The sequence below is a fragment of the Arachis hypogaea genome, chromosome 3 (assembly GCF_003086295.3).
Source record: "Arachis hypogaea cultivar Tifrunner chromosome 3, arahy.Tifrunner.gnm2.J5K5, whole genome shotgun sequence".
In the NCBI taxonomy this organism is placed as follows: domain Eukaryota; kingdom Viridiplantae; phylum Streptophyta; class Magnoliopsida; order Fabales; family Fabaceae; genus Arachis; species Arachis hypogaea.
Window position 1 is genome coordinate 139,249,413 of NC_092038.1, and position 120,420 is coordinate 139,369,832.

General features: G+C 33.7%; 11 protein-coding genes and 2 long non-coding RNA genes across 26 annotated transcripts; 4 read left to right on the plus strand and 9 right to left on the minus strand.

The window, feature by feature from the left end:
- Positions 1-12,526: 12,526 nt before the first annotated feature.
- Positions 12,527-17,878, minus strand: LOC112734543 (uncharacterized). Of its 6 annotated transcripts, none has more exons than XR_003813241.2 (10): positions 16,660-17,807; positions 16,330-16,477; positions 15,424-15,541; positions 15,124-15,225; positions 14,811-14,844; positions 14,451-14,723; positions 14,250-14,323; positions 14,094-14,150; positions 13,867-13,968; positions 12,527-13,006 (listed from the first exon to the last, which is right to left on the minus strand). It is a non-coding gene; the product is annotated as an uncharacterized lncRNA (long non-coding RNA). The 6 variants fall into 6 exon arrangements; XR_003813240.2 differs by having other exon boundaries at positions 13,867-13,901; positions 16,608-16,913; XR_003813239.2 differs by having other exon boundaries at positions 13,867-13,959; positions 16,608-16,913.
- A 6,611-nt stretch (positions 17,879-24,489) lies between these two features.
- On the plus strand, positions 24,490-26,464 carry LOC112734544 (tetrahydroberberine oxidase-like). The gene has a single exon (XM_025783891.3). The coding sequence runs from the start codon at positions 24,666-24,668 to the stop codon at positions 26,238-26,240; it is 1,575 nt and encodes a 524-aa protein (XP_025639676.1). The 5' UTR covers positions 24,490-24,665; the 3' UTR covers positions 26,241-26,464.
- Positions 26,465-35,389: 8,925 nt separating this feature from the next.
- LOC112734546 (uncharacterized) lies at positions 35,390-36,593 on the minus strand. Its single transcript, XM_025783893.2, has 2 exons — positions 36,384-36,593; positions 35,390-36,288 (listed from the first exon to the last, which is right to left on the minus strand). Exons 1-2 carry the CDS (start codon positions 36,465-36,467, stop codon positions 35,686-35,688), a joined length of 687 nt encoding a protein of 228 aa, XP_025639678.1. The 5' UTR covers positions 36,468-36,593; the 3' UTR covers positions 35,390-35,685.
- A 58-nt stretch (positions 36,594-36,651) lies between these two features.
- On the minus strand, positions 36,652-38,385 carry LOC112734545 (chlorophyll a-b binding protein 3, chloroplastic). Its single transcript, XM_025783892.3, has one exon. It carries the CDS (start codon positions 37,612-37,614, stop codon positions 36,820-36,822), a length of 795 nt encoding a protein of 264 aa, XP_025639677.1. The 5' UTR covers positions 37,615-38,385; the 3' UTR covers positions 36,652-36,819.
- A 10,798-nt stretch (positions 38,386-49,183) lies between these two features.
- On the plus strand, positions 49,184-51,102 carry LOC112734551 (sm-like protein LSM5). Of its 2 annotated transcripts, none has more exons than XM_025783906.2 (5): positions 49,184-49,573; positions 49,795-49,857; positions 49,945-50,068; positions 50,607-50,679; positions 50,847-51,102. In XM_025783906.2, the coding sequence occupies exons 2-5, from the start codon at positions 49,824-49,826 to the stop codon at positions 50,877-50,879; spliced, it is 264 nt and encodes an 87-aa protein (XP_025639691.1). In that variant the 5' UTR covers positions 49,184-49,573; positions 49,795-49,823; the 3' UTR covers positions 50,880-51,102. The 2 variants fall into 2 exon arrangements, with proteins under 2 accessions (XP_025639691.1, XP_025639692.1); XM_025783907.3 differs by having other exon boundaries at positions 49,189-49,544.
- Positions 51,103-51,544: 442 nt separating this feature from the next.
- LOC112734548 (probable starch synthase 4, chloroplastic/amyloplastic) lies at positions 51,545-59,500 on the minus strand. 2 transcript variants are annotated; one of them, XM_025783896.3, is made up of 17 exons: positions 59,360-59,500; positions 59,068-59,241; positions 58,493-58,715; positions 57,841-57,931; positions 56,643-57,735; positions 56,514-56,565; positions 55,670-55,792; positions 55,514-55,589; positions 55,252-55,436; positions 54,974-55,168; positions 54,821-54,892; positions 53,915-54,124; positions 53,528-53,653; positions 53,132-53,281; positions 52,458-52,519; positions 52,294-52,369; positions 51,545-52,126 (listed from the first exon to the last, which is right to left on the minus strand). In XM_025783896.3, the coding sequence occupies exons 2-17, from the start codon at positions 59,205-59,207 to the stop codon at positions 51,947-51,949; spliced, it is 3,054 nt and encodes a 1,017-aa protein (XP_025639681.1). In that variant the 5' UTR covers positions 59,208-59,241; positions 59,360-59,500; the 3' UTR covers positions 51,545-51,946. The 2 variants fall into 2 exon arrangements, with proteins under 2 accessions (XP_025639681.1, XP_025639680.1); XM_025783895.3 differs by having other exon boundaries at positions 59,068-59,497.
- Positions 59,501-59,698: 198 nt separating this feature from the next.
- On the plus strand, positions 59,699-61,570 carry LOC112734549 (pentatricopeptide repeat-containing protein At3g14730-like). Its single transcript, XM_025783898.2, has one exon. It carries the CDS (start codon positions 59,699-59,701, stop codon positions 61,568-61,570), a length of 1,872 nt encoding a protein of 623 aa, XP_025639683.1.
- A 130-nt stretch (positions 61,571-61,700) lies between these two features.
- Positions 61,701-66,543, minus strand: LOC112734550 (probable purine permease 10). 6 transcript variants are annotated; one of them, XM_072228673.1, is made up of 5 exons: positions 66,185-66,543; positions 65,838-65,995; positions 65,403-65,525; positions 64,966-65,320; positions 61,701-63,228 (listed from the first exon to the last, which is right to left on the minus strand). In XM_072228673.1, the coding sequence occupies exon 5, from the start codon at positions 63,161-63,163 to the stop codon at positions 62,036-62,038; it is 1,128 nt and encodes a 375-aa protein (XP_072084774.1). In that variant the 5' UTR covers positions 63,164-63,228; positions 64,966-65,320; positions 65,403-65,525; positions 65,838-65,995; positions 66,185-66,543; the 3' UTR covers positions 61,701-62,035. The 6 variants fall into 6 exon arrangements, with proteins under 6 accessions (XP_072084774.1, XP_072084780.1, XP_025639688.1 ...); XM_072228679.1 differs by lacking the exon at positions 65,403-65,525 and having other exon boundaries at positions 65,208-65,320; XM_025783903.3 differs by lacking the exon at positions 65,403-65,525.
- Positions 66,544-70,922: 4,379 nt separating this feature from the next.
- On the plus strand, positions 70,923-73,178 carry LOC140182451 (uncharacterized). Its single transcript, XR_011877997.1, has 4 exons — positions 70,923-71,091; positions 71,183-71,237; positions 71,326-71,454; positions 72,884-73,178. It is a non-coding gene; the product is annotated as an uncharacterized lncRNA (long non-coding RNA).
- A 253-nt stretch (positions 73,179-73,431) lies between these two features.
- On the minus strand, positions 73,432-74,550 carry LOC140183656 (uncharacterized). Its single transcript, XM_072232122.1, has 4 exons — positions 74,407-74,550; positions 74,126-74,323; positions 73,565-74,038; positions 73,432-73,458 (listed from the first exon to the last, which is right to left on the minus strand). The coding sequence occupies exons 1-4, from the start codon at positions 74,548-74,550 to the stop codon at positions 73,432-73,434; spliced, it is 843 nt and encodes a 280-aa protein (XP_072088223.1).
- Positions 74,551-77,165: 2,615 nt separating this feature from the next.
- LOC112734555 (protein REDUCED WALL ACETYLATION 3) lies at positions 77,166-84,583 on the minus strand. 2 transcript variants are annotated; one of them, XM_025783911.3, is made up of 17 exons: positions 84,294-84,583; positions 84,141-84,194; positions 83,417-83,508; positions 82,489-82,626; positions 82,342-82,398; positions 82,178-82,250; positions 81,263-81,421; positions 80,681-80,830; positions 80,336-80,591; positions 79,839-79,954; positions 79,663-79,749; positions 79,468-79,556; positions 79,245-79,307; positions 79,043-79,099; positions 78,194-78,290; positions 77,910-78,068; positions 77,166-77,679 (listed from the first exon to the last, which is right to left on the minus strand). In XM_025783911.3, the coding sequence occupies exons 2-17, from the start codon at positions 84,171-84,173 to the stop codon at positions 77,674-77,676; spliced, it is 1,632 nt and encodes a 543-aa protein (XP_025639696.1). In that variant the 5' UTR covers positions 84,174-84,194; positions 84,294-84,583; the 3' UTR covers positions 77,166-77,673. The 2 variants fall into 2 exon arrangements, with proteins under 2 accessions (XP_025639696.1, XP_072084790.1); XM_072228689.1 differs by having other exon boundaries at positions 84,270-84,529.
- Positions 84,584-89,689: 5,106 nt separating this feature from the next.
- LOC112734556 (WRKY transcription factor 28) lies at positions 89,690-91,614 on the minus strand. The gene is made up of 3 exons (XM_025783912.3): positions 90,855-91,614; positions 90,569-90,724; positions 89,690-90,489 (listed from the first exon to the last, which is right to left on the minus strand). The coding sequence occupies exons 1-3, from the start codon at positions 91,319-91,321 to the stop codon at positions 90,036-90,038; spliced, it is 1,077 nt and encodes a 358-aa protein (XP_025639697.1). The 5' UTR covers positions 91,322-91,614; the 3' UTR covers positions 89,690-90,035.
- Positions 91,615-105,009: 13,395 nt separating this feature from the next.
- LOC112735623 (probable ribose-5-phosphate isomerase 1) lies at positions 105,010-106,815 on the minus strand. Its single transcript, XM_025785149.1, has 2 exons — positions 106,780-106,815; positions 105,010-105,555 (listed from the first exon to the last, which is right to left on the minus strand). Exons 1-2 carry the CDS (start codon positions 106,813-106,815, stop codon positions 105,010-105,012), a joined length of 582 nt encoding a protein of 193 aa, XP_025640934.1.
- Positions 106,816-120,420: the final 13,605 nt, after the last annotated feature.

Genomic DNA, 120,420 nt, shown 5'->3' on the forward strand with positions numbered 1-120,420 from the left:
TAAGTCATAGTAAAGTATTTTTTTTGGTGACTAAGTCATAGTAAAGTATTTAGGTCAATTGAACTATTTTTTATCTTTTGAAAAAGTACTACTAAATTTTTTATAAAAAGTTTGGGGGGCCATGGCCCCCCTTGTCTGAACTAAGTTCTGCCACTGGACAAGACGACCCCTGCAACCGGTTAACAACCGGTTGCCATTTTGACATATTAGATTGAGACTGAAGTGTCAAAATATCAATGCTAGAAGGACTAAAAACCCCTCTTTAACATCTTCTCCTCTATTTTCTTCCTCTTCTTCTTCTTCTCCATTCTCTTCACATCTCCATCACCATCACCATCACCATCATCGTCGTGCTTCACCTTCACCACTACCACTGTAGTTCTCTCTTCCTCCTCCTCTTCTCCTTCTCGCCCTAAACCACCTTCCATCGGATCAGCGTCGAAACTGCCACGAACATCCCCGACAGCAACCACGTGCACATCCTCCTCCCTGCCATGATGCCGTGCCCAATCCGAGTCGCCTCTCATCCAAATCTCTCCTCCGCCATGGACACCACCAGACTCAGTACCGCCATTAAGTAAATCTCTAGGAACAAAAATATAAGTTTACAAAAACTTACTAATCATGAATAAAAAAAAGAGAAGTTAAAAACTTACTCGAAGATTGATCTACTGAAATTCTCCTTCAAGGATTCTTGCAAATCATCCTTGTGTGCTAGGGTTTCTTGTTCGCAAAGCTTGCAGCAGCTTCTATCTCCAACAAAGGTCGAACAGGAATTCGGTCGAATAGAGTTTCTTGTTCGCAAAGCTCAGCGACGATGGAGAGAGAATCAAAATCCTCATAGGCTCTAAAATCTAAACAATGTTAGGGTGTGGGGAAAGAAAAGTCATGAACTTGGATTCATTTTCGATGCAGGCACGAACTTCGATTTTGTGATTTTGTGTGGGTTTTCAGGGGGTTATTTTCTGGTTTATGGGTAGCCATTGATGATGGCTCTGAAGAGGAAAAGCCATTGATAATGGTTTTGAAGAAGCAGAAAAAGAGGAAGAGAAGAAGGATGAAGAAGAAGAGGAAGATGTTAAAGAAGGAGTTTTTAGTCCCTCCAACCAAAGGAACGGACACCTGGCACTGATATTTTGACACCTTAGCCTCAATCTGACACGTCAGACTGGCAACCGATTGTCATCCGGTTGCAGGGTCGTCTTATCTATTTTTGTTAGTGGATGTGAACCTGGGTGAGGTTTAAGGATGATTAGGGTGCGCTATGTCTCACGGGTAAAAAGTCAGGGGCCGAAAAGGGTATTTACCTAAATAAATTTAATAATTATCAAAATAAATAATTTAAAAAATATTTACCGAAATAAATACTCCTCTCTTACTTCGTTTACCCTGTAAACGAGATAATTTTGTATGTATCTCGTTTACAGTAGTCAGTATAAATGAGACAAGAGAGGTGTATGCGACACATGTTTATCTCGTATACAGTGTAAACGAGATATATGTATTTTTTTTAAAATTTTAAAATAATAAAAAATATTAATAAGATCAATAATCCAAACTTTTGGCATGTAATTAGTACATAAAAAGATTGGTAGAAGAGATTAAAATAGATATGCTTGATCAATTTTAATCCATTTTAAATGATAGGGATTAACACGTTTATTTAGAAACCATTAAACTACCCACTATTAACACGGTTACTTCTTTTTTAACTACCCACTATTTAAAAATTTAAAATATAATTTAAATACACGTAATTTATTTGATGACCCAGTTAATGCATGTCACTACTCTATTAGTATATAATATGAAATCTTTTTTACTTAAATTATATTTCAAATTTTTATGTACTCTCATGCAACAAATAAAATTTATATGTACTCCCATAAAAAAAATAAAAAAGAGTTAGTGAATATAGAAGAAAACAAATGTGCTGTTCACTATTGATAATAGGTAATTACAAATATATTTCCAACACACTATTAATAATAACAGTTAATGGGCACACGTTTCCAACACACGTGCTGGTTAATAGATTACGACCATTTTTGGATGAGATTGTTAGCCCAACTCAGGGAGGGTTTATTCATGGTAGAGGAGCACCTGATAATATTATTGTCGCCCAAGAAGTTCTTCACTTTCTTAAGCGGACAAAGTCTAGAAAAGGAGCTATGGCTTTTAAGATTGATTTAGAAAAGGCTTATGATAGAGTTGATTGGAATTTTCTTGAGCACACTCTTGAATCTTTTGGCTTTTCTTCTCTAATTATTCGGCTTGTAATGAATTGTGTTCAGGCCTCAAATCTTTCCATCCTTTGGAATGGGAATAGATTGGACAGCTTCCAACCTCGCAGAGGGCTCAGGCAAGGAGATCCAATTTCTCCGTATTTATTTGTTTTGTGCATGGAGAGATTGGCGTGCTTCATTTCCAAACAAGTTAACGTGGGTATTTGGGATGGTGTGGCTGTTTCTAGAGGGGGACCTAGAGTTTCTCACTTGATGTTTGCAGATGACCTCCTCCTTTTTTGTAAAGCAAAGAAAAGTCAAGTTCAGAATGTTGTGCACACCTTGGAGTTGTTCTGTAAAGCTTCAGGTATGAAGGTTAACATTGAAAAATCTAAAGCTATTTGTTCTAGAAATATCTCTAATAGAAGGAAGGAAATGTTGTCTGGTGTTTCTCATATTCCTTTTACTAGTGACCTAGGCAAATACTTGGGGGTGAACCTTAATCATCCTCGAGCTGCTAGATCTATTTTTTCGGACTCTTTAGAGAAGATCAAGAATAGGCTAGCTAGTTGGAAAGGTCGGCTCCTTAACAGAGCAGGCAGACTTTGCTTAATTAAATCTGTTGCTTCTTCTCTTCCTATTTATCAGATGCAAGTGACTCTTTTTCCTACTTCGGTTTGTCAAAAGATTGATTTTGTGCTTAGACAATTCTTGTGGAAGGGAAAGATGGGGGAGCGTTGTTTAAATTTGGTCAAGTGGAGCAAAGTTGTCACTCCAAGAAAATATGGAGGCTTGGGAATTAGAGATACTCAATGCGTAAATTTTGCTTTACTCGGAAAGCTTGTTTGGCAATTATTGCATAATAAAGATAAGCTTTGGGTAAGAATTATGTTGGCAAAATATTTATCTGGGAGTTCTTGCTTTTCACCCAAATTTTCTAATAATGTTTCAAGCACTTGGCGAGCGATTTATAAGACAATAGAAAAGCTTCGTGATGGTTTTGATTGGTGTACAGGCAGGATGTCTCAATCCTTTTGGTATGATGCTTGGCGACCATGTGGAACGCTAGCTCCTTTGGTTCCTTTTGTGCACATTTCTGATTCTCACTTGAAGTTAGAAGATGTCTGGCACCTTGGGCATTGGCGGTAGGATATTCTTTGCACAATGATTCCGGAAGAAGTTAAACTTGATTTGATGCTCTTTGTCCTATCAAGCAGGCAGGAGATAAAACAGGTTGGTTTTGGACAAACTCAAATACTCTCACCTACTCAACTAAAAGCGGGTATGAATGGCTATTGAAGAAGAAATTTGGCTGGAATGATAATGAAAATTGGCTTTGGCTTTGGCGCTTGAGAATACCGGAGAAGATAAAGTGTCTGCTCTGGCTTTGCCTCAACAACGGAGTTCCCACAGCTAGTTACCAGTTTCAAAGAGGTATTTCTACTTCTGATTTTTGTCAGAGATGTTATCTTGCTCTAGAGGATATTAACCACTGCTTTAGGACTTGCCAAAAAGCTCGTCAGATTTGGATTAGCTTAAATTTGGGAATGACCGCTGAGGACTCTAGTTTGGATTTTGTGTCTTGGATTCGTTCTAACCTCAACAAAAATGAGTTTCTCTTTGTAGCGGCCTTTTGGTGGATTTGGAGGGATAGGAACAATGACATCTTCCACCAAGATGATCCATGGAGTAAGGAGAAAATTGTTCACTTAGTTAAACATGCTGCTCGAGATTTCTCTAATGTTGTTATCAACCAAAAACATATTATTCCTTCTTCTTTGAAATATAACTGGGAACCACCTCCAATGAATGTCTGTAAAGTGAACTGCGATGCAAGCGTTTTTGAAAATGAGCAATTAGCTGCCTTTGGATGTATTATTAGAGACAGCATGGGAATTTGGATAAAAGGTTGTTCTGCCAGTATACCTCTTTCTAGTGTTCTCTGTTGTGAGCTTCATGCTATTTGGAGAGGGCTTGTTATGACTTGGGATTGTGTAAAGAGGTCATATGTGAAACTGATAATCTTGATGCGTTTCTTCTTGTTTCGCGAGGCACAACCAGCATGATTAGGAATGACTCTGATCTGCTTGACAAAATTAAAGAGATGCTCCAGCGCAATTGGACAACTACTTTAGTGCTCATCCAGCGAACAGCAAATAGAGCGGCTGATTTAATGGCTAAGACTGCTGTTTTAAACAAGCAGGTGTATTTAGAGTGGTTACTGCCTCCTAATAATTTAGACATTATTATTAGAGAGGAGTACTACTTTTTTTCTTAGGTCTTTTTCTTTGTGTTATGTTCAGTCACCAAAAAAACACATTTCCAACACACTGTTAATAATGGGCAGTTACAAGTATATCCATTTTAAAAAGTTTTGAATTAAATTATAATCCGATTGGATTGATTTAAATTGAAAATTAAAAATAACCGTTTGCGAGAGATTGATGGAATAGTGGGGAGAGAATTGAAACGGTTATCTCTCACATTGATAGTGGGAGATAACGTGAGAGATAACCGTTTCAATTCTCTTTCCACTATTTCATCAACCTTTTTGAGTACTAATTGATCAAACATATCCATTTTAATATCTTCTACCAATTTTTTTATGTACTAATTGCATGCCAAAAGTTTGGATTATTGATATTATTAATATTTTTTATTATTTTAAATTTTTAAAAAAATATATATATATATCTCGTTTATAGTGTAAACGAGATACATGAAATAAGAGAGGAGTATTTATTTCGATAAATATTTTTTAAATTATTTATTTTGGTAATTATTAAATTTATTTTATTTATTTAAATAAAAAATCCAAATATCAAATATAAAAACAAAAATAAAAATATGATATGTTTAAGCAAATGAACCCAAAATGTCTCTCACATTATCAATGGTAAGTTTAGTAAAGCTAATTATAGAAAAGAAAAAAAAATAAATAATGAAAGGAGAAAAATATTCTTAAGTAATAGTTATCAAATTTTGATGGTGGAGAGAGAGAAAGAGTAGTAACCTTATGTTATGGGTGATTTATGTAACAGAGGTTCGCTTATAAATTGAAAATCTTTTTATTTTGTTTTCAATCAAGTCATCCAGATAGAATAACATAATATTTCTTTGAATAGTTTTTTTTATATATGTAGAGAGAAGTGTTTTCTTCTTTTGTCAAGAGAGAGTATTATTGTAGTCTCCTTATGATAGAGAGAAGTTGTAATTCTCAAAGAAAGTTATTCAATTATTTCCATATTTTATACAAATTTCTAATTTTTTATCTCTATATTTTGTTATGTCATTTGTCTGGTACCTAACAGTGGTATCAGAGCTAAAGGTTGCTGATTAATATTTTTTCGCTGCGAGTTACCGTCTAAACAAAAAATGGCAGCAAAATATAAAATTTCAAAATTCAGTGGGAGTAATTTTTCCGTATAGAAATTGAAGATAAAAGCCATTATGAGAAAAGGCAATTGCATGACAGCAATTGAAGGTAGACCCACTGAAATTATAGATGAAAAATGGAAGGAGATGGACAACAATGTTGTTGCAAACTTACACTTGGCACTAGCTGACTCAGTTTTATCAAGTGTAGTAGAGAAAAAGACAGCAAAGAAAATTTGGGATGCTATCACCAAATTATATGAAGTCAAGTCACTTCACAACAAGATATTCTTGAAGAGAAGACTTTATACTCTTCGAATGAGTGAGTCCACATCGGGAACGGATCAGATCAATAATCTAAATACGTTATTTTCCCAACTCTCATCATTGGAATATACCATAGCAGAAAATGAATGTGCAGAACTCTTACTTCAAAGTCTACCAGATTCATATGATCAGCTTATCATTAACTTAACTAATAATGTTTTGACTGCTTATCTTTCTTTTGATGACATGGCTGCCTCCGGTTCTTGAAGAAGAATCTAGGCGCAAGAATAAGGAAGATAGATTAGAGAACTCAAAACAAGCAGAGTCTTTGTTGATGACAAGAGAGAGATCAATGGAGCGTGGTTCCAGTGGGAATCAAAGTAGACCAAAGTCACAAAGTAAAAAGCAGGTCAAATGCTACAATTGTGGTAAGAGAGGGCACTTCAAGAAAGATTGTTGGAATAAGAAGAGTATAGATAAGGTTCTAGAAGTATCAAGTTCCCAAGGATGTATTGCGAGCACCTCTAATGATGGAGAAATCATGTATCGAAAGCAACAATTGGTTCTAAAGGTAGCAAACAACTCACTGATGTTTGGATTGTTGATTCAGGAGCAACCTGGCATATGACTCCTCATTGTGATTGGTTTTATACATATGAACTTGTCTTGGAAGGATCGATATTTATGGGAAACAATCATGCCTTAGAAATTGTTGGAATGGGTACTGTCAAAATAAAAATGTTTGATGGTTCTATTTGTTGAAGAAGAATTTGTTGTCGATTGGGCAATTGGATGAACTTGGTTGCAAGATCCATATTGAAGGTGGGATCTTGAAAGTTATTAAAGGAGCTCTTGTGGTAATAAAAGTAGAAAAGATTGCAGCAAATCTATACATGCTTGTGGGAGATACTTTGCAAGAGGTAGAGGCATCAGTTGCTTCAGCAAGCCAGGAAGAAATGACGATGATATGGTATTACAAACTAGGCCACATGAACAAGGCTTGAAGATTCTTGTAGAACGTAATCTCATTCCCGGACTCAAATCGATAAACTTATCATTTTGTAAGCACTGCATTACAAGCAAGCAACATAGATTGAAGTTTGGTAGATCAACTGCTTGGAGCAAACATATATTGGAGTTGATTCATTCTGATGTGTGGGAATCACCAGAGATGTCCCTAGGAGGAGCAAAATATCTTGTATCATTTATTGATGATTACTCTAGAAGGCTATGGGTGTACTTGATAAAGAAGAAGTTAGACGTGTTTGCGATGTTTAAAGAGTTCAAAGAAAAGTTAGAGCTTGAATCCGAAAAGAAGATCAAGCGTTTAAGGACAGATAATGGAGGAGAATATGTCAATGTTAATTTTCTAACATTTTGCAAGCAAGCAAGTATTCAATGGCAATTCACAGTTACATATATGCCTCAGCAAAATGGTGTAGCAGAGCGAATGAATAGGACTCTCCTAGAAAGAGCAAGAGTTATGTTGCAAACTGCAAGTTTAGCCAAGTCTTTTTGGGCAGAAGCTGTTAAAACTGCCTGTTATGTGATAAATCGATCATCATCAACTGTAATTAGGTTGAAGACACCAATGGAGATGTGGCAAGGTAAGCCACCTAATTATTCTTCTTTACATGTATTTGGTTGTCCTGTGTACGTGATGTATAATTCCTAGGAAAGAACAAAGCTGGACCCAAAGTCTAAAAAATGTATATTCTTGGGATATGCTGACGGAGTTAAGGGGTATCACCTGTGGGATCTCACTGCCCACAAGGTAGTTATCAGTAGAGATGTGATATTTGTAGAAGATGAATTGCAAAAAGAACAAGAAAATGACAGCACTGTTAAAGAGATAACCACTGTTCAAATAGATGAAAAATGCAGAGCAGGTGGAACCACAGCACGAAGAATAAGAAGCAGAGTCCAATGACATAGAAGTTCATCGATCCACTCGACAAAGCAGAACACCATCATGGCACTCAAATTATGTTTTGACAAACCATGATGTATATTGTCTTTTGATAGAAGATGGAGAGCCTACAACTTTTATGAAGGCTATGCGCAATCCAGACACTTCTATGTGGATGACAGCAATGCAAGAAGAAATTGAGGCATTACATAGGAACCATACCTGGAAACTTGTTGAACTTCTAGTAGGTCAGAAAGTCATTGGTAACAAATGGGTTTACAAGATCAAACGAGATAGTAATGATCAGGTGGAACGATATCGTGCAAGATTGGTTGTCAAGGGATGTGCTCAGAAAGAAGGTGTTGACTTCAATGAAATATTTTCTCCAATGGTGAAACTAACTACTATTAGAGTAGTTTTGGCTATGTGTGCTGTATTTGATTTACATCTAGAGCAATTAGATGTAAAGACTGCTTTTCTTCATGGAGAACTTGAAGAAGAGATATATATGCTCCAACCAGAAGGTTTTGACTTGCTACAAATTTGTATTTTATCATATAGTTTCAAGAAAAATTGAAATTAAAACTTTTTATTCGGATCCTGGTGCTTTCATTTTTATGCACACACTCACTATCACGTTTAATTGCATCCGTTGTTACCCTTATTGGTGAAACCACATGCTGCCGCTGCTTTCAAAAAATGTCGATTCAGACTTTGCAGGTGATTTTAATAAACGAAAATCTACTACAAGATATGTGTTCATACTTGCAGGAGGAGTTGTGAGCTGGCTATCTAAATTACAGACTATTGTAGCTTTATCTACTATAGAAGCTGAATATATGGCAGCTACACAAGCATGCAAGGAAGCTATTTGGATCCAAAGGTTGATGAAGGAACTCGAGCACAAACAACAGAAGATTCTTGTGTATTGTGACAGTCAGAGTGCCTTGCACATTGCAAGAAATCCTGCCTTTCATTCAAGAACAAAACACATTGGAGTACAATATCACTTTGTTCGGAAAGTAGTAGAAGAAGGAAGTGTTGATATGCAGAAGATTCAGACTAAAGATAACCTAGTAGATGCCATGACAAAACCAATCAACACTGAAAAATTTGAATGGTGTAGATCTTCATATGGCCTATCGAATATATGAGTAACATGAATTTCAAAAATTTACCAAAATTAGCTTTAAGTGGGAGATTGTAAGTTTAGTAAAGCTAATTATAGAAAAGAAAAGAAAAAAATAAAAACTAAATAATAAAAGGAGAAAAATACTCCTAGGTAATAGCTATCAAACTTTGATAGTGGAGGGAGAGAAAGAATAGTAACCTCATGTTACGGGTGGTTTACGTAATAGAGGTTCGCTTATAAATTGAAAATCTTTTCATTTTGTTTTCAATCAAGTCATCCAGATAGAATAACATAATATTTCTTTGAGTAGTTTTTTCCTATATATGTAAAGAGAAGTGTGTTCTCCTTTTGTCAAGAAAGAGTGTTATTGTAGTCTCCTTGTGATAGAGAGATGTTGTAATTCTCAAAAAAAGTAATTCAATTGTTTCCATATTTTATATAAATTTCTAATTTTTTATCTCTATATTTCGTTATATCATTTGTCTGGTACCTAACACCAACTACCGTCATTTGTCTGGTACCTTAACACCAACTACCATTCATGAAAAAGAACTATCTAAAAAATAGTTGATAGATTAATATCAATGTTGAATCTTATAATTCGGATTCTACCCAACACAAGCAACTTGAGCCTCTGCTGAAATAATTTTATGCTAGCACTATGGTCTTTAAATTGTCAAACATCTATCCTCGTCGTGTAGAAATGAATTAATTAAGAAGAGATCAGAATGAGGATGTTTGGAATTTAGAAATAGGTGATGCTAAATAAACATAGCCAAGAACATACATTTATCAAGACATATTAATATATTATCATCTTCATTATAGCAAGAAATTTATTATTAATCCACTCATTATTACACCCTCTTATAGTAAGAAATTTGTATACTATTTGTGTTCATTAACCCTTAAACAAGAGAGTAGGTATAATCTTAAGAGGATCAATCTTAGTCTTGACAAGAGTCAACCTTTTAAAATTATTCTTGAAATACTTGTGACCCCAAAGGCTAGCTTGCTCATAAGATTTGTATCCATTAATGTTATTTACCCCAATGTCAAGGTCTCTATAATTGAGATATGCATGATGCTTCATTTTTGGGTTAGTTACAAATTTAGAAAAACCAATGTTATTAGGTGCTTCATTTTTGGGGTGGTTATATATATATATATATATATATATATATATATATATATATATATGCGGGAAATTCTTCTTAGCATGCAGAAATTATGTCGAAACTACTGAAAATGTGAATTGGTTAAAATGGAATCTAGAATTTTTTTAAAATAAATTAAAAAATTATTTATTTCTCAAAACAAATAATTTTCTCTTTAATTGTTGGAATTATTTTTGTTTTGGAGTTTAAAACAAGTTTGCCCATTATAATAGCGAACTTGCTTTTTCTTTTATGAAGTTTGCCCGTTGCAACAACGAACTTCATTGATTATATAAAGTTCGCCTAAAGGAATGGCGAACTTCATGAAGTTTTCCTATGCATGCGGCGAACTTTGCCTGATGTATAATAATATATCTGGATGCACCGATTACTCTTCATTTACATCAACATTCACCTTTCCTATTTTATACTTCTCATTACTATACTCCCTAAAATATCTGGAATACCATTATAATCAATTCACTGTGATGGTAAAATTGTGTTTGATGAAAATAGATCTGTTGTATTTATGTTTGCAAAACCAACCTTTGTACACTTATCGAATGAAGTGAAAGGTGGTGACACTAAAAAATTTATAGTAAATGTAATTAGTCAACAACACATGAAAAAAGTGAGAAAAATCTATTATAGATATCCGATGGAAGTGGCCAACACTTTAATTTACAAAATGTATTTTATTTTTTTATTCTTATTTTTTGCTTGAACTTTTGTTTATATTATTTGTATATGTAAACATTACTTTTAATAATTTTCTATTTGACCAAATTATCGAATATGTGATGACAAAGATATACGACTAATCAGGGGTTGGCATAATCATTTTGCAAACATCCATTTGCTAGAGTTATTTGTGTTTCTCGTTGATATGTGTGCAGCGACTTCGTCGGAAGTGGGTGATGAGAATACATCATATGCAATTGTCAAAAAAATATTAGAAGGTTGATGGTTGATTTGAACATACCATCGGAGGGGAGTTAAGAGGATTCAAATCCTGATGATTATAATGATGGTGTGTTCGAAGTAGATCATCATGAAAGTCATGATGGTTCTGCGGTTGGAGACCCAATGATGGATTATTATCAAGCTCACCTTATGTCTGATGATGAAGATGTAGATACCGAACCAGTGAATATACCTAAGGATGAAGATGAAGAGTTAAACAACTTCATAGTGTCACAAGATGCGCTAACCTAACCTGCTATTTCCAAACCGTATGATCATGTTGCTCACTATTCGACGTTGAATCTTCACGTAGTGAATGTAGATTGGTCCTTTGGTCAAGGAGGGCCCAATGATGATCTAATGCATGAGTTTGAGATTGGACAATAGTTTGAGCACAAAGAAAAAGTCGTGATGGCGGTAAAGATGTATAGCATCAAGAGGCATGTGGAGTATAAAATAGTGGAGAGTGACCAGTTGGAGTATGATATACACTGCACTCATGTTAGGTCAAGATATCAATGGAACATACACATCGCATATCATTGAAAATAAGAGAAATGGGAGGTTAAGAGATACAGTGGTCTCCATTCTTGCATGCAAACAACATTAGGCCAAGACCATGGAAAGTTAGATTCGAAGGTGGTAGCTGAACATATATTCTCTATGGTGAAGGCAGATCCTATGATCAGCATAAGAGTTCTCCAAGGAGCAATTAAGAACCACTTTGGTTACAAGGAATCTTACAGAAAAATTTGGCTTGCGAAGCAGAGAGTAATTACGAAGATATATGGTGATTGGGAGGCTTCATATTGTATTTAGCACATCACTTGTGGTTCATTATATTTTAACATATTCTAAAGAAGTTATTGATTCAGGTACATGGGTGCAACTTATAACACAACGTTGGCTTGGTGACAATGATAGTGCCATGTTTCATGTGTTCTAGACATTTTTCCAGAAGTTTTCAAGCATTGCAAGCCACTTATCTCAATTGATGGCACCCACTTGTATAAAAAATACAGAAGGATTCTACTGATGACTATTCACTACAAAAAAACTTGGTAATTACGGTGGTTTTTTAGGATTATTATGGCAGTTTGAACCGCTATTATTACCTTGAATGGCGGCTAAGATAAACCGCCATAATTCTAAACGCCATTTGGTTATTACGGTGATTTTTAAAAAACTGCCACAATTTTCATGGTTAAAACGGCGGTTTAAACCGTCGTTATTTCCGGATAAAACACCATTTTTTGTGTGGATTGAGACAGCAGTTTGAGAAAACGGCATTTTTAAGTTGGTTAAAATGGCAGTTTAAACTGCCGTTATTTCTAAATAAAACGATATTTTTTAATTGGTTAAAACAACGTTTGAAATCGACATTTTTACCGGTTAAAAATGACATTTATTATCGTTTAAAAAGGCATTTTAACTATTAATTTTTTACCTCGTTAAACAAACAATTTTTTGTTTAAAATTTTACAATAACAAAAAATCATAACCCATAAACATAATATTACATAACTCATAAATAAAGTATCAAACATAATATATAGTTTTTTAGTACTGAAAATCAAAAGTAATAACTCCTATACAAATAAATAAGCAAATCATATCCATTAATTATTGCTTTGAGAAGTATTAGCATAGCCATGCAAAAAAAAGGAGCTCGAAGGACATGAGCTGTGAGCTAAAAAGTAGACTTCTGGCATCATAACATTTCTGGTAGTATTGGCATGAGCTTGAGAAATTAACCCACCATAATTCCTAGTCTCCAAAGAACTTTCTTGGACTTTCCACTGCTTTTAAGCCTCTTCAAATTCTTTTCACCTCATGCTTTTGGAATCGCTAGTGGACTCTTCCAGTCTACCATTTATTTCACTTTTGTCTTCAATTTCACCATCTACCTCCTCTTGCAAAATCACGAAAAATTCAAAATTTCCCACTTGGTAAAAAGTAAAAACATAGCTGGTCCCACCTAGTTGAAAATGCCACAGATCATATCATCGCCCAGTACTTAAACTAAACCAAAATAGTAACGTATAAAATTAAAGTATAATCATGAAATTCAAAAAGAAAATGGACAAAAGTAGAGCAGAAGTAATAAACTAGATATGTATTATTTCATGACAGTAATTGAGTAGTAATTCTTCAATATACAAAGAATGCAAGAGAGTTATTGAAATACTAAACTAGAAGTAATTAAATGATTCTAATTTCTAAGAAGCAAAATAACAAATACATAGAGTGCATTATTACTAAATATTTCTAAGAATTGAATATGGTTTACTAGCTCTGATTGCTTAGGATGCATCTTATAGACAACAAGAATATATATTTATTGTTGCCTCTGTACTACTTGTGGCATTTAAATTTTAGAAAAGAGAAAGATAGTTAAAAGAAGAAGCAATTATAGCCCACATGACCTCATAGAGAAGGACAGAACCAAACCCAAAATGATGTAAGTTGTGTCTGAACTTACTATTGATCCCAAAAATTTTTCATTGTTACTTAGTCACATCAAGGTAGATCGTGAGTGTAATTAATCAAATCACAGAGAAGCCTAGTAAATCACACACACACACACACACACACACACACACACACACACACACACACAATTTCTCCAATTTTTATTTTATAGTGAAATTTTAGAAGTCATTATTTATTTTAAAAGTCACAGAGACTAAAAAATAACATAAGAAAAAGTTGGTCTACTCCACTCTCACCCAGAAAGAGAGGTTGAAAGGGGTAGAATTAGAAATTCATTCTTAGTCTCTATACATATATGAATTCTAAACTTGAAAGTATTAAGCCTACTTAAAAGAAGCTAAATACCTGTTCAAGTAATAGTTTGCCACGTACACAACCACCTGCCAGATGTCAACGGCAGTAGTGTATTTAGTTGCCCAAAATATGAGCTCAGGAGCTCTGTAGTGCCTTGAATAGATGTAAGATATGTTTAGCTCACCTTTTACTTGTAAAAGGTATGCATAATTTAGTTATAACATAATATTATCATTCAAAACAAACATTAAGAAATTCGGGTTAAAGAATACACTAACCAAAATTTTAGCACTTCCAAAGTCACATATCTTCAGCTGGTAGATGTGAAGATTGACCTAGTATGAGACAAACAACACATGAATAACTTAATCTAGCATGTATAAGACAAATTGTATGATGAGAAATCAAATAAACAAGTTTCTATAAGAATATACCAGTAATTTTGAGGTTTTATGTCCCTGTGACAAACTCCAATGCTGTTGTGAAGATAAGCAACTGCTCTAAATATCTACAACATAAGAAATAGTAGAGATTAATGCACACCAACAAAGTGACAAATAGGGTGGGTTTAAGATCACAATCACAGGAATGGACAAAAAAAATAATACATATAAATAATATCAACAACATAAAACCTAATAAAAATATAGTTTGACGTATATCAATGGCATCCTTTGATTCATTTTGTTGTAGTGCTTGATCACCCTATTGACAGTCTCGGGAACATACTCCAATACCAAGTTAAGATAGAGTTCATCTTTCTCAGTCGTTGAGAAGAAGCAATGCTTCAAAGACACAACATTAGGGTGGTCAAGAAGGCGCACAGTTTGCGATTCCCGGTTCTTGTATCTCTTGTCCTGAAGAACCTTTTTTATAGCCACAGTTTCACCAGTCACCAAGCAATTCGCCTGAACAACAAGACACAAAAAATTTTAACCATAGTATATATAGCATATAGATATTATAAAATGCTTAAGCTTCCCAAGTTTAGATACCAAATGTTCAGATAGATTAGAGTTATCAAGATCCCTGCAAAAAGTAACATAAGATGATCAATTTAAAAGAAAATGTCAATGGAACACTAACTACTTCATTCAATCTAAAATTCATAATGTTTATTTCTAGAATATAACATTAACAGGTTGAATGAATATCAAATCAAGCATCAAAGAGATAATTAGCCCCTGTCATAAAACAAAAACACTGTATATATTAGAGGCATCCTACAAGACATACAATCAAGAATAAATCATACAGAAACCTAAAGCATCATTCGGTCATTACAGCATTTAAGTATCAAAATTCTACCTGCAGGTTTGTCAGATTAAAGTTTGGAATGTAATGAGTCACGGTAAGCATCACCTTTCGTGGACTAAGAGTAACCTTTTTCTTCACAAACTGAACCAAGCTCTGCAAATATATAACATGGACAAGTTATACAATGGTGCTTGATGCAAAAATCATATAAAATATCTTGTTAGGTAAAATTAATATAAAAAAACTTTGACCAAACATCTACCAGTCATTTAGGCATTCAAGTTATTTCAATTTGCATAAAATACAAAATGAAATACAATGGGATGAGAAATAAACTTAACAAGGTGCTACCTTGTAATAAAGAAGCTAAAGAAAGTGCAAGAGGCATGCTTTCATCCAAGTCCTGAGTCCCACATTCTGTAATCACCCTATGAAGAAAACTCTGAAAGCAAAAACAGCTAGCAAGAGCCTGCAACAAATTCAACTATTCAACTCAAATTCATAGAAGAACAAATGCAACATTTGCATCAAGGACATTTTACTCTATGGATCACCACGAGTTCCAAGAACCCAATCAAGAACAAGACTTTACCTGCAAAACAACATTGAGGAAAGGAAAACATGGTGAAGGCAAATATGAATTAGAGGTTGAGTTTGGTGACCACTTTCTATGAATTTGAGCACATAGATTTAACAAATAATAAACTAAACTTAAGCAATTGACTACTCCCAGTTCATTGTGTATGTTACGACTCTTCGACTATAGTTACTACAAATTTGCTATAACCAACAAGTCGAACAAGCTAGATTTCAAGAATTTATATAAATAATTGACATATACCATATTAGAATGTTAATAGGATTTCAAATAATTTGGTTGAGACTTCGACACTCCACGCTTTCAAAATTAAAAAAGTACAACAACTCAAGTAAATTCCTTAAAAACTTTTCTACAAACAGAAAACATGAAGAAGAACATCTATGCAATTCACGGTGCACATAATACCAGTAGAAAACAAGTATTCACATGATTTCAATCAATGCTATAATTATGAAGAAATTCAGTGAAGACCTTACTCAATTTCTTCTAACAATTCCTAATTTTTGACCTAAAATAAATTAAATAAGGAAGAAAACTAAAACCTAGAATTAAATAAAATAAGTAGCAGTTAGCATAGAACAATCAAAACCTAGAATTAAACAAAATAAGGTTGATGAGGAAAAGAGAAGCTCGAAGAACAAAAACTAATAGAATACCTCGCAAATCGCATCAATGGAAGCAAATGTGCCATTAGAGGAGAAGCATTGATGGACATGACATTGATGGAAGGAAAGAATCATTGATGGAGGAGAGAGATCGATGGAGGAGAAGCTCGCAGAGCAGCAGCGATGTCATTTTCGAATTCTGCCACACCAACGCAACTCTCACACACATAAAACAAGGAATCGAAAGAATAGTAATAAACAGAGAGGAATTAACAAATCATGAATCAAAAGAAGATGAAGAATAAGAGGATGAAAATTTTGTATAAAACCTAGAAGTGAGAATGGACACGGAGAAGACGAGTTAGGGTAAGAACTTCGCACAATGTAGAACGCAGAAGCTCGATGGAGGAGAAGCTCACATCAATGGCAGAGAAGCTCACAAGAATAGAGGAGAAGCTCGTTGCTCACGCTCTACTCTTCTACTCCCAATTAGGTTTAGCTTGGGCTTTCTTTTAATTAAATAATAGATAACAACGGTTAGTACTGCCAAAATCACTAAAAATGTCCCTAACTTACAAATATATTATGGCAGTGAAGTAAACTGCCTTAATCCATGAATATTGTGGCGTTTTCACAAAACAGCCTTAATATTATTGATGTTTTAACCAGTTTTTTTGTAGTGATTGCCCAATATGGTAATTCAAACATTTTGTCCATTGCATTTGCTGTGGTCGAGGGAGAGACAAGGGAGGCCTGGTCATTCTTTATGTCCAACCTCAGGGAACAGGAGGTGCCTCAGCCAGGCCTTTTAGTCATTTCAGACAGGCACAAGTCCATTGATGCTACGCTGAACGCTAATGGCAGTGGGTGGAAACCTCCACATGCTTATAAAGCATTTTGTACCCGACATATTGTAGCTAACTTTATGATGCATTTTAAGAACAAGGATTTGAATAAGGTCTTGGTGAGTGCAACATATTCAAAGTCACGTCGATAATTTGCTCATTACTTTGTCATATTGAGGGGAGAGAATGTTGCAATCATGAATTGGCTCGAAGAAATGCCATGAGAACAATAGGCACGGTATAGTGATGAGGGCCGCAGGTTCGAGCACATGACTACCAATATTTCTGAGTGCATGAATGTTGTCATGAAGGCCACACATAACCTACCGATAACCGCTCTTGTGAAGTCAACCTACTTCTGAATGTGTGAGCTTTTTGCAAGGAAGGACATAGAAGCTCAAGCACGGGTTCAAGTGGGGGATGAATTCTCACAAACACTTGTGAAGGCTATAGAGTTCAACTCGAAGCATGTGAACACGATGAACGTTTAGCAGTTTGATCGTTCGAGAACAAATTTTACAATGGAGGAGTTAGCAGCAGTACCAGGATCTAGGCAGCATAATTACCAAGTGTTGCTCGATGAGGGTAAGTGTGAATACGGATACTTCCAAGTCCTTCACCTTCCATGTCGCCATATTCTCACAGTGTGCTCCCATGCTAGACTTGATTGGAGGGCTCACGTATGTCCCGTGTATCAGATGGAAACCGTATTTAAGGTGTATAGTATGGAGTTCAGATCGATTGGTCACGAGAATGACTGGCCATCATATGATGGTCCCCGTATTCAACCTAATCCGCAGCTGATGAGAATGAAGAGAGGTCGTGGAGGGGACAACAGAGAATAGATGTGGATTATGTCATCAGGTGGGCCACACATAAAGGATATGCACTGTATTTGATGTAGGAGCCTCCACTTCAGGTGGCCGTTAGATGCTAATTTTAGGTTATGGTTGTGTCATTCTACTGGTATTTTTTTATTGTCAACTGTTATTCGAATGCAAAGTTTATGATTATGATATTGTTATGGTTGTTATAATTATAGTTTGTGTTATGTTAATTTAGTATTTCACATGTAACAAAGAATAATAATAATTATAATAAAAACATTCTCGTTATATATAATATTCATAACAACACATAGACATAATAGTAATAAATAAAAGTAATCATCTCTACTTACTATAATACAAACATTCTCCATAGAAAAACCCTAATAACTATAATAGAAAATATTATCCAAATAAGTAACCATAAATACTACTCCCGACCTCCGCGGTCATGTCGACCACCCTGTGTGGCACGGTGAGACGAGGTGCCTCCAAACAACCACCTATCCCACATAGAGGAGGATGGAACTCTCTGTGACCTCGACCAAGTGGAGGGTCTGCTGGTGGATCTACGATCTGATCTGATGGTGGATATGTAGGTGTATCTGATGGTTGGGGGGGATCAGATGTCTCATTGATATGATAGCTCATATGGCCTCTAAGATCTCCATGATCCCCACAAGTATCCGATGAAGAGGATGGATCATTTATGTGTTGCAGGACATATGCTGAGGGTGCTGTAGAGGTATGCATCTGTGCAAATGGCTGTGTCTGTGTCACACCAGTCATGGCTCCCAAGATAGCAGAGGGTGGGTTAAGCAGTGACTAAGTCCAACCAAGGATAAACCTAGCTTCAGTATCTAAATCCTGTGTCTACAGCAATGGCTGGGGACCCATGGACATTTGACTGGCTAAATGTAGAGGAGAAGGGAATATCCCACTGGTGGCTCGGACTTGCCTCTGAGTCATGCTGCCCATGGATAGGGACAACTCTTGATGTCTGTGTCTGGTGTGGTCCCTCGAGTGTCAAAATATATGTAAGGGTGGAGCTTCTGGTATCAGCCGATGCGTCCGAAACAACTAACTCCTTATGAGCCACATCATCATACACTCTCTATGGGATAATAGGAGCTTTGGCCCCATGACCTCCACGGGCCCCTCACTTCCCATGCCCTCTCCCACGTCTCATCCCTTGTGGTTGCACTTGAGGGAGGTTGTCATCCTCTGGCTGATGCAACTCCAGTAAGGTGAAAAGTCAACCGACAAATCATCGGGTACATAACTAACTATGGCGTCAACCTAGTCCCCTTGACCAAGCAATATACGGAAGTACCACCATAGATATCACTGGGATGGATGCAGATCGAATGCGTGGTGTACGAATATAACATGGTCCAGTCAGGCATCCTACATCTTGTACCAGCCTCCCAAATAATGGGGGAACCACTCGCTCCTACCCACCCTACCATCATGCCCATGTAGTTGTGTGATGTCTAATGTCACATCTTCAATTATTTAGAACTAGTCTTTGAATATGTGACATATAATTCAGCTAGGAATAGTCTTTGAATATTGTGTGGCTTAAAACTAAAATTGTTTTTAACCTTTTCTCTTAATTAGTTGACCAAAGACTTGACGATTAATTAAGTTAAAAGATATTGAATTGTCAAGACATTGGAATTTGATTATAAATGATAAAAACACAAGTATTGTTCTTTCTAAGAATTTAACATCTCCGAAGCCTTTAACATTCCCTATTCTTGATTACTTTTCTAATTCTCTAAGCATTCTCTTGCCTAATAATCAATCCAAAATCAATTCTCTCTTTACTATTATTTTCTCTACTTCACTATCCAAATTCCTCTTGCCAAGGTCTGATTGATCTAATTAGAGATTCAATTAGATGTTACTTGCCTCAATCTGTTAATCCTCGGTGGAATGATATTCAGTCACCGTGGTATTACTTGATCTATTTGGTGTACTTGCTAATAAAAAAGCGTATCAATTTTACCTCATCAAATTTAGCTGATAATGAAACATACACTTCCTAAAAGTTAGTCGTACCTCTCCATCAACGAAAATCGTCGCTGATCAAAATCAGATGGACGACAGCTTGAGATACGATGATATGCCCATGATAGAAGCAACCCTATGCATCCCCTAAATTTAGTTTCCTATAGTCCGTAGCGCGACACATCTGGCGGTACAACCAAGCAAGAATGGTTGAACCCCAAGACAATCGGCTACAGTGATTCAAGTCCTCCAACAAAGGTAACCACCACATGTGCATGCAGGAGTCAGATGCATCTGGAAATAGCATGCCACCTAATATCTACATAATGAACCTACCGAATTACTGTAGTAGCCGCTCATCTGTCGCATCTGGTTTGGAATTTCAAACCACAACTTACCAGCAAGTGCACCGGGTCGTAACAAGTAATAAACTCAGGTGAGTGAGTATTGATCCCACGTAGATTAATTGACTAAACAAGCAATGGTTGATTAATTGTTCTAGTTAGACAAGTTGAAATGATATTTTTGAAGATCAAACAGCACAAAAGACAATAAATTAAGAAAAGCAAACAACGAGTTGTTGAGAAAACGATATGAGAATAGAGTTAAGGTTTTGGAGATGTTTAAATGTTCGGATTAATATTCAATGTCAACTACCTTGATCATGCAAAGATTGAGTTTATGACAAATCCTAGGTGATTGAATTCCTATTCCTAGGCAATTCAATCTCCTCTAATCCAACCAACCGTCAATTCCTTGATCAATCAATTGTATTAGAGGGTTAAGTTCAAATTCTGATTTATAAGCCACACAAACCCTAATAATTCAAAAATGATGCAATTATATATCACGTATCACATTAAGTCCAGATAATTAAAGAGTTGTGAGAAAGGGTTTCAAGTTGTAATTATAATGATATAGCTTTTCCAAAATTCAAAAAGAATTCAATTTAGATTAGAGTTCTTTTTCAATACACACTAATCCGTAGGATGAAGAACAAAACTAATTCTTAAACATAAATCAATGCATTAATCAAGAGTACAAGAACAAATAATTATTAATCTATTAAAGTAAACAGAGCTTCCAACCTTAACAATGGAGGTCTAGTGGCTCATAGTGTAGATAAAAACATAAGAGTGAAAAGTGTAAATTACGGAATGAGGAATTAGGAGAAGAGAAGTTCCCGCAAGGGCGAATCTCTATCCTATCTATAGTCCTAATTAAAATTGATTTAAAACTTAAATTAAGACCTAACAAATCTTTTATATTTGATTATTTGATTTAAAATCAAATCACAAAAGCCTTCCGTTGATTCTTATTGCACGCATGGGGACCACCTTGATTCACGTCCTCGGCGCCGGCGTTTAGCGCCACCCTTACAGAATGGGCACGCTTCTCAACATCCCCGGCACTAAACGTCGGTAAGATGGCGTTTAGCGCCGCCATGCCCGAATGCAATAGTGACTTTAAGGTGCTGGCACTAAACGCCAGTGAGGTGGCGTATAGTGCCAAGGGGCAGCAACAAACTTCTCATGTTTTCTTCTTTTTGAATTCTATCAAATTTCATTCGAATGCTACCTGTAATTAATAAAATACAACAACAACTCAAAGTAGCATCTAATAAGGAGTAAATCACTTAGATTTCTCAAGAATTCAACAAATTACTATATAAATCTTATACAAAGACACTAATGATACTCACACATCAGCATCCTCGGCCAACTCCCCACAAATCGTGTCTCTGAACCACGACATGTTGACTGTCCATTTATTCTAACCTTGTTTGTGGTTCGGACCTGGTACATGTTCTAGTAGCTGTTGACACATCTCCTTCATGGAATGCCCCTCATAGTACTACTCCCAACCATCAACGCAGCTACTAACTGAGTCTCCATCAACATTCAGACCCATCTGATATGTCACGTCTTGTAGGGTGATCGTTATCTCACCACATGGCATGTGAAATGTGTGGAACTCTAACTACCATCTCTCCACCAACGCAGATACCAAAGGCCAGTCATGGTCCCACTCAACCATGAATGCCACATGTTCGAAACCAGCCCAAAAGAGATATTTCCTGATACGTTCGTCAAGTCTCGCCAGTAAATTTTGATGCGTCCGCAACACTCTATTAGGCTAAAAAATATTTAACATTTATGTCAAATATATGCTTAAAATAATATACATATTTTTAAATTTATTAAACACTAAAAATTAAATATTATACCAATTAACCGAGTATGCCAGCAATATGCTCTGTCTGATCTAATCTATACAACGTATCCTCATAACCTACTAACCCTTAGTCCATCAAAGTATTTAAAATCAAATGAGTACAAAATTAATAACAATAATTTCTACACCTAAAAAGTTCAAAAACTACTAATATTCTAAACAATTAACAAAATATCAATAAATAATTAAATCTATTTAACTGTTATAATAATTTTTAAATCAGTAACTCTAAAAAATTACTCCTATATTTCTAACAAGAGATCTAAAAATAATTATTCCTATATTTTTTGAATAATTAGTTCTAAATGAGTATTTTTATATTTTTCAATAAATTATGTTAAATAATGAACTCCAATTTTTTAATAATTAACTCTACATTAATACTATCTAATGTTAATATGTGTAATCAACAATTTTATTCTAAATTGATTATATAAAAATAAAATAAATTAAAAACAAAAAAATAGTTTAAATAACTTACTTAAAATTTATCTTCAAGTAAGGAGATGAGAAAAGAGAAACTTGAGAGAAGAGATTGAGAGTGAATATAAGAGAATGAGTAAAAAAGGGAGGTTCGCCACCAATAAAAAATAAAAAATGAGATCACTTTTGTTTTTATAGGCTTTATAAAGTTCGCTTTTTTTTAGACAAACTTTATATAATTAATGAAGTTTGTCGTTGCAGTGGACCAAGTTGTTTCAAATTCCAAAACAAAAATATATTCTGAATATTTAAGATAAAAATTTCAATTTATTTCAAAAAATTTTCCGCACAATCCACCTCTTCGTATTTGTTACGAATGATTTATCTATTTAATCAGTTAATTATAAAACATAAAAATATTATTAATACATTAAAATTAACTAATATATATTTCTATATAAATACATTATAGTTTAATTTATTTTTAATAAATATTTATATTTCAATCTACATTAGTGGCATAGTTGAAAAATTAAAAATTATAATACAAGTACATGAAAAAGCTGAGCACAGTGAACAGTCCTACTCCTACACGAGCCACGACCCTACTTTACTTTTCTCAGTTCTTCGTCATTATGCGTCGGTGAACGGTCCGATTTTTGATAAATAATGTACCCGAAACAATTACTACTCCAATTAAATAAAGGTGAATTTTACGGTGTCTATAATTTGGTGTCTAATTTTTTATTAACTTATTTTTTATAATAATTTTTGAATATTTAATAATTATTTATTTTTATATTTTTAAAATTAAATATTAATTTTTAGAGGAGTGCTACATATACAAGTCATTTTTGTTTACAAGTCTTACAAGTTGGGCCTAACATGCGCGTTACTAAACAATCTTTGCGTGTTTCACCTTCGTTTTCTTTTTTACGAAAAAGAAGAAGAAGAGACACAGAGAGAAAAAAAAAAGAAGAAGAAGAGGAAGAGGAAGCACGGAGAAAGAAGAAGAAGAAGAAAAAAGGCACAAAAAAAAACGTGTCGATCTCTTTCTGTTTTTTTTTTTCATGGTTTCTGAAATCAAGATTTGAAATTGTTTTGAAAATGATGTAACTTCAGAAATACACCCGAACGATTACAAAAATATACCCAACCGATTATAGAAATACATCCAAAGGATTACAGAAATACACCCAAACAGTTACAGAAATAAACCAAACGATTGCAGAAATACACTCAAAAGATTTAAGAAATACACCCAAATGATTTAAGAAATACACCCAATATAGGGGGAGACAGTATATTTCTTTTTGAAATCTTTTAATGTTTTGCTGGTTAAGAATTAGGCACATGACAGAGACAATCTAAAAAAAATCTAGAAGAACAGTAAAACAGTACCTTGAATAATGTTTCTTTATTTTTTCTGGTGATTTTGATGAAGGAGAAAGAGACAACGAAAAGAGAAGAAGAAATTTCAATTAAAAAAGAGGGAGAAAGAGGTGGTGTTGATGATGATGTTAACGAGAGAGAAAAATTACGAAAAAGAAGAAAAAGAGACACGGAAGAGGGAAAAAAAAACGTGAAACGGCGTGAATATAAATGACTTGTATGACTTGTATTGAAAATCACTTGTATGTAGAGAATTATTCTAATTTTTAACCCCTTTTGGTAAGTTAGACAGACACTTTTAGACATCATAGCAATTACCTTAAAACCCTAATTCAATGCTATTAATTAAATTTAAAATTAATTTACTCTTTTAACCCTATTAAAACACATTATTCACACATTGTTCGAAAATATTATTGATTACCTATACTTTTCCGCAAATTAAACACAAACACAATCACTTCTATCACATATTCACAACCATTAAGCCCTTCGTGGTTTTGCCTCCAATAAGATGTAACCCATACATGAACGATGAACCCTCACCCGTAACTGTTTACGATAGACTTTGCACCATACCTTTAATCCTTTCACTATTTAAGATGACTGATATGTGATATAGATTCTAACACCATAAAAAAAACACAAAAAAATGAAGTACCCAAGTCCATATTTGACTGTTGCTGTAATTGGCCTTTTATTTTCATTAGCATCTTCTGCATCTCATACTCATGATCATGAACACTTCCTTCAGTGTCTTCAACTTCAGAACTCCACCTCAATCTCTGAGGTTGTTTACACCCCTTCCAATTCCTCCTACTCCTCTATACTTCAGTTTTCCATTCAAAACCATAGATTCTTATCCAAAACAACTCCCAAACCCCTAGTCATTGTGACTCCCCTCCATGCTTCCCATGTTCAAGCCACCATAATCTGTTCCCAACTCCATGGGTTGCAGATTCGAACTCGAAGCGGTGGCCACGACTTTGAGGGAGTCTCCTATATTTCTCAAGTTCCTTTTGTTATCATTGATCTCATAAACTACAGAAATATTGAAGTGGATGCAGAAACAAGAACTGCATGGGTTCAAGCTGGGGCAACTATAGGTGAACTTTACTATAGCATCAGCAAGAAAAGCAAAACTCTGGCTTTTCCAGCAGGTGTATGCCCCTCTGTTGGAGTTGGAGGGCACTTCAGTGGTGGTGGCTATGGATACTTGATGCGTAAATATGGCCTTGCTGCTGATAATATAATTGATGCTCACATGGTTGATGTGAAGGGTAGGTTTCTTGACAGAGAAGCAATGGGTGAGGATCTTTTCTGGGCCATTAGAGGTGGTGGTGGAGCAAACTTTGGAGTCATCCTAGCATGGAAGGTCAAACTAGTTCCAGTTCCACCAACTGTGACAGTTTTCAGAGTTGAAAGGACTTTGGAGCAAAATGCAACTATGCTCGTTATGAAGTGGCAGAATATGGCAAGTAAGCTTCATGAGGACCTAGCCATCAGGCTCGTATTAACGACAAAAGCCAAATTTGAAGCCCTGTTTCTTGGTGGTAAGGATAAACTCATACCATTGATGCAAGAACGCTTCCCAGAATTGGGTTTGGTCAAGGAAGATTGTACTGAGATGAGTTGGATAGAGTCAACGGTTTACATGGTTGGATCAAGTAGTAAATCCCTTCAAGTTTTGCTGCAAAGAACTCCAAGCCCGCCACAAAGTTACAAAGGGAAATCCGACTATCTGAAACACCCCATTCCTGAAAGTGGTTTAGAAGGAATATGGCAAATATTTAAGGAGAACGGGGAGAAAGCTGCATTCATGGAACTATTTCCTTATGGGGGAATAATGGATCAGATTCCTCAGTCCAAACTTCCTTTTCCACATAGATCCGGAAACTTGTGCTTTGTTGGTTACCTAGATTCTTGGGACCAACAAGGAAGAGATGAGGTAGCACAAAAACAAATCAAGTGGATTACAAGGATTTATAGTTATATGGAACCTTTTGCATCAAATTCTCCTAGAGCTGCATATCTCAACTATAGAGACCTTGACATTGGGGTAAATAACATTGGCTACACAAGCTATGAGCAAGCTAGCCTTTGGGGTCTCAAGTACTTCAAAAACAACTTCAATAGGTTGGCAAATGTGAAGACCAAGGTTGATCCTCTTAACTTCTTCAGGTACGAGCAGAGTATACCTTCTCTCGTGTCCAAGAGTAGCATATAGAAACCTCATATCTGAAATTCTGAGGTAAATAAGCTGCTTTATTCTTTTTCTCCTATCTGTTATGCAGTGTGTCTCTTCCATAATATTGATGAAGATATAAAACACACTATGCTTTGTATTATGACTTTGAGACTACTAAGCCATACGAAGAAGAGAAGAGAGCAGTTTACTGTTACCTAAAATTTTCCTATAACTGAATAATAAAAATTTCACTTTTTCCATCATTTTGGAGGCCGAATGTGATTCATGAAAAGGTTCTTTTCGACTTCATTGACTGTGGATAGAGGTATGCACGGATGACATAGCCTTTTTGCTCTGAAGAACTACACAGTAGTGGGCTAGTTTATGTTTGTACTACTCCTTCATCACTTTTAATTGCATATAAATAAATAGATTTAATAAATCAATCAAAAGAGAGTTCTATAGTACTTTTCTGTTTTTCTGCATAAAAGATTTGCCACTATCCATCTTCATGAACGTGACTGAATAATACATAGAGCTTTCTACTAGATAGATGAAATTTATAAGCTCTCAAAACTAGTCAAGATCCTAATATTATAGTCCCAATCAACTAGACAAGCTCTTAATCATTTAGTAGTCTATACAGTTTTGCTAACCTAACCATTTCAGAATATATGTTCCCATGTGTGTTAGTATATGACTTGTATGCATTAGCCATTTTGGACAGTAATTTCGTGATAAAAAGGCACAGAGGAAAGAAAACCAAGGAAGTGGTAGTGCAGTCAACTCGTCTATACTGCAGTTTGAAGTATTCAATTAACAACTATATATTTGCATTAAAAACAGCACTATACCCTCAACATGCTTCCCATGTTCAACCCACCAGGCTTCATAGCATCTCGAACATTTGGTTGTATAACATTTCTTTCAACATGTTCAAAAGAGTCATGAATATAATCCCGGAGTTCTACCATGCTATAAGATCAACTAATTTGTTTATCGAACGAATTGATATCCAACGTTTGATTATAACATGTTCAGAGGTAGCATGCCGGACAAAAAAGATGAAAGAAAATTAGGAACATTGTCTTTAATATTGGAAAGAAGAGAAAAGGACAATTTAGTCCCTGACCATTTAACCCGAGGACATTTTCGTCCCTGAGCATTGGAAAATACATTTAAATCCCTGACGTTCCTTAAAATAAGACCGATCCGTCCCTCCGTCCATGAGCCACCCTCAGAGCAGACGGAAAACGCTGAGTTGGCTTCCCCTATGCTGACCTGGCTCATCGGTGTTCCCACGTGGCAAATAAGTGGGATGGATGTTTTGAAAACGGGACACATTAGTCCCTCTAACACAAAACGACGTCGTTCTGCTCTGGACACATTAATCCCTGGACACATTAGTTTCTCTACAGGACCTTCCGCAATGTTGTACTTGGAACACCATTCTTTCACCTTGGTTCTCAACTCCTCCCAAAGAGGCAAGCATCTACCAATCAGTGGTCGCTCAGCTTCAATGTCCTGAATCATTCCTCTTATGACCTTCACAATGGAATAAACGGCTTCTAACTCGTTCCAAAAGCCTTCGTTGTTAAAATCCTTGATTAAACTAATGAACCCCTGAAGCTGACAAGAAGTATTTACCATCCAATGGTTCTGAGCCTCCAAGTTCCTCAAAGCCTTGGCCTTGAACTTGTCTGCAACAATTCCAACACACCTTTGAACAACACTTCCACTGGCACCAGTCACAGTCTCCCACAGAACCTCCTCAGCATAACTGGAAGACACAACTCCACCAGTGAACAAAGCCTTCTGGAACACACTAGTACCATTGGGAAGATTCACCACAAACTTCACCAAATTCTCAGCACCACAACACAAACTATACCAATTCATATTCTTCCAACCATCACTAGCCACCTGAAAGAACATGGCATCCCTTATCTTGGCCTCAGACTCAGCCTTGGCCTCACTGAACTTAGCATCAAGCCTTGGACCTGAGATTTCACGCCTCAAAGTATTTGTTGCAGGCAAACCAACCTGGCTTAGAAAAGCCTGAAACTTTCTGTGCTCAATTGTGGCCAGGACACAGAACCACAAGTCTCACACAACCAATCAGAGAGCAACTCAAGGGCAAAGTTGACCTGCTCCTTACTCAAAGCAGGACCAGGTGAGGTCTTAGGGCTCTTGAGCTTCTTCACACTGTCCTCAAACATAGCCAAAGCACACAAATCTTCCTTCCCACCAGACAGCACTAAATGCTGCTGCTGCTGATGATGCTGATGCTGATTATGATGATGGTGCTGGTTCACAGAGTTACCATGCACCTGAGTGTACCCAATTTCACCACCAAAAGGACCAAACTTTGAAGACTCCACCATTGCCAAGGCATGATTTTGATAAGGAACAGGTGATGCAGGTGAAGCCCTCTTCCTGCTATTGTTGCTATGGTTCGAACCGGTGTTGACCACTGAGATTGGAAGCGGAGAAGGAACCGAACCGGGCCTCAATCCTGTGCTGAAATTGGGAGACAGTACCAAGCACCCTTTCCCTTTATGGCTTTGGTTCGAACCGTGATGAGTGCGTCGAATCGTTTTGTGAGGGCTTTGGCGGCGATGTCATTAGGGGAAGGAAGAGGGTCGGTGGAGTTGGTGGAGTTTGTGGAAGCCATTGTTGGTGTTGGTGTGAAAAGGGTGTCTGAATTTTGTTCCAAAATGGGGTCTTTGAGGTGAAGGGTCAGAACAGGGTGGTTGGGGGTGGTGGTGAGGGTGGTGGCGTCACCATTGGGGTGTGTGTAACTCCAGGGGGCAGAGCTGTGTGTAACTCCAATTCCTCAAGCCCCTCCTGTGTTTGAGGGACTAATGTCCCCAGGCAGAACGACGTCGTTTTGTGTTAGAGGGACTAATGTGTCCCGTTTTCAAAACCTCCATCTCACTTACTTGCCACGTGGGAATGCCGATGAGCCAGGTCAGCATAGGGGGAGCCATCTCAGCGTTTTCCGTCCGTTCTGAGGATGGCTCATGGACGGAGGGACTGATCGGTCTTATTTTAAGGAACGTCAGGGATTTAAATGTATTTTCCAATGCTTAGGGACGAAAATGTCCTCGGGTTAAAAGGTCAGGGACTAAATTGTCCTTTTCTCTGGAAAGAAACAAACAAATTTACATGTTTGACAATCAGTAATCTACATATTGCAATGAAAAACATGTTAACAACACAACTAACAAATTACCTAACCACCTGAGAATCACCAGAGTAAAAAATCACCTAAGAGTTCGTTTGAGGAAAATGTACTTGGTTGGAATTCATCACAATCCAGAAAGTATTTCCCATACACACCTTTCACGCTTGGATGCAGAGCAAGGTAGCATGCTGTGGCACACAACACTAAAATTAATTAATTTAGAGAACAAAAATTATTGTTATCTCTATATTAATTTTGGTACTGCAGTACAAGGAATTCTCTAAATACGGTAGAAAAAGACTCGAAAGAATCAAAGGTTCGGTCCTTTGGGAGCAAGAATTTCCAGGAACATTTAGAACTTCTCAGTTCTGAGTAGAATAGCCGTTTTCAAGTAGTGTTCGATCGATTACGTATTAATCAATATTCGATTGATTGGTCTGAGGTTGAGGTTATCGACTAATACACTTTTTTTAATATTTATATTTTAGTAAAAAATTCTCATAAAAACGAAATTTGTGGCAAGTATTAATAGAATTTACTTGTGGAAAGTTTTTCCATATGAAAAATGTGAACATCTTCAGAAAATCTACAACAAAATTATATTATTGTCATAGAGAAATAATGATGAAGTAAACTACTACTTATGTTTTTGGCGAGACAAGATATGTGATAGAAATATTAGTAAATTTTTTTTAAGACGTATCTGATATGTATTATAATCAAACTGTGTTTTTCTCTATTTCTATCGTAATGTAACCAAATATATATTTTTATCATATTGTATCTATATATTTTGTGTTATGACTTATGAATACTAACCAAACACAATAATAAGTATAGAGTTCAACATTGACTCATACCTATCATATCTACTAATCAATGAAATTGGATCTAATTCAAATAAGATTTATGCATCCAATATAGTAGTAAATATAATGAGTCGATTCAATATTTTACATTTAGGTAAAAATAAGGGTAAAAAACCTAAACAAGCCAAAGGGATTTCAATTTGACACAAATAAGCCAAAACAAATTCTGTTTCAGCAATCAACCAAATGGCATTTCTATGTATAGGTTCGAACTCACCTTCCACACAATTCGAACCAAATAGGTTCGAATTACACCTATACGTCAAGCCTAAATAAATCGAACCAAATTGGTTCGAACCATAAGTTAATAATTCGAACCTAATAGGTTCGAATTACAATGAGCATATTTCGAACCATTGCGGTTCGAATCAGTGAGGATGAGAGCTCTATATATATGGTCTGAACGTGAGTTACTATCATTAGAGGTGGTTTACATGGCTAGTGAGGAGAGTTTCGCAGTGTTGGTTCACCACAGAGGAACCATTAAGAAGAAAACTCGTTCTGGTGTGAAGTTCACTGATAAGGATCCTCTCTGCATTATCGTAACGCCTACGACAAGGTATGAGGACCTTGTTAGCTCTGTACTGCAGAAACTCGGGCTGGAAGGTGTGAAACGGGTTAAGAAATTTTTTTTTATCGATTTCCAATCACGGTGCTCCAGAACACCGTAACGTACGATTGTTTCACGATCGGGAGTGATGAGGACTTGCAGGTTATGTTTAATTGTCGCCGTCAGTTTCCAGAGGTGAGGACACCAGAGCTGTTGGCAAAAGTTGGTTGACGTGGTTTCCAGCTCGGGGGGTTCGAACCGGAATACCACCACTTTAACCATGGTAGCCGGTTCTAGCTCCAGACCTGCCGTTGCATCTTCCTCTGTCCCTGCGTACGAGCCACCCGTCTAACTTGTCGCCTCCCCTTCGTTCGCTGTGGATCTCCACGGCAGTGTAGGTGACGAGGTCAGACAACGGGAGTATCTGCCGACATCTTTACAGTGTGCTGCACCGGCTGGGGTTGGAGATGGATTCTTGGATGATCCAGAGGACGATGACGTCGAGCCGGATATGATTGCTGATGACAGTGGGGATGATGTTGGAGCAAGTGAGCCTGCTGGGGTGGTCGGTGGTTCTAACTCCGGCACGCAGCAGTACCCTCCGCATTTTTCCTCTTTGGACTTGGATGCCATGAGGCAGGAGGGGGTTGCTGGGCAGCTGGCTGGATTTGGCACTAGAGATGCTGAAGGGTCTGCAGGTCTGACAGAGTTTCAGGTTGGTCAGCAATTTTCGGATAAAGAACAGGCCCTGTTAAGTGTCAAGACTTACAGCATACGGCGAGGGGTACAGTACAAGGTGGTGGACTCCGACTATCGCCGGTATGTGGGCAAGTGTTCTGAGTTCGGCAATGGGTGCACATGGTTGATTCGGCTCAGTCTCCGACAGCGCAAGGGGATTTGGGAGGTCAAACGTTACAACGGACCGCATACTTGTCTCGCCACCTCGATCTCCAGCGACCACAGGAGTTTGGATTACCATGTGATATCGGCATTCGTTATGCCAATGGTTAGGGCTGATGCATCCGTCAGCATCAAGGTGCTCCTAAATGCCACTGCCGCACACTTTGGGTTTAGGCCGACTTACAGGAGGGTCTGGTTGGCGAAGCAGAAGGCTGTTTCCTTCATCTATGGTGACTGGGATGAGTCGTACAACGAGCTCCCAAGGTGGGTGTTTGGAGTCCGGTTGACGATGCTTGGTACTGTTGCTGTGCTGAGGACGAGCCCTGTTCGTGTCGGTGGACAGGTGGACGAGTCTCGAGCTTATTTTCACAGACTATTCTGGACCTTTCCCCCATGCATCGAGGCATTCCGTCATTGCAAGCCCCTAGTTAGTATTGACGGAACCCATCTGTATGGCAAGTATGGGGGAACGTTGCTTGTCGCGATTGTACAGGATGGGAACTCCAACATACTCCCCGTCACCTTCGCATTAGTCGAGGGTGAGAATGCTGAGTCGTGGTCTTTCTTTCTCTCCCACCTGCGTGAGCATGTGACACCGCAGCCAGGTCTGCTGGTTATCTCGGACAGGCATAACGGCATCAAGGCCGCCCTTGAGGCTCCTGACGGAGGCTGGTTACCTCCATCTGCATACCGGGCATTCTGCATTCGACATGTTGCGGCAAATTTTGCCCTCACCTTTAAGGGCAAAGACGCAAGGAGGCTACTCGTGAATGCGGCGTACGCTAAGACCGAGGTTGAGTTCCAGTACTGGTTTGATATTCTTAGGTCCGAAGACCCGGCGATGTGTGACTGGGCTAACCGGATTGAGTATTCCTTGTGGACCCAGCATTGTGATGAGGGGCGTAGATTCGGACACATGACGACGAATATATCTGAGTGTGTGAACTCGATCCTCAAGGGCGTCAGAAACCTTCCTGTGTGCTCCCTAGTGAAGGCAACATACGGAAGGTTGGCCGAGTTATTTGTTCGCAAAGGGAGGGAGGCTGAGGCGCAGATGGGAACCGGACAACAATTTAGTCAGCACTTGGTGAAGTGTATAGAGGCCAACTTGAAGACGGCTAGGTGCTTCACGGTTACCGTGTACGACAGGGATAACTCCGAGTTCACCGTCGCAGAGACAACTCCGACTGGTTCTTTCTCAGTGGGTACCTACAGAGTCTCGCTTGCATCTCGCACATGTGACTGCGGATACTTCCAGGCACTTCATTTTCCGTGTCCCCACGCACTGGCATGCTGTGCCTACTCACGGCTTACATGGGAGCCTTATGTCCACCAGGTGTATCGTCTTAGTTCGGTCTTCAGTGTCTATCAGATGGGTTTTACACCTCCCATTCCGGAGGGTTTCTGGCCACCATATGACGGGCCGACTGTCATCCCTGACCCCAATAAGAGGCGTGCGAGAGAGGGTCGTCCCAGGTCCACTCGAATACGGACCAATATGGACGAGGCTGATCCGAACCGGCCAAAGAGATGTGGGCTTTGTCGGCAGCCCGGCCACACATGTCGGAGTTGCCCACAGCTCGGAGGCGCAGAGCACACACGGGGACATGATTAGATGTATTAGCGGCTTTTGTACTTTTGTTATTTCAATTTAGCTTTTAGATTCCGCAATTATCGGTTTTCTTACTTGTGCTTGGTGACGCATAAAATTTGTTAACGTCACTGCGATGTACCTCGAATGAATTTTTACTTAATGAATATGTTCTGCCACCGCAGTTTTAAACGAAATGTTTCTCTAAGGCACACCGGCAAAAAAAAATGTAGGACTCTTATTAAGACATGATGCGGAAACTATGTTCGTAACTTAAGTTCCTTCCTGTGACTTAATTCATAGTAATTCGAACCATCCTATTTCGAATTACTTGGTAAAGTTATGCTCATTGTAATTCAAACCTATTAGATTCGAATTATTAACTTATGGTTCGAACCAATTTGGTTCGATTTATTTAGACTTGGCGTATAGCTGTAATTCGAACCTATTTGGTTCGAATTATGTGGAAGGTGAGTTCGAACCTATTTGGTTCGAACTATATAGAAATGCCACTTGGTGGATTGCTGAAACAGAATTTGCTTTGACTTATTTGTGTCAAATTGATCTCCCTTTGGCTTGTTTAGGTTTTTTACCCTAAAAATAACATCTTAGACAATGAAATTCTGCGGAATATGCATATGCATATGTATATGTTCATGGAGAATTAATGACTTACTCACGAGTAGAGTAGAATGTCTCAAAGAGGAGTCATTACCACTCCCGGGTGCACTGAATTGGCTATGCTGTTCACACTTCCTGTAAACCAAAGCTTTGCCAGTAAGTGCTTAGTGAACAAATATATAAGAAAAGTTTGCTGTATCATATTTATGCATCTTTAACTAACGTTTCTGTTATTAATGTGATCCATGAGAAAGAAACAACTACCACAGGACACAATAACTCAACGGATTATATGCTCAGAACCAACAGTAAAAAAAAAAAAAAACAGAACGTGAAAATGGGAAAAAAGAAAAAAGTTTATCCGAGCTAGACAATAATAATGCCTGATTAATCTTTTATTTCTGCAAATATGGCCAATTTTAGATTTCAGTTGACCCTTATACATAGGATCCAAATATATTTCAATAACCATTTATTTTAAGTTTTTGTTTTGTTTTTGGTCCATAGAAAAAGCATTATGTTTGTTTTAAATTCCTATAGAAATTCGTAAATGTCTTGTATTGGTTATTTTTCTTTTCAATTAATTAAAAAATTTGATTAAGAAAATCAACTTATTCAATAATATAACAAAAATATATTTTTTATTCTTGTTTTTTTAACCTTTGATAGTTTAAGATACTTATCTACTAGTCAACTAGCATATATAATTGGAATAGAGAAAATTTTGGTGTACAAATTTTTATTTTTAAAGTATCTTCTGTTATGATGTTATTATCCTTTTTCAAATTGTTTTGTGGCACTTATTTCTCTTCGGTATATACTTGTGAGTTATATATGTCTATCCATATTACATATTGCCTGTGAAATTCTCATTAGATTAGTAAGTTCTAATTCAAAATTTATTGTAAGGGCTATGTTTTTTTTTCCGGTTTCAGTCACTAAAGGATAACGATATCATTTGTGTTATCATCATTATTTTTCACCTTTGTATGAGCAAGACTTGCTACACTTCTCTGACATTTGTGGTGTTAATGAATGAATAGAAGTTTCTAATGTAGATTTATGTTGCAGATGAAATTTTGCAGCTGTGAAAACTGGGATAATAGCTACTTGGATGAATTCATGGAAGGTATTCAGTCCCAACTCCCATATTAACATCGTTAGATCATTTATTTGTTCCTTGCCTTTCTCTTTCGCTACCATTTGGGATTGGCCCATTGTGATTCTTGATGCAAGAAAGCTTCCCAGAATTGGGTTTGATCAAGGAAGATTATATTGAGATGAAGTGGATAGAGTCATGCTTTACATGGTTGGATCAAGTGATCAATCCTTTCAAGTTTTGCTTCAAAGTGCAAAGAACTAACTTCACCACAAACAAAGGGAAATCTGACTATCTGAAACATGCATGCCATTCCTAAAAGTGCTTTAGAAGGAATATGGCTACTGTTTAAGGACTGGGACAAATTTGCATTGATGCAATCTAAGTGTCTTTATGCACCCTCTCTTGGATTAAATCTTCAATATTAGACTACAATGTTACATTTGATTCAGAAAGCTGGAAGGTGGCATTCAAGGAACTTACAAAATACATGATCTTATCATATAATCATATAAGAAATAAGGCAAACTAAAACTATACTATCCACTGAAAATGATATTAATGTGGAAGGCAAATCTTGAAATCTACATATTACTTATAACATGGAAACAGAAGAATATCATTGAACAAAACAACAAAGCTGAATAGGTCATACAAGATGATTGCCTCAGTTAGTGGGAGGATCATTATGAAGAAATTCTTGAATGGTTGAAGGGAACTCCAATCCTCCAAAAGCACTATCAGAACCCTCAGAAACAAAAGCAGCTTTCCCTAAAAGCAAATGTGCAAGTCTCAAAGGCTCTAACTTGTCTTGCCCACCACCATTGAGGAAGTGTTTGATCCAACCATCTAACCGCTTCACCTCCCTGCTACACTTGGGCCCCACCACTCCAACGATCTTTGAATGAAACCCACCTTCACAGTGGCAAGAATCCCCATCTTCTTCAAGAGCATCATCCCGTTGTTCCTTCTCCGATAAGCCCAAGAGCTGCATTAGCCTCTCAATGTCATCATCATCAGTCACTGCAGTTTCATCACGTTGAGTAGCATTGTTTACAGTTCCATCACGACATGGAAGAGTAGCTGTGAATCCTTGAGGAATAGAGAGGAACGCGAGAGGAGGTTCACTGCTATCTTGGGGAAGAACACCATAGCCATGAGCACTGCCAAGGAACATGGCTGAACAACTAGAAAAAGAGTCGCTTCCTTGTGTCTCTTGAGATTGAGATTCTACTGGTGCGGTTTGCTCTAATTTTAGTCTCTTTTCAACCTGAAAGCACCCAAATTCAGATTACAGGCCAGCCCTATAAATCTAGAATTACATATATGGATTTGTTAGAATTTCGATTACAATGTAGACAATACCTGCTTTAGAGACGAAAAGAATTTGGAATGCGATGACTTCGATAATGCTCGCGAATTCTCCATCCCTTTTTTTCCCTCTCTCATTAATCGCTTTTTAGTGGCACTACCATATATCCAGATATCCTCACTCTCTTATAAAATATTATACACGAAATATTAATTAATTAATTTCTTATCAGTTTTCATTTAGTATCATTTATCAATGCTCCATGAAAAGGCGGGATTAGAAAAGAGAACATAAATCATGATCGCATAAACAATGAGGCAGTTAGGAAAAAAAGATGTAATTAACATTTAGTGAGACCAAATAGGTACACGGTTCACATCATACTAATTCACATTCTCAAAATCCCAAATCCCAACCCCACAGCTGATTCCTCATTTTTTTCCTTTTAGGTTTTTTTTTTTTTCAAAACCCAAGAGCTAAACTCAGAGCTCACTTTCCGGGGACAAAGTTGGTGGCATAGGCCCAGGCGTTGTTGTTGACTGGGTCAGCAAGGTGGTCAGCGAGGTTCTCCAATGGGCCCTTTCCAGTGACAATAGCCTGAACAAAGAATCCAAACATGGAGAACATGGCCAACCTACCGTTCTTAATCTCCTTGACCTTGAGCTCGGCGAAAGCCTCTGGGTCGTCGGCAAGGCCCAATGGGTCAAAGCTGCCACCTGGGTAAAGTGGGTCAGTAACCTCTCCAAGAGGCCCACCGGCAATACGGTAACCCTCAACGGCTCCCATCAAGATGACCTGGGTGGCCCAAATGGCCAAGATGCTCTGTGCGTGGATTAGGCTTGGGTTGCCCAAGTAGTCAAGCCCACCCTCGCTGAAGATCTGTGATCCGGCCTTGAACCACACAGCCTCTCCGAATTTAACACCGTTGCGGGCCAAAAGCTCTGGGAAGACACAGCCCAAAGCCCCAAGCATGGCCCACCTGGAGTGGATCACTTCGAGCTCACGGTTCCTGGCAAAGGTCTCTGGGTCAGCGGAAAGCCCAGCAGTGTCCCAGCCGTAGTCACCTGGGAACTCACCAGTGAGGTAGGACGGGGGCTCACCGGAGAATGGGCCCAAGTACTTAACACGGTCTGGGCCGTACCATGGGCTTCCTGAAGTTGCTTGCTTGGTGGCGGTTTTCCTCATGGAGATTCTTCCAACTCCAAGCTCAGGGGCTGATGGGCTGAGCTTGACGGCCTTGCCGGCCAATGATGGGGAGGAGAGAGCCATGGTGGAGGCTGCCATGATTATATGCTTTTAGTTAATCTGTTGTTGCTGTGTGAGTATTGTTGATGAGTGAGTGGTTGGAAGTAATGAGTTGAGGTGTATATTTATATAGAGGTTAAGTGGTTGCACTCTTATCTTGTGCTATCTAAAGCTTCGATTTCATTGGAGCCTCCAGATTGTGTCACTGGAATTCTATGTCCACATGGCAACCCCTAATCCACTAATGGCTCAGATTCTCCTCAATGGTTTGCTGACCAATGGAGGTGTTACACGTACTACTTCAGGATTCCACTAGATATGTACGTTGTATGAATTTAATGTGGTGTTATTTTGCACGTAAAATAAAATAAAACGGGTTTTTGTTAAAATGGTGGGGCTATTATTCCTTCAATGTTTCGTAGGTGGAAGATATTTTCTGGGTCCACTGATTCTGTTTCTGTGGTAAGACGTTTGAGAACCACAAAATTTGAAATGAATGCAGAGTACAGTGGATACATGCTACGTTTTGTTTTACATAAAATAAATAAAAGGAATGCATTTTCTGAGAGGAGTTTTATTTTAGTCTTTGAAACTTGATTGATAGTTACACAGGTCGATTTTAATGGGTGGGTCAATTACATGACCGAGATTATATTTGACAATTTAACACGATCGAGACTATCCTCTTCTTGTTCGTGTTCTTTCTTCGAGTACCTATCTTCAGAAAATCAAACAACTCGTACCTCAAGATGGAGAAGATATTTTTCGTTTCATGTCTGGATGGAATTTTTGAACAAATAAATCATTAACTAAATTAGTAAGAATTGAGTGATTGTGTGAATACTTGTAGCAAAAGTAAAAAGAAAATTTAATCTATTTTCACGTGACTTGGACACTTGGTGTGGTTGAAGAGCACAAGCATTCTGGTCCACAAGTACATTTGGTGGTCCAACTATACGTGTTTAGGTGATACTTTTAGGTTTTACCCGTTCCCCATTTTAGAGTTCATTTAACAGATAACAGATAAAGCCTATCCAAAATCTCATGTGCCACTTTCTTATTGGGCGACACACAGGTATTTATGATATTTTTATTTTAGGCATTTAATCTGTTTTCAAGGAAAAACTGACAAGAAACAATCCAACCAAGAAATAAATTTTTAAATGCTTTGTTATAAATTAGGCTCAATAGACTTTAGATTGATTATTGTTCAAATTTGTAAGGGATCTCTTGTAATCCTAATCCATCACATTCTTTTATTAATTAATAATAACTTAGCTGTTATTAATTTCTAAAAAAAAAAATTCAAGTAATTTTTTATTAATTTTTTAAAAATAAATATAATTTTATATTTTGATATTTTATGTAAAAATATTTTTTTATTTAATAATTATATTTGAGTATAATAATATAAAAATATTATTTATTTATTTATTATGTTAAAATATTTTTCTTAAGTAAAAAATATCTTTTAAAAAAATGATATAAATTATAATTTTTAAAAAATATTTGTTTTTAATTTTTTTAGTGTTTTTATTTTTATTACTAAAATTTTGTTAAATACACTAAAAAAATATATTTTTTATTAAAAAAAATCTTTTTCTACCAACTTAATAGATCTAAAAAAGTATTTAATATTCAGTTGTCAGGTAAATTTATTACAAGTGTATTTTTTAGAAGAAACATAGGCTGCATTTGTTTATAAGTACAAGATATTAAGATATGATTATAGATATACAAAATCGTATTTAATAGATAAAATATAAATAAAAATATCGTATTTTAGGATACTAAATTAGTATATTATATATTTTTTCTGTTAAAAAAAGACACGAAAACCCGAGGTAAAGATATAACTTATTTTTTCTTTGTATTGCTATTATCAATTTTTTGTAGTTATATTTTTCATTATTCTATTTTTCCTTCTAAACTAGTTCAGGGCAATTATCTTCATTATCCTCAAAATGGAATTCAATGATGTCCCAGTTTAAAAGTTTAAGATCAAACATGAATTCCAATAGGTTCATTCCTCTTGCTGTACTGTTCAAAGAACCACTCTAAGCTCACACTCTTCATTTGAATCCTTTGATGAAATATTGAAACATCCATGCTCAGAATCATAGTTTCTAGTGACTAAACTTGATCATAAAGTATTCAGAAGTGACTAAACAGAAATGTTAAGTTGATTTTGGTTGTTCTACAAAATTAACTGCATAGAAATGTTAAGTTGTAGTTTCATAAAGTGCTAATATTTCCAATTACCAAGCATGTAACTGTAATATTATATCTATTTAAACTAGCAAATTGCGAAAAAGAAATACTAGTAGGATCTTCAGCTTCTTGTAAAACTAGTTTATTTTTAATTTGTTGTCCATACTTTGTTGAGTAAAGGTTCAATCCGGTCTTTGTCAATTTTCACGAAGGACAAAGCGATTTTTATATATAAAAAAAAAGGAACATTTCGATCCTCAACCTTTTTATTTTGAGATAATACGGTCTCTTTATTAAAAAATTCATTAAATAATAATAAAAATTAGTTTTGTGAGATTTTAAATCCCCACAAAAATTTTTTTAACAATATAACTAATTACTACTACTATTACCATTATCTTTTTCATCCTCATTATTATCACTCCTACCTCTATTATTTTTATTGTGTAACCATACTTTATCATCATCGTTATCTCCTCTATCGTCATCATCACCAATACTAATATTATCAATAATAAAATTCTCTTCTTTCATTTCTTATTCGATGTTATTTTTTTCCTTTAAAAAGTATTGTACTATAATTACTTTTTTTTTGTGGCATCATTTTTATCAATGATTTTTCTTCACTTAACCACCATTGATGAAAGAATTTTTTAAAAACAAGGTTATTAATAGTTTGTGGAGGTTTAAAACTTTTCATAAAATACAAATAAAACCTCCCACAAAATTAATTTTTATTATTATTTAATAAATTTTTTAATAGAGAAACTGTATTGCCCCAAAATAAAAAAGTTTAGGGTTGAAGTGTCCCTTTTTTTTGGATAAGGATCGCTTTGTCTTTCGTAAAATTGGACAAAGATTGAATTGGATGTTTACTCATACTTTATTTTTAAATACTTTCTTTTATATATATATATAACACGAAAATTGAATTTTTAAGTATGAAGAGGGCTAATATATCACAATCAATCAGAGCCTTAGGAACATATTTCAAAATTCAAATAAGACTCATTTTATCCGTTAACAATATAAATAACTTTACACAATTACCTATAAGAAACACAAGAATATGTAAAATCATTTCAAATATTTTTTTTGCAAAAATATTGTGGACACACAAAATTAGTAACCAAATTAATCGTTCTATATTTATGTATAAATATATATTATTTAACTTAGTTTTAATAAATATTTTATATTTTAATATATATTTTATATGAATATATAATTTAATGATTAATTTTTTATATATATTTATTACATAAATTCATACCAAAGAACTATTTATTATATAGTTGATATTGCCACAAATCATAACGTTACTGTATATATACAGGTAAAATATTATTTTAGTTCTTAACACTTGGATCAAATTTTAATTTGGTATTTAATGTTTTAAATGTTTTATTTTTGTCTCAAATAATTTTAAACAGGTTTAATATAGTCATATTGTTAAATTCCACATTAACAGTTAAGAAAATAATAAGTGTTGTGGACGTTAATAATATTATTAATTAAGTCATATCATCATCCATGTGTTAAAAAATATAACTAAAACCTTTTTGTGACACTTTTTCTCTTTAATTTTTTTTGTACAAAACTCAAAATCCTAACAATCAATTATCAACGCTTTAAAATCAAAGGCAGAACTTTTATATTAGTGATCATTAGCGAATCAATTTTACTTATATACTGAAATCGAATGCTATTTGTTCCTTAATATATAAATTGTTTGTACCAATTTTAATGGCGGGACAACATTAAACCTACTTAAAATCTTTTTAGGATTGAAATAGGATGTTTGAAAGTTTTGGAGACTAAAATAAAATATTTGAAACGTTAAAGACTAAATTAGAATTTGACCCAAACATTAGGAACTAAAATAATATTTTACCTTATATTATATAAACTAGTGCAAGACCCGCACTACGCACATGACATTTGATGATCCAATTTCATGCACTTGTTATTTTGTTAGGATATTTACGTTTAAAACTGTTAAACACGGTGTAGCTATCTATTAAATAATAACGCAATTTAATTATACTGTACCCGATGTTATGTAATGAATCCAGTTATTCGTGACACATAATAAGCAATATCGTATGGGTAATTATTACGCGCATATCGTATATGATGGTAATCAGTGGTTAAGAGAAGGGAGTTGAATATTGGTCTTCCTTTTGATTTTCTTTAAAACCTTGTTTTCAGTTGAGAGAATACAAGAGAGACTTCAGTTTTATCTCCTGACTCGGTAGGAGCCAAAACAGAGTTATTTATGAGGAGAGTAGTAAAGAAGTGAAGCTTTATAGAGAAATCAGGAGATACTTTATTTTTGTCTCCTTCAGTGCAGAACCAGAAACAGAGAAAAGAGTAGAGAATGACACACAAATGTATCCTGGTTTGACTACCCAGTGTAATGTAGTCTACATCCAGTCTCCATCACAACAATAATAGAATTTCACTATCTTTTCAACAGATTACAATCACCAATTCTCTTTAGGATCTACCCAATCCTATTTGGGACAAGTCCAGGTTCTAACTTAACCTGAACTTAACTAGGACTCATCCTAACTTTCAACTGCAAAGTATTAACCCAACTTACAAGAGAATCCCCTCAAGATCATGAGAACAAAACAGAAATACATACAAAGAATTTTTGAAATAACTTAGGCTTTTTCTCCAAACTTAGCTCTCTGTCTTTTTTCACTCATTGGCTTTTTCTTACAAACCTCATCATATTTGCCTTTTACTAAATAAAAGTCAGACATACTAAACTAAGAAAAAGAAATACAACATGAAAATCATGAAGGAGAAGAATTAACATCTCAGTGAGCTATGAGAACCGAAACTAGTGCTCTCACTCCTTGCTCCAATCATTGGTCGTTCACCTTTATTATAGAAAAGTGAAGTTTTCTAGGCTTGAAACCCTTGCTTCAGCACATGTTGGTTTTTCTTCTCCTAAGATCAAAATCAGCAGCGACGTTCACAAAAGAGAAAGAGAGGATCGAAGTATTGACATGTAACCATACCTTTTTCTTTCAACATTTTTCTTCAAACTTCTTGAATCTTGTCCGTACATCTTTACTTTGATCTCAAGTTTGTTTCTTGACTGTTGATTCATTGTGGAGCACCATTGACTTTAATTTCTTCATAGTTTTTGGAATGGTGCTTGATACACATAAGATTTCTTCACGATTTCTTGATGAAGCATAAATGAAGAAATCACATTTTTGTAATTCTCTGTTCAGATGAGATCTTTCCTCTTATTGTAGCCCATTTTCTTTCTCTTCTTGCTTGAGAATGGAACTTTATTTTTTGTTCTTCTTTTTGCCCTAACTCCAGAACTTTCCTTTTTTTTTCTTTTTGTTTCCGAAGTTGACGTGATACGAAAAAAAAAGGAAAAGAGAGAAGAAAGAATTTTGATTAGGTGGATGAAGAAAAATGTTTCAAATGAATTTCAATTTATTTATCTAGTTAGTGACTTAGTTAAAGTGAGATAGATTTAGGTATGGCTACCGAATTGGACTTTGTTGAATATGTGCTTGCTTTCTTCCTTTCATTATTTGGTTAGGGATTTATTTTATATCTGATAAGGAGCTCTTGTGATAGAGCAAGTAATTCTTGGGCCATTCACGTGAGTGTTTGTGGACCAGGTTATTATGCGACTTGGGTTACAGTTTTTTAGGCCATTTTTCATTTAAATTTTTCTTGCACACTAAACAAAATCCATCACATAAACAATTTAACATTAATTTAATAATATTTAGTCATCATTTTATTCAAAGTTTAATTCTCTAAACCCAACAATATACTTAATCAACTTCATAATATTTATGTATAATTTGTTTATAAAAAAATGAATACATATTTATTAGAAGAGTTAATTAACTTATTATATAGACAAATTATATGGTTAATCGTTTTTGTTATATTGATATTTAATGTGATTAAAAAATTAATATATAAAATTTAAAATGGTTTATATTTTTTAATATTTTAGTTAATATTAATTTGTATCTTTTTAATAAATTCTTTTTCAATTAGTAATTTTTGGAGTATATTTTAATTAAATTTATAAAAAATAGTTAAATAGATAAATTTATTATCATATAAAGGTAAAATTTACTATTGAAATTATTTCTCTTTAAAAATAAATAGACTATTATATAAAGGTGTTAACTATCAATCACTTAAAGACTAAATTAAAAAAAAAAAAGTGCTCTAATTAACTTGTTATATTTAAATAATAAAATAATTTAGTTATATTTTTTTAAAAACATCAATAGGACATACTTTTTATTAGAATGAATAATAATATTTTATATTTGAATACAATTTTTGTAAAATAATAGTAATTATACCTGGCAAAAATTTTAAATTTTGAACAATAACATTTAGATGTATATGATTATAGCCAAATTTAACCTTTCTTTTAAAGAAATAACTCAATTTAAAATATTTACAAAATTGACAAAATAGGATTCCATAATCATTTTATATTTCAAATATAGTTATCAGTACTTGTATTAGAAAAGAACAATGATATTTAATATTTCTAGAATTGACAAAAAAAAGTTCCAATTATTTAATATTTCATAAGTTTATACTATATTAAGTTTTCAAAGAGCATTGAGACTTCAAGGACGAGAAAAGATAAAAAAATTGGCCACCAGCTCCTTTGACTCAAAGCAGTTTTACTCCAAGTTACACGAGGAATATTTTTTTGAGATTACTTTCAAGAGAGCCGTAATTTCAAAGGTGAAATTTGCGCTGAAACCGAATGAATACCCAAAAATTTGGTTCCAAATTGAGAGGTGGGGTTGGCAATTTTTCTGTAACCCACACACTAATGTTGAGCAACTGATGGTTCAAAAATTTTATGGCAACACATGAATCACTTATAAGGATGTTCAAGGAGTGAATGAGAAGAACCACCAGAGTTTTGTGAGAGGGAAAGTCCTTGACTTCATTCTAAGGAATATCTGACAAATTCTCCAATTGCCACTTGCTGAGCAAACTTTGGATAGCTAGGTGAACCGAAACCAGCAGTTAGACCAAGTGCTTACTGATATTTGTCTCCTGGGAGCTCAGTAGAGATTGGATTCGGATGGTAAACCGAATCAACTAAAGAGCAGTGATCTCATTCCTCTAGTTAGGGGATGGTATCCTTCTTACTAGCAACTGATCGAAATGCACTGTGAATCGAGCCATACTGATTTACTGTATCATGAACAGAAAGTATGTATATATACAAGGTATCATTGTACAACAGATATACAGTATTGCTTTCAATCCCTCTTCAAATGCCAAGTTAACATTCTCACATCTAATTTACCGTCTCTGTTACACTATTGGAGTGAAAATGAAGAATGATTTTTTCATTCCGATTGAGAGACCAATCTCCAAAAAGACTATGGAGTATGTGAGAGAATACCAAATAATTCAAGGAGGAGATCAGATCGAGAAGGAAGCTCAGCAGGACCAACCTCCCATACCTCAGGATTATTGACAGCAGCTGACATCCTCTCTTGAGTAGATGAGGATAAGCCAGAATAGTCACGACGTCTTTTCCCATTAGATTCTGGCTGAGTAAGAGACTCAATACCATGAACTTTTTCAGATGAGACAGGATATAGGGCGATTGAAAGGACCGTACGGAACACAGCCTGAGGAGAGAGACACTCACCATGATGACTGAGGTGGTTCAGTTTCTTTTTCAATTCCTATTTTCCTTCTGCTATTATGTTATTTCCCTATTTTATGTTGTTTATTTCTATTCTTTGTATGATTTTTAGTATTTTTTAATCTTCTACCTTTAGTCAGTTGTATAGTTGTTTTTTATTTCTATCTTTTAAAAAATGTCTCATGTACTGCTCAGTAAGTTTGAATCCAAAAAGAAAAGAAAAGAAGTGGTATAATGCATGAGAAATTGAGTTATATTCAAAAATTGTCTTATTTATTTAGATGTGGTGGTGTTTATCTATGATCTTGAATGTATGATAAAAATAATGCATATTTGAATTTGAATTAAGGAATGTTGATACATGAAAAACAGGAATTTAGATAAATATTATGAATTCTTTAAGGATAAAGTATATTTTTTGTCCCTAAAGTTTGGCAAAAGTTTTAAAAATACCCTTAAGTTTTATTTTGTTTCAATTTTGTCCCAAAAGTTTTCGATTTGCATCAAATATACCCCTGACGGTTAAATTTTCAAAAAATTTAAGACCAATCTAACAATAATGCATGAAAATGATGCTTAATTTGCTTGTATTGAGGGTTGTTCTTATGAAATTGTTGTTGAATTGGTCTTAAATTTTTTGAAAAATTAGCCGCTAAGGGTATATTTGATGCAAATCGAAAACTTTTAGGACAAAATTGAAACAAAATAAAACTTAGGGGTATTTTTGAAACTTTTGTCAAACTTAAGGGACAAAAAGTATACTTTACCCATTCTTTAATTTAAACAAAAAATTAATCATTGAAACAAAATTTAGAAAAATAGCAAAAAAATAAAAATAAAAATAAAAGACAAAATCCAAGACTCTAAACATCAATGACTAGAAAGATTAATTTTTTTTTAAAATTATAAATAAAATCTCATAAAATGATAATATTTTTGAAATTTAATATAAATAATTTTATTGATAATTAATGGTAATGTAACAGCAAAAATTAATTATAGTATTTAAAATTCAATGGTTAAGCCCTGAAAAAAAATGTTTTAGCACGGCCAATAAAATAGAAATAAAAATCAATTCCCACCAGAAAAAGAATCAAAATTGTTGTGACATGGATAGATAAGGATGATGGATGCCCATTTATGAGAAGCACATTTTTCCTATGCTGAAGGAAATAAATTCTTAGAATGAAAAAGTTTGAAACGTAAACTTTATGTGCCTATAAATACATGTACTGAGGCAAAGGGAATATACACACCAATAATAAAATCTTCTCTCTTCCTTTATATTACTAAAACATCTTTCTCTCTCTTTATTCTCTATGAATAGTTTCTCTTTCTCTTTCTTTTGTTACTAATTATAAATATATGAATAATTTCTATTGAGCTAATTATATTAATATTAGAGTCTTCTATTTACACATCTTATACTTAGTATACCTTTAATTTATTTTACAACACGTTATCAGCACGAAGCTCTAATGAAATTTTAGGAAGACTTCAGGTAACAAATTTTTATTATGCGAATCTCTTTTATCTTGAATATAATGCTTTTGATATATCTGAAAATTGTGAAAATGACGAGATCTCGATAAATTATGTCTTTACAGGAGAGAAATGGGACCGAAATAAGACAATTGTCAATGAAATATTTGCATATAATGTGGCATTGAATATCATGCATAAATGTAAGGATCTTGAGCCAAGATCAGTCGAAGAATGTCGACAAAGGAATGATTGGCCAAAATGGAAAGAAGCCATGAAGGCTGAGTTAGACTCACTTGCAAAACGTGAAGTCTTTGAACCTATAGTCCGTACACCAGAAGATGTAAAACCTGTTGGATACAGGTGGATATTTGTGAGAAAACGAAATGAGAAAAATGAAGTTGTGCGCTATAAAGCCCGACTTGTGGCACAAGGTTTTTCACAAAGGCCCGGTATAGATTATGAAGAAACGTATTCCCTTGTAGTGGATGCGATAACATTGCGTTATTTGGTCAGTTTATCTGCATATCATAAACTGCATATGCATTTAATGGATGTGGTAACAACCTATTTATACGGCTCATTAGATCGGGATATCTATATGAAAGTCCCTGAAGGACTAAAGATATCTAAACCATCCAATGAATATTCGCAAGGGCTATACTCAGTCAAATTGCAAAGATCTTTATATGGTCTAAAGCAATCTGGACGAATGTGGTATAATCGTCTTACTGAATATTTGGCCAAAAAAACGGATTCAAGAATGATGATATATGTCCGTGTGTTTTCATAAAGAAAACTACATCTGGATTCATTATAATTGCTGTATATGTTGATGATTTAAATATCATTGGAACTCCTGAAGAGATTCCAACAATTATAAAAACTCTAAAAGAAGAGTTTGAAATGAAAGATCTTGGAAGGACTAAATTTTGTCTCGGCCTGCAGATCGAGCATATAAAAAAATGAGATCTTTATTCATCAAACAACATACATAGAGAAGATTTTGAAAATATTTTATATGGATAAGTCACATTCATTAAGTACCCCAATGATCGTAAGATCTTTGGATGTGGAAAATGATCAATTTCGTCCTAAAGAAGAGAATGAAGATATCCTTGGTCCTGAAGTACCATATCTTAGTGCCATTGGAGCGCTAATGTATCTTGCTAATAATACGCGACCTGACATATCATTCGCGGTGAATTTACTAGCAAAATATAGTTCCTTTCCAACCAGAAGACATTGGAGTGGAATCAAACAAATTTTTCGATATCTTCATGGAACGTTTGATATGTGATTGTTTTAACCCTATGAATCCAAGTCACAATTAGTTGGCTATGCAGATACTGGATACTTGTCTGATCCACATAAAGGGAGATCTCAAACAGGATACCTGTTCACATATGGTGGAACGACTATATCTTGGAGGTCCACGAAACAGACGATTGCTGCAACATCTTCTAATCATGCCGAAATACTAGCGATTCATGAAGCAAGTCGCGAGTGTTTTTGACTCAAGAGTTTGATCCAATATATTCTGTCATCATGTGGACTGATTAATCATAAGATAGCTCCAACTGTCCTGTTTGAAGATAATACAGCATGCATTACTCAACTTAAAGGTGGATACATCAAAAGCGATAGAACAAAACATATTTCTCCTAAATTATTCTTCACTCATGATCTTCAAAATCAAGGGACAATTGATGTCCAACAGATCCGTTCAAGTGACAATCTGGCAGATTTATTAACAAAGTCACTCCCAAAATCCTCCTTTGAAAGATTGATACATGAGATTGGGATGCGCCGATTTCGAGACATCAAATGATGTCGACAAGAGGGGGAGACTGTACTCTTTTTTCCTTGGTCAGATTTTTTTCCCATTGGGTTTTTCTTGACAAGATTTTTAATGAGGCAGTCCCCATCACTAAAGGATATTGTACTTTTTTTCCTTCACTAAGGTTTTTTCCTACTCTTTAGTAAGGTTTTAATGATGCAATAATCCTAAATAGTCATCCAAGGGAAAGTGTTGTGACATGGATAGATAAAGATGATGGATGCCCATTTATGAGAAGCACATTTTTCCTATGCTGAAGGAAATAAATTCTTAGAATGAAAAAGTTTGAAATATAAACTTTATGTACCTATAAATAAATTCTTAGAATGAAGAAGTTTGAAACGTAAATTTTATGTGCCTACAAATACATGTACGGAGGCAAAGAGAATATACACAGCAATAATAAAATCTTCTCTCTTCCTTTATATTACTAAAACATCTTTCTCTCTCTTTATTCTTTATGAATAGTTTCTCTCTTTCTTTTGTTACTAATTATAAATATATGAATAATTTTTATTGAGCTAATTATATTAATATTAGAGTCTTCTATTTACACATCTTATACTTAGTATACCTTTAATTTATTTTACAACAAAAATTAATGTGAAGAAAACATAGAGTGGCAGAGGCCAGAGGGGGTGATAAAAATGAAATCCCGCCAGTTTTAGGGCACACTTTTTCCTCCGTCCCTAACACCCTTCACTCTCTGGGGATTTTGGATTTTTCGTTGGTAGATCGCTGTGACTGAGTGTAATTGCCCCTCTTTCTATCTCTCTCAGGTTCATCTACAACTGTTTCTCTTGTTTCGTTAGTATCATTAACTTGATCTAAGTTTTTATATCTAATCTCACTGGTTGAACCGAACTGCTCTATTGAGTACTTTAAAGCTCCCAGCTTTAAGTATGAAGTTGAGAAAATGTTGATTTTTCCCCTTCGTAACATTCATTTAGGTTTAAGTTTTTCCGTGATTTTGTAATCTGATAGTATGAAGCCTCCACAGGTTTTGGGAAAATTAGCAATTGATTTTCCATGGCTAACAATCCATCACAGTTGCTCCCCTCAGGTTTTTACTCTTCTGATTCAGAATCAATGCTTAATTATACTTTTTGTTGGGGGATTATAAGAGAATAATTGTGGTTGAAATATGCAGAGTTGATTGATCGGTGTATAGGTTCAAAGATATGGGTGATAATGAAAGGTGACAAGGAGCTTGTTGGCACTCTTAGAGGCTTTGATGTCTATGTTAACATGGTCCTTGAAGATGTTACTGAATAGTAAGCCTCTGCTTTTGCTCAATTTTAGATGTTATCGATGTTTTTTTTTTTTTTTTTTAATTGTGTCGATCAACCTCATTTGCTGTTATTAGATTTTGTATATGTTTAGGTTGTTTCTTTGAACTACACGTGCATTTTGGGCATGATGATAATAACATGGAATAGATGACTGTTGGTTTGAGTTTTGCAGTGATGCTTTTACAATGCTTGATAATTCGGTTAAACTTTTGTGCCATAATTCCTCGTTTTCAGTTTCCTTAAATCTTGTGTGCTTAAGTTGCCTAGAATATTGATTGAATTGTTTTCTTTCTCGGTTATTTTTTTCTACCCTCCCTAGTGGAGAATGCTGAATGCATATCCTTATAATTATTTGGGGTGTTTTCTATTGGATTCGGATGTTTGAGATATCAGGTGTGGATTTGTTTGTAAGGCAACTCTAAACTATACACACATACGAGATAAGGAGAAAACCTTCTTAATAGAACGTTTTTGCATCTTGATAACTTTATTAGCATTTGCTTTTGTATTTATTTGACAGTGAGATAACCGCTGAAGGGAGACGGATAACAAAGCTTGATCAGATTTTACTTAATGGAAACAACATTGCCATTGTAAGTCCGAATTTATTTATTTTCCTTACAGTCCATGAAAGTTTTTGTTAACAAATTCAGTTCACCATTTTGCATTCACAATAACCTCAAATAGTTCTTTTTAGTTGTTAATCTGCATCACTCGTGTCATGTTGAACTGATACTAACAATTGTCTGGTGTAATGCAGTTGGTCCCTGGTGGTTCACCTGATCCAGAATGAATACTGCTACTTAGTTCCCTTTTTTGGGTATTGTTTTGAACTATGGTGTTCTATGCATCAAAGTCCTCTATTTTAACGAGGCTTCTAATTCCAACCTAGATTTTTGCTCGTCTTTTTGTGTTTAGATACGTGTTTGTAGTGTAATGGCTGTTCAACTTCGATCATCATGGTGAATTATGGATTGTCCGATGTGACAAGTAATGCAACTGATTACAAGAGTTAATTCTGTGCCTTCGTATTCGTCTTTATATACCTACCGATGTTGCTTTTTTATGTTGCTATTGAGTGTTTAAAGGTGAATGGTGAACTTATTGTCTAGATAAAAGTCTTTTTAAGTATTACTCATAACGATTTTGGTCTGTCAGTTGAACTGTAACATCAGTGGTGGTTACCATATCTTTCTTTTTCTCCTTATGTAAAGCTGTGGATTAGCGTTTAGAAAGAGGGCATGTTTTTTGGAGAAACAAATTTCTCAACATGTTAATTAGGAGGAATTTGAACGGGCATAAGAACTCCACAATTTGTAACTTTTATTTTTTGGTTTCGTCAAGTATAATTTCACACGTTATCCACTTAAATTGTGAACTTGCAACAACAAACGGAAAAAAAAAATTCGTGTACCTGTTCAGAACTTGTAATGTTTGACAAAGACCTACGCAGGATAGTGAATGCTAATTTGTTTCTTTTTATTTGGTCACAGGTAAACGCTAGTATTCTTCAATCATCAAAACATGTGATTTATCCAATATCTATTTCTTTATACAAATTTTTAAGTGGAGAACCTAAGTTGTAATGCTTTACAAGTAAAAAATACAAGTGGAAAATGATAGAAAAAAAATTGAACAATCTTGCATGTGTATAAGGGTTGCATCCATGTAAACCGAAGAGGATCATGCATGAAACTTCAACTCAAGCAGCTTAGTTTCAGCAGACTCCTTGTGACATTCATCTTTTTACATTTCATTCTCAACCTCAGATATGTTCTTGCATATAAGGTATGCTGCCTTTGAACATGAGCTCTCAAAACTGACAAAATTGGGCTGGTTGTCATGCCTCCTTTAGTTCAATTAATTAAGCGTGTTTCTCGCCCTTGCTCTAGCCACAGCGCTTGAGTAGAGTTGTTCGTATTGAGCTGCTGAAGAATCCCAGCTGAAATCTATATTCATGTCCTTCTGAACAAGTTGTTTCCAACGCTCAGGATTGTTCATGTAGAGGTTAAATGCTCGTTCTAAAGCACCACTAAAACCCTGTCAAGACTGTATCATTAGGTTTGTGACCACTGAAGTAAACGGAAGAAGTAAAGTTTCGGGTTATCAGGTTTTTCCATAACTGATTCTATTGTAAAACACAAGACAGAATCACTGTGTAGAACTGGAATATCAAACTGCAGATATTTCACACTTTTACTGCTTACCTGCTCATTAGCATCTAAAAATGTAAATCCATTTTGAAATCGGGGAGGTATTGTATCATCATCAACATCAAAAACACTACAAAATGAGACATAATTAGTTAATCTTCAAAAACATTGAAACAGGAATTACTCTCATATTGACACATCATGGATTTTATGTTAACCTGTCATTTAGGCCTCCAGTTTTTCTGACAATGGGTATGGCACCATATCTCATGGATATCATCTGCAGGAAGGAAATTAAGAATTAAGTTTCTCCTTAATCGTAGAAAAGAAGCATGGAACTGGAAGAGACTACAGACTAGCAATACACTTTATAAGCATGGACCTCTCTCTCTCTCTCTCTCTGTTGGCGGGGGGATAAAACTACAAAGATGACTACTAGTGGTGGATACCCCATATGCGATTACTTGTTAGACACATCTGAGACTTCCTATTTCTTTTTTTTTTTTTTTTTTTTTTTTTTGGTGTTTGCAATGACTGCTGAGTGATGCTGTAAAAGAGAAGTTTTTATCAACTGTGTGATTGTGCCTGTCCGTAAAGGAAGCTTTTCTAACCTGCCTTTATTAAAGGAATGGATTTTGGCATTTTGGCACGCAGGTTGTCAAGGTTGAGGTTTTCTTTTATATTTAAAAAGAAAAGCAAAGAGCAAAGATGAGGAAAAAGAATTGCAACTTCTCTATAAGATGTCAACACAAATTTTGCTTGAAAATACATGTATTGCAAAAAAGAACAAAACATAGATTACCTTTAATCACAGTATTCTACAATAAGTAATTTCCCACAATTTTACTATCTTACAAGTTCATGAACAACCAAATGACCAATTCGGCCTTACCTGTGTCAGGCCACAAGGTTCAAAGATTGATGGAATGATGAACATGTCAGAAGCAGCATAAATGGCATGGGCAAGAGATTCATCATACTTCAGTATCAACCTTACTTGATCATGATTCTGAAAGTTCTCAGCAATGCCCTCAAATTCTTTCTAGAGAGCAAAAAATGATAATCAGTTGGCAGAAAATAGGAATATGAATTGCCATGTCCCGATATCAACAGTAAACAAAATAAATTTTCAACCTCAATAATCAATTTCCGGTCTATTTTTAAAGGAAAACTTTCATGAATGGTATCTTTTCATTACTTTCACCTATCCTATGCAGTCTGGGCTGACTCCTTTCCGAAATAAATTAAAACACCTCTAAACTTTAGCTAGAGGAAAAGGAAATATGACCTGAATATGGTGCACTGGACTTTCACCAAGAAGAACAAATTGCCCTCCCAGACCCAATGTTCGATATATCGCATGTCTAATAAGATGAACACCTTTTTGTGGTACCAATCTTGTTATGCAGCCAACCTATCAAAGAGAGAATAAATAAAATACAAGTATTAAAGCATTTCCATTTCTAAGATTAAGTCTTAGTGTGATTCAGTGAGTAAAAAGATAATTCAAAATTTCAAGATCAAGAGTATCCTTTCACCAATTGATAAAGCAGCAACGGGCACCAATAAAGCAAACATAAACAACAGATAAGTTTGAACTTTTTTTATATCAAGAAATAAAATTAGATCAATCAATACGAGCAAAGTTCTAATTTAAAATACGATATATAATTACCAATGGCCTCCTGTGGTCTGTGGATGAAAGACCAAGTTTTCTTCTTAAGGCTGCCTTATTCTCTGCTTTCCCTTGAAGATCATTTGCATTGTAGTGGACTTCAAGACATGGATCAGTAGCAGGATCCCATGCATCAGTATCAATGCCATTAAGAATCCCAATGAACTTCTTGGAATGGGAAGAAAGAGTTGAATGGAGGCCATGTCCTCCCTGCATTTTGTACAAGAATAAACCATTCACGAGAATAACTTTTATGATTCAAAATCTAACATTGAGGATAGATTGTGCACGATTATATATACTTGATTACTATTTTGAGCAACCTGCTGATAGCTTAATGTACTATTAGCTAAATTGTAAACTGTAATAATCTAACATTTTATAATCGTTTTAGTAAATACATTTATATTGAAATCTGAAGATCAATTTTAGATCCTTTGCAGTCTATGTTAACGTGCAAATCAATCAGATATCTTAATCATGTCAAATGTCAAATATTTATGTCATGCATGTGACTAACTTAGTCTTTAACATATCCCTGTACATTAAATGCATGCAGGCTTGAAGCATGGACTAAGCACAAGCCAACTTGAACCTTAGACAGGATTATTTTTTGAACAGGAAAAACTTAACATTTTGATGACATGGATCAAACTCAACTTGGTCATAGAGGCGGAAATATGACAAGTATCAGCTCTCCTAAAAAGCTTTTAGATTAAGGCATGTGAATGTTTTTATATCACAAACAATCCTTTTTTCAGGGAACCATCTTTTCACAGCAAAGGAGTATGATCAAAGAAGTTTTGGGACAAGATGTTATTCCCAGTCAATCTAATGCTTTAATGCTTATGGCAACACGTGTTCTGCCATATATCTATATGCACAAGAACAAGAAGTGAAACATACCTCAGCAGTTCTCACTTCTTGGGCATAAGTAGGAGACACGGTTGTCACAATGTTTGAGAAAACAACTGCACCCTGAACATTATAAGGTAAAAGTATTATTACTTACATTCACTAATGTAAGACAAAATAGACAATCTTTTATTGATATAAAACCTTGACAGCGTTGACTTTATCATGTTCTGAGTTGTCCTGCATTCTATCTGGTCTATTTAACTGGTGGGCACGAAGACCACATGATTCCAACTCTGATGCTGCAGCAATCCCTTGATACTGAAAGTTATGGCATGTAAAACACATCCTAGCTGAATCTAACCCCTTTGGGACATACATCTCCCAATATAGTGGAGCCTACCAAAGAAACAAAAGTTTTTCAATGTTAGGTAGAGAGCGAAAATCTTCTACATGCCTATAAAATGATTCATCGCTCATACCACAAATGCTGTCTGCCAATCATGGCAATGAATGATATCTGGCTTCTTGCCAGCTCGAAGAAGAAACTCAAGAGCTGCACGGCTAAAGTACGAGAAGCGTTTGAAATCATCGTGCTCCCCATAATAAGTTCCTCGCCAGAATAGCTTATGAGGATGATGGGGCTCAATGAAATAAACAGGAAGCCCTGCATGGTTGAAGTAAAGTTACTTTACTGGATGAAGTTATAAAGACATTTAATTAAAATGGAAATATTTAATTAACCTTCAACAGTGCCAACCCAGATTTTATTTTTGAACAATTGACCATCAAAGTATGACTCTATCACCACATCCAAAGCCTGCAAGAATAATCTTATTATCATTTATCAAAAGTAGTTCAAGACACATGGTCAATTCTTTTCTCAATAAAAGAGCATACCCTTAAGTCACAAATTCGGTCATAGTGCATACAATCATATTTGGGAAGAATAATTTCGACAAGGTGTCCTTTTCTTTGTAGTGCTTTACCCAGACCACAGACAACATCCCCCAAACCACCAACCTGTTACGGATATAACTTAAGCTAATATTAGTTCATAGAGCAAACATAGCTCAGATAAAAGAAAATGATCTGATACCATTGCAGGAGAAACAATAAATAAATGACCAAGAAATTAATCAAACAAGAGCTCCTTAGTCAAATTAAATGCAGTAACAGAATATGTTAGTTTCTCGAAAGGAGTATTCCAGATGATTCAACCTTAATCTGTGATAAGGTTGAATAAGGGGTTTAGTGGCTGATGAAATATCTTTTAAGAAATGTCCAATCACACCAAAGGCACATGAATCTGCAAAATTTCATACATAGCCAAAGTACATGGCTTCTTATACCAAACCAAGCACCAAAAAATGAATAAACAAAACTCTCTTTTATAACTCAGCGGTAGAGTGTCACCTTGACGTGGTGGAAGTCATCAGTTGGAGGCTGATTATCCCTAAACCCAACCCAATGTGAGTTTTTCTATTTTGATGCCGTAATTAAATGAGAATTTAGAATAGATAAGTGTTTTGGCAAACCCACAGTGGCTGAATGATATATAATACAACATATGGCAGATAAAGCATGCACTGATAAAAAAATGTAAGAGTGATTTTTTTTTTATCTTTTTATTTTTTATTTATAAAAAAAAGAGAGAAGAAATATTGTTAGCATGGAGAGAAGCATACTAGACAAAATGAGTTAACCAGGATGAAACATAGGGATACGCAAATAATGGGTTCACCTTGGCAACTGGTGCCATCTCTGCTGCAATATGAATCACACGCAATCCCTGACTAAAAATTAAAAATAAGAGAAATATAAGGCAATGGATATTATATAAAAGTCATAATTTACAAGTAAAAGGTAATACCTTGTTGCAGATGATGTAAGCTTGAGAAATGCAGAAATAGCCTCATTTTCACTTTGTTCTTTACAAGCCATATATGTGTCTCTAATACGTCTGTCTCTCTTCCACACCTTTTCTCTCAAAAGATTTGCGTCATCCACTGATATTTTCTTTTCAAGTGACCAACCATCAATCATAAGCAACAATCGGCTCCAAAACTCCCATGGCATATCTTCCACTGGTCCATCCAGCGCCCTTTTCTTGGTTTCTTCTCTCAGATCACTAAGTGTAACTTGAAATTCCTTCTCTGAATCTTGATACTTCTGAACATAAGAATTTATTTCTTCATCTGACTTTTGAAGGCGTTCCTCCAATGATTTTATCTTCTGCTGCATTTCTTCATTGTACTTTTGCAATTTATCTGATGACAGCTTATAGTTATTAGCTTCTTCCAGGGATGCTTCCAATTTTTCAAGCTTTCTTCGAAGATCCTGGTTTTGTTGCAACACTGTAATATCTTGATTAGCTTGTTTGGTTGCATTATCTAGCATCACTTGTAGATCTTCAACCTTCTCCCGTAAATCCTTGCATTCAACTCTTAATGTAGACAGTTCTGAAAAGTCTTCCTGTGATTCTAGTAATTTTGATTCTAAGTCCTTCAGGGCAGATTCCAAAGATGACCGTTCTTTTTCCAAGACCACTACACGCTCACTAGTATTATTGACATCATTAAGCTGAGCTTTGAATGATTCTATGGCACTCTTCAGAGAGGCATTTTCTTCCCTCAAAGAATTAAGCTCCACAGTAAGAGAATGAATGCTTTCATTATGACTCGGAGGGTATTCATCGTTCAAAAATCTCTTTAGATGGGCGTGCAATTCAGTATCTCCTCCTTCAGGATTGCCCCTTTGAGCCAACTCACTGCGCAGTTTCTCTAACTGTTCCTCCAAGCGTTTCACATGTATCTTTTCCTGGGTTGCAACCTCAATTCGGGCATCAGTCTCAGCCAACCTCGTCTCTAAGACATTAATTTCTCCTTGTAATGCTTCCTTTTCAGCAAGAATCTTTTCAAGGTCCTGAAGTGCATGAATTCTAGCTTGATTTAGAAGAAGGATGTCTGCAAGAAGAATATATAATTATTAATAACAGGTGGCAAGACAACAAACCAAGAATGTTGGTAGTAGAAAAGTATATCCATAACCATTACAGAATGATATCTTACTTTTCTCTGTATTTTGTATCATGCCTAGCATATCCACAAGTTGACCACCAGACAATTGTTCGGCCTGCTCTGCTCCATTTATATTTACAGCCTATTTCATAGTTAAATAATTAGTTGGCTGACCTTCTAACCTCGACAAAATTTCCACCCAATAATGTCACTAGGTACTCATGTCTAAAAAACTTGCACATAGGTACATATCCAACTAGGGAAAAGAAAATTATGGAGATTCATGACATGGGAACCAAATTATAATGATTTTGTTATAATGTGCTTTTATAACTTTATGCAGTTCTATTGGGATCCTAGCTAGTGTGGTAATCTTATCTATAGATAAACCATCAAATCTAGGTCCTTTTTAATAGTTACATTATAGTTTTCTTGATCACTTTTGTACTTTTCATATAATCTACATTTCTACTAAGGCCTCTATATGTCTTCTCCTTTCGTGGTCCAACTACCTAAGATGAGACCCTACTATCTTTTAACAATGGCAACTGTTAACATTAAAAGCCTGGGGCTCTGTACCTATAAACATGCCATAATTCATATAAATAAAACGATTGGAAAATACAGACTGTATTTTTATAAAGAATCACACAGTATACATTCTCAATTTAAAGTTATATCTGTAATTAGTTGACTGTGATACCGAAGGTGTAGTTTCGGGTATTAAAATCGGACTATCCAATTGCTCCACAGAATCAATGTTTCCAGTATCAGTACTGCTCAAGATTTCGTTGTTTACGATTGGGAGACTATCCAACGAAGCCTCTCTGTGCTCTGAATCCCTATCTTGATCTGGTTGGGGATCTCCATCTGTGGAAGGCTGTTCATGAGAAGCTTTCTTGATATGTTGTTTCTTGTGCTGGGAACTGTATACAACACAATAAGTTCGTGTGCATGCTAAACATCAAAGATAGAGCATTACCAGCTAGAGGAATCCAATCAGACCTCATAAAAGCAAAATCCAAAATAGTCAACAAAACATCCCAAGAAAATGTAAGGACATTTTGAGAATCAGACAAGTAACGAAAATTGATGAGCCACATATTTGGAGCTTAGCTAAACCAATTCTAACACATAACGCTCATTTTCAAGAAACGCATAACACACAAGAAAGAAAGAAAGAAAGAAAGAAAGTAGCTAATAGGGCAGGGAAGGGCGTAACATCAAGCAAGCAGAGTGCAATAAAACAAAATTTGAATAATATAAAAAAAAAGGCACCTGAGACTCCGTTGGCGCATTTTGCAGGAAGCGGGAAGAAGAAGGCCATGGGAAGATGAAGAAGGAAAGCGAACAACCGTGTTGGGATGGCTCTGGTTGAGGTTCCAGCATACGAAGCATGTTGTCAACTTCGAAGCCATTCTCGGATCAATCTATCTACAAAACCTACTAGACCTATACAAAACAACTGTATATACTGAAATCTGGTATATTATGATCGCGCAAATACAACGAAGAACTGAAGAAGAAGAAGAAGAAGAAGAAGAAGAAGAAGAAGAAAGAGGTGTGTTACTGTGTTCTGTTCTTTTCTTCTCTTCTCTTTTCTTTTCTTTTCTCCTTTTGGTTACTTGGGCCGTTAGGAACGGTTCTTGTCACACCACACTCCCTTCCACCGCACACTTAGGATTTTATTTTCCAACGAAATAAGAGTGAGATTTTTACTTTTCTTGTACACCTATATATAAAAATATCTCACTATCTACCAAGCGACGGGAACGTGACTCTCCAAAAAGATGACGAGGCTTGGGTTCCATCACGTGCGCTCTCACGTGATCCAAGAAAAAATGCTCACTTTCCGTTATAGTATAGTTGGCGTGAGTGACTGAGTGTTGAGGTGGTTAATGGCAGTTAGATGAATGTAACTAGAATCCAAAGAGTTGTTCTCCTCAACAACCCACGCCGTCGCTGTTTCTCGACATCAACCTGCTTCGACATAGCAACTTGCATTGCGTCCCTTCAGTCATGTGCCCACCATGCCAACCTCTCCAAAGGCAAGGAGCTCCATTTGTATGCAATCAAAAGCGGGTATCTTGCATCGCCGCTTGTCGTAACCAGCCTCATTAACATGTACTCGAAGTGCACCCTCATGAGCAATGCCTTCAAGGTCTTCAACTACCCTACCGATCTTGATAAGAATGTCTTCGCCTACAATGCTGTCATTGCTGGATTTGTTGGGAATGGGCTTTCCCTTGATGGCTTCTTGGTTTACAAGCGAATGCGCCATCTGGGTGTCACTCCGGATAAGTACACATTCCCGTGTGTGATCAGAGCCTGTGTGGAGGATTTAGAGGTTAAGAAGATTCATGGATTGTTGTTTAAGTTTGGATTGGAGTTGGATGTGTTTGTAGGGAGTGCTCTGGTTAATACTTACATGAAATTTGGGTTGGTGATGGATGCACATGAGGTGTTTGAGGAATTGCCTGTTAGAGATTTGGTACTTTGGAACTCAATGCTCAATGGGTATGCACAAGTTGGGCTGTTTGAGGAGGCTCTGGAGGCATTTAGGAGGATGAGGAAGAATGGAGTGGTTGCTTGTAGGTTTACTGTTACAGGTGTTTTATCTATTTTTTCTGTGATTGGAGACCTTTGCAATGGAAGAGCTGTTCATGGATTTGTGATGAAAATGGGTTATGATTCCAGTGTGGTTGTTTCGAATGCACTGATTGATATGTATGGGAAATGCAAATGCATTACTGATGCCTTGGGTGTTTTTGAGATGATGGACGAGAAGGATATCTTTACATGGAACTCAATCATCTCAGCTCATGAATGTTGCGATGATCATTATGGAACTTTGAGGCTCTTTGATTGGATGCTGGGAAACAAGGTTCAACCTGACTTGGTCACAATTACGGCAGTGCTTCCGGCTTGTACTCATCTAGCAGCCTTGATGCATGGTAGAGAGATACATGGGTTTATGATTGTAAATGGGTTGGGAAAAGATGGAAGCAACAATGGTTTTGATGATGTTCTGTTGAAAAATGCTCTGATGGACATGTATGCCAAATGTGGAAATATGAGGGATGCTCGCATGGTTTTCAATAATATGAGAGAAAAGGATGTGGCCTCATGGAACATAATGATCACTGGTTATGGAATGCATGGCTATGGTGATGAGGCACTGAACACATTTTCTCGTATGTGTCAAGCTCAGATGGTGCCTAATGAAATTAGTTTTGTTGGATTGTTATCTGCATGCAACCATGCCGGCATGGTGGAAGAGGGGCTTGAGTTTCTAGCCGTAATGGAATCAAAATATGGCGTCTCACCATCCATTGAACACTACACCTGCGTGATAGACATGCTCAGTCGAGCTGGAAAGCTCACCGAGGCATATGAGTTGGTACGAACAATGCCATATCAAGCTGATCCTGTAGGATGGAGGTCTTTGCTGGCAGCATGCCGTCTCCATAAGGACACGGACTTGGCTGAGATTGCTGCGAGCAAGGTGATTGAACTTGAGCCGGACCATTGTGGGAACTATGTATTGATGGCAAATGTTTACGGAGTTGCTGGTCGATATGAAGAAGTATCAGAGGTGAGATATGCAATGAGGGAACAGAATGTGAAGAAGAGTCCAGGGTGTAGCTGGATTGAGCTCATAAATGGCTTGCATGTTTTTGTAACAGGAGATAGGACCCATCCCCAAACAGAAATAATTTATTCTGGTTTAAATTCATTGGCAACAGTTATGCATGAGTATGGATATGTCCCATTGATCTAGCATTTGGTATGCAAGAGAAAGTCTATTCACACATCAAAATGTAAACTTCCCTTTGCTTAATTGGTAGTCCAAAAGTTGCTTTGAATTAATGTCAATTGTCCACATTAATTGTAATTATTAGGATTGCTCATAACTCAACATAGGATATTTATATCAGCTACCAGTCTAACATCAATTACAACATACATAAATAAACTATAGAACTATTTTCCTCCTCTGAGAATAGTATATATGAATGACATTTTTTTTGGGGTGATATATGAGAAATCAAGCAGAGAGGAATGAATGAGTGGAGATATACAACTATAGGACTCCGTTCTATCATTGATATAATTGGATCTCAACATAAAACCCTTAATATTCTAATAACACACAGCTCCCATTTTTATGCCTATCCATCAATGTTAAACTAGATATATTTTAAGAAGTATGGAACCAGAGACAGGTTACAGCTTCAATAATCACTCAAGCCTTCCCAAATTGATCATTAATGTCTTCTAATGTTGAAGTATTGAGAATATGATCAGTATTGGAGCTCTTGTCATCCAGGTAGTACTGATAAAGGTATGACAGAAAGCCCCAAACAGCTAGCACCAAAGAGATGGCCTTTATTCCATGCATTATGTCATGAAAAACGAACACTGCCAAAATCGGAATGATAGGCAAACCCAAAACGACTATGGAATTGGATAAGAGGGAAGACGTCTCGAAAATCAGCCCCACACAACCAATGTTAAAGAGATTCCAACATATTGCTGAGAAACTGAGAGTTAGCAGATAAGATACTTTTCCCATCTCATACTCCTCTATTTCTGTATGCAGCTTATTTCCCTCTCCACTAGCAAATAGTCCCACAAGAGTAACAATGGTGGCCACAAGGGATTCGTATACTATCACATCCATAAGAACTCTGATAGTATTTCTTTTCAAAACCTTCAGAAATGAAAGCTGTGTAAGGGAAAGTAATAATCCATACGCAGCCGATCCAGCCACTGAAGCTATGAATCCTAGCACATAATTATGCTTAGAGTTCCCACTGGAAATTTCATTTTCAGGTTGAAAGGCAAGTAGGGTGGGAGAGAGAGTTAGAAGGACTAGAGAATTTATAAGGTAAGGTGTAAACTTCACTGAGTTGAGGAAAAAAGAGAAAAAGGCATTGAAAGCCAACCGGGATGAGGTAATGAGTGCAAAAGTGGAAGCAGGAAGGTGTGCTAGCCCCAAAGACTCCAAGTAACTGGTCAATGCCACAAGTAGACCAAGGGAGACATAGACAAGTGCTAAAGCTGAGGCAGATGGGTTTGGAAGAATGCTGTTTCTGCTGGGAGTTTTTCGTGTTGTGATGCAGTAATAAGGCAGCAGAATAGGGAACCCAACAACCTGGACAAGTGATCCCATCCATTTGCTATTTCCGCCTTTGTCATAGTACAACCTTCCCAGGAGTGTAGCAGCAGCCTGGCCGGACAAGACAAATACTGAATAGAGAGTTATGAGGAACCAACGACGATAACTTCTTTGATGTTTGATTGTTGGTTGATCTGCGTTGTTGAGAAAACCATTCATTGGTTGATCTGCATGGTTGGGAAAACCATTCATTGGTTGATCAATGTGGTTGAGCAAATCATTACTCTCCACTGGTTTTGTTTCATTCACTGCATAATCTGCAAACAAAATATCAGCATTCAGTGATTTGCTTCAAGACTTGGATGTTTCACATTCATGCAAGGTAGGATTTCTTAGCCTATGATCGCAACTAGAGCATAATCAAAAGAGTGAAGATGATGAACTTTAGTTCATTCCCTCGAGAAACCAGAAATATACAGTTATTAACTTAGCACTTTAGTGATACTGATTTCAAATCTCATAACTAAGGTGGCCTAATTATATGTTGAATAAGATGAAATTTATGTACCCTCCACGCAGAGTTGCACTTCCTGTGATTCTCTCATGTCAAAACAACTAGCTTGTGAGAAACACAGATGAAAGGGAGCTTGCATGCAAATGAGTGACTATGAAAACGTATGTAAAATGAAATGTGTAATGTGTTATGTTTGTACAAACTATAATACAGAGGCCAGTAAGATTGTAAGATGATATTTTATAAGATAATTAATTGTTTGGTATTTTTAACTTAGAAGATACATTTTGATTTTTTTAAAGAAAATGAATATTATGTCTTTCGGTCTCTAGTTAAAGTTAGTCCAACACACATATTCTGAAAGAGCAAAACATGATAATATTTATAAGTGTGAATGTGTTGCTTTTTATCTTCCTCATAAGTACTGGCCCTTTGTTACCTTTAAAAGGCATATTTCATTTACAACATCGCTTCTAAAATATAGTTTTAGACTTTCAAGAGGTATTATTTATTATTTATATTTTTTACGTCTTTTCACCTATTAATGCAGCCATCACACCGAAGGAGAAAAAACCGAAGGCAGTACTCGTTACTCAATTGACTTATTTGTCTGGCTGATGGTTGATACACACACACAAAGACCGAAATTTTAAAGCATTGAAAGCAATACCTATTGCTTAATTAGTTAATTTCAGAAAGAAAAAGCTTTAACTTGTCTTGTAAGCACATAAATGAAAAACCAAAGAAAATCTAAAATAGAAACATCGTGAATCTTTAGGCATTGCTATTAACGGGAATGGATCTTCTCAATTGTTAAAAAAAATTGAGAGTGTAAAGTGTGATCTCTAACCTTTCATTGTTCTCTCTCTCATAGTTATTTTTGATCCCACTTATAAAATTAATGGTGAGAGATCACACTTTACTCTCTTAATTGTTAAAAAAAATTGAGAGGATCCATTTTCGCCATTAACTAGGTATTAATGCAGTGGGGGCAAAAAAACATTAATACTAGAAATTTAGAATGTGCAAAAAAAAAAAGATATTTGTTTTATGGGTTTTAAAATGGGTCAGGTTATTTGTTTCTTTCAAATATATGACTAAATTCAATCTATTTAATGCTTCAAAGAAAGTTTAGACTAATTGAGCACCTCAATCATACAAGTGATAATATCGCTTTCGGCTTTTGCCCCTCAATCATATTGGCCCGCATCTAATCATTCTCTATAGTTTTTTATTATTGAAGGACTAAACTAATGACAACTTTCTTTAGAGTGCTAAATTTATATCACCTATAACTTTTGGGGATCAAAGTGATCGTTTGCTAGTTACTTTTTTATTTGAGACAAGAATTTCATTGAGAATGAGGAGGAAAATCAGCATTTAAAAAGAAAACGAAAAACAAACTTGATATTTCAAGTAATTACACATTGTCAATAACTTGATATCTCAACCAACTCGAAAGTAATTGGAGTTATTAATGACTGAGGTAATTGTTTTACGATGAAAATTGAAAAGTAAATGGACTTAATTCACTACGTACCTACAAAGGCTTTCTTGTCTATTTGTTTATTGATGACAGCTTGTCATTATTCATACATACAAATGGTGCTGTTGAACCAGAATATTGCATTATCTCAATGTGCAGAATCTCCCTAACTTGTTTTTGTTAATACTGAATTCTCTTGGCTCCCGCAATTAAATAATTTAGAAAAGATTGCATCAGAAATTCAGATTACATTAAAAAAAAAAAAAAGAAGATAAATAAATAAGTAAATAACTTACAGCTGCATTTGGTAACTGAATTAATGGGTACAATCAGAACATCACTCCGATCTTCTTTCTTAGACAGTTAGACATGGTTTTACTTCATCAGATTGAAGCATCCTCTCCAAAACCTGATCAATGGCTACATCAATCCGAAAAGATAGAAAGTTAAACTTAGAAATGTCAAAAGGAAAGAGATAATATGTTCAGTACATTGTTTATGGCCACTATTCAAATGCAGTTATCCCTGTGTATCCCTCCTCACCCCAAAGTCGTTTCAGAACTCAGTTGTTCTGAAATGTTTCCAAATTGTTATGTTGAGGTTGAGCAGCAACCCTTAGGAAGCAATGCATCATATATCGTGTTTTAATTGGGGCAAAAGAAAGGCTAATTCAATAGAAGTTAGTACAGAAATCAAAATCAATAAGCAACTTCTCAAGGTTATTCTAAATAATCTCTCCAAATGTTCCAGACATATTATATTATATAATAAGTGCCATAAAACAACAATTTTTTTTTAAAAAAAAGTGCAAACATCATTTTAACAGAAAAGAAAAATTTTTTAAATTCAGATTGACATTAGATCAACATACTTTTTTCTTTATTGCACACACCACCTTCCAAGTAAATGAAGGAACAAGAACATACCCCCAAGTTGTTGAAACCGAATACCAAGCCATACTCTCCATTTGACCAATCACTTATTGGCAGTAAAATCCAAAATTCTTCAGCCTTCATTTATATACCCCGAGAGGGATCCAAAACCTCACTTAAAATCATAACAATCTCCCCACTTGTCTTCATTCCTGGTAGTGGCATTTTAAATCATACAAAAGCAATGCACAAAATCATTCACCTACACAACTAAACAAAAGAACAAAACAAAGTAGATTCTTTTCTAGACATTGAAGATCATATTTGAACCCTAACTACTTTGTACTTTCAAACTCTTTTAACTAAAAAAAACTAATGCCGAAAGTATTTCAAGAATTAACCTGTTTGTGCCACGAGAGCATTCTGCGAAACCTTCCGCATCGAAAACTTCCGCGAAGCCAAGCCATGCGGGAGCGCCATTTGTGATTTGAAAAGTTGGAATCGTACAGATGAAACAAACACCTTAGGGTTCTGATGTGGCTTCGGCGTCGGTTCGGGGGCAGTTTCCCCCATCGCCACGGCGGTAACGGTGTAGGTGGCCGTACATTCGCGGGAAAATGGAAACGAAATTGCGAAACGATAGTGACAGTGGCGCGAGGCATGGAATGAAGAACAGAAAAACTGTAACCCTAACCAAAAGGGAAAACAAAAAAAAAATCAAAGTCGAATTTATTGAGCAAAGCTGAATTATGGAAGCCCAATAAGAGTCCAATGTGAGCCCATTATATGCTGTTGTTAGCGTCTATCTTGGCCTGGCGGATAAGAGATACTGTGAAAAACAAATTAAAAAAATAAAAGTCTGTTCGTCCTACGTTTGTTAGAAGTAAGAACTAATAAAATTAGTAGTTTGTAGTTTTTTAAATAATTTAACAAAATTTAAATTTATCTATTAAAATATGTTTCATTAGATGGTAAAATTAGAATACATTTTCTTATAATAAATCTAACATAAAAATAAAACTATTTATAAAAAATCATAACACTAATAAATTGATAGTATATTTATAACCTTTTATTTATCCGAATATATAAAAGATTAAAAAAATAAAATTCGTCAAACAATTATGAATTTGAATATTATAAATAGTAAAAGTTTTTTTTATAGATATACATAATAAAAGATATTTTAAAAAATATATATATTAAATTTTTTTTATCTTAATTATATATAGTAGATAAGTATTTTGGACTTAAAAAAGAACAACCAAAAACAAAATCTTTTGTTATATTATCGAGGAAGTGATTTTTCTTAAATCAAATTTTTTAATTGACAAAAGATAAATATAATCCCCTATCATATAACTTTTAAATGAGACTTATACAAGACATTTATTAATTTATATAGGAATTTAAAAGTTAACACAAACATAATGCTTTTTTTTTTAACAAAAACCAAACAAAATGACGAGAAAAATATAAAATAAATGGTTACTGAAATATATTTTTTTGTGTGTCTATTTTTCTTTCCCTTTTCTCTTTTGTTTTCCTTTCACAAGTGTAAAAAGTTCATAACTTTTGGAAATCTTGATGTGTTTTCAGGAGCACAAAAAATGAAAAGGAGGATGAAGACAGGTATTTTTCTTTTCTTTGTTTGCACGTTCTAATAGGAGTCCTTTTTTTTAAAAAAGAAACTTTCCAACTGCATTATTAGTGAGTCAGTGGCAATGCCTCGAGATTCAAGAATCAAGATCTTTCTCCTTTCTATTTTAGGGTTTCTTTGGTTTTGCTTTGTTATGCTTGCAAGACAAGTTCAAGCTTTGATGTTTTGAAATTAAGCAATGGGTATTATTTCATATTGTTTTTTATTGGCTATTATGTTAGGCAAAGGTAAAAAATTGTGTCTAACCAACTTGTTCTCAAGAGTAGGAAATTATGTCTAGTCAAATTATTTTTTGGTCAACTATTTGGCTGTTTATTTGTTTGTTTGTTATAGCAAGTCTTTTGTGAAAATGGTTGATAGAAATGGACTATAATATGATTGCTAGAATAGTAGAATATGATTGTTAGAATAAGTTGTATTGTATTTGACATTATAGTTGACATTTTGGGTGTCTGGTCTCATTAAAACTCTCCTTAGGTAAAATTTTTCTTTGGGATAAAACCTCTAAGGAAAAAAAAGAGTACCTTCATCCGCTGATTACAAAATTTACGATCAATATAACTTTAATGAAAAAATATTCCAGTTCCCTGGTAATGATCGCCCTTTAGTGTTTGTAATTGATAAGCCTCCATTTCGAGCACTTTGGAAATTCGGAATGGTCCTTCCAATTTGCTGTGAGTTTGTTATGTGATGGAGGTCGCCTTGCTTCCTCTGTTCTTCTGAGGATGAGGTCTCCTTCATGAAACATTCTTGGTACTACTTTTTTATTGTGTCTTCTTTCAATGAGTTGCTTCATGGCTTTTTGCTTTATTGCCACGATTTCTCTCTCTTCCTCTATGAGGTCTACTTCGGCCGATCTTGTGTTAGTGTTATGACGTTGATTATATAGTTCGGCCCTTATGGTTGGAATGCCGACCTCGATGGGTACTAGTGCCTCCTTGCCGTAGACCAACCTAAATGGAGTCTCGCTTGTAGTGGTTTGTATTGTAGTGTTATAGCTCCATAATATTTCTGGGATCAAATCCGCCCATTCTCCTTTCGCTTAAGTGAGCTTCTTTTTTATTGCCTGCAAGATTATTCGGTTAGCAGCTTCGGCCTGTCCATTTGTCTGTGGGTGCTCGACCGAGCTAAAATGATGTTGCATGTTAAAATTTTTCAAAAATGATGTGAGTTTACTATCTGTAAATTGTCTACCGTTATCCGATATTATCTCTCTGAAAATTCTAAACATACATATGATGTTTCTCCATATGAAAGTTTGTACCTTTTCAGCTGTTATTTTGGCTAATGGATGTGCCTCTATCCATTTTGAGAAGTAATCTATTGAAACTAAGAGAAATTTTACCTGTCTCGGTGCTCTTGGGAATGGGCCAAGGATGTCCAGCCCCCACCTATAGAAAGGCCAGCTTACCTCCATACTGTGTAACACCTCGGCTGGCTTCATTGAAATGGAAGTGTGCTTTTGACAGTTGTCACATGCCTTGACCTTTGCTATACAATCCCTTTTCATCATCGGCCAATAATGTCGCGTCCGGATGATCTTGGCTTTTAGTGCTTGCCCTCCTATATGGTTGCCGCACACGCCCTCATGGACTTCGGCCATAACTTCATCGGCTTCATATTTGCCAAGGCATTTTAGGAGCAGTTGTGAGAATTCTCTCCTGTATAAGTTGTTTGCCACAGTTGTGTAAAAGCTTGCTTTTTGCCTAAAGAGTTGGGGGTTCGCCTCATTCTTCGGAATGGTCCCTGCATTAATATACTCAAGGAAAGGCATTCTCCAGTCGTTTACCTGGGTGATACTCATTATGCACAATGATTCGATACTAGGTTTTTCTAGTGTGAGCTGTGTTAGTGTGGAAGTGTGTGCATTTGCTCTGGTGGCAGCTAGTTTAAATAGTATATCTGCCCTAGTGTTCTGTTCTCTATGCACGTGCATTATAATAAAGTTATCAAATTTCGAGATTAGATCCTTTGCTATGAGCCAATATTGCTCTAGTAGAGGATCTTTTACCTGAAATCTCCTTTAATTTGTTGAACCACCAACAGAGAATCACAAAAGACCGTTAGGCATCGTATACAGAAGCTGAGAGCGAGCTTTAGTCCTGCTATTAGTGCCGCATACTTGGCTTGATTGTTGCTTGCTATGAAATGGAATTGAAGTGACTGCTCGGAAACTACTGCCTCCCCTTCCCTAAGCACGATTCCGGCTCCGCTTCCATCACGGTTTGAGGCTCAATCTACCTGCAATTTCCAAACCTGTTCCTCGTGTTGCTCACTAGTTGTAAACTCGGATACAAAATTTGTGATCTTAAAGTCGGTCGTGATTCACATTGAATATCGAACTTGGAAAGCTCGATGGACCACTTAGTTAGTCGTCCTGCCAATTCTGGCTTTGTCAGTATTTGTCGCAGCGGTTGGTCCGTTCTGATTATTACTGTGTGGCTTTGGAAATAGTGCCTTAGCCTTTTTGCCATTGTTACCAATGACAAGGCCAACTGTTCTATTCTAGGATACCTTTTTTTCACTGGTTGCATGATTCTACTGACAAAGTATACCGGTTTCTGTACTTTTCCTATTTCAACAACGAGTACTGAATTTATAGAATAGTTAGAAACAGATAAATACAAATATAAAGGTTTACCGATCTCTGGCCTTTGTAATATTGGCAGGGAGGATAAGATAGCTTTCAACTTGGCAAATGAATTTTCGCACTCATCAGTCCAATCAAACTTCTTGGTATTTGAGATCGTCCTGAAGAAGTGGTATGATCGGTTTGCTAATGTGGGCAGGAATCGTGACAGTGTGGCCACCCTTCCTGTTAACTGTTGTACTTCTTTAATTGTTTTCGGACTTGTCATTTTAAGTATAGCCTCACATTTTTCTGGGTTTGCTTCAATTCCTCGTGAAGTCAACATAAATCCGAGGAACTTTCCTCCTTGTACCCCCAAAAGCGCATTTCTCTGGATTGAGTCTCATATTATATGCTCGGATTCGTCTGAAGATTTTTTCTAGGTCGTCACAGTGTGATCCTTGTGATGGAGTTTTGGCCACCATGTCATCTACGTAGATCTCCATGTTTCGACCTATTTGCTTGTGGAAGATCTTGTCTATTAGTCTTTGATATGTTGCACCTACATTCTTTAGGCCAAATTGCATTACCTTATAACAAAAATTTTCATGTTCCGTTATGAAAGCTGTTTTGCTTTGGTCTTCTGAATGCATAAGGATCTGGTTATAACCAGTGTAAACCCCGGTTAAATTAGTAGATAATTAGTCAATAAATTAATTTTTAATAAGGAAGATTAGAAATGTGAATATTATATTAAATTAGGATAGAGCTCATCGAAACGAGAATTTTGACACTAATTTCGAAGAAATCGGTCCAAAATTAGACCGAACGGGCCGAACCGGTTGAACCGGGCCCAAACCGGGCCCAACCGGACCAGCCCTTTAAGTGAACCCACGTTCTTCTTCTCCCCATTTTTGGCAGCGTCGAAGAGCATCAGGGAGAAGAAAGGAAGAACGTCAAAATTGTTACGTTAACTTCCGATCCCCGTAACTTCTCCGTCCGAGCTCCAATCGCCGCACCGTTTGCGGCCACGCGTTCACCGCGTCGAGCTCTACATTTCTATCGGAACAATTTCATAGGTAACTTGCTATTTCACTCTCAGCTTCATCTTCCCCCAATTTTCGAATTTTAAGTGGGAATATTGAATTTCTTTGATTTCTGATGTTTTAGGATCCAATTAGCTTGAGAGAAATGTTCACTCTTGCTTATGTGAAGCTTGGGTAAGGTGAGGATACGATAATTCTATTTTAATTTCATTAAATTTGAGCTTTGAGTATTAAATTGGGTATATATGTATTATGAATGTGTATTAGGTTGAAAATAAATAATTGGAGCTTGAAATTGTGAATACTGGAACTTGGAGGAAGCGGATTAGTTGAGTTTTGAGGGGCTGTCTTGGTTTTGAATAAATAGCTTTGGTCGTTACGTGGAAATCGGCTAAGGTATGGTTTAGATTTCTTGCATTTAATATATAATGTTCTGTGAAAACTTAGGCTAGACGGCCATAGGATAAGTTGGAATGCAGGTGTATGTTTAATGTTTAGTAATTTGTTGATGAATATATTTGGTTGAAGTTTATTGGATAATTAGTTATTAATCTTGGATGGTGAATGTTATTGTTGATGAACATGGTTGGTCTAGTGCTAATGATTTGGTGAATTATTGATTTGAGATATTATGTGTTAGAAGCCTAGGGTTAGTGAACTATGATCCTTAGTTGAATTTTTGGTTGTTGGATTTGAATATTGTATGAATATAATTGTAAATCTGAAGTAGATTTATTGTGGTGACTGTTATGATGATGAGGAAGGGTATGTTGAATTGAAAAGAAAGCAGGTTTGGACCCGAAAAGGGTGGCAAAGTCCGAGTTTTAGAGGAGATGCTGCCGAAATTTTATAAAAAATTAGAGATTTTGTTTAGATGATTATTTAAAAGAGATTTAGATTTAAATGTTATATGGTTTGATTTTGAGTTATTAAGAAAGTGAGTATGTTTTAAGTTTGAAGTTTGATTCTTAGAAAAGAATGAATTATGTTTTGAATTGAAACTATTGATGGACGGAATGGGAGGTGTGATAATGAAGGATAAGGATTGAATATGTTTAATGTATGATGATGAATGAGATGCAATTGAGAATGATGTGGATGTTGAGGAATTATAATTGAATTATTTATATGGCTTATGAATTTGAATAATCTGAGATACGAGATTCCCTGGATTAAGTGCCGTGGCTTGCCACCACGTGTACCAGGTTGAAAACTCGATACTCTGTTGACCCTACGACGTAAGTGTGACCGGGCACTATATAAATTCCCGGGAATGTTACCCCCATTGAGCAATATTGATTATTTGAGAAAAATCTATGCATAGACTCTTGGGGATGCACGTCGGGGGACAGTCTAAGGACAATTCAGACTTGTCGGGTTGGCTGGATAACCGACAGATGAGCCTCATCAGCCATAGGACAGGCATGCATCATATGCATATTACTTGAATTACTTGCTTGTGTATTAACTGGGTGTGCCTAAATGTACTTGCCATGTTAAATGTATATTTGTTATCTGCAGTACTTGTAACCTTCTTGTGCTTGCCTTTGTCTGTTTAGTTGTCTGTGAAAATGCATGATGGAGTCGGAGGTATGGAGGAATGGCAGAATGGGATTTAGATTTAAGGTTAAGTTAAGTTAGGTTTAAATATCCTTAGTAAACCACCTTTTATGGTTTCTGTTTAATACTTTAAGCTCTACAATCTGAGTGTCGGCGTTCTAGGATTGCCTCTGGCATTCCCAGGACCTTATATATTATGTGTGTGGCACCTTTACCATACTGAGAACCTCCGGTTCTCATTCCATACTATGTTGTTGTTTTTCAGATGCAGGTCGGGAGCCATCTCGTTAGGCGTTTGGACTCTTAAAGCGGAGGGGTTACTGGATAGTGTTGTTGTATAGTTTTGTTGTACAGTGATGTATATATATGTACTTAGCTTTCTCTCCGCATAACTTGTCCTTTTTGATCCTCTTAGAGGTTTATGGAGAGGCAGGATTGTGTGTATGTACTTTTGGGTTTTGGATATGTATGTATATATGTGTAAATATTCTCCGGCCAGTCTTGACTTCGCAGGCTGAGTTAGGAGCTTGTTATTTTGTATCTTTGGCACTCTATTCCTACTTCTGTTATCTTATGTTTGACAGTTACAGTTTTCTTAGCATGCAAGTTAACTCGTTCCTTGAGCGTTGCGCTTTTATCTCGCGATTTTTATTTTCCCTATCCTTCAAGGCTCCTAGCATATTATAACTCTTCTGCTATTATATGTACTTATTTTATTTTAGAGGTCGTAATACCACATCACCTCTGTTTTACGACTTAAGCGTAAAGCTTTGTGTGGTAGGGTGTTACAACCAGAGTAGGCATCCATGAAGCTTAAGCTTTTGAACCCGGAAGCATTGTCTACTAGTTTGTCAATACAAGGCAATGGGTAAGCATCTTTTGGACAGGCCTTGTTAAGATTTGTAAAGTCTACGCACATGCACCATTTACCTAAGTTCTTTCTTACCATTACCACATTTGAGAGCCATGTGGTAAAGCGGATTTCTTTGATGAAGCTGGCGTTGAGGAGCTTCTTAGTCTCTTCCAGAGTTGCTTTCACCTTTTCTGCTCCAAGGTTCCTTTTCTTTTGAGCAACAGATCGGATTGTTCTGTCGATAGCGAGTTTATGGCAGATGACGCTTGGGTTTATCCCTGGCATGTCTGCCGATGTCCAAGTAAACAAGTCGGCATTGTCCTGTAGCACCTTTATCAGCTTTGATCGCTCTTCTCCCTCAAGAGCTCGCCCAATGTACGTGAACTGGCCGGCCTTTGCGGTCAAAGGAACCCTCTGAAGGTCATCCACCGGTTGAGGTCTTTCCTGGAAATCTTCCCTGGGATCAAGTTCTGCTAGTGACAGTACCTCATTTGTGCTATGGATTGCTTTCACTTCTTGCCGAGGTTTTTTCTCTATGTTGGCCCCCTTTAGGCTTGCATTGTAGCACTGCCGAGCTTGTTAGCGATCTAAGTGTATTGTCGCTATCCTGCCATCCTGTACCTAAAACTTAACACATAGATGTAAAGTAGATACCACTGCTTTGAAGGTGTTCAAGGCAGGTCTTCTGAGGATAATATTGTAAGGACTGGGGCAGTCGACTATGAGGTATTGAATATCAATTGTCTTTGATAATGGAGTGTTTCCCATTGTCGTTCTTAACCATATGTAGCCCTTAATTGAGACCCGCTCTCTAGAGAACCCAACCAGTTCTCCAGATGAAGGTTGCATAGCCTTTTCAGTCAGTTTCATTTTTTGAAAAGTAGAATAGAATAGGACATCAGCCTACTACCTAGGTCGAGGAGGACCTTTCTTACAAAAAATTCTCCTGTTTGGATGGAAATCACTACAAGGTCGTCGAGGTTTGGTCCTGGCGAAGCTAGGTCGGCTTGACTGAAGGTTATCTTGGGTTCTGCTGCATCCTCTTTTGTCGGGGATATTGTTTCTTCGATTGCCAGCATTGCTCGGTAACTTCGTTTTCATGCCGCGTTTGTCTCACCTCCCCCAGCAAATTCTCCGGATATGCAGTTTATAACCCCCTTGGAGGGCTAGGGTTGGCCCATTTACTGTTGTTTTTTTCCTCCGAGGTTCGTGGGCGCTCTTCTCAGTCCCGGTTGTTTTTCCTACTTCTTCGCCCTTCGACATACTTGTCCAGGAGGTCTTGTCTGGCTAATCTCTCCAACAAGTCCTTAGCTATCATGCATTCATCCGTTGTGTGTCCATACTTCTGGTAGAACGCACAGTGTTTGCCTTTGTCTACAAATCGCTGATCTTGGTAACTCCCTGCTCGAGCAGGGGGCTTTATTATTTTGGCGTTGAGGATCTCCTTGATTATATTCTCCCTCTTCGTATTGAATTTGGTGTAAGTATCAAATTTTGGTGTGAGCCTGAAGGGCTTCTTTGGCTCCTTGTTGCTTGTCGGCTTGTGAGCCTTCTCTTCTTCTTCTTTTCTGGGTGGGTGTTTATCTGTTTTTCGAGCTTCATGAAGCTCTTCTATCTCCATTTGACCTGCGGCCCTTTCTCGGAATTCTTCTAGAGTTCTCGGTTTGGTTACTGTGATCATCTCTTGGAACTTTCCAGGTCTGAGGCCACTTTTAAGGGCGTGTAGGTGGACTGCTGGGTCTAAGTCCGGAATCTCCATAGTTGCCTCGACAAACCGGGTCATGTATTCTTTTAGGCTTTCGTGCTGCCCCTGTCTGATTGTGCTTAGGTAGTTTGATCCATGCACATATATCCTTGACACAGCAAAGTAATCGATGAAGGACCTCGCCAATTACTCAAAAGAAGAAATCGAACCTACAGACAGCTTAGAAAACTAGAGTAATGCAACACCATCGAGATAAGTAGGAAAAGCTCGGCAAAGTATAGGTTCATTAGGTCCGTTAAAAAATATCATTGATTGGAACTTTTTAATATGGGCACGAGGATCACCGAACCCCTTATATGGCTCAAGGGCAGTAGGGAGCACAAAATTTTTCGGCATCTGAAAATTTGTGATTTCTTTTGAGAAAGGGTTGTCCAAAGTCAGCTTCTCTTTTGGTGGGGTGAGATTCTGGGGGTCTGCATTGCCTTGAGTCGAGATCTTGGAGTTTCCCTCGCCATACTTCCCCGTATTGTAGGCGGACGACAATTCAGCTATTCTCCGAACTTCCACCTGAAGTTCGGCAATTTGAGCTAGGAGTTCCGCTTGTGTGGGTTGTTGGACTCCATTGTAAGTCATCTTTGGGAATTAGGGATCCTGACAAAGAAAAAATGCAAAACTCTACAAAGAAGGTTAAATTCAGTGGGGTCTTTAGATTTCGGGCCCACGGTAGGCGCCAAATGTTCCGTCCGTATGCTGCCAAGGTATGATAACTCCTTCTACTGATGTTCTACTCGGGTGGAGGAGCTATACGTCGGCTTAGATGAAACACCACGGCGGGAACACCTGCAAAAAGCACTCCGACGCTCAAGTTAAAATATAGCTTAAGAGAAACAATAATGAAAAGATTAGAGTAACTTGTGTGACCTGTCTCTTCCGAGCTTACTACTTCGGTTTATATAGGTACTTAACAAAGTGGTTCTTGTTGATTTTATCCGAGATTCCTGCCTTGACTGAAGTTTGTTATGGTAATGGTTGTGGCTTATCTTTGACTGACGTTGTTGTTTGTTAAGTTTATCCGACCTTATCGTCTTTTCCGAGCTTATCGCTTTTTTGGCCGAGGTATAGAGAATGTATCACTAGTCATAACTGATTTTGTTATGTTAGACTAATTTAATTGAATTTAGTTAACAAAAAAACTTAGATGTGTAGCATTACTTTAATTTATTATATCACCTCTTAAATAGTTACATGGCCAACAATTATGGATCCTATATCACTTCTTAAATAGTTTGGTCAAATATAAAATAACTAATAATGAAAAAAATTACCTTAATTTGAATAATTAATTTATTCAAATACAGAGTCACGTAAATCGTCACAGTTTGTTAACTAATTGCAAAAACTAAATTATTTAACATCTTTAATAGTTAAAAACTGACATTTATTATATCACCTCTTAAATAGTTACATGGCCAACAATTATGGACCCTATATCACTTCTTAAATAGTTTGGTCAAATATAAAATAACTAATGAAAAAAATTACCTTAATTTGAATAATTAATTTATTCAAATACAGAGTCACGTAAATCGTCACAGTTTGTTAACTAATTGCAAAAAATAAATTATTATTTAACATCTTTAATAGTTAAAAACTGACATTTTCGAATGTTAAGAGATTGTCATTCAAGAAAATAGTTAAAGACCGGAATGGCTTCTACTCAAGAAAATTAGTTCTACTGTGATTATTTAGAAAGTAACATGTCAATAATAATTAAAAGCATTTTTTATTCCGTAGGTAATCATGATGACGACTATTTTTCTTTCCATCAATAATTAACTGAGAAGTCTGACCACCTCTTCCCACATTCTTTTTTACTTTCCCTGTCTCAAATTCAAAAATCACCAAGAGGACACACTTTTGCTACTGCAAGTCTGCAAGGAACTTAGCATTCATGCTAAAGTAGAAAGAACATTCCCCACAATGAAATGGTAACACTAAACACTACACTTGCATTTATGGCTGTTGAAAGAAATAGCTATTATTACAAGGGTATGACGACGCGTTTCTGCTCAAGATTGTCAAAATGAATATACATATTTCTCCTTATCCTTCACAGATGTAAAAAAGGCAAAAAATGACAACAAAAATTTGAAAAGATAATGAATCTTGAATTTCCTCACAGCCATGACAGAGAACTCGTAAGCTACCCTATTTTTTTTGTCTCCTTTTTATGTGTGAGCACAAACGAATTTATAGAAAATTGGTTCAAATTTCTTCAGGATTAGTCCCTCTCTTCCTCTGCCAACTTCAAATGCAAACCACCACCGTTCATATCTCTGTTGTGACTGAGGATATTAATTGACAACTACAGGACACACTGCTCCAAAAATTATGAGATTCCACATTTCCCTGTATCCTTATTTTAACTCACTAGTGTCCTTTCAGCACAGCAAATCCAACGGGAACTTTCTATGTAAAGTCTTTGGGGTCTTGAATTTCAAGCCTATCAACATCAAAGAAATTACAATTATTATAAATAAACACATTTTAAAAAATAAGAAGGCATCTTAGTTTTGGAGATATCATTTATATACTCCTCTTTCTTTTAATTTTTATCTTTTTCCCCCTTTTGCAGGGCAATTTTCCATGTAATAGCAATTAGTAACAAAATTATGTAATTATCCTTCATCAAGATTCTCCATAAACCCTTTTATGTAGCAAATAGAAGCTTACCGTGGAATGCGGAATCTGAAGTAGAACAACTGCAATGAAGTACAAAGAAAAGGAAATTGCAATCCCGGAGATACAATTATGCAGCAGTCGTCGATTGTCTTTGGTAGGTATGAAGACGGACTTGAGTGTATTTGTTAATTCAAAAAGTCGATGTGATATCTACAAAACCAGGTCAAGTGAATACAAAAGGCACAACTTATTAACATGGCTCTTATGAGAATTGAAGATGAATGGTAAAAAACATAAAAACAAAAAGCAAAAAGGTAAAGAGGAAGGCTACTTACGAAGACGTATATAGCTGTAGTAAGCATGAAGTTGAGCATAGGATACTCTGGGATGAGACACAGAAGCCACTTTGGCTGTCCATTTGGCATGTTAGATCTGTAGGCAACAAGGAAACAGTCAGTATCTTAATACTTACTAGCTAACAGTTCTTTCACCAGCTTTCTCGCATTATGATTAAATAGTGTATTGATAGGTACTCGCTATTCCACTTTTTATAAATTTTATAAATTAAACATGTACAATGATAACAAGTATGAGATTTTTCAAAAAGATAAGTACCTTGTAATCTAATTAAGAAGTTTTGGATTCAGATAATAACATTTTTTATGGATTACATATGAAAAATATTTTATGAAAGAGGGTTATGTACCAAACCTCTCTTGTACTGTAGATATGAAGAAGATTTACTGCTTACTTGGTGTCATTATTTTTCAAAGAAAGAAAAAAAAAATCCTTTTTAAATTAAAGAAACCAATTTAAATTTTTTGGGATATCTGGATAAATATTTTTCATACAGGCAGAATGCTAGAAAAGGCAAAAGGAAAAAAATTAAATTCTACACGACCAAAAATTTATTTATTTTCATAACAAATATGCTTGAGAATAAAAAATCTTTTATTTATATGATGTCCAAACATATTTGCATTTTCAAAAAACTTCGAAGACAATATCATTTTAGTAAAGTTTATGTGAAGACTCGTATTCTATCACACTAAAGTGAAACATGGAGGCCAGGATGATCAACAAAAGGAAACAGAAGACACACTAATCATGGAACAACAACTAAGATCCACACAAAATGATGCCAAATGAAGAGTGAAAAAACAAGTTGACCAATATGCACGAACCTCAACCAAATGTGAAATTGGGAAATGTAAGTCTCAAGAGTAATCTTCCCAAGCCACCTGATAAACACAAAATATAGAAAAATACGAAAATAAAAGATAGAAAAAAGCATAAGTACCGCTAAATTAAAAGGGGAGGTATGGGAGGAAGGGAGAGATAACCAAACAAAATGGAACTTCAATAACAAAGGTAAGGAACACATACGCAAATAGGGTCAGAGAGACATTCCGAAGCTGCTGAGTGAAATTCCTCAAGCAAATGTAAACACTGTAAAATATTTTAGTTAAAATCACAAGGATCAATGGAATAACCTAAAAAAAAAATGTCACCCGATATTATTATAGGATTAGTCTCCTTAATAATGAAAAGGAAACAATGGAATCTGAAAGAACGACAAAATGGCAAAAGGAAAATAGATAATACTGACGTAATTGGTATCCATGAAGTGTAGGGGTGCATCTTGTTATAATTGACCTTGTCCAGCTTGTAAATGTATTCATACCACAAGTACCCAGCCTAGAAAGGAATGGTGAGAGTGAGATATTCTTTCTTACTATTTTTGGTCTAGAACTGAGATAATTGAAGTGAAATATGAAAAGAGATGTAGACATGTATAACTCACAAATAATGAAATTGAAACAATGCTTGTTTTAATTGTTAATCTCCTCCTGGTTTCACACTCCTCCAATTTTTCCATCCATTTCTCAACCTGAGACAGTAAATTATTTCAAATTTAAATAGTTGGATATCATCAAATATAATTCCCAGACCCATCAAATAAACCAGCATATGGATTACATTTGGATGAAAGTAGGCATAAATCATTCCAATTATCCAGATGTAGCGATCAAGCCCAGATCTGAAATGCCACTCGTGCATTCGAGGGAGATCAGGCTTTGCAGGATCAGTATAACCTGTGACACATAAAGATTTCTATTATGTACTTACAGTGTAAACATGCAAGCTTATATTCTTGGATTAACAAATCAGCTTGAACCATGCAAATACACTACATGTAAAACCATGCACTTTAGACAGAGTATCTACAATATAACTATGATTTTTGTTTCCCTTCATAATATGATCACAATTGATGAGAAAATCATACCATTCAATTTACAAGTTAGCAGATCAAAACAAAGATCAAAAGAAAAACGAAGATTAAAAAACTAGTTCAGGACTTTAACCAGCAGGAAGATCAAGTAACTTAACCTTAAGAAAAATTGCAACAGAACAAACACAACAAAGGTCAAACTAATAATAATATAAATGTCCAAGTTAAATATCTTACTAACCCAAAAAGAATGCAAATGGACTCCAGAGTATGTCAAAGAATCCAGGGATTTCCCAAATCAAGATCACCACAAGAAAGCATGCAAGAATTTTTGCAGCCATCACTGAGCTGTTTTCGTTATACTTGCTATATATACCCAATGCTCCATACACCATCAAAGTGAAAAGCGTGTGCATGGGACATATATAATAGAGCATGTAGTCATTGTTAAGCACAATACAACAGAAGGCCACAAAAAAATTAAGCCGCCACATCATCTGCAAGAAGTTTAATGAGTTAATAATATTGTTTTATGAACAAAGAGTAGCAAGTTAAGGATACAGAATAGACACCACATATATATCACCTGAGCAAAGCGAGCAAGGCTGAAATCTTTTCTAACATAATAATATGAGAAGTTTCCAAATCCAGTCATCCAAACATATGCAGCAATAAAAACACGTATTGCATTGTATATCTCCGTCGCGGCAAAATAATGATACATTAGAAAGAGGACCTGAACAAATGGAATATGATCACAGCCACAGTTAAAAATTAGACACTGCAGGAAGATATTCACTGAATTATGGAATAATTGAAGAAATACACATATGGACTATGTTGAGCTAAATCCAATTTAAGTTTCATCTCTTAAAGTCTTATACATCTAGACTACATTTTTGTGATAATCAGATTTCAGTTTCATCATGAGAATAACCAATGGCTTTAATTTCCATTCTCCTGTTGTTAACCTTTTAAAAAAATATAATTCATGACAAGGCCTCAAAGCATCTATGACCGAGTGGCGTAAAATTTCATTCTAGCTACCCAGTTCTATATAAAGTTCAGTACAAGCTAAGGTGAGCCTATTCAATGCCCACACTCCACGCTATGATATGTACTATAATTAATGTACTAAAATATGTAAGGCATCCAAATTGAAACCTACCTGCATCCATCCTTTCCATTCCTCTGTTTGATGTCGGTTAAGATAAAGTATGCTTCTTCCAGAAAATGCTGATGAGTCATTATGTTTCTTTAAAGAGGTCATGGCTGACACTATAATCAGAAGAATGTACAAGAAGATGAAAAGATCCCGACTATAATTCTGTCAAACAAATAGAAAAGGAAAATCTAGTTAAAAAAGAAGCTATTACAAAATGGCAATAATTTAAGTCATATAATGATTTAAATACAAAGTACATGACAGCTTATTTAAACATATATTTTGATCCCTTAGCTCCAGTGCATTTTTGTATTCCCTTCTCAAGTCAAACCTGTGATACAACATATATCTAACCAAAAGCTTGATCCCCAATAAAATAAATAAATGAACTAAAATAGTTGCACACTGGAGCTTTGGCTATGAATATTGTAATCTATGATTCCAAGTGTAAAACCCTACAAGGTGAAACATATTGCAAGATATGTCTTCCCAAGCATTGATTGAACAACAAATTATTACTGACCAGAAAAAAGAAATAAATAAACAAAACAACAGCAAAATCGTTGCACAAAAGTGTACTGGGCTATGAAATCATGCATTATGAACTAAGCTAAGTATAGAAACTAAGAGTAAAAATTATAAACAAGGTGAAATGTATAAGAAATAGCCTCCTTTCATTTACTTTGTTCTTCATACAGTTAGTTTATAGGCTTTCAGATACAAATATCAAAAGGGGTACTCATATAACTCACATGTAGATAATTCACAAATTAATTTTATATGTTTTATAAATAAAAGAGCATTAATAGCATTAGCAATTTAGCACCAAAAAGAGTTTGTATAAACCCAACTGATATACTATATACTGATATTGCAGTCACGAAACAAGTGGAAAAGTAATAAGTGGTATAGAAATACCTTTGTAGACTCTCCAAGTAAGTTGGTTCGATCACAAATGTAGAAATAAAACAGGATCAGCCCAAACTCAGCCCTAATAATTGTTGTAAATAAGTTTTAAGAACTCAGAAGATTCAAGAGCATAACATAAAATGTTTTGAGTCATTTAAAGAATGATGACCTACAGTGCCCTTAAAGTTGCTCGATTTTCTAGCAAGAACGAATCATCCATGGTCAAAAACCTAGACAGGACAAGTAAGAAGGTAAGGATATTGAAGAATAAGTGTGAGAAACTGAAGACAACCTCATGAATATATAATGTAGAAAATGACCTGATCAGATTTGATTTGACAGATGATCCATAGAATTTTGCTGATGATGATCGTGTAAGCCCTGCTTCAAGCAAAATGGCTCGATCATCTTCCTTAATGCTTTCCTTCCCCAACTCATCAAGATTAGTGTCTGAATGACTGCAATCCTCAAAGACAAATTACTAAGCATCAGATATTTTTCTAAGAGATTTTTTTTATGCTTTTCAGATCTCAAAATCTTAGAGGGAGAGGTTAAAACCATCAAATACAAGTCAGTAAAAAAGAGTATTATATCCAGTTTACATGTTTCAACAAGATATACTTGTTTCAATCAGGCAACAAAAATTTTCAAATGGATCCAAGATGGAAACATAATCCATATCAGTCTCTTCTTGTGTCTAACTTTACTTGCATTTTTCTGATTTCAAATTCTTTAATAACTTTTAGCGGTTTTAAGAGAACTATACATCTAGTTTCATGCTGGCATGAAACCCATAAAATTGGATTTGTTATCTCTGCAAACATTATTCGGGTTTGTAATGTTCAACTCGTAAACTTGATAATGAAGTTTAAGTGCTGTTACTACATTTCTGGATGCATAATGATCCCTGAATACCTAGCAATCTAGCACAATGCTTATGTAAGAGATTTTTCCTCTACTAATCAATATATCTCATTATTTTCCAGATCTAGATTATCATCAACTGCCTCTACAAGACGTCCCTGCATATTAACAAAGTTATCACCTACAGAAAGATTGATCTGTATGTCTAGAGTTTTTTAAGAACATATTTTCATCACAAATCTATCCAATCACAGAAGATACATACAATTAATAGAAATGTGGAAACTCATCCTTGATATATATTCCACCACTTCAAAATCCAATATGATTTAATCTGTTGAAAGGTCAACAATTTCCCACGACTATAACAGTGCAACAACTTACACTTTAGGAGGAGGTGACACTTTCTTGTACTCTAAGTACTCTGAATATATCCATGTAACAAAAACTGGAATAATACCGAGCAAGAAAGACACCTGGGGTCAAAATAAGCAAAATTCCATAAGAAAATTGACTATTTCATATCAAATAGTATCATGATAATAGTATGGAAAGAAGGTAAAGAAACCATGATGGTGTAATCTAACAGAATTAATTCATTAAGCATAGATGCATTATTCAATGAGCATAAAAAAAGTTTCAAATTTAGATTTCTCCAAATTTAACCCAACTTCACTATGCTCAATTTCAAGTACACAGTTAAAGAACTCCACTCGAATTTGAAATATATCAAATTATGCTGTCATTCAGGTCCAACTCCAAAATTGTTTTTCCCCCAAACATACATATATTCATCCAAATGGTTTTTAGCTGCTGAACTAACATGACTCTGTATCTACCAACTTAAAAATCTCATTCGTTACTCTTACTCAATGTTCCAGATTGAATGAGAGTTATGACCTATATTATAGTCCAATCCGACATCAAACACTTCCCTTCCAGAAACTCAACCAATCATTAACAGTTAGATTCAAACAACATTACACCAAAGCAGATCACCGACAATTAACCTCTGTTTCGGAAATTTCACAACGGAATCGAAGTAATCAGAGAGAAAAATTATCAATCAGAAAAATCAAATCTCACAGAGACACACACACACACACACCTGCCCCGGCGTGATTGGCCCCGAAACAACCATGTTGGATGAACCTGCTCCAATCTGCAGAAACGAAAGGGAAATCAGCGAAGAAGCAAGCACATTGGAATGGAAGAATCGAAATCTGAGAGCGTATACCGAAAGGCAAAGAGATCGAAGCACCTGATATTGGTAAGGGGAAGGTGTCAGAGAATGATCATAAATAGCTTTGAGAGTGAGAGGAAGAAAGAGAAACCCTAGAGATCTGAAACGAGGAGTTTGCTTCAAGAATAGAGAAAATGTCAGAGGGGATGTCTCTCTCTCAAGTGGTTGAATACTTGAAGAAGCCTCTTCTCTTCTCTTCTTCTCCTTCTATTCCTTTTTTTCTTTCTTTTCTGTCTCTTTTCTTTTATTAGATCATTTCTTCTTGTGTGTTTTGTGTTTTATTTGTGTGTGTGCAACTGTTCTTTTCCTTTTACTAAATTACTAATCAGCATTAATGTTTGTTGCCACTTTGCTTTCTTACTTTCTTTCCTTGCCTCTTTTATTTCTTAAAACTAATCACATGATTTTGGTCATTTTTTAACTAACACTAAATAAATTAAATACGTATTCCCAATCCAACCACTGAAAGTTTGGTATGGCTTCATGTGATGATTAGTTTTTAGATTAATTAATTAATTAATAATTAATTGGAAGCATGATTGGATTGGATGTCTTGTTTATTGGATCAAATCTTCCTTAAAACTTGGTAAGTTTTTTCTTCAACACGTCTTCGTCATAAAATATGGTGAATTTATATGATCATAGACTTATGTCTGTGCTTCAATTGGAAATTTGGAATATTACAGCCGTACCAACTAGTAGACAAGGGTGAAATACTAAAGAATGGACACTGATGCAGCCGTTAAATAATGTGTCTCGCTATGGTTCATAATCCATAATTTATTATCGATTCGTATTAATTGCTTTGTATAATTTTAAATGCAAAATTAAACAATTTATTTCGGTCCACGCTGTTTTTTGTAAATACTAAATACCCTGCATCCTGTCCATTTCTTTTCAATTCCTTTCAGTGGTTGTCATTTTTTTAGACCATAAATATTTTCCAATACCCTAACTTTGACCTGAAGTTATAGGGTGTGTTTAATAAAATGGTAAGAACAAAATTATTTTAAAAATCTATTTACATATGTCAAAATCAATTTATATTTTGAAACATAGCTAAAATACTTTTAAGATTTATTTGTTTAAATTGTATAAAAATATGTATTTTGGTGGTTAAGATATAAAGTAAATATTCATAATGCACACATAAAAGACATATATTTATCATCTCATTATCTTCGTATTTTCTTTTTTATTTTTTAGTTGTCCACGATATTTCTCATCCAGACAAATCAATAACTAATCCATTACGGATCTTAATTCTATTTAAGGGTTGCCGCTGCATGTACAAGACGAGAGTCGACTCTCAACACTTATTTAAGCGGACGAGTGAGCTGTCTACTTCACGAATCCAAGTCGATTTATTTGTATTTTCTTTTAAAAATACAAAAAATAACATTTATTGGTCATTCGATTCTCTACATTGATTTCCCCGAAAACTTTTATGGAAGCCCAAATTAAAATATCTCTATTGTTGTGTTTCTTCTTTATCATTTTATTTTGGGCTTTGGCCTTGTTTTTCTTGATTTTGTTCAGATAAAGCCCAATATAAATCGTTTTTTTTTTTGGAGACAAAATAAATATTTTGTCACCAAATTTAACTACAAAAAATTCATCAAATCCAACTAATTCACCTAAAACAAATAAATCAAGCAATAATTAATACCCAAAAAAACAAGCAATAATAAACCAAAAAAAATAAATAATAAATAAAGCAAACAATATTTATTCAAAATATAAAAAAAAAAAAAAAGATTCACATATGAAATAACAGGGGAAAAAGATTCATAGAATTCTTGATCAAATTCGAACACCTAAAAAAGGTACCTTTGAGTATCAAATTTCCCCAGTCAAGTTTTAAGAAAATAAGCAAACAATAATTATATGGTCCAATATATTATCATTTGTGACTATATTCACATCACACATTTGGAGAACACCGGTTGTTTAAAATAAAATAAAAAATGTGTAGGTGTACGTGGATGTGAAATTATGGAGATCGCTAGTAATTGATAGCACAATAAATTAAATTTAAAAATGAATTAATTAATTAATTAAACTTTCTGAAATGAGATGAGTGGTCCTATTTCAGCTATCCCCCATCTAAAAAGTAGGCAAATTAATTATTTGGCGTAATACATCCCACATTTCTGCCTCAAAACATCGAATGATTACGATGGAATCCATAAAATGTATGCATGGGGTGGTTATATTAAAGAGCAGGTAAGAATTATTTTGGCCTTTACTTGTGGAACGGGATATCTTTTATTAATTAAAATGGGAAACTAAGAATCTAAGACCAAGTCTAGCTAAGTAGTTTGAGGACACACATACATAACTCACATTTAATTTGAAGGGAGGAATAACCATTAAATCTTGGCTAAATATTTAATTGATTTAAAACGGAAATATTTTCAAAAAAAATTAAGTAAAAATAGTCATAATTTGTCTTATTTAGCGACAATTAATAAATACTAAATAAGACAAGTTATAACTTTTTTTTCTCTCTTTAGCATTACCAATTTAGAACCCAAACTATATGCTGAGGTAGAATTAGGGCTGGCAATGGATAGGGTAGGGTAGGGTAGGGTTTGGACTCTACCCTAACCCTACCCGCGGGTTGAAAATTCTATTAAAACTCTACCCTACTTTATCCGCGGGTTGAGAATCTCTCAACCCTAACCCTACCTGCACCCTAAAGTTCTAAATCCTACCCTACCCTACTCTACCCGCAGAAATATTAAATTTTTTCAAAATAAATATAAAATTCAATCATTTCAAATTTTATACATATTAATAACATAAAAAATAACAAACTAATGCTCTAAATTACTAAATTAACTAACTAGTTTAGTGGTTGTTCACTTATTGTAAGTCATTACATAAGAGAGGTTGTGGGTTTAATTCTCACTTCCTTCACTATATATCTAATTTTTATAAAATATGTATTATATTTGAGGTGCAGGTAGGATAGGATAGGATACACCCTAAATCCGTACCCTACCTTACCCGCAGATATACCTGGACCGGATTGAGTACCTGCGGATAGGATATGAATTGCCAGCCTAGGTAGAATTCAATATTCATTCCCAGAAACATTTTTAATTAACTTTGAAATTACTATATATATATAATAGTACATTTATTTTGATGAAAGTACATACGATGTCAAACTCTCTCTAGTTTTACTTTTGTTTATTGACGACACATATATTATATGTCAACCTTAATTAAAAAAATTGCATTGACGCTTTTTTCTAAGGTTATTATAGGCAGTATCACGTTTGATGTCTTTTTATTTATTATGTCTATATTGATCTCGTTACAAAAATGACCAAGATCGTGCCTTATAAATATCGTGTGAATTTAAGTGTAATTATTTTTATGTAAAATTATTAATTAAAAATTATTAAATGATAATTTAGTTAAATATATTAATTTATTTAATAATTTTTAATTATAAATTCTATATGAAATTGTTTCACCTATAAAAATATATAAGGATATTGAATATCATATAATCTAAATTTTCAGAGATGGGTTACTATAACATATTTTGTTATTTTTGTATAGGAGCTTTTATTTTGTTATTTTGTTAGGATTACGGTCTAATTTTTAAACGTGATCTAATGCAATAGTTAGCTAAAAAATGCCAGCTTATAAAAGCTAAAAAAGTAATTTGAACATATCCTCATATGGTATGCATTTGTACATATTTATTTTAATCCTCCTCAAATTTCCTATTAAAATACTATAAATAAATAGTTTAATATCATACTATTTTATCCTAATTCTTTTACTTAAACTATTACCTACTTCAGTATCAAAATCTCTTCCAGTAGATACACGTACACCTGACCACCGTGGAGGCACTAACCTAAATCAAGGGAGATATATATGTCCTAATCTCATATTATTATTTATATCATATAAATTTAATTTATGTTCTACGAATATGAAAACTAGTCCTAATCTTACTTTCAGGACAGAGATAGTTTTACATCTTCTTTACTAATTTGAGAACAAAATATATACTAGTTTGTGTGTGTGTGGTGCTTTTCAGTTTTGATCATAAAATTTTGATTTTGTTTTATATTTTTAACTTGTATTTGAATTTTTAGGTAAAACAAAAATTAGGGAGTGAGATGAACATTATTAATTTTTTTGTATTAATTCATTATGAAATTTATTTGGCCATGGTCTATCTAAAATGATCTCTTTCAAAAAATTAATTAAACAAGTAGTAGTTAATAAAGTACACAAATAATCTTTTAGCAGTATTATATGACTAATAAAATTTATTGTTTTGACCAATATTACTAAGTACTAAATTTTAGTAATATAAAAATAAATTATGAATTCAAAGATTGACTAATAATATTAATAAAAAATATTATCTTTTATTATTCGTCATAATTTTATGTTGCATTACCTTTATTCCTTTTATCAAAAGAATGTTCTTATTGTTTTTTATGATGAAATAAAATTCTTCATTATATCATTTTAAAAAAAAAATTTCTTCATTATATACCATGTACTGCATATCCGTGAATGTATATAGCTACAGCTCCACAATCCGTAAATTTTTTTCATTATATCATTTAAAATTTTATTGATTAAGTATTGTTTAAAAATAATAAATTTTATTAATTAATTAAGTATAGCATTGCTAATTAATTTACATCCTCGCGCTATTCATATAATCTCATGAAATTAACTATGAAAATTTCCCTCTTAATTATATCCCACCTTTTTCTTAGGGTTAAACTTATATCCAATCCATAGAATAATCCACTTCCGATAAAAAATTATGAACAAGAGAGACAAATGATGCTAGTGAGAGGGCTTCAATGATATATGCATGAATGTATGGATACAATTACGTGGAAGCAAACTTGCCATGATTCTGAATTTAGACAATATTTTCTTACCTTTTTCTACATGGTTTCCAGTTTAAGATATAAAGCGAGGGCGAAACATGCACACAAAATATAATTTCTACTGTATTGTCGACTCCCTAAAAAAGGACAAGATATTAACGAAGAATATTTCTTTGTCACAGAACTTAATTAGCAGCTTTGTTTTACTTTGACTATGGAAGAGAATATTAGGCAAATGTGAACATGATTCAGGCCCTGCCTCTACATACATATGTATAATTTGAGAGTAATAAGAAAGGCCAATAATATTCAGAAAGAGCTAATATAATTATAGTAGATAATTGACTTTATGTATTATGTAAGAATACCAGTTTGTTTTTGGCACTTACACTACTTGTAATTGCGCCTTAAGATCCACGGTATATATGTACTTACTACTGTGCAAATACATACATATAAAACCCATTTTTAATTTAAATAAGCAAATCAATGATTTAATTAGGTTAACATATATGGATACACACTTGAAAATAAACCTATGAAATGAGCAGCATATATATATGCAGATCGAATAATTAAGCACATAAAATATATAGCTAGCTATTAATATAACCTCTCCTAGCTAAATATGAAATATTCTCTTGGACGAACACAAGAGTTGCCGCTAATATAAACGACGCAATTGGAATGAGCTGAGTCAGAAATACATAATGATAGAAATTAAACTAATAACTATACCCTGCTATATATAATTTAACCTTAATAACCATATATATGTACAAGATGAGAGATGATAACAATTAAAGAAGTAGTCCAAAGACATATATATATATATATATAGTGCGTGATAGAAATGGGAGATACATACTACATGATCTCATGGCTCTTGCTTGAGGAACATGGAAGGGAGCATGTCTTGAAGGAGGCCATATTCAGGAGGAAGCTGCTGATTATTATACGGATGATGATGATGATTGAGAAGAAGAAGAGAGTTATTATTATTATTATTGTTGTTGTTATTAAAGTTGTTGTTAATGCTCTGATGGTGATGAAACAATGATCCAGAAGCAGCGGAATATTGGTTGTGGTGGTGGGAAAGGGGAGCAAAAAGGGCGAGGTCGTGATGTGCGGCGGATGAGAGGAGGGGAGTGGGGGCGGAGATGGAGAGCATGGAAGGTGTGAACATTGAAGCCGCATTCCCTCTCAAAGAAGTGGGGACTGGATGGTTGTGTTGACCTTCATAGGTTGTTATCACAGTCGTTGGATCCTGATAACACCTCTCCACGCGTTTCTTCACGCTGCACTTCTGTGTCGTGCATCTGTAGTAACTCCTGATCATACAATTCAATTCAATTAGGAACAAATAAACCTAATCATTCTCATAGTGCTGAATTGAATTCTATTCTATACCTTGGATAAGGGCTATTCTTAACGGCTTTCTGTCCGTATTTTCTCCATCGGTATCCATCTTCAAGATGATCAACCTCGCTCTTTGTCATGAACGCAAACCTTGGCTCCTTCTGCTTCTTCTCCCCTTTCTTCTTGTTATTATTATTCTCCTTGTTCCTGTAATACAACCAACATCCACATTCCAAATTCAAATACATTCATATATATAGTGGAAGAATTAATTAAGTTGCACTTTTCATAATTAACCTAGAATGATGGATCGGAAGGTTCAAATTAAAATTATTACCCCTTCTTAGAGGTTTCTCCTGCTGCTTCTTCTTTGACCTGGCTATCTTTGTTGCTCTTTCCAGAATCTTCTTCGCCCCCGGCTTCAGATGATGACGAAGAGATCGATGAGTTCAGGGTTGCAAGGGTTTCACTACCTCCACCACCGCCACCAGTTCCTAATACATCACCTTCGAGCTTTTGATTATTATTGTTGCCTTCGATGGATGAAAAGACCTCCGATGAAGAAGGAGACAAACCAAAAGAAGTTGCAAGCGAGTTATAGTCCATCCCTCCTTGAAGGCATTCAGTGAAGCTCATGTATGAAGATGGATCAAACGCTACTTGTGATGATGATGATGATGATGGAAACTGCTTCTCACAGAACATGTTGTTGGATAATCTTCCTCCTCCTGCAATAATATTCTGATTCTGATGATGATCAAGAATAAGGTCTTGGTAGAGAAGTTGTTTAGCTTCATCAGACATGAAGAACAAGAGGAAGAAAATGAAAAAGCAGAAGAGAAGAGAAGAGAAGACAGTGTGCCTGTGTGTGTGTGTGTGAGAGAAAGAGAGAGAGAATGGTAGTGAGACTTTGTAGCTTATCTCTTGAAGTTATTTGCAATTGAATACATATATAAGATAAAGAGAAAAAAAAAAGAAAATTAAAATAATGAATGGAAAGTCTTGGGGTTTGAATAGAGAGTTGCTAGGGTCACTTTAAAAAGGAGGTTGACAAAATACACCTTCCAATCACAAGACCTCAAAGTGCTTTCTTATATGGAAACATTGATTCATCACCTATATAATATATAGGTGGGTACTCCCATGAAGATATTATAATTGTCTTCATGTGATGATTTTTTTTTTTGACCCTTAGATGATGGAGTGTAGGGTTAGATTTTGATATGTTATAAAAGTGTTGTTTTTATTTGAAGTGTGGCCAAATCAATAAATCACACTTTTATACAAAGCATCTTCATAAAAAGATGTTTTTTGCATCTTCATTTGAGTAGCTCCCTAATATATATTCTATCGGTCCATGTTACTTCCATTAAGGAGACTTATCAGACATTAGTTATGCATATAGGGACATTGTCACTATACTGCACCACCACCATATATACCCCTTCCCATATAAAATTAATAAAATATGTATTTTACAATAAACAAACAATACTACATATCCATCATCTAGGAACAAAGTTGGTTATAACCTCACAATTTAGTTAAACTACGGGATATAATAAGGAATTCTGATCAAGACAAATTCTATTAGTATTTTGCTTTATGTACTAATAATTTAATTAAGTACGTATGTACATGTTCATATTATATATATTTTATAGAATTTCCTTTCTCTTTTTTGTTTTTTTTATTTTTGGTACATAGAACTCCTCATTTAATCTCCATGTCTGGCAGAGTATGTAGTAGATATAACCTTTTGAACCTCGAAAAGTTGGTAATAATAAAAATGTGATTGTTACTATTTTTAAGGATGTTCTATCTTGACTATTGTTCAGTCCAATATGGAGTCTTCCAAAAGTAGCCATATGTATTTCAATTTTGAACAGAAAGATTCTCTTTGTTCCCCTTTCTATGTATTACCGTAGAAGATATAAAACCATTGATTATTTTGGAACGAAAAATAAGAAAATGGAAGAAGTAGAATCCGAGGTGCCCCGGGCCAGTAAAACTCGTAGTCTCTTGTCCGTATTTCCGTTCTTTTGGTTTGATTGGGAAAAGAAGAGTCAAATAAAGCAGGGTTGACTCCGTTATTTTCTTACGTGAAACTCAATATTCTAGCTAGTATTTTATTTTCAGCAGCAGTATTTCACAAGGCGAAAAATAGTAGTAGCATAAATAAATGGAAAAATATAATCGAGTAGGTGAAATGAATTTCTCTTTCTAATATTATTGTTGTGATTTGTGATGTAGAAATGAGAGTGGAAAAATGAAAAGATCAAGTTGAAAGGGAGAGAGGGAGAGCGTGTGATTGCAGGCGTTGGAAGAGGAGCGTGATTAAATGAGTAAGGTGAGTCAATGATTCAAACTTTTCAACTTATGAGTGTGGTTTGGGAATGGGAATGGAAAACCTCACACGTGTCTGTGACTGGCACCGTCATTTGACCGTTGCCTCTTGGCACGTGTCATCGACGCTCTCTCTTTTTTATTCCTCCTGCTGATGCCACACCAACGTCATCATCTACATATTAATTAACATTTTTTCTCTCATTCCAAATATTTGTGTAATTTTAAATATACAAAAAGTATCACGGTATCTTTATAAAATTGAATACGGTTTCATCACTTTAGTTTCAATGATGTTTATATTTTTATCTTAGGTGATAATAAATTTGAAATAAGTATAAGAAAAAGGTGTTGCGTTGAGTGAGTCTTTGAATGGGAGCATTATTGCATGATGATGCTGTGCCCCCCCCCCCCCCCCCCCCTTCCTTTCTTTTCTTGTTCTCCTTATTTTGGATTTGCTTGATCATCTCCTTTTTAGTCCTTTCCTTTTCGTTCCCTTTGTTTTTTCCCAACTTAATATACCGATGCTTTACGTAAAGGCAATTCTAACACTGTGTTTTGGTCCCATTAGTAATAATGACGACGATGAATATTATTATTACTTCATATTATTAACATTATTATATTATTACTAATCATGTAGTCATGGCTTGGCATCAAAATTTGTAGACCAAGTAGGATAAATGTTGTTGCATGTGCTTTGACAATGTATAGCTAGGGTTTTTTTTTTTTTTTTTAATTAAAGAAGATGAAGTTTTGTAACATCTGAAAATTATAGTATGTATGACGATATTCCCTAGTGATGGGTGTGGTGTTGCTAATAGTTTTTGCCATAAATGCCGGAGAAATGGCATTGTATAGTTCAGTAGCGTTAGGTTGGTAGCCAGTCCAATAATGAGGCCTATATAATATAATATGGACATACATAAACGAAAAGGAAAAGAAATAGTCGCATACTTGGCTATTTCTGATTCATAGACAAACAACACAAAATGCTCTTTATCCTAATTTGTTGACATTTTCTCAACTTCTGTTTGGTATTATTTAGGAAAATAAATGTTTCAAGTGAAAAGATATATGGAAAGGCTATACTATATCAATTACTATGACCATTTTTATCATTCTTCGTCTCAAATTTTTTCTCTCTCCGTTTTTTTTTTCTTTTTTTTTTTTAATTAAATATTTATATAATGATTATAATTTGTCTTCTAATCTTGATGAATTGTTCTTTACTTTTTTTGGTAGAGATTATTGTAGGTTTAATTATTCTATTGGTCCTTATTATAGTTTCGCAAAATTTTCAGATGCAGATTTTTTTATAAAAACACATGGACAGATATCATCATTCTTAAATTCGTTTCTGGCCAGATACTCAATAAGATGATTATACCACATTCGTTTAGATTGCTTTAGACCATATAAAGATCTTTGCAATTTTACTGAGTATAACTCATGTGAATATTTATTGGATGATTTAGATATCTTTAGTCTTTCAAAACTTTCATATAGATATCACGATCTAATAATGACCCGTATAAATAGGCTATTAACACATCCATTAGATGCATATGTAGTTTATGGTATGCAGATAAACTGACCAAATAACGCGATATTATTACATCTACTACAAGAAAATATGTTTCTTCATAATCTATACCGGACCTTTGTGAAAAATCTTGTGCCACAAGTCGAGCTTTATAGTGTACAACTTCATTTTTCTCATTTCATTTTCTCACAAATACCCATCTGTATCCAACTGGTTTTAGATCTTCTGATGTACGGACTATAGGAAGACTTCATGTTTTGCAAGTGAGTCTAACTCAGCTTTTATAGCTTCTTCCATTTCAGCCAATCATTCCTTTGTCGACATTTTTCGACTGTTCTTGGCTCAAGATTCTTACCTTCATGCATGACGTGTAATGCCACATTGTATGCAAATATTTCATTGACAATTGTTTTATTTTGGTACCATTTTCTCCTGTCAAGACATAATTTATCGAGATCTCATCATTTTCATAATTTTCAGAAATTTCAGGTACCTGAACGTCTTCTAGCATCAAAACTATAACAGAATTTTAGACAATTGCAGGTGCATTTACTATGTCTTTATCTTTTTCAACAGGAATAGTATTTACCTCTTTCTTTTCGAGGATATTTGTCTTTGGAGCCGACAAGCCTACCACGCTTTTGACGTGAATTTGTTTCGGTGGCCATTTGTCCAACTGGGACATCAATTCGAATTAGCGCATTTTTAGCTGGTATATAGAATTTAGTAATCCTTTTTGTATCGGAAAATATATCAGGTAATTCATTTGCTATTCTTTGCAAATGTATAATCTTTTGAACTTCTAGTTCACATTGCCCTAATCGAGAATCTAAATGCATCAAGGATGATGCATTCCAATTAAGTTCTTTTTGAAGAAACTTATTCTTTCCCCTAATGTTAGAAATTTTGATTCATCAAAATGACAATTTGCAAATCGAACTTTAAATACATCTCCTGTTTGTATCTCAAGATATCTCAATATAGAAGGAGAATCATATCCCACATAAATTCCTAATTTTCTTTGGGGTCTCATTTGTGCGAGAAGGTGGGACAATTGGAACATATATCGCACACCCAAACATCTTCAAATGAAAATATTTGGCTGCTGCCTGCTGGCCAAAAGCTAATTACATAGGAGAGAATTGATGGTAACTTATTGGTCTCAAATGAATAAGTGCTGCAGCATGTAAAATTGCATGTCCCAACAAAGGTTGGGAGCTTTGTTCTCATAAGTAAGGGTTTAGCAATTAATTGGAGGTGTTTAATAAATGATTCTGCTAATCTATTTTACGTGTGAACATGAGCTACTAGATGTTCAACGCTTATTCCGTTAGCATACAATAAACATCAAAAGTTTGGGAAGTGAATTCACCAGCATTATCAAGACGAATTACTTTGTTTGGATCTTCTAGAAACTGTACTTTTAATCGAATAATTTGAGCAAGTAATCTCGCAAACGCTAGGTTATGAGAAGACAATAAACACGCATGTGACCATCTCGAAGATGCGTCTATTAAGACCATAAAATATCTAAAAGATCCACGTGATAGATGAATGAGTCCACATATATCGCCTTGAATCCTTTCTAGAAATTTAGAAGACTCAAATCCAATCTTTATTGGTGATGGCCTTAAAATTATAAATTAACTTTTTTTGAGAACATGCAGGACAACAAAATTCACTAGATTTATGAATTTTCTGGTTCTTTAGAGAATTTTCTTGTTCTTTAGAGAATTTTCAAGGAAATTTTCAATAATTCTTCGCATCATGGTTGCTCCAAGATGTCTCAATCGATCATGTCAAATTATGAATTTATTTGGGATAGTAAACTTCTGGTTTATAATGACATGTGATTCAATTGTACTAATTTTAGTATAATATAACCCAGAAGAAAATGAGGACAGCTTTTCTAATATAATCTTTTTATTTGAATCATGAGTTGTGATATATAAGTACTAGTGATTTCTTTCATTCATTGTTTCAATATAATATCCATTTCAGCGAATATCTTTAAAATTTAACAAGTTTCTTAGAGACTTGATAGACAATAGTGCGTTATTTATTATAAAAATTGTTTCCTCTGGAAAACAAAATTATAGCTCTTCCGGAACCTTTTATCACATTGTTTTAGCCAATAATAGTATTAACATATTCTTCTTTTGGTACAAGATGAGTAAAATATATATTACTTTTGAGAATGGTATGCGAACTTGCACTATTCGTAAGGCAAACATCTTTATTATATATCCTTTCCATTTTCTTTAAAGACAAATAATAATAATAAAATGAGTAGCAGTACAGTACATGTACAGTAAAATTATATTCCTAATTAAAATTATTTTTCTAAAAAACACTGTACATAAAAATAGTATCATATACTAAAATATTATTATTATTACTACTATTATTATTATTATTTTTGAACTTGACATATTTAGTGATTTTGAAATTCATAAATATAAATATTTTATTAAACATTATTTATGTAATAATACTTGAAATTTAAATATATTAAAAATAAAACTTAACAAAAAAATTTATTTACATTATTTATTTACATGAATATTTTAACAAACTCACATATTAAATTTTTTCATCATTTATCAAATGGTCAATATTTTTTTCAGGATCCTAAAAAAAAATCAGATATTTCATAATGAGTGGTATAATTTTCAGCAACATCCTTTGAAGCAAAATTTGAAGCAAAATTCGTCTCCTTTCCTTTGCATCCTTTTTCAAGAATACTTGATAAAGATCAACTAGGTGCCTCAGGGTACGATAGGTAAGCGACCAATGGCCCTTTCCACCACAACCGCAACATTTATCCTCTGTTGATTTATTTTACCCATTATTTCTTTATTTATCCCACTTCTGGTGAGATCCTTTTTTGTGAACATAATTGTTCTTCCTTTCATAAATTTTTCTTGTTACCAAAACTTTGCCATTTACTTCTTCTAGGATTATGATTTGCCGCATATACTTCAGGAAATGGGGCAGCGCCAGTTGGACGTACTTCATGATTTTTTAAAAGCAATTCATTGTTACGTTCAGCAACAAGAAGGCAAGAAATTAGCTCAGAATATTTTTTAAATTCTTTTTCTCGATACTGCTGCCGTAGAAGTACATTCGAGACATGGAAGATAGAAAAACTTTTCTCTAACATGTCATTATCAGTTATCTTTTTCCCACATAATTTCATTCGTGAGGTAGTTCGAAACATTGTTGAATTGTATTCATTTACGGATTTAAAATTCTGTAGACGCAAGTGCATCCACTCATATCGGGTTTGAGAAAGTATCACTTTCTTTTGATTATTATACCTTTCTTCAAGGTTCTTCCACAGATCTGCAAGATCTTTTAGTGTGAGATATTCATTTTTCAATCATTCGTCAAGATTACGACAAAGGAAGATCATGCTTTGGCTTTATCCTTTTGGGATGCATTATTTTTAGCCTTAATGGTATCTCCAAGATCCAATGAATCAAGATGAATTTTGGCATCTAATATCCATGATAAGTAATTGTTTTCAGATATACCACGAGCATTAAATTCAAGATGAGAGAGTTTTGACATAATAAAAATTTATTACTAAAGTCTTCCTAAATTTTGATTAGAGCTTGTGCTGATAACGTGTTGTAAAATAAATAAATATAAAATAAAAAAATATAAATAAAAGACTCTAATATTAATATTCATCACAATTAATATTTCAATATAATTAAGATGATTCATATATATATTGCAGCATATAAAGAGAGAAAAAAAAAGTATTTATAAGGTGTATGTTTGAGATTTAGCCTCCTATTTATATACATACAATAGATTTATATTTTTTAATTTTTTTTAATACATTTTATCTTTAAAAACATAAGTCGTCCATGCATAATAAATGAGCATCTACATGCCCATTCCCGTTCTCATCACAACACATGTATATTTGTGTTGAGTTGTTATCTCTCTCTTTCTAAACTCTATTAAAATGAAAAAAACATATTTCTTTTCTCTTAGATAATAATAATAACTCTGAATCGGTAAATTCTAGCGTATATGTTAGTAAGACTTGCTTTAATTTAATGATTATGTGAATTGATTTCGAAATTAAAACTTAGAAGATACAAGGTCGAACTTAATTGTTCCAGCGATGCGTGCACTGATGCTACTCAAGTTAAATAGGAGTGTGTGTTTGTATATGTTATATATATACGAGAATATTTTTTGTTTATAAACAAATCATACGAGAAGAGCACAAATTCTTTTTTTTTTTTCTTCATGTCAATTATCAACAGAGTTAGGACGCGCCTTCGACTCACCAAAGAAGAGATTATGTTCGCTTTTTCTTCTCTCTTCCCTCCTCGCCACAAAAAAAAATCTGCATATTATTATTAGAAAAAATATAAGAAGCCAATGAAATATTTATACAATATGTACAATAGAAATATAGGGATATTCGATTCAGTAAGATATTAGATGTTACCCGAATAGTTATTCTGAATAGTATGGGTGTATTGTATTTGAGAAATTAATAGTATTTTATTATGAATGTTCATTTTTTAACTCATATTGAACCAAATAAATAGTCTATTATATACGTTGTACAAATATTTCATTGACTCCCTAGAGAGATTATTATTATTATTATGTTTGATTGCTAAATAAAAATATGAGTGCATGGTGAGATATAGAATAATTATTCATGATTCTATTCCATCTAATAATTTAAATTTCAAACCAACAAACTATAATTCAAATAGCATAATCTTCTCGTATTCACTTAAAAATCATGCGTTTGAATCTTATTTTTAACTTAAAAAAAAAAAACTAAATTTCAATAATAAATAATTCACCATATAAGATTAGAATTTTCTAAAGAAAAATGTAGAATTAAATTTTCCATGCAAAATGGAATATAATGTATACTAAACAGAGTGCACGAGCAGTGGTGAACGAATGCAATGACTAACACTGTTGCTCCTTCAACGGTTTAATAACTACTGGCAGCGGCCACCGGTGAGGAGCCATTATTCCTACTTCGACGGCTATAGATTTATACTATTACTCGATATGAAAAACGGTATCTGTTGATAAATGGTTATATAATGACAGTCCTTATGAACTAATTGTTATACACTTCTTACTTGGTATAACTTGTTACATGGGTCGTAAGTAAAAATTTAGTTTTCGTTTGGGTATGCGCTCTTAGATTGTTGTTGCATATTCAGCTCTTGTTGCAGCGGTTACTGTTGTTTTCTTGAAGTCCCATTCCCGTATAGGGATTGGATAGATAACAAAATTCACAACAATAATGTGGGTATTGCAAAAAAAAAATTTGGATAAGGATTCATTGAGATTGTAAATTTTGAACGACATTTTTGAGTAAGATGAGAGAAGAGAGATCCAAGTAAGAGTGTGTGAATGCGAGCGCGGCAAAGTGAGTAATGGAGTGGAGTCTCTGCCTTGTTATTATATTTTTATTGACTATCGAGAAATGAGCAATTGAGCATTGATCTGAGGACTGTGAGGGAAGTAAAGAAACGAGGGGAGTGACTAGCAGTGACGGACCCAGAAAATTTATGTTAAGGGGGCAAAAATAATACACATTACTATCAAAAGATATATTAATCTAAATTTAATAAAATAAAAGTGTACATTAATTATTCGACTACAAAAATTATATTAGTCGCTAACTTTTTTTTCTTTAAATCTTGAAGGTATTTCTCTTCTTGTTTTTATATTTTGAAAATAGTGAATAATTGTTTCATTATCAACTTGATTGAATGCCTCTCTATATATGTAACCAAACAATCATTACTATTTTAAAATATTTTTTATTACTATTTTTAAAAATTAAAAATATATATTCTAAATTAATAAATTGACCAATTGAATTTAAAAGTTTATATACAACATAATTATATATAATAAAATAGAACGAAAGATAAATAAATAAATAATAAGGATCACTAAATTGGGAATAAAATAAAATATATAAATTCTTGAACAGAATAAAAAATTAGATTAATACCTAAACTATAATTACTTAAATTAAAATGTTTAAAAAAAATCAAAAAGAAAAACAATGAAATTAAAAGATACATAGAGTTATAGAGACGTATATAAAAAAATAGAAAATTTAAAATTTACCTTTTAATGAAGAGAAGATAACCACTATACTAAAAATAGAAAAAAAAGGTTGAAAATATAAAATTGAGAAGAAGGTTTAAGAGAATAAAAGAGTGGTGACGGCTGAAATTTTAGAATAAAAGAAGACTAAATTTGATTAAGTTAACTAATAATCAAAATGATAAAAAGATAAAATGGATTTAGAACTTTAAATAATTGGGCTTAATTTATTTATAATGAAATTATTTATTTAATTTAAAATGGATATATATATTTTAAAAAAAATTAAAATAAGAGTGGGGCAAGTGCCCCCTTTGCCCTGTGTAGGTCCGTGGGGCAAGTGCCCCCTTTTGTCCTGTGTAGGTCCGTCGTTGGGAGTGAGTACTGAGTAGGAGAGGCGCGTTGGGCTGAGCGCAAGAGGGAAGGTACGTCCGAATGACCGGCGGAGGTGAAGTGTCAGGCTGAATGGTGGAGAAGAGGACCGATATAAACAACAGTATGAGTAGATGAACAAAAAGATGGTTGAGATAGAATGAGAATGTGATGTGACGGTATATTAAGAGGAGGTTACGTTGCATAACCCTAATAATTTAAATTCAAAAAATAATTATTTTAATAAATTGAGAATTTAATTTTAATAATTAATTTAATTTTTTTTAAACCGTTATTCACATTGTTTAATATTTTTATTGTTTATCTATATTTTTTTAATAATTATTAAGGATGCACTAATGTACATCAAATAAATAATTAAAAACCGAAAAAACTTGTTTTTATTCAACTTAAAAATACATTATTATCTACTATTAGTACTATATTGGCATTTAAAAAAGATATTGTGAGTTAACACTCTTCAACTAATATTATTGTCGATATCCATTACTTAGAATTGAATATTAAAAAAATATTTGAAATTAGAAATAATAAAAATATTTAAAATTTAAACAAAAATAAAATAAAATAAAATAAATTTAAAATTTGGAATATTAACAACAACAATAATAGTCGGCCAATGGTGGTGGTGAGTGGTGACTGATAGCTAGTAGTGAATGGATGGAATTACAGTATTGGAACCTGACAAGAAGGATAAGAAATAATAAGAAATAAAAGAATAATTTAAAAAAAATGCTTTTTATTTTCCACAATCCACATAGAAGCTAAGGTCATCGACCGAGATTTTATTTTGCTTTGGTCAATTACCGTACCCTAAAATGAATGACAAGAAAAATTTGGGATTTGCAATTTCGCATACTAATTAATTTAATAAAACAAAAAACTGAAAATATCTCCATAACGTGAGACGTGAGTAATAACGCACATATCATCTTCCCTTAAGTATTTATACATTTTCAATTACTACTAATTCCACCTACTTTCTGCAAGCAGGGACGGATTTAGAAAGAGTGAGTAGTAGTCTCGACTCTTCAAAATTTTTAAAAATTATATTTATATATGAGATATATATTTAAAAAAATAAAAATTATTATATAATTTAATATTTTTATATGTATTATTTTTTATTATATGATAAATTTATGTTTTAATTGTTTAATTTATTAATATTTTTTATTTAACTAATTTAATATCATATCCTCAAATTTTTGTAACTTTTAAATTAGTTTTTATATAATGATTTTTATATTTATTTTAAAAAATTATTTATTTATTTTATATAAACATATTTAAAATTTATATTATTATATTAATAATAACTTACGTAGTTATATTTTAATAATCACATTATGTACTTTAGATATTCTTTTCTTATAAAGAATACTTATTTTTATTCTAAATTTATGTTGTTGAAGAAAAACTTTTATAAAAATATCTTATATCTTGTATTCTATAAAGGTATTGTGTCTTTCAAATAATTAATAATTTATCATTTATTTTTAATTTTTTTAAATTTTTTAAAAAATTAATTTTAATTAATAAGATATGTGATAATTTTTAACTAAACACGCTATAAATTATTGGTACTTTATAATTTTATAATGTACTATTGATATTGTTATATTTCTTTTATGTAACTATCATATTAAAAATAAAATTATAAAAAAAATTTATAATTTTATATATATATTTTGATAAATCTTTTGAAAAATTAACTCTAATAATTATATGTTAATTATTTTTATGAAATAAAAAAAATTTATCTAAAATTCGGCCCTCCATATTAAACTTTCTGCAAGTCTAAATATTATATATATCTTGCTTGGAAATATTTTTCCAGGAAGACGATCGAGTTTATTATTTGAAACCAACATATTAAGGCCCAATTTTGGTAACCAACTTAATTAAGCTACTTTTGATAAAATAACTTAAACAATAAATGACTCTGTTAAAAGTAACTTATAAATAAGTTATTTTGTGTTTGGATTTTTAACTCTAAAAATGCTTATTTTATAGAAATATAATAAAAAGTAGAAGTATTATGAGAGAAGTCATTTTTTTTAACTTTTTTATAAGCTCCAAAATAGCTTCTTAAAAAATTACAATTTAATTTTAAAAATTACACCAAACATTAATACTACTACTTTTCATAAATTAAAAATAAAAAAAAGTTACCTCCAGAATTTCCAAACAGACCCTAAGTGTTTACTCACATGTATGCAATTCTTTGACTGGACCAAAAGTAACCATATATACTTTACATAATAGTCTTCGCTATTACATAAACAATTTGATCGTAAAAAGTGTAGACATGGGTTGATTTGCTTCATCACAATTTTCTTACACTATCAAACAAAATTATAAATTTGACGTACAAAATCTTAATTGCGGTCAACTTGACATTTCAAAATAAAACATATTAGATAGTCAACTTGTCAAAAGGAACTTTTACATTGTGTGATAGATATCTAACATAAAATGAGAGGGTACTTTCGGCATCTGGGAGACTGGGAGTTTAGTTTGAATGAGTCATGGGTAATGTTTCACGGGCGTGGATTCAACCTAAAAAGTAAAAACTTATTTTTGTTTTGGGTTTTTGAAAATTTTTTAGTTTAATTAATATATGTTCTTAGAGTACACATTAATATTACTATAAGTAGAAGTTTTTATTGAAATTTTTTATTTTAACCAATGTAAAATAAATACATTAAAATTTAAATTTTGAATATTTTCTATAAAAAAAAATTATTGGTAACTTAATCATATGCCTCTAGGATAAGCGAAGAACAAATGTTAAGTAAATTCAAATTTTATAAATATCTTAATCTTTTTATTATGATTGATTCTTAATGATTTATTTTGCCGTGTCATATAATTATTTAAACTATTAAAAAATATTAGATTGATAGATAAACACACATAATACACATAAATAGTTATACATCAAATATTTTTTTCTTACACAAACTCTTTTAGAGTTCGAAGTGTGAATTGTGCATTTCTTTTTTAACTTTTTGTATGTCTATAATAAATTATTTCTTTTAGAGACAATAAAAGTTAAATGCTAGATTTTTTTAATCATAGAAACTCAATCGCATATTATAAAATTTAACTATGTTACGTGTATATTAAAATTAGTCATTAGTATAAAATATAAATATACATTAAAATAAATAAAATTACATATAAATTTATATAAAAATAAAATAATAACTAATTTTAATGGCTAATTTTAATTTATGAATAGCATTTTTGTATAAAATTACTTATCCTACACTTTAAATAAATAAATAGAAGCACATTAATAATAATAATTTTATATCAAACACACGGGTGGCCCATCCAAGTGATATAATTAAGTATATAATTAAGGCTCTGTTAATTAACTTCTTTCTATAGTCAACCAGCATAAAAAAAATTTTTATTGTATTTTTTAATTTGACATATCAAAAATTAATTTATTATTGTATTGAATTTTATTTAAGAGTTTGTGAGTGGTCAATAAATTATTATATATATAAAGTAAAATTTAAATTTTTGATATTTATTTAAACAGACTAATAAACTAATTATTAGATCAATCTAATTTGATTAACTAGCATAAAAGTTAGAAACATTAAGTAGGACCGTAGAAAAGACTTAAAGAAAAAGCCATAAATTATGATGAGACGTTAATTAATTTGTTGGTTTTGATGAGGTTCAGTCAAAACTCTAGATCGATGCAAAAAAAGCAAACAACTGAACAAGTATGTCATTAAGACTCACTTTCTACTAAACCATCTTTTATTTATTTTCTTATTTAGGGATGTTGCTAACAAATGACCATTGTTAGTTATTTCAATCACAAAATTTTAAAGTTATTTTGTAAAGATTCAGCTATTTTTTATCCTACGAGAATATTTTAATAACATAATAATAAAAACTTAAGTTTTTATTATTTAATATATTAAAAATAGTTCCTTTTATAGTACTTTTAAAAGGATTTCGGTAATTTTGTGTCAAAAAAATTTCTTAAATAAAAAAATAATTTCAAAAAAAATTAAAAGAAAATTTTATTCCAAAATCCATTTTTTTTTAAGTATAAAAATTAGGTGGGTTGCAGCTTGGCTAAAATCGAGTAGTCCCAATCAATTATGATTTTTTGTTTTTTACATTTAATAATTTTCACGGACATAGCCAAATTGCTACCACCAACATAGTTAATGAGCTTAGACTCATCAACGATTATAACGAATTTCTTGCAAGCACCTTCAACCATCTTCTCCTTTAAGAGGGTGCCACTACATTCGTTGACGAGGTTAAGATAATAATCAACCTCGTCGGTATCGTCAACGACGAGATTAACGACAGGTTGAGAGTCCATATCCAACAAGGGGATCCCGAGAGATAGGGCTTGCTCGTGCGCCGACGATGTCCTTGAGTTTGTCATGCCGGCGTGTTTGGCAGTAGAGCCAATTCTGAGGCCAAAAATTATACCAGATTCGACGTACTCGACGGTTTTGTAGGCGGCGATTTTCTTCAAATCGTCTTGGGTGAAAATGACTTGAGAGAGAGAGAAAGAGGAAGATGGTAGAAGAAGGCTAGCTTCAGAAACGTGAGAGAGGAGAATGATTTTGAGTTGGAGTTGGGAGAGCTACAATGTGGTTAGGAATTGTTAGAGTTAAAAATTTACAAAGCAAGAGAGAGGGGGAAGCTTCGGCAGGGAGAGAGAGGGGGAAGATGATGGTAGCAATGGTGGAGAGAAAGATAATTTGGAATTTTTGGATAGTTTTTTAGGATTTAGATAGTTTTGTTATACGGAACTGATCTTTCATGGGCACAACTTCAATTTCGTTGTTTCGTAAGTAGATTTGTCAGCGTTTAAAACTTTCGTGGGTAGAAATAGTAGTTTATTCTATATATTTATTATATTTAAAATTATTTATTTATTTCATCAAATAAAGTAAGTTTAGTAAAGCTAATTATAAAAAAAAAAGGAAAAGAAAAGTAAATAATGAAAGGAGAAAAATATTCCTACGTAATAGCCATCAAACTTTGATGGTGGAGAGAGAAAAAAGAAAGTAACCTCATGTTACAAGTGATTTACATAACAAATATTTACTTATAAATTGAAAACTTTTTTATTTAGTTTTTAATTCAATTTCATCAAACAAGTGAGAAGTCATCTAGAGAGAAAAACATAGATTTCTTTGAGTAGTTTTCTCTTATATATGTAGAGAGAAGTGTGTTCTCTTTTTGTCAAGAGAGTATTATTGTAATCTCCTTGTGATAGCGAGAACCGAGAAGTTGTAATTCTCAAAAAAAAATATTTTATACAAATTTTTAATTTTTTTTATCTTTATATTTTGTTGTGTCATTTGTCTGGTACCTAATAGTGGTATCAGAGCCTAAGATTGTTGATTAATATTTTTTTTCTTCTGCTGCAAGTTACTATCCAAAAAAAGGCAACAAAGTATGAGATTCCGAAATTCAGTGGGAGTAATTTTTACTTATGAAAATTGAAAATGAAAAAAATTATGAAGAAAGACAATTGTGTCGCAGCAATTGAAAGTAGACCCACTGTAATTACAGATGAAAAATAGAAGGAGATGGATGACAATGCCGTTGCAAACTTACACTTGGCACTCAGTGATTCAGTCTTGTCAAAGTGTAGCAGAGAAAAGGACAGCAAAAGAAATTTGAGATGCTCTCACTAAATTATATGAAGTCAAGCCGCTTCACAATAAGATATTTTTGAAGAGAAGACTTTATACTCTTCGAATGAGTGAATCTACATCGGCAACAAATCATATCAACAATCTAAATACACTATTTTTTCAACTCTCATCGTTGGATTACAACATAGCAGAAAACAAACATGCAGAACTTCTACTTCAAAGTCTACCAAATTCATATAATCAGCTCATCATTAACTTAACTAATAATATTTTAACAGACTATCTTTCTTTTGATGATATGGCTGCTGCGATTCTTGAAGAAGAATCCAGGCGCAAGAATAAGGAAGATAGATTAAAGAGCTCAAAGCAAGCAGAGGCGCTGTTGATGACGAGAGAAAGATCAATGGAGCGTGGTTCCAGTGGGAGTCAAAGTAGACCAAAGTCAGAAAGAAAGAAGCAATTCAAATGCTATAATTGTGGCAAGAGAGGGCACTTCAAGAAAGATTGTCGAAATAAGAAGAGTATAGAGAAAGTTCCAAAAGGATCAAGTTCTCAAGGATGTATTGTGAGTATCTCTGATGATGGAGAAATCCTGTATGGAGAAACAACAAATGGTTCTAAAGGTAGCAAACAACTCACTGATGTCTGGATTGTTGATTCAGGAGCAACTTTGCACATGACTCCTCATCGTGATTAGTTTTGTACATATGAACCTGTCTTGGAAGGATCTGTGTTTATGGAAAACGATCATGCCTTAGAAATTATTGGAATAGATACTGTATGTCAAAATAAAAATGTTTGATGGTTCTATTCGTTCATTTCAAGGGGTAAAACATGTGAAGGATTTGAAGAAGAATTTATTATCGATTGGACAACTAGTTGAACTTGGTTGCAAGACCCATATTGAAGGTGGGATCTTGAAAGTTGTTAAATGTGCTCTTGTGATAATAAAAGCAGAAAAGATTGCCGCAAATCTATACATGTTTATTGGAGATACTTTGCAAGAGGTAGAGGCATCAGTTGCTTCAGCAAATCAAGAAAAAATGACGATGATATGGTATCGCAAACTGGGCCACATGTCAGAGTGAGGCTTGAAGATTCTTGTGGAGCGTAATCTCATTCCCGAACTCAAATCAGTACAATAAACTTACTGTTTTATAAGCACTGCGTTACAAGCAAGAAACATAGATTGATATTTGGTAGATCAACTGCTCAAAGCAAGCACATGCGTATTGAAGTTGATTCATTTTGATGTGTGAAAATCGCTAGAGATGACCCTAGGAAGAGCAAATATCTTGTATCATTTATTGATGATTACTCTAGGAGGCTATGAGTGTACCCGATCAAGAAGAAATCAGACGTGTTTGTGATGTTTAAAGAGTTCAAAGCAAAGTTAGAACTTGAATCTGGAAAGATGATCAAGTGTTTAAGGACAGATAACGGAGGAGAACATATCGATTGTGACTTTCAAACATTTTGCAAGCAAGCAGATATTCAACGACAATTTACAATTGCATATAGACCTCAGCAAAATGGTGTAGCAGAGCGAATAAATAGGACTCTCCTAAAAAGAGCACGAGTTATGTTGCAAATTGTAGGTTTAGCCAAGTCTTTTTGGATAGAAGCTGTTAAAACTGCCTGTTATGTGATAAATCAATCACCATCAACTGCAATTGGGTTGAAGACACCAATGGTGGAGAGAAGGATAATTTAGAATTTTTTTGATAGTTTTTTAGAATTTGGATAGTTTTGTCATATGGAATTGATCTTTCATGGGTACAACTTCAATTTCGTTGTTTCGTGAATAGATTTGTCAGCGTTTAGAATTTTCGTAGGTAAAAATAGTAGTTTACTCTATATATTTATTATATTTAAAATTATTTATTTATTTCAATAATTAATAATTAAGAAATACAAAATAAAAAAATAAATACATTAATAAAGCAAATAAAAAAAAAGTAAGTAATAGCTCCTTTTGTTGCCCAAAACATTTTCGTATTAAAATTTATTAAGAATACATCATAGAAGACCCCAATACAAATACAAATGATAGATGCATAGATGAGATGCCTTTTGTATCTGAAATTATGAATGGGTTAAGTAACATATACCTACCTCTTCTAAATGTTAGTTGTTATGTAACAATACAGGTTTCTCAAGAAATAAAGTCCCGCCAAATTATTTCACTTCATATACAGCAATGAGAAAAATAACTAACGTCATGCATGATGAAAAGACATAGACCAAATCTTAAGATTATTCAAGTTGAACGTCGCTGTTGTACGATAGGGATATATATATATATAAGTTAAACGAAATTATTTAAAAGACAGATTTCGATAATAAAACTATAAATTACCTATTTCATAAATAAAATATTTATTTTATTTATTTTAACAAAAAATCCTATATCATGCCCAAGTTCCTATTTTCTTTTCTTTACCGAAAAAAAAAATGAAATTGTTTCAAAACAACGAGAAGTTTATAATATTATAAAAGTACACAGCATTACATTAAAATGCCAATAAATCAAGTTTGAGCCCTAAATATGAATATATAGGAGTATCATATTATAGCATCAAGGTCTCAACTACTAATTTTTATGACTCTGTTTCATACTTTCATTCAACAGGCAGCAACTAAAAATTACAATGCCGCAGCAACAATCAATAGTAGCATTATTCGTTATTTTCGTATTTAAAGTTAAACTATATTAATGAAAAAAACACATTCAGTTTGGTCCCTGTGGTACACAATGAAAAACAATTCATCATAATATAAAGTTAAACTATACTAATCATCCCAAGCCTATAACCAAATAATTAATTAAATGTGTGACGTATAAGAGAATAAGCAGCACGTCATGCGTTAGTATATCACACATAGTAAAAGCAAATTAAAATAATTCATATTATAGCTAGGTCTAAGACCCTAAATATTTAGAAGCTTAATTTAGCAATCTGATTGATAATATAGAAGTATAAATCTAAATACATCAATAATGTATGAAAAGCTTATGTCCTTCTTAGAAGACTACTCTGAAGAGAAATGACAAGTGAAAGAGAATTGATCGCATAACTTTTAGTGTTAATTGGATGGAAGAGCGGTTGCTTAAAAGGGACAACTAGTATTATTTTATTTTATTTTTTTCAATTGAAGAACTTGAACTTGAACTCAAACTTAAATTGATCTAAAACGAAGGAAAGAAGAAGAAGAAGAAGAAGAAAATAATGAAAAAGCATGATATTGTTGACCGGGATTAGTTTTATATATTATAATAAAGTATAGAAGTATTTGGTGTAGATTATGGAAGTCATCATCAATATAGAAGAGGGCAGGTTTTTGTTAGGTGTATGGAGCATTCATAGACATAAAAAGAATCTTTATTGATGTAGACTCACTTGGGTTGCCTCCAACCCCCAAATTTAAGAGCATCAATTAATAATAATAATAATAATAAAATAATAATAATAAAATTATTTTATTATTATTATTATTATTATTATTATTATTATTATTATTATTATTATGCATGGATAGTATAAAGTATTTTATACAGTCGTGCAATCACATCTATTCTTTTAAATGATAATTTACGTGATTAATATAAAATGTAGTTATTTTTATTGATATAGTATTATGTAATTGAATAATATAGATAAAAAATTACTTTATAATAATAATAATAATAATAATAATAATAATAATAATAATAATAATAATAATAATAATAATAATAATAATAATAATAATAATAAACAGTGTACAGAAATATCAAGCTGATTTAATTCGGAAGGATGATCACATGTATTTATATAATTTGATCTTTCGGATTTTGTTATTTTTTCATAGTCAATATATAATATTGAAGCCAATGAGTTATAGTTCAAATAATATAGTCTCTTTATACTCAATTAAGAGGTTACGAGTTCGAGTCTCCTATCTTTAGTAAAAAAAATATATAATATTAAAGCCCTAATTAGGAGGATAAATAATGAAAGGTGCGTATGTATGTATAATGTATCCATCTATGTATAATTCACATGCCTCGAAGTCAAGCTATGTGAGCATTAACATTGTAAGGGTCCAACCCCAAATTATTTGAACCAAAGAAGATCAAAGGTAATGAATTACGTCACGTGTGACATATTTTTTGGGTGATCAACAATAACACGATCATTTAGGCCGTCTTCTTAATTAGCTATAGATAGATAGATAGATAGATAGATATTGGCCATTGTTTGGTCACATGTATGCTGGTTTCGAAAGGGCATTAACATTGTTATGGTCAGATAATTTCCCCAATATTACCATGTTCTAGCTTCTCTATTTAACACACAAAACATTGGATAAATTTACCTTATTCTCTATTATTTTTCATGTTAATTAATCAAACGGCTAAATATTAGGGTTTTAAGATTTGGCAGTCAAAGTTTATAGTACAAAATATAAAATATATGGATTCAAGTAGGGAGTCAATTTTATTTAGCTGATATCAACTAATTTTTGAAAAAATTAATTTACTTTAAATTTTAAATATTAAATTCTAAATTCTAAAATTTGAATTCTGCTAAACCTAAATCTTCCAAAAAATAATTTTACAATTAAAAATTGGTTCATATATTACCTAATTAAAAATTCCAATATAAACATTCTTTTTTATATTTATATATTATTATAATAAGGATTGAGAGATACTTAAAATAACCACTTTTGTCCGATAAAAACGTTAGTATATATAAAAAAAATGGAAAAAAAAATATATATGTGGCTAGTCAGGTATGAACTCTGAAGGGGAGACGCAAACTTTTCTTGAAAACATGGCATGTGTGATGTGTGCGATTATCGGATGATATAGAAAGCGCACATCGTTTATACTTTATACTTTATGCTGCACAGAATTAATTCAATTTCTCTGAAGCTAGCTAAATATATTTTTTCAATCATCTAAGTAAAATATAGGTCGTCATTGAACCAACTGATCGACAGAATATAATTATTTGCATTTATAATGTACATGAGCAAGTGGGAATTAAATAAGTGATCGTCACGCAAAGTAGCATAGGTAGAATAGTAGAATGTCCTTGATCCATCAGCGGTAAAAATTAGGAGTGTCCATGAATCGGATCGTATCCGCAGATCTGCGGTAAATATCCACATCCGATCCGAAAATTGCGGATATAATTCGATTCGCACTCTTTGCGGATCGGATCGTAGATATCTGCTCTACATTCGCGTATCCGATCCGCGGATCCGCACTATAAATTAAAAAATAAATAAATATATATATTTTTGGTATTGTATTTACTTGTTTGTATGTTTTAGTTAGTAATTATTATTCATATACTGTACTATTTTATTTTTGCTATTTAGAGAGAGTCTGATTAAAAATATTTTAGGAATAAATAAGTTTAAAAGTATGAAAGAAATATTTCTATCAAATTCTTTTACATAGAAATATGATTAAAAAGAGAAGGTTTAATTATGCGGATATATCCGATATCCGATCTGATCCGATCTGCAAATGTGCGGATCGGATCCGGCACTAAAAAGTACGGATATCATATCCGATCCGATCTGATGGAAATTGTGCGAATCGGATCGAATTTTTGGCCATATCCAATCCGATCCGATCCGCGGACACCCTAGTAAAAACTTTAATTCAATGAACAAATAAGGCTCTATTAATATAGAAAAATTACATATCTATGAGAACAACTAGGAAACCAAAAGCATATCAGCCAAAAATCAGCCAAAATGTGTTTGAGTTCCATGAAAAATTGGGTTTTGGTTTGTGCTCCGTGATCTCAGGAGCGATTTTCAAACATATTATTCAAAAAGTGATTTTAATTAAACAATTTTATTTACTTTTGGTTGGTCACATCTTGGTTCCATATACTTTTCTAATTTAATATTAGAGATTGAAAACACCAATAAAAAATAATTATATACGTACTTTTAAAACTCATAATTATTATATGAGTCGATTTATTAGAGAATAATATTTATGTAAAAGTTTAATATTCAAAAATTATCTATCTATCTATCTAATAATCTCTTTAAAAAGAGAAAATTCTACTCCCTTCAAAAGAAGTACATAATATAAAGTACTAATAATGCATATTAATTTGAAGTTAACAAGTTTTGTGGCCATATAATTATTCCACTTGCAGTTGCAACATAGTTCTTTGCGGATACAAGTCCAACTAGCTAGCTAAGCTATTAGTAGTGTTGCCTTCTCTTGCAGCATAAGTTTTTTTATTTTTTTATTTATTTTTTAATGTAACAAATCAATCCACATCACTAAACACTTTTTCCGCCTTCAATTAAACTCTCTCTCTTATCCTTCATGGATTAATTATTTCATATTGACTTGAAGGCAAAAGTCAACATTTCATCAATCATACATCCACGCCACTTGGAATGTTCCAACATGGTCTATGTAGCTTTTTCATTTTTTTCATCTAATCTTTTAGAGTATATATTTATTACATGATTAATTATTATTGATTAAAGTTGTAATATATTAATAGTATAGCAGCACAACTTCCCAAGGTTCCGTCTCCACGCAATGTTTGAATTTTGACGATCATGTATGTATGTGTAACGTGTGTGAAAGGTTCCCTTTGATTTGATTCTTTAGGAGGTCAAGGATTTATTTGACTGTTCTAACTTCTAACTACTAACACTTTCTACCTTTCTTTATTTCCACTTTATATTAAATATAATTTAAAACGTGACTTGATCCTACTATGTGACACACCAACTCAATCACTTACTAGTAAACAACAACATAGTGAAAGAAATAGCCTTTTCACTAAAATAATTGTTGGGTAGAGTCATTATTAAGGATAATTTAGTTTAGTCAAATTCGATTTTTTTTTTATGATTTAATTATTTTATCAATTTTTATAATTTTATTAAATTTTTATTTATTTTTTGTCAATTGAATCTCTATAATATATCAAATTTTATAATTATATTTTACTGTAACAAAAATATTAGATTAATTTTATTAAACAAAATAAATATGTCTAATATACATATTTGATTGAATATTCTGTTTTATTTAATGAAATATTTTATTAATTTTAATATTTTTTATAGTAAAAATTTAATTATAAAATATAATATAGTATAAAAATTTAATTAAAAAAAATATAAAAATTTAATTAAAAATTCGATAAAATTATAAAAATTACTAAAATAATTAAACTATTTTCTATCTCATTATATTATTTACCTGGTCTCTTTCGAATAACTTATTATTTTTTTAGTTCTATATGTGTAGAAATCAGTCACACAATCAGGTTTAGTATTATATTGTTTGTTTCAAAAGATTATCATCATATTCATATGCATTGAAGATATCTAATCGATCTTAGTCAACATTGCTTAATTTACCCTTTGGATGGACAATGGATGAGTAATATGTGCGTCCATTCCTTTTCTTTTCTTTGTCATCAATGAATTAATTAGTATTTAATGGATATAATATAAGATTGGATTGTTTCTGCATATAAATGTTTTGGATTTAATTATTATATAGTTTCCTAATCCAATTCACTAATAATTAATGCCAGTCACATAGCCTTGTAGCCTATTATATTCATAGGCTTCTATATTAACTAGTATATATTTGTTTCGATAATTCACTTAAATAAAATATTTAAAAATATATTATTTGACTATAATTTTTTTAAACTGAAAATGCAATTGTAATTTTTACAATTTTATAAAAATTGCTCCTGATAATAGTGGATTAATTTTAAACGTAAAAAGTTACTGATAGTTACAGTTTAAGTTAATTTTGATGCAATCAGAAATTTCTATAGACAGCAATAATTTATGAAGGAAGAAGTTAGACATAAACCACAATAGGCAATAGCAATTTATGTAAAGCGTGGCGTGACAGTAAACCGCTAGAGGTAGCCATAATTTACGCATAAAGAAACTATAAAACCGCGATAGCCAGTCACGGATTTTTCAATTAGTGTGAAATGGTAATTTTGTTAGAGAGAATAAATTTTAGAGAGAGAGGAGGACTTTGGGAGCGAATTTAAGTTTTTTCAGTAGTGACCTTTAACTAACAACATAACAGACGAACAGGGCTTGTACCGACTGAATGACATTGTCCACATTACCGGTGCCATTACTGACAAGGTTAGCTTATTCTTTTTTTAGTATTAGACTTTGGAATATACAAACTAGTATGTAGGATATAAGAAATAGAATTTATAATTTAACCTTTATAATTGATGACTATTAGACTTTGAAATATAGGATCTAGAATGCAGGGTATGGAAAATATAATATATAATTTAATATTTATAGTTTAGTATTAGACTTTGAAATATAGAATGTAGTATGTAACGTATAGGACATGGACAATATCATACCTTAAGATTTATGGTTTAGTGTGTAAGATTTAATGCGAATGAAATATTAGATTTTGTTTTGTTTTTGTAATTAGAAATACTGCGGATATTATTTAGTGTTTATGCGTGTACCAAGTAGAATTATTTAATTATTTAGCGTTTATATATATGTGTTGTGGTTATTTTGAATTATTTAATTATTTAATTGTTTGGAGTAATTATTTGGTGTTTATGCGAGTATCAAGTAGAATTTAATTGCATTATGATTATTTTTACTACATGGTGCAGCCAAGTAAGTATATCTACAGCATTTGGCGGCAATAGAATATGCCTATCCATCACCATGTACTCAACTCCATGTCGTATGCTGTAATCTTTTACGCTGAGCACAATTTCCTCCTTAATTACTTTGGAAAGAATGGCCAATTTGAAATTCCATTAGAGCGGTTGCATCATGCAGTCAGTGACTCCCAAAGGTTGCATTGACTCCCCGGCTGTTGGCCTATGGCCTTCAAGTTCAACGTCGACAAACGTGCAGGATGTTGCTGTGTGCCGAAACTTAATGGCCCATGAGCGATATAGGTGAATTGCTCGGAGTACCGTCATCACTATTCCTAACAATGTCGATTAGCTCATCATCCGAATCATCATCTCGCATCATATTTTCAACTCGATCTGGTCTAGACTCAACTACAAAAGCAGGAACACGCCGAGGTGAACTAGTAGTACCAACTACAACACATGGAGGATCAACCAACAGACAAGTAGGTGCTACTATAAGCATCAACGTTGAGGCACCTCCCATCGTCGTCGACTGAGGATTCGGCGCTGATGCCCCAGAGCTATCAACGCCATCTTTCAACTTGGCAAACAATTTGGGTATTCTAACTTCGGAAAAACTTCGCCTATAGTGAAACAATACCGGCATATCTTCATCAAACCCTATCACAAATGTCTCATATTTTACACCGGTTGACACAACAGTAATAAGGATCTTGTAGAAAAACTTTTTTACCCATTTTGTCCTACACACCCCATCTTCTGTAATATGCTGCTTTTTATATCCGCCAACGTACTGGACGACCAGATAAAAATGCTCAGCGGTTCCCTATCCATAAATTTAACACCGTGCCTTTTGCTTTTCTGAATTTTAACAGAACAATGCATTAGAGTTAGAAAACTCTCCTCACCATCCATTTGTGAAAAATTACACTCCACTACTATCTCATTGCCTTGGAGGAGTATATATAGAAAAGAAATATATCCATAAACCGCTACTGCCTATAACGGTTTATGTCCAAATCCCTTCCTTCAAAAATTGTTGTTGTCTATAACAGTTTCTGTTTGCACTAAAATCAACGTAAACCGCAGCTATCAGTAATAGTTTACGTTCAAAATTAATCCGCTGCTATCAGGAATGATTTCTATAGAAATATAAAAATTGCAATTGCGTTTTCAATTTGAGAATATTGTATTCTAGTAACTTGTGTTTTTAAACATTTTATTTGAGTAATCGCCCTATTAATGTTCTTCCCAATATATATCTTTAATTTCATCTTGATCAATAAAACAAACTTGAATACAACTTTCAGTTCATAGTAACAGATCAAGTAAATATATACACATATATGGAAATTGAGATTGGTACTTATTCCAAAACCCAAAAGTAGCTTTTGAAGTTTTACAATCTCTTACCTAGTCACACATCCAAACAATTATATAGAACTTTCCATTTAACAATGATGAAATTCGTTGAATTCCTTTTACTCTGGCTAATAACTTAAAAAAAGTGTTGGCTTGGCATCATTGCACAGAGAAATAAACACACACAATAAACTATATTCTCAAAACTACCATACAATTGAATTTCCAAAATGTCTTTGACTACTTAAAATTCCATGCATCACAGAGTGTAATCATTATTAGTATTTTGTTTGTTATATATCTTATATTCCAATATGAAGGCTGAAAATAATCATTGTTCCTATCTAAAGTAAAATAAAAGGTAAATAAGGAAGCACAAAAATAGTAAAGAGAAAAAAATTAAAGTTTAAAAAAAAGAATAAAAATAAATAAAGCATATATAGTGATATTATTAGAGAATCCAAATGGTTCACGACAATGCTTACCTAATTCCAACTATAGTACACTTTATATAAAACAAACAGTTATATATTGATTCACATGTGCTTTATAATAATCTCTGACTATGCTTTATCTCAACTCTTTTCATTTATTTATTTATTTTCAATTGCCAAAGAGAGAAAAAATTTGTCAAACAGTTTACATGGGGAATTCGGCTATATTAAGAATGGTGCAGGTTTTTACCTTTGTTGTGTAGTGTCCATTAATTTTAAATTGTAACTATGAGCAGTGGTCAAAGGAATGCATGGAGACAAGAAGCCTCAAATAAATGAGGGCAGTTTTGGACAGATGCTATATCTGTTTTTGTCATCTTCTTTTTGTTTGGTGCCTTAAATTATCTTCTTTCCATCAAATGCTATAGAAATTACAAATTGAATGCATTCATATAGCTTCTTATTGTAGTTTAATAATATAACAACTTGTTTAAGGACCGTCAAGTTGTACTCAACACAAGGGTTGAACAAGTCAAAAGTCACAAAGTTGATTTTTTTTTTTTTTTTTTGGGTAGATTGATAAAAAGGTTGGTGTATTTATGTTCAGGGTGGATTGCTTGTATGTGGGAGAATTGACATTTTTACTAATGAATTATTAGATAAGTGATCATTATAGTAGTTTGATTTTATATAAAGAATGAGACAAAATTTTAATGTTACATCTCTCATTTACTTTCTGCAATATGGTTAAAAGAATTAAAATATTTTTTATAATTTTTACATATTTTATAATCCGTTATACTAATGAATCAGTTAATAGTAAAAAGGGTAATTAAAATAAAGGGTAAAATACTAAATTAGTTCTTATGTTTGGCGTAATTATGTTTTAATTCTTAAGGTTTAAAGTGTTCTATTTGAATAAAAAAATGTTTCATTTAGCATCAATTTAGTCCCACAGTGAGGTCAAAGTTAAATAATTAACGAAATGTCCTACATAACAACAGTACAAGAACAAAATCAATAATCTGGAGAACATGTACAAGCTCCAGAGGCACAAAATTGATGCATCAATACATTTATTTATTATTTTTCTTATAATATAAATAAAATATTTTCTATAGAACTAAAGAGAATGATAAATAAATGTATTGATGCATCAACGGTTGATTTTGTGCCTCTGGAACTTGTACTTATTCTCCAGATTATCGATTTTGTTCTTGTACTGTTGTTATGTAGGACATTCCATTAATTATTTAAGTTTAACCTCATTGTGGACTAAATTGATGCTAAATAAAACTTTTTTAGATTCAAATAGGATACTTTAAACTTTAAGGACTAAAAGTCTAAAACAGAATTACGCCCAAACATAAAAACAATTTAGTACTTTACCCTTAAAATAAATTATTAGGTTTTATTATTGTAGAATTTGCAGTGAGATGCAAAGTTAGTAGGTAGTCTTTTTGTTTTTTTATTTTTTATTTTTTAAATAATGGGTGGTTTAAATTGTTTTCATTACAGAACGCTGTATGGTAGTGGCTATAAGATTAACTTGGGCATTTAGAAGTTAGACACTATTAACCAACTTGAGTTGTTTAAGCGGTTAGTTTATTCGTTCGCTTAAATAAATATCGGGATTAAATTTGTGTTTTAGTGTTAATTTTTTTTTTAAATATGCAAATTGGACCCTTCAATTTGCTTTACAACGAAAACAAATTTATTTCTCCTCACAAATCTGAGGCTCCATTTTCTTCTTGACCACAAATCGAATCCTAAGTTTTGTATTCTAAAGAAATCTGAATCTCCGATTTACAAATTTTAATTTTAAAAAAATAATCTCTATATCCATAAAAAATACGCCACTTCTTTATAACTGGATATAATATATTTTGGGTCTCCATAACTAGAAAAATTAGCCAATTTTTATGAAACACTTGAATAAATATTTAGAAGATGCACAAAAAAATTTGAAATAAGATTTGATCTCTAAATTTTTCTTTTTTTCTCAAAAATGTGGTCATTCCCAATAAAAAAATTTTAAAAAATTCACTTGACATAAAAATACAAAATTTTAAAAATAAAAAGATATTATTTTTTTAATAATTTTTATAAAAATTTATATCAAAATTTTATCTTTAAAGTATATTTTTAAAATATGTATTTAATATCTATTTTTTTTTCATATTTTAAATCTTTTTAAAATTTATTTATTGTTAATATAATTTTAAAGTTTTTTTTTTGGTTAGTAATACGAACTTTTGAAGATTATTTTAATAGTTTACTCCATATAAAATTAGAAAAATTTCAAGTGTACCGACAAATACCGGTGTTTCAGTTGTTTTAACCGTTAATTTCAATTAATATATATTATATATATTTTTTATAATTCAGATCAACGGTTAAAACAACTAGAACACTATCTAATTTTTAAATTTTTCATTATTCTATCTAATATTAACATAACCTATTCTATGAGAGATTCTCTTATATTTCAAAATCCAAGGTATAATATTATTATGTATAGTATTCTAAATCTAGAATACTAATAAATGCGATATATTAGATACTCAATTTGTGAGTATATTTAACAAGAAATAGAAATATATATATATTATTATCTTAGGGTAGGGCTATACGGACTCGAACCGTACCAGTGTTCCTAGTACACTTGAAATTCTTCCTATAAAATTATGTAAGTATTATTACTCAGTATCTGATGATGGAGGGATAATAAAAGTATACAACATGTCAGCAAACAAGAGTTATAGCCCAGCATTTGTATCTACTTAGACTTACTGACCCAGCTAGCTTTGGAGTCTAAGGGCCTCCCCATAAATGAATATAAACCTAGCTTGGGTGAATATAAAATAGGTCTATCTTGAGCCTAGGCCTAATAATTTTATACCTCTAATTGTCTTTCCATGTCAGCCCAATAATGCATCATGCAAACCAATTGTCAGCCCAATTTTTTTATGTTGCAATGTCCAACAATATGTAAAGTTTAGGTGGACTTGGGTGGACCAGAAATAGAAGGAAAAGGTCAGTGACAATTGAAGAAGGCAATATCTAAGAACAAAAATAAGCTTATAAGCATGACCCCAAAAACAAGAAATAATAAAATAAAAATAAAGGGATAATATTAAGGAAATTTCTTGTGTTCTCTTCATAGGATTCTGTATGATTAAAATTGTTAATACAACCAATATGATTAGTTAAATTCAGAAAAATTGGATGGTAGGTAATCTCACTTAGAGAAAGGATAATGTTGTTAGTTAAGTATTAGGTTTATTACTTATTAGGGTGCACACTCTTCTTTATAGTTCACTATCATTGAATTGATTACTGTCTACCCTTTGTCCCTCTCCTATTATTTAAAATAAAATAGAAG

Bases quoted from the DNA above. Each gene is read 5' to 3' on its own strand.
- LOC112734544 (XM_025783891.3), top strand. From the start codon at position 24,666: ATGAAGTACCCAAGTCCATATTTGACTGTTGCTGTAATTGGCCTTTTA.
- LOC112734546 (XM_025783893.2), bottom strand. From the start codon at position 36,467: ATGAGAGAGGGAAAAAAAGGGATGGAGAATTCGCGAGCATTATCGAAG. The intron at 36,289-36,383 runs GTATTGTCTACA...GGGTGCTTTCAG, and splicing joins TCTTTTCGTCTCTAAAGCAG to GTTGAAAAGAGACTAAAATT.
- LOC112734545 (XM_025783892.3), bottom strand. From the start codon at position 37,614: ATGGCAGCCTCCACCATGGCTCTCTCCTCCCCATCATTGGCCGGCAAG.
- LOC112734551 (XM_025783906.2), top strand. From the start codon at position 49,824: ATGGCTAACAATCCATCACAGTTGCTCCCCTCAG. The intron at 49,858-49,944 runs GTTTTTACTCTT...TGAAATATGCAG, and splicing joins ATCACAGTTGCTCCCCTCAG to AGTTGATTGATCGGTGTATA. The intron at 50,069-50,606 runs GTAAGCCTCTGC...TTTATTTGACAG, and splicing joins CTTGAAGATGTTACTGAATA to TGAGATAACCGCTGAAGGGA.
- LOC112734548 (XM_025783896.3), bottom strand. From the start codon at position 59,207: ATGGCTTCGAAGTTGACAACATGCTTCGTATGCTGGAACCTCAACCAG. The intron at 55,793-56,513 runs GTGAACCCATTA...TATCCGTAACAG, and splicing joins AGATGGCACCAGTTGCCAAG to GTTGGTGGTTTGGGGGATGT. The intron at 54,893-54,973 runs GTTTTATATCAA...TATAATGTTCAG, and splicing joins ATAAAGTCAACGCTGTCAAG to GGTGCAGTTGTTTTCTCAAA.
- LOC112734549 (XM_025783898.2), top strand. From the start codon at position 59,699: ATGAATGTAACTAGAATCCAAAGAGTTGTTCTCCTCAACAACCCACGC.
- LOC112734550 (XM_025783899.3), bottom strand. From the start codon at position 63,564: ATGCAAGCTCCCTTTCATCTGTGTTTCTCACAAGCTAGTTGTTTTGAC. The intron at 63,229-63,479 runs GTACATAAATTT...TTTTGTTTGCAG, and splicing joins AGTGCAACTCTGCGTGGAGG to ATTATGCAGTGAATGAAACA.
- LOC140183656 (XM_072232122.1), bottom strand. From the start codon at position 74,550: ATGCTGGCAATCGAAGAAACAATATCCCCGACAAAAGAGGATGCAGCA. The intron at 74,324-74,406 runs GTAAGAAAGGTC...CTGACTGAAAAG, and splicing joins TCCAAACAGGAGAATTTTTT to GCTATGCAACCTTCATCTGG. The intron at 73,459-73,564 runs GTAAGAAAGAAC...ACAAACTAGTAG, and splicing joins GGCTCTCAAATGTGGTAATG to ACAATGCTTCCGGGTTCAAA.
- LOC112734555 (XM_025783911.3), bottom strand. From the start codon at position 84,173: ATGGTTGTTTCGGGGCCAATCACGCCGGGGCAG. The intron at 79,557-79,662 runs GTGAGTTATACA...ATTCCTTTCTAG, and splicing joins TTGTTTCAATTTCATTATTT to GCTGGGTACTTGTGGTATGA. The intron at 79,308-79,467 runs GTCAGTATTATC...AATATTTTACAG, and splicing joins ACTTCATGGATACCAATTAC to TGTTTACATTTGCTTGAGGA.
- LOC112734556 (XM_025783912.3), bottom strand. From the start codon at position 91,321: ATGTCTGATGAAGCTAAACAACTTCTCTACCAAGACCTTATTCTTGAT. The intron at 90,725-90,854 runs GTAATAATTTTA...GTTGTATTACAG, and splicing joins GGAGAAACCTCTAAGAAGGG to GAACAAGGAGAATAATAATA. The intron at 90,490-90,568 runs GTATAGAATAGA...TTGTATGATCAG, and splicing joins AAGAATAGCCCTTATCCAAG to GAGTTACTACAGATGCACGA.
- LOC112735623 (XM_025785149.1), bottom strand. From the start codon at position 106,815: ATGAATTTGGTAGACTTTGAAGTAGAAGTTCTGCAT. The intron at 105,556-106,779 runs GTTTGTTTTCTG...ACCACATTGTAG, and splicing joins TTGAAGTAGAAGTTCTGCAT to CTCTCCCAACTCCAACTCAA.